The sequence below is a fragment of the Manis javanica genome, chromosome 4 (assembly GCF_040802235.1).
Source record: "Manis javanica isolate MJ-LG chromosome 4, MJ_LKY, whole genome shotgun sequence".
Taxonomy (NCBI): domain Eukaryota; kingdom Metazoa; phylum Chordata; class Mammalia; order Pholidota; family Manidae; genus Manis; species Manis javanica.
In genome coordinates this window covers 17,557,472-17,665,501 of record NC_133159.1, presented here as the reverse complement: position 1 = coordinate 17,665,501, position 108,030 = coordinate 17,557,472, and the positions used below count along the sequence as shown (strand labels likewise).

At 46.1% G+C, this 108,030-nt stretch overlaps 5 protein-coding genes and 1 pseudogene across 18 annotated transcripts; 1 reads left to right on the top strand and 5 right to left on the bottom strand.

Annotated features, from left to right (window-relative positions):
* Nucleotides 1-1,128: 1,128 nt before the first annotated feature.
* On the top strand, nt 1,129-25,787 carry LOC108404641 (UDP-glucose 4-epimerase). 10 transcript variants are annotated; one of them, XM_037017762.2, is made up of 20 exons: nt 1,129-1,279; nt 4,664-4,747; nt 6,561-6,668; nt 7,353-7,448; nt 8,358-8,506; nt 9,617-9,680; nt 17,663-17,851; nt 18,367-18,492; nt 19,484-19,581; nt 20,837-21,027; nt 23,066-23,191; nt 23,327-23,442; nt 23,511-23,624; nt 23,873-24,049; nt 24,317-24,430; nt 24,515-24,581; nt 24,670-24,755; nt 24,855-24,932; nt 25,138-25,252; nt 25,413-25,787. In XM_037017762.2, exons 1-20 carry the CDS (start codon nt 1,220-1,222, stop codon nt 25,469-25,471), a joined length of 2,217 nt encoding a protein of 738 aa, XP_036873657.1. In that variant the 5' UTR covers nt 1,129-1,219; the 3' UTR covers nt 25,472-25,787. The 10 variants fall into 10 exon arrangements, 8 of the variants coding, with proteins under 8 accessions (XP_036873657.1, XP_036873658.1, XP_073089495.1 ...); XM_037017763.2 differs by lacking the exon at nt 23,511-23,624; XM_017672318.3 differs by lacking the exons at nt 1,129-1,279; nt 4,664-4,747; nt 6,561-6,668; ... (5 more) ...; nt 19,484-19,581; nt 20,837-21,027 and adding exons at nt 21,374-21,389; nt 22,687-22,778; nt 22,887-22,970.
* A 59-nt stretch (nt 25,788-25,846) lies between these two features.
* On the bottom strand, nt 25,847-30,249 carry LYPLA2 (lysophospholipase 2). Of its 3 annotated transcripts, none has more exons than XM_037017767.2 (10): nt 30,094-30,249; nt 28,561-28,664; nt 28,299-28,330; nt 28,106-28,171; nt 27,604-27,651; nt 27,456-27,526; nt 27,243-27,316; nt 27,066-27,167; nt 26,789-26,962; nt 25,847-26,703 (listed from the first exon to the last, which is right to left on the bottom strand). In XM_037017767.2, exons 2-10 carry the CDS (start codon nt 28,636-28,638, stop codon nt 26,653-26,655), a joined length of 696 nt encoding a protein of 231 aa, XP_036873662.1. In that variant the 5' UTR covers nt 28,639-28,664; nt 30,094-30,249; the 3' UTR covers nt 25,847-26,652. The 3 variants fall into 3 exon arrangements, with proteins under 3 accessions (XP_036873662.1, XP_036873663.1, XP_036873664.1); XM_037017768.2 differs by having other exon boundaries at nt 30,061-30,200; XM_037017769.2 differs by having other exon boundaries at nt 30,048-30,148.
* Nucleotides 30,250-32,319: 2,070 nt separating this feature from the next.
* On the bottom strand, nt 32,320-38,869 carry PITHD1 (PITH domain containing 1). 2 transcript variants are annotated; one of them, XM_073233395.1, is made up of 6 exons: nt 38,558-38,867; nt 37,858-37,901; nt 37,403-37,480; nt 34,569-34,673; nt 33,776-33,884; nt 32,320-33,252 (listed from the first exon to the last, which is right to left on the bottom strand). In XM_073233395.1, exons 1-6 carry the CDS (start codon nt 38,753-38,755, stop codon nt 33,151-33,153), a joined length of 636 nt encoding a protein of 211 aa, XP_073089496.1. In that variant the 5' UTR covers nt 38,756-38,867; the 3' UTR covers nt 32,320-33,150. The 2 variants fall into 2 exon arrangements, with proteins under 2 accessions (XP_073089496.1, XP_073089497.1); XM_073233396.1 differs by lacking the exon at nt 37,403-37,480 and having other exon boundaries at nt 38,558-38,869.
* A 10,754-nt stretch (nt 38,870-49,623) lies between these two features.
* On the bottom strand, nt 49,624-61,898 carry ELOA (elongin A). Of its 2 annotated transcripts, XM_073233393.1 has the most exons (12): nt 61,742-61,885; nt 61,068-61,151; nt 57,301-57,357; nt 56,463-56,569; nt 54,662-55,847; nt 54,205-54,319; nt 53,294-53,449; nt 53,089-53,186; nt 52,073-52,253; nt 51,637-51,748; nt 50,834-51,012; nt 49,624-50,008 (listed from the first exon to the last, which is right to left on the bottom strand). In XM_073233393.1, exons 1-12 carry the CDS (start codon nt 61,814-61,816, stop codon nt 49,947-49,949), a joined length of 2,412 nt encoding a protein of 803 aa, XP_073089494.1. In that variant the 5' UTR covers nt 61,817-61,885; the 3' UTR covers nt 49,624-49,946. The 2 variants fall into 2 exon arrangements, with proteins under 2 accessions (XP_073089494.1, XP_017501928.2); XM_017646439.3 differs by lacking the exon at nt 61,068-61,151 and having other exon boundaries at nt 61,742-61,898.
* Nucleotides 61,899-89,944: 28,046 nt separating this feature from the next.
* On the bottom strand, nt 89,945-93,443 carry RPL11 (ribosomal protein L11). The gene is made up of 5 exons (XM_037017935.2): nt 93,188-93,443; nt 92,131-92,237; nt 91,638-91,769; nt 90,463-90,573; nt 89,945-90,023 (listed from the first exon to the last, which is right to left on the bottom strand). The coding sequence occupies exons 1-5, from the start codon at nt 93,426-93,428 to the stop codon at nt 89,994-89,996; spliced, it is 621 nt and encodes a 206-aa protein (XP_036873830.2). The 5' UTR covers nt 93,429-93,443; the 3' UTR covers nt 89,945-89,993.
* A 2,538-nt stretch (nt 93,444-95,981) lies between these two features.
* LOC108388023 (elongation factor 1-alpha, somatic form-like) lies at nt 95,982-107,084 on the bottom strand (annotated as a pseudogene).
* Nucleotides 107,085-108,030: the final 946 nt, after the last annotated feature.

Here is a 108,030-nt window from a genome sequence, read left to right as displayed (position 1 = left end):
ATCCATATTTGGTCCTATCTTCCTGCTTAACACCCTTCAAATGCATTGCTATTAGGAAAGCTGTTATTATTTATTTTATTTTGCTTAAAACAACAAAAATTTATTGTCTCACAAGTCTGGAGGCCAGAAGTCTAAAATCAAGGTATCAGTAGGGCTGTGCTCCCTCTGAGGTTCTAGTGGATCTGTTTCTTGCCTCTCCAGCATCTGCTGGCTGTTGGCATTCCTTGACTTACGACTGCATCATTCCAGGCTCTGCTTTTGCCTTTACATTTCCTTCTCCTCTGAATGTATGTCTCTCTCTCTCTAACTGCCTCTGTCTCTTTCTTACAATACATGTGATTAAGGAAAGCTGTTATTAATGTGTTCCCAAAGCCCTTTATTACGGTCCCTGTCAAACTCTCATCTTAGTAGGAAGTACCCTTCTCTGCTTTCCCATCATTCTGGCCTTCTTTTCATCTTTCTAAAACAATGTTTTTCAAATTTTTCTAATTGCAGTCTACAGTAAGAAATTTATTTTACACCGCCAACCTGGTTGACATGTAAGTTTTTAAAACAGTACTTAGCTTTACTACTTATGTAATGCACTCTGATAGTTTCTATTGTTTTTAAATTTGGTACCCATTAAATTGATAAATCTAATTAATGAGGCACAACATGCATTTTGAAAAACACTTCTCTAGGCAGTTTCTTTTTTCTGAGCCTTTGCATATGCTACGACCTCTGCCTGTAAAAGCTTTTCTTGTATCCTCTTTACCTGGATAAATCTTACTCATTCTTCAAGATATGAAATCAAAGGATGCATCTCCAGAGTCAGCTACCTGCATTTGAATCCTTAAGAATGTGATGAGCGATCCAATAGGCAAATAGTAATGTTTCATCTTATTCTGAAAGGTAGTAATGACACAACTATCTGTGCTCATATCTGTCTTCCCACACCTCCCAGACCCCAGACCATGAAGTCAGAGCCTCTGATTAATTTTTTTCCTCTGTACAGTCCTAGAGCTCCACTTTACCACGCACAGAATAAGAGCTCACGAAACTTAACGCTGAAGGAAGAACTAGCCGGAAGTAATAAAAACCGAGAGAACGGGGACGAAGCTAGCGTAAGGCGTTAACGTCACTCCAGAGGCTCCGCCCCAAGGGTGAGGCCACACCTACCTGGCACTTGAGGGGTTTACGTGAGGCTCAGCAGGGCTGCCGCAGGGGAAGCTGGGCCAAGATGGCGTCTGTGAGGAGGGCGCTACCTCGGAGACTGGTGGGCCTGACGTTCCTCCGGGCTGTAAGTGCCCGGGTTGCCGAGGGGCGGCCCTGCAGGCGCCATGACGGTCGGGGTCTTGAGCTTGGCCCGTGGCGTCCGCTCTCTATGAGGCGAAGCCGGACAGCTCTTCGGACCATAGTCTGGAGAGCCTTGGACCCTCTGTCCCGCCCAAATCCATTGAGGGCTATGGGGAAACGGAGGCCCGGAGATGGGGAGCGAGGTGTCTGGGTCGCGGAGATCTGGGACGCCATCTCACAGGCCCTAATTCCCTGTCCAAGGCCCTCCTAGTCACCTTGGCACCTTTCTCCCTCTTATTGGGCTTCAGACCTCTCTAAGCCCCATATTAGTGAAAATCACGAATACCCTTCCATTCTGAATAGAAAAAACAAGGTCCTCCTCCCTACGCCTCCGTTTTTCAGCTCCTGTTGCGTCTGGGGCCGCTTGGCGGGCTCTCACAGCGTGCCAACCAGAACTTGGGCCTCGTGGGGCCTTGGAATTGTACTTTGGGCAAGTTCCTTCCTGCTGTTTCCCCCCTCTCCCATGTTAAATGGGTGGAGAGAAGGTGTAAGGAGACCTAGTTGTATAAAAGGTTGAATGAGTTGTGTTGGTAAAGCTCAACTTGTGGTGTCCCAGTCGTTCTGCCACTTTCTAGGTTGAGTTATTTACTCAGTAAACCTGCGTTCTCATAACATGGATGAACATTACATAAAGGTTTTTTGGACATTAAAGAAAATGTAGGTAAAGCATCAAACATTGTTCTAGCTCTTAGTAAATGATTGATCAGTTGTGGTATTTTTTATCTTAGAGATCATAAAAGAAGTTATAACTGTATAGTGGGAAAAATTACACTATCTTGGTGGTGGACCCAACTCAAAAAACTAATGTCTGCTAGGCCACCCATCCCCACCAATTGCTCATGTGTAGAATACAGATGGTAATTCCAACTTGAAAAGTTAAGAAAATTGAATGAGATGGTGGATATTAATGTTGTTTGAAAAACTTTCGGCATAATGACATGATGGTGACAGGCCCTCCACGCGGTTACTAGCATCGATTTGGTACCAGAGCCAGACAGCTCAGGTCTAAACTTCCTAGTTGTGTGATTCTGAGTAATCTTTTGGAAGCTGTTTCTTCCTATGGAGTTGAGATGATAATAGTCCCAGCCATGTAGGGACTAAATGAGGCACTGCTGCCTGAAGTTAGCACTGGACTTTTGTCAGTATTAGCTGTTGATGACAGGTACACTACATACAGTTCAGGAGGCTGTGACCCAGGACTTGTGTGGTTAAGAGGGGATTATCTCTGAGCAGAACTTCACAGAGGGAAGGAACTGGGTATTTTAACCAAAACAAGAGAAGATGGGGGACTGCAGGGTTCCAGAGAGGCAACATGGCCCAGGAATTAAAAGTGTGTGCTCTAGAGCCACACGGCCAGGTTCACATAGTGGCTCAGTGACTAGGTAAGCATGTGGTCTTGGGAAAGTTACTTAATCTCTTTGGGCTTCAGATTTCTCACAGTAAAATGGGGATTATAATAGTCCCTACCTAATAAGGTTGTTGAGAGAATGATAGAGGTTAATATGTAAAAGACTCTTACACATATGGCACATAATGCCTACTCAGTGTTTCCTCCAGTAGAATATGAGCTCCATGAGGGAGTTTGTCACGACCTCCACTTCATCCCTTGTGTTTGGCACTGTGCTTGGCATGAAGTGCCTGATAAATATTAAATGCTTAATAAATAGGAATTACTGTTCTATTATTATATGAAAAGTTGTTATGAAGAAGGAAGTAGAATTGAGTTTGTTCTAATAAAAGGAACTTGGAAACAGGTTTTACATCTTCCCACAACATTCAGCAGTTATTTACTATGCCCCTATTATGTCCAGTCCTTTGGAAATATAGCAATGAATAAAACAAAGCCCCTGTCTCATGAAGCTTATATTCCAGCGGGATCATTTTAGAGTAGTGTCCCAGCAGAGGCTGAACATCCCTGTTGGAGGGTGTTTCAGCTTGCAGGGACCTTGGGTTTAGCCTGCTGACATCATGGCATCTAGTGGTTCATCATCTTTGTCTCTAGGAAGCTTTGCTGGTTAACAGCCAAGGTCAGTTCAGGTAAATTGTTCAAGTTCCAGCTGATTCATAGAAGGGAATATTTCCTTAAGGGTTTTAGGAATCTGGACCCTTGCAGAGATTGCACCTCTCCCCTTACTCCAGTATGTTTATCCAGATTAAATCTGGTAAAATGAAGTTAATTTGAAGATTTGTAGTATTAAGAATTGAGGAAAGAGGGAAAAGAAGCCTGTGTTACTTGGCAGTGAGAAGGGGAAAATTTGGGGGAGATGTTATGTAGAGAAGACTCCAGGCCTATTTATTGTTTTTAGCAGCTGATGATGTCATCCATGCACAGACCCACCCAGCCTGTGATTGTAACAGAACAGAGCCCTCCTCCATTCCCCCAACCCCACAAAGTCCAAGACTGACTGCTCCTCCCCACAGCTAGTAGTTGCCCTCCTGTGGGGCAGCTATGCCCGTCACACATTTATCTGTTACTTTGGCAACATTTTAATGAGTGCATGCTTCATGCCAAGCACAGTGCCAAACACAAGGGGTGAAGTGGAGGTCGTGACAAAGTCCCTCATGGAGCTCATATTCTACTGGAGGAAACATTGAGTAGGCATTATGTGCCATGCTCTAAAGGAAGTATTTTATTCTTGAAATAGAAAATAATGAGGGTGAGGGGATTGGCAACTTTTCAAAGGGCAGTCAGAGGAGGTCCATCTGTGACCGAAAGATAAGAGGAAGCCAGATGTGGGAAGAGCCAGGTGAAGAGCATTCTGGGCAGAGGGAAAAGTAAGCACCAAGGCCTTGGTGTGGGAGAAAGGCCAGTGGGACCCCTTGGGGTGGGGGACAGTGGGGCGAATGTAATAAGTTCACTGAGATAAGTGGATCCAAATGATAAGAGACTTACAGCCCATGGTGAGTAGGGGAAAGGGATGAGTCAGTTTTCTGGCTTTAAGCAACAGGTTGCATGTGTGCCTTTTACTGAGATAAGAAGGAAGTCAGACAGGGCTTTAGGAGAGCGTAAACAGTTCTGTTTTGGGACTACTAAGTTTGAGAGGTGCAAAAAAGATTGCACCTAAATGCTCAATTGTTAGGCAGCTAAAAATGGGTCTAGACTTCAAAGGAGCTGGAAATGGGCCTATTCTGGGAGCATGAATCACTTGCTCGTTTTTCAATGAAATATACTTTTCGTTCTTAGTTCTGAAACAGGTCAAATGTGAATTAAGCCGTGAGAATTATTGCTTCTTGTCTCAATATTAGTGAAGATGGATCCATTCTTTCAGATTGGTCCCCCTTTTCAGATTTTGTCTCTTCCTTTTTGGTTTCTTCTTTTAAACCAAAGGTCAGCACCTCATCTCTGGGTACATTCCCAAAGCAGGTGAAAATTGTGGAAGTTGGACCCCGAGATGGACTACAGAATGAAAAGGTAAAGATGGAAATTTGAAAAGTTTTTAAATGAACATTGAGAGTCCATGTGGTAGGTGCAGCCAGGATGGACAGAGCTATGCAAGATGTGATCACCTAGCCCTACGTAGGGGAGGTGGAGAAGGCCAGGAAGCACCTGTGATCTAACATGGAGGTGCAACAGGTATGGTGTCCCTGGATCCATCCCAAGGCCCAGTGGGGCCGGGTGGAAGGTAAGTGCTGCAGGAATGTAGAGTCAAGTTTAAAGCATGTTTTTTTTATCCAGCAATTCTACACAAAGAAGTCATGAAGGCCACATGCAAAGATTTAGCCTTGGTAATGTTCCTTACATCCCAGTTGTGATAACCTAAATGCTCAGTATGGGAAAAATTAGATCAAATACATTAATTAAAATGGATTATGATGCCATTAATATGGAGGCATATATTAAGTGACTTAAGCAGATTATGAACAGAGTATAAATTAGTATAAAATATCAAATAACTATATGTATTTTTTAATCTTTTACTTTTGTGTAAAAACCAAAAAGTGTTTTATATGTGTGGGAGTATCTACTTAGAAAAAGATCTGGAACAGGGCTGTTAAATAGAACTTTCTGTGAAAATGGAAATGTTCTAGGTTTGAGCTGCCCCACACAGCAGCCACTGGACACATGCAGCTGTTGAGCACTTGAAATGTGGCTGGTGTGGCTGGAGAACTGAATTTTTTGATACATATATAATGTTAATTTAAATTCAAATAATCACATATGGCTAGTGTCTAATGTACTGGGCTGCACAGATCTAGAAAGATACATGTCAGGGTGCTGATAGTGTTACCTCTGGAAAGTTTAAAGGGTAGTTTTGGTTGGGCATGTTTTTCTGAATTAATTGTGTATTAATTATTTTTTCAAGAAAAAAAGTTTTTTTCCTTTTTTTAAAAGCATGATCAGCTTAGCTTTTTAATATTGGGTACTTGTTGGAAACAATAAACTGTAATCTCTGTGAGGGCAGAATCATGTCTAGGCTGCTCATTACTTTATCCCTAGCACCTAGCACAATCCCTGGAACATGGAGGGCTCTCAAAAATATCTTGAGGAATGGACTGAGTTAAAGCAGTGGGAGAAAAATTAGAGGGGGTAGCTGTGGAAGGAGAAAGAGACTTGGAGTTCTTAGGATTTTTTGACCTAATCCTGTAAGTACAAGGGAGTCATGGGAGGCTTTTGAGCTGAATGAAATACTGGAGACTGTTTTAGAAGGATTCCTGTGGGATGAATTAGTTGAGTGAGATCAGGCCACCCATAATATACATGGGGTAATGATGATACATTTGGAAAGAGGAATCCATTGAATCTGGTAAACAACTAGCCATGGTAGGGGAGGAAGAGAAAGAAGCAGTAGTTGGAACATGTAAGGATGAGATCCTGTGCCAGTGGCACTTTAAAAAGAGGAAGGTGTGATACTTTGGGGGCCCCATCTCAGAGGACCCAGAGTTTTGGTTATCTCTGTCTTTTCAGGCCATGGCACTTTGCCCCCAATTTGTAAATGATGGGGTCATATATAACCAACATTTAGTTAAGAAGAAGTCTGTATGGTGGAAAATACTGTTTCCATGTAAATATTAACTCCTTTTCAAGTGAGAAGCTGCCTGTATTGCAAAAAAAAAAAAAAAATGCTAACTTGAAAATAAGCCTTGTACTCCACCTACTGTTAGCGTTTGGAAGTTGAGGTAGTGAAGTGCATGCTGTAGCAAAAGCCTTGAACCAACCGGCACTGCATTGAGAACATTTTATTCCCAACTTTGCTGACCTGTTTTCTGGTGTTTCTCCATCACAGAATATCATACCTACACCCATGAAAATCAAGCTGATAAACATGCTTTCTGCAGCAGGACTCCCCGTTATAGAAGCCACCAGCTTTGTGTCACCCAAGTGGGTTCCCCAGGTGAGCCTCAGCCCTCAGTAAGAGACGTTTCTCAGATAAGAGGAGTGTAAAGTTTTGCAGTTTCCTGAAAAGTAAATAAAAGTCTGGAACACAGGTTTCCAGGTCTCTGGCTTTGAGAAGCCTCAGGTGATTCATGATAGCGTGGTGTAGCAGAAGAATGTAACCTGGGAGGCAGGAAGTCTGGATTTGGTTGTGACTTGGTGACCTTGACGAGGCCTTCCCCTCTCCAGTTGAAGATGACTCCTGGTCTCTTCTGGCTCTAGAAGTCTAGAATCTCTAGGTCTGTCTAGAGACATGGTTTCTGTGTTTGTAAAATGGAAATATGATAACTCCTGCTTCACAGAAACAGTCATGTGGGAAGAAATCTCCTGTTCCAGCTGAGTGTTAAATAACATAGGATGCTGAGCCCAGTGCCTGGCTCAGAGCACATCCTCAATAAACGGCTGGTAGTGTTATTGCTGACAGTCAGCCATATGGAGAAATTGGGGATATCACCCACACCAAGGAGCCTCTGGCCCATCATCAGTCAAACAGATAGAAAAAGCATTGGGGAGACTCAGCTCTGCAAAAGAACTCATTCATGTGTTCTGGAAAAAAGAGATTTGTGATTTAAAAACATTTTCTCTGCCTGAGTTCTCTGCCTGCTCTTGGCAGTGATTTGGCAATGTCTCCTTTGCCTCCCAGATGGCTGATCACTCTGAAGTGTTAATGGGCATCCAGAAATTTCCTGGCATCAACTACCCAGTCCTGACCCCAAATTTCAAAGGCTACCAGGCAGCGGTAAGAGACGTAGCATGTTGGTGGAGGCTCCTGAAATGAGATTGTTGGCTCTGGTTCCTGTTTTGTTCCGCAGGTCCCAGTCCCCGTCCCAGGACGTCTCTCTGAAGGTCTTACCTCCCGAGGTGATGAGCACTGTCAGGCAGACTCCAGGCGGTCCTGGCCCTGCCACTCCCAGCTCTCTGATCTTGACAAGCTGCTCAACCTCTCCAAGCCTCACATTCCACCTATAAGATCAGGCTAATGACAGTTCCTAAGATGAGGAATTCAGACATTAAGAGTGCACATAAATTGCTTAGCAAGAGCCTCGTAAGCTACCTAGTAAGCTACCTAGTAAGATACCAGTTATGCTGGAGTACGGACCAGTATGACCTCATCCTAACTAGTTACATCTACAGTGACCCTATTTCCAAATAAGGTCACATCTGTTTTTAAGGGTTAGGACTCTAATATTAATCTTTTTTGTGGGGGGACACGTTTCAACCTATAACATTCAAATACCATGAAATTTACTGTAAGACAAGTGTTTTTGCAGCAACAGACTCATAAATACAGAGAACAAACTGGTGGTTGCCATAGAGGAAAGGCCTCGGGGGAGAGGTGCAATAGATGAAGGGATAAAAAGGTACAAACTTCCAATTATAAAATAAATTAGTCATGGGGCTGGAAGTACACCACAGGGAATATAATCAGTAATACTGTAATAACTGGTGAGAGAGGGTAACAACACATTGCAGTGAGCATTTCATAATGTATATAATTGTCAATCCCTGTGTTGTACATCTGAAACCAATATAACACTGTATATTAACTACTCTTCAACAAAAAATAAAAGCAAAAAAGGATGATGTTTGCCATTCTGGTGTTCCTTGACGAGAAAAGTGCTGAGAGGTCCTCACTGGCTGTTGGCAGGTTGCTGCTGGAGCCAAGGAAGTAGCCGTCTTTGGAGCTGCCTCGGAGCTGTTCAGCCAAAGGAATGTCAATTGCTCCATAGAAGAGAGTTTGCAGCGGTGTGACGACATCTTGAAAGCCGCCCGGACAGCCAGCATTGCTGTGCGGGGGTGAGTCAGACCACGTGGGCACTGCACATGATCGTTCCTCAGTGTCTCTATCTTTTCCTTGCTCAGCAGTGATTGGAGCATAAGGGAGAGAGTTAAAATGGAAAAACAGACTGAGATCTTTGAGTCTGACATTATACAGCAAACATTTGTTATGCCTTGTAATATGCAGAATAGTTCGCTAGACTAAAAGGTTTTAATGGCACCTAAGCTCCAACAGGGTGTGTGGGAATAGAAGCCCACCCAAGATCCAAAGATCCAAACTCCTTACCATGTCTTGCAAGACCCCGTGATCAGGCCCACGTCCACCTCCCCAACCTCATGCTAGACTTCTTTGGCTCTTGCTGTCTGTGCCTCAGCTTCTGTCCTGTGTTCTGCGTCTTCAACACGCCTGCCATTTCCACCTCAGGCCCTCTACACTCCATCTCCTCTCTGCCTGGAATGCCCTTCCTGAGACTTTCTCTCCTCTCTGCTCCACCATCTTGTCCTCACAGCTCTTCCTGGACCGTCCTAGCTACTGTTGGCCTCTGGTAGTTGCTCCTGTCACATTCCCCACTTTTCTTCGTAGCACATCACTTCCTGAGATTATTTCTTTGACTTGTTTGATTGCCCTGCACAAAATGGGCAACTCCATAAATATCAGTTTGAATAAACGATGCATGAATTCTCTAAAGCAGCTGATCCCTTGGCCCTCAGGCCAGCCCGGCTCTTCTCTTCCTACCTTAGGTTTCATTGGTCCGCCCTTGTGAGGATGGGCCCCAGCTGCCCTGTGGTGCATATTTACCTCACCTCTGTGCAGCTCAGGCTCTTGCTCATACTGCTCCCCCTCTACTGGTGTCTGGCTGCCTCTCCTGAGGCCTGCTTCCTGAACTGCAGGCCTATTTGTCCTAACACTATGCTGTAACTCTCCACTGCTCCCTCCTGGCATTAGCAACACTACCTTCATTCTTGCTACAATCATCGAATTAGCCTTTCACCCACACACCTTACCTCTGCCCAGCTTCAGGTTTTGATTTCAGGCTAACCAGGGATGTAGGTCAAACAGCCACCCGCCCCAGCCTTGCTGGCCAAGGAGCTTGGGGGCATTGACATTCCTCCCCTGTCTTCCCACAGGTATGTTTCCTGTGCACTTGGATGCCCATATGAAGGGAAGATCTCCCCGGCTAAAGTGGCTGAGGTGTGTGTGTAGGGGTGGGATTTTGTGAGGGTCTGCTATCTGCTACCTGGCCTGCCCCGAGCATAGAGGCTCCTCTCCCTACCTTTTCCTGATGGGTCACTGATTTTATTTGTTCACGCAGCTCCTTCATTAAGCCCCTCTGTGAGCACAGCCCTGCACTTGTTCCCTGAGGCCCACCTCCTAGACTGGCATGGAGTTTCTGAAACCCTACTCTCTACCCCAGAATAAAAGCCTCTGATTCAGTTTCTAGCCTGGTCAGTGGACAGGTGAACTGGGTTCCTGCAGTCCTTGTAGTGGTTGGAGAGGACATACCCCAGACATCGTCTGAGCAGTGACCAAGTCAGTACTGAGAAGAACACAGAGCAGGAACTGAGTCTGAGGAACCCAGGAGCTTGTGTCATTTAGTCATTAGAACCCAGGAGCCTGTGTCAGATAACCACACTGCACATTAGGCATTATTGTCATTATTATTCCATTTCACAGTTAGGGAAACTGAGGAAACAGGACTAAATAATTGCCATACAGGTTGAAAATGTGAAATCAGGTCTCAGCCCTCATTTTGTTCACCTCTGAAGTCCACTTGCTCTTCCCATACACCATGGAGCATCCCTCAAATGAGGAATGGTAACAGCAGCGACGGCTCAGTGCAGTGGCTGCTGTGCTCCAAGGCACAGCCTTCCACTGCTGCCAGTTCTCACTGCAGCCTGCAAAGGCTCATCCTGTTTGTTAGAAGCAGAAATAAAGCTCAAAAAAGTTTAAGTCCTGAAGGAGGATTAAAGATGGCAGCGTGAGAGATGAGACAGAGACCTCCTTCTAAAACCTCATATAATACAAAAATATAATGAATACAACTAATCCTGAAAGAGAACAGGAAAGAAGGCTGTGCCAGACTGCATACACCTGGAGGAAATAACAGACTTCACAGAACAGGATAACGTACCAAAGCCATGACCTGGTGGGACCCAAGACCTTCCCCCACCCCAGCTCACCAATGGGAGGAAGAGAAACAGAGCAGGGAGGGAGTGGAGGCCTGGGACTGCTGAACACCTAGCCCTGGAGATCTGCTCTGGGAGCACGAACCTACATTGCATGGTGCTCTGGTGATTAGTGGGGTTGGAAAGCTAAGAGAGGTGGAATAACTGGAGAGACTGACACTCCAGCTGCTTGGGGAAAACAGGGATCCATATCTGGCTGATCTGGGTGGGCAGTCTGAGAGACTTTCTAAAAGCAAGAGGGATGCTAAAGGGGCAAGGACTGCACAGAGCTTACTGCTCAGGAGAAAGGACAGGTAAACAGAATTGTCCAAGTGCACTCTGCCCAGCAGGTTGGGAACTCTCACAATCCTCAGGCACTCCAGCCCCCTGGCTGGCTACGCAGCTTCAAGGCTTCCCACCATGATACCCAGCCTGCTGCACCTTTCTCCCGGCCAGCTCGCACCTGGCTCACAAACTGGCAAACTCTGCCTTAGCGTCAGGCCTGCCACAGGGAAGCCCCGCCTACAAGAGCTACAAACGCAAAGCATAGAGACTTACACCTGTGTGTTCAGCCCACTGGTTCTGGCAGTGGAGACAGGTATAGTACCCAGGAAGCAGGAAACAGCTCTTTCCTAACCCCAGGCAAGAGCACCACTCTCCTGAGACCCCCAACAACGCTCCAGGGGCAGAGCAGCGCCAGAGAGTAGAGCTTCTGGGCACTAGAAGGCACCACATACAAATATGAAACATGAAAGGAACCTGGTTCAAAGCAAAATCTCAACAACCCCAGAAAAAGGGTCAAGTGAGACTGAACTAATAAATCTTCCTGCAAGAGATTAAAAAAAAAATCATAAACTTGCTCATAGAAGTACAAAAAGGTATTCAAGAACTCAGGAAAGAATTTAGGATGGAGATTCAATCGTTGAGGAACACAATGGAGGGTATTAAAAACAGATTAGATACGGTGGAGAAGACGATAAATGAAATAGAAACTAGAGAAGAGGAATACAAAGAAGCTGAGGCATAGAGAGAAAAAAGGATCTCTAGGAATGAAAGAATACTGAGAGAACTGTGTGACCAATCCAAATGGAACAATATTTGTATTATAGGGGTACCAGAAGATGAAGAGAGAGAAAAGGATAGAAAGTGTCTTTGAGGAAGTAATTGCTGAAAACTTCCCCAATTTGGGGAAGGAGACAGTCTCTCAGGCCATGGACGTGTACAGATCTCCCAACACAAGGGACCCAAGGAGGACAACACCAAGACATATAATAATTAAAATGGCAAAGATCAAGGATAAGGGCAGACTATTATAAGCAGCTAGAGAGAGAAATAAGATCACATACAAAAGAAAATCCATCAGGCTATCATCAGACTTCTCAGCAGAAACCTTACAGGCCAGAAGGGAGTGGCATGATATATTTAATGCAATGAAGCCAAAGGGCCTCAAACCAAGAATACTCTATCCAGCAAGATTATCATTTACATTTGAAGGAGGGATTAAACAATTTCCAGATAAGCAAAAGCTGAGAGAATTTACCTCCCGACAAACCATCTCTACAGTCTATTTTGTAGGGACTGCTATAGATGGAAGTGTTGCTAAGGTTAAATAGCTGTCACCAGAAGTAATAATAAGGGATAGACAAAGAGTACAGAATACGATACCTAATATATAAAGAATGGAGGAGGAAGAAAAGAGGAGGAAAAAAAAGAACCTTTAGATTGTGTTTGTAAGAGCATACTAAGTGAGTTAAGTTAGACTCTTAGATAGTAAGGAAGTTACCCTTGAACCTTTGGTAACCATGAATCTAAAACCTGCAATGGCAGTAAATACACACCTATCAATAATCACCCTAAATGTAAGTGGTCTGAATGCACCAATCAAAAGACATAGAGTCACTGAATGGATAAAAAAACAAGACCCAACTATATGCTGCCTATAAGAGACTCACTTCAAACCCAAAGACATACACAGACTAAAAGTGAAGAGATGGAAAATGATATTTCATGCAAATAATAGGGAGAAAAAGACAGGTATTGCAGTACTTGTATCAGACAAAATAGACTTTAAAACAAAGAAAGTCACAAGAGACAAAGAAGAACATTACATAATGATAAAGGGACCAATCCAACAAGAGGATATAACTATTATAAATATCTATGCACCCAACACAGGAGCACCTACATATGTGAAACAAATACTAACAGAATTAAAAGGGGAAATAGAATGCAATGCATTCATTTTAGGAGACTTCAACACTCCACTCACTCCAAAGGACAGATTAACCAGACAGAAAATAAGTAAGGAGACAGAAGCATTGAACAACACATTAAAACAGATGGACCTAACAGACATCTACAGAACTCTACACCCAAAAGCAGTAGGATACACATTCTTCTCAAGTACACATGGAACATTTTCAAGAATAGATCATATACTAGGCCACAAAAAGAGCCTCAGTAAATTAAAAAAGATTGAAATTCTACCGATCAGCTTCTCAAACCACAAAGGTATGAAACTAGAAATAAATTATGCAAATAATATGAAAATGCCCACAAACACATGGAGACTTAACAACATGCTCCTAAATAACCAATGGATCAATGACCAAATAAAAACAGAGATCAAGCAATATATGGAGACAAATGACAACAATAATTCAACACCACAAAATCCATGGGATACAGCAAAGGCTGCACTGAGAGGGAAGTATATCGCAATACAGGCCTACCTCAGGAAAGAAGAACAATCCCATATGAACACTCTAAACTCAAAATTAATGAAACTAGAAAAAGAAGAACAAAGAAGGCCCAAAGTCAGTAGAAGGAGGGACATAATAAAGATTAGAGCAGAAATAAATAAAATCAAAAGAATAAACCAATAGAAAATATCAATGAAAGCAGGAGCTGGTTTTTCAAGCAAATAAAATAGATAAACCCCTAGCCAGACTTATCAAGAAAAAAAGAGAGTCTACACACATAAGCAGAATCAAAAATGAGGAAAAAAATCACTACAGACACCACAGAAACACAAAGAATTATTAGAGAATACTATGAAAAATTATATGCCAACAAACTGGATAACCTAGAAGAAATGGATGACTTTCTAGAAAAATACAACCTTCCAAGGATGACCCAGGAAGAAACAGAAAATCTGAACAGACCAATTACTAGCAACAAAATTAAATTGGTAATCAAAAAACTACCTAAGAACAAAACTCTTGGACCAGATGGCTTCACTGCTGAATTTTATCAAACATTTAGTGAAGACCTAATACCCATCCTCCGTAATGTTTTCCAAAAAGTAGAAGCAGAGGGAATACTCCAAACTCATTCTATGAGGCCACATCACCCTAATACCAAAACCAGGCAAAGACACCACAAAAAAAATTACAGACCAATATACCTGATGAACATAGATGCAAAAATACTCAACAAAATATTAGCAAACCAAATTCAAAAATATATCAAAAAGATCATCCATCGTGATCAAGTAGGATTTATTTCAGGGATGCAAGGATGGTACAATATCAGGAAGTCCATCAACATCATCCACCACATCAACAAAAAGGACAAAAACCACATGATCATCTCAATACATGCTGAAAAAGCATTTGACAAAATTCAACATCCATTCATGATAAAACTCTCAACAAAATGGGTATAGAGGACAAGTACCTCAACATTATAAAAGCCACATATGACAAACCCACAGCCAACAGCATAACAGTGAGAAGCTGAAAGCCTTTCCTTTGAGATCGGGAACAAGACAAGGATGCCCACTCTCCCCACTTTTATTGAACATAGTTCTGAGGTCCTAGCCACAGCAATCAAACAACACAAACAAACAAAAGGCATCCAGATTGGTTAAGAAGAAGTTAAACTGTCACTGTTTGCAGATGACATGATATTGTACATAAAGAACTCTAAAGACTCCACTCCAAAACTACTAGATCTAATATCTGAATTCAGCAGTTACAGGATACAAAATTAATACACAGAAATCTGTTGCATTCCTATACACTAATGATGAACTAGCAGAGAGAGAAATCAGGAAAACAATTCCATTCACAATTGCATCAAAAAGAATAAAATACTTAGGAACAAACTTAATGAAGGAAGTGAAAGACCTATACTCTGAAAACTCCAAGACACTCATGAGAGAAATTAAAGATACCAATAAATGGAAACACATCCCGTGCTCATGGATAGGAAGAATTAATATTGTCAAAATGGCCATCCTGCCTACAGCAATCTACAGATTCAATGCAATCCCTATCAAAATACCAAAAGCATTCTTCAAGGAACCAGAGCAAATAGTTCTAAAATTTGTATGGAACCACAAAAGACCCCAAGTAGCCAAAGCAATCCTGAGATGGAAGAATAAAGCTGGGGGGATTACACTCCCTGACTTCAAGCTCTACTACAAAACCACAGTAATCAAGACAGTTTGGTACTGGCACAAGAACAGACCCATAGACCAATGGAACAGACTAGAGAGCCCTGATGTAAACCCAACCATATATGGTCAATTAATATATGATAAAGGAGCCATGGACAAACAATAGGGAAATGACAGCCTCTTCAACAACTGGTGTTGGCAAAACCGGACAGCTACACGCAGGAGAATGAAACTGGATTATTGTCTATCCCCATATACAAAAGTAAACTTGAAATGGATCAAAGACCTGAATTTAAGTCATGAAACCATAAAACTCTTAGAAGACAACATAAGCAAAAAACTCCTGAATATAAGCATGAGCAACTCTTTTCTGAATGCATCTCCTCGAGCAAGGGAAACAAAAGCATAAATGAACACATGGGACTACATCATGCTTAAAAGCTTCTGTACAGCAAAGGACACTATCAACAGAACAAAAAGGCATCCTACAGTATGGGAGAATATATTTGTAAACGACATATCCAACAAGGGGTTAGCATCCAAAATATATAAAGAGCTCACACACCTCAACACCCAAAAAGCAAATAACCCGATTAAAAAATGGGCGGAGGATATGAACAGACAGTTCTCCAAAGAAGAAATTCATATGGCCAATAGGCACATGAAAAGATGCACCACGTCACTAATTATCAGGGAAATGCAAATAAAAACCACAATGAGATATCACCTCACACCAGTTGGGATGGCCAGTATCGAAAAGACTAAGAACAACAAATGCTGGCGAGGATGTGGAGAAAGGGGAACCTCCTACACTGCTGGTGGGAATGTAAGTTAGTTCAACCATTGTGGAAAGCAATATGGAGGTTCCTCAAAAAACTGAAAATAGAAATACCATTTGACCCGGGAATTTCACTCCTAGGAATTTACCCAAAGAATATAATTTTTCAGATTCAAAAAGACATTTGCACCCCTATGTTTATCATAGCACTATTTACAATAGCCAAGATATGGAAGCAACCTAAGTGTCCATCAGTAGATGAATGGATAAAGAAGAGGTGGTACATGAACACAATGGAATACTATTCAGCCATAAGAAACACATCCTACTATTTGCAACAACATGGATGGAGCTGGAGGATATTATGCTCAGTGAAATAAGCCAGGCGGAGAAAGACAAGTACCAGATGATGTCACTCATTTGTGGAGTATAACAACAAAGCAAAACTAAAGGAACAAAACAGCAGCAGACTCAAAGACTCCAAGAAGGGACTAGTGTTTACCAAAGGGGAGGGGTGGGAGAGGGCGGGTGGGGAGAGAGGGACAGGGGATTGAGGGGCATTATGAGTGGCAAATATGGTGTGGGGAGATCATGGGGAAGACAGTGTAGCACAGAGAAGGCAAATAGTGACTCTGGCATCTTACTATACTGTTGGGCAGTGACTGCACTATAACATGGGTGAATATAGTAACCACATTGTTTTTTTATGTGAATCCATCATAAGAGTGTGTATCAATAATACCTTAATAAAGAAATATATATATATATATATATAAAGTTTAAGTTCCTGTCAAGGTCCCACAGCTAGTGAGCAGCAGAACTGGGATTTTGATCCATCATCATGTCACTTCAAAGCCTGCTCCTTCCTCTGCCCCCCACCCCCACAGCCTTATGAGGCTCCTTGTCACTCTGCCTGCCAGCTGCTGGGGACTCACTGCCAGGCTTACCTGGCAGGCTGTTGTTGAGTATCCCTGGCCCTGGCCCTTGTCCTCCTCCCCAGCAGCATGATGTGGGCTGCACCCCAGGTGGGCACATACTGCTCTGGTTTTGCAGTGATTGTAGAGGGCTGCAAGTTGGCTTCTAAAAATTAAAATAGTTCTGTACTGCTATTTAAAATATAGAAATAGTGCCTGAGACCCATGATTTCACAGATCTTCTTACTTGAGGATAATGCCACATGACAGAAATCAATCTTACTGATGCCAGTACTTGGGTCTTGACAGTGTGTAAAGATGGTAAGTAATAAAGGGGTAGGGGAATGGGTGAAATAGGTGAAGGCAAAAAAAAAATTCATGGGAACGCTTGGTGATGGTTATGTGAGTGTATACACATGTCAAAATTCATTGAGCTATACAGTAAGATTTGTGCATTTATTGTATGTACATCAATAAAAAATTATTGAAATCAAAATTAATTGAATTTAAAAAAACAAAAATTAAGAAAACTAGCAAGCTTAAAACTTACAACCATCAGTGACTTTGTGGCTATTTTAGACAAGCATCAGAATGGAATAAAGCACCAAAGTGGGTGAAAAGCTGTTAAAAAAAAAAAGATGGTAAGTAAAGGATGAAGTTTGAGACACAGGGGTGGAAGGACAGCACAGGTTTACAGCCCAAGGCTGTGCCAGTACCGGCTCTGCTCCATGTCCTGTGTCCTGAAAAGCAGAATGAGGATTATCATTCCACTTGCAAAGTTTAAGGAGCCTGTTTTCTGACAGGAATTTAGTATTTCAGACATGGAGGTGTTCTGCAGAGACCACCTCTTCTGAGCTCTTGGACCCCTGATTTGAGGAATCTGATGTCCTCAAAGTGCCTGCTTGCTTCCACAGGTCACCAAGAAGTTGTACTCAATGGGCTGCTATGAGATCTCCCTGGGGGACACAATCGGCGTGGGCACCCCTGGGATCATGAAGGACATGCTATCTGCTGTCATGCATGAGGTGCCAGTATCTTCCCTGGCTGTCCACTGCCATGATACCTACGGCCAGGCCCTGGCTAACACCTTGATGGCCCTGCAGGTAATCAAGACATGTCCTAGGAGAAAGGCACATAGCCATTCTCCCAAAGGGTATGGCAGCAGGACAACTAGGTTTCATTTATTCTTTCAATGAGCATCCACTGATACCTTTGTGCCAGGCCCCGAGCTGGCCATGGTGTACGCAGACATGTGACCCTGTCCTGAAAGTGCCCACATCAAAATCTCAACATTGGGAGAGGCTTACTTTAGGTGGTGATCAGGAAGGGCCTGAAGGAGGTAGCGTTTAGACTGAGACTTTAAGGGTGAGGAATCAGCAGTGAAAAAAATGGAAGATATTCCTGGCAGAGGAAACAGTGTAATAAGCAAAAAAAACTGACACTGTTCCAGGAACTAAAAAGAGAAACACTCTCTTTCAGTGTTTAACAGAATCATAGCCAAAGGAATTAATAACTATCAGTGGACTTTCAGCAGCCAATTGAGAGGTTGCAAGGGCTGGCTATGTAGGCCCTGATCCCCACAATAACAGCCATGTTTCACTATGCTTGTGCTATCCAGATGGGAGTGAGTGTCGTGGACTCTTCTGTGTCAGGACTTGGAGGCTGTCCCTATGCAGAGGGGGCATCAGGAAACTTGGCCACTGAGGACCTTGTCTACATGCTGTCTGGCTTGGGCATTCACACGGTAAGTCCACCTGCCCCCTGGTGGCAACATCCCTGAACTGAGCAGGGCTTGGCTTGAAGCCAGAAGCTGCTGGGTTTGTTTTGGTGGTAGAAGGCAGAGTGGAAGGGTGCCAGGGTATTAGGGATATTTTGTTGTTTTGGAGGTAGCAGAGTACGGTTGGTTGAGGCCAAGAGAAGGCCAGGCTCTCTGTTGATTTTGACAGTTCAGTCTGAGGAAGAACCAGGGTGTAGGGAAAGATCCCTGAAAGGGGTCAGGCCCATGACCTGAATTGAGTTAGTTCCCTCTGGTCCTTTCATTCTCTGTAAATGAGGGTGGTGGAATTAGCCCCTCAGAGCTCTGTCAGTCAGTCCGCACCATCAGTGGTGGGTTGGAAAGCAGTACAGCCTCTGCTTTGGGATCAGACAGAGCTGGGTTTAAAACCAGTCCTGCCACTCACAGGCTATGTGACCTGACAAATTACTTCACCTCTCTGGGCCTAAAAAATGGAAATAATAACGGCACCTATTTTGTAGGGCAGTTACGTGGATTAAGTAGGAAAATGTAGAATGCTTACCCCAGAGCTGAGTACATAGTACACATGAGCTGTTATGAACAGAGGTTTTCAGTGGGGCCCTTTTAGTTGTTTGAACTCCTACTACTCTGTGCCTCACAGTGCTTATTCAATATGCAGTTTCTGACCATTGGGGGCCAGGTCCTGCACTGGGCCCTGGAGATGGGAGTACTGAGCCAGACTGGTGAGGTCCTTACTGGTGACAGCACAAGAAACCATTACACAGATTGAGGCATTTTATACAAGGGGAGTCAGAGAGGTAGCCCCAGATGCCAAAAGGACACAACCTATCAAGCAGCTGGTGTCCCACCAGCAGAGGAACAAGAACCTGTTTGTCTTCACCTTTACGTCTTCAGCATCAGTTTTCTGTCCAGCCTCATGTCCCCCTGGGTGTTGAGAGCACATCATGACTTACTACATCCTCTAACTTGTTTCTCAAAGGGTGTGAACCTCCAGAAGCTCCTGGAAGCTGGGGCCTTTATCTGTCAAGCCCTGAACAGAAAAACCAGCTCCAAAGTGGCTCAGGCTACCTGTAAATTGTGAGCCCCCTGCCCACCCAAAGCCCTGGGAACTGTGTGGGAATAGCGGGGGACATGCATGGATGACTGGGGAATAGGGAAATGGGAATGAAATTAACAGGGGCAGGCACCTCACACCAGCTCTGCACGTAAGTCCCTCCTGCAGAAAGGAGGTGAGGGACAGGAACTACTTGGCCATAGGACCCTGCCTTCCAGACCTGAGTATGAGTGAGAAGCTTTGGGGGCTGGACCCAACAGTCCAGAAGTTGAATGCCTGACAGTACTTGGGAACACAGTTGCCTGGCTTGGGTTGATGCTCAGGTCTCATCACTGGGTGAAATCTGCCAGCTGACTACTATACACAACTTGACCCTGCCATGGCCTTGGGGCATTGCTCTCTGACTTCCCAGGGCAAAGGGAATGGAGTTTTTCCCAAGCTGGCAGAGAACATTCACAGAAGGGGTAAGGCCAAGTTCTGTGACAGCCGCCAGCCAACTCCAGCACCTCTAGAAAATCTCCACGCTGAACCTGATTTTAGATGAGTTTATATAATTAAAATTTTAATGACATAGAACCATTCCACTATTCTGTTGTGCAGATACGTGTATAAATGAATGGGGGATAGGTGGGGGAATCACACATCTTTACATCACATTCTGAGAGGAAAATGTACACTTTGAACTAAGTTTGCTATCTCTGGATTTCCTCCATTTCCTGACCTGAGATGAAAATTCAGTGTCTGGAAATCAGTGGCTTTGTGCCTACACAGGGCTGGCCAGAACACGCTGGAGATGCTGTTTCTGAGGCTCTTGGCTTTGTGACCAGGTCTATTTTACAAGTTGCTCCGTGGGCGGCAGCAGCCGTTTGCTCCTCTGGGCCTGGGAGGTGTGCGTCTGGACGCCCTTAGCTCTCTCTACCTCGGGCTTTGTCCTCTGTCAGAAACACTTGTGCGTTATTTCCTTGCTCGGATTTCAACACCCAATGTCATGACTTCAGACATATCATTCCACAGCCTTACCTTTATTTTAAACACAACATACCATTTTGTAATCTGTGGTAGGCAACGTGCATACAGACCATTACCAGCAGTTGCGGAGGAGCGGGGTACGGTGCGTGATGGTTGAGCTCAGTCGGCACTGGAATTCCTATTTGGCTTCAGACGTTCCTCCAGCTCTCTGGTGGATTTTCAAACCACACTTCCCGGAACCAGCAGCATTTGGGCGACCCCCACCCATTCCCTTCAATCAGCCCCACCCCGTTTTCTTGTTGCATGCAGTCGTTATCTTTGCATTTCATGCCGGGCTTACTCTGAAGAAAGGATTTTGGCAGATATAAAAAGGTTGGAAAACCTGTGGGTGAGCCTAGAGCGGAGATGGTCGGTCCCGCCCTCCGCCTGTGGCTCCCGCCGGCCTAACTCCCGGCGCGCTGCACTCCTCCAGCCCGGGGGCGCGGCACCCTCTTGCAGAGGTAAGGACCGGGGTTGGGGGTGCGAGAAGGGGGTGGCACAGACCAGGGAGCAGATCTCTGCCGCTAGGCTCAAGCCTCGGGTCTGGGCCGCGCCCCCCATCTCACCCCGCCAACTTCCCAGACACCGGGAACGGGGCCGCCAGCTCCCGCCTTTTGTGGGAGCGCTCGGCGCAGGCGCCCTGAAGCCGCAACACATTTTGCCCTCCCGGCGCCCCGTAGTACGGACTCCCTAGTGACACGTTTCTTTGGGGGCGTGGAGGGGGCGGGACTAGGGTGGGCAGTCGACCCTTAAAGGGACCCGGGCGCGGGGCGCGGGAGGCGGCGCCGCTGGGAGGCAGCGCGGGGCGAGATGTCCCGAGCAGGTTCGGGAGGCAAATGAGGGGCCGGGCGGGCTCGCGAGGAGCGGGTAGGGAGCGGGGAAGAGTTTCGGGGATCCCGGCGCGTTCTGGACAGAGTCCGGCCAGGGTGGGGCGAGTCCGCCCCCGCTGCTTCCAGCTCCCTCTGCCTTGGCTGGGGTGGCCCGGGTTCATTCATTCCAGGCCTAGGGACTCCTAGCTCGGTCCTCTCCGAGCCATGGCCCAAATCCCAGCCCGAGGCCCAGCGCACTTTCTGTCCATTATGCGGACTGGTAAAACTGAGGAGGCGACAGCTGACCGAGGCCACCCCTCAGGTCTGGAACAAAGCTGGTCCCACCAGCCTTTCTGTCTCCCAGAGTCCCTCCGCACCCACTTTCCTGGAGTCCGCACAGTGCGCAGAGCTCGGTAGGTGAGAGCGGGGACCGCTTCGGTGGCTTCCGGAGCAGAGTCCAGAGGGAAGCAGTGTCCAGAGGGAAGCAGTGGGGGTGAACTTCTTGGGGCGAGGTTGCGAGCCTGGAAATACGGATTCCAGCCTGGCGATCACTAGCTGTGTGACCTCAGGCAAATTACTTTACCTTTCTGACCTTAGTATCTCTTATGTAAAGTACCAGTAATTATACCTGCCTCATCAGGATTCGAGAATAATTTAGGAAAGTAATGCAAAAGAGCCCAGTACAGATCCTGAAACGCAACAGGCACTCAGTCCAGTGGGTTGGAGTGGAAGAGCCCAAAAGGGATTGAGGCAGCCTGGAGGAAGGTGGCTGTGGGCCAGGCCGCCAGGAATGAAAGGCCTCAGTGTCTGGGGTTTCCTACCTCTCCACCCCTTCTGCCCGCAGTTTGTTCTTGGCGGAGGCGCACACCTGGCAGTGGAGTCGGGGCCAAGGCCACGTCGACACCCCCGGCTCAGTGCCGCCTAGTTGGGCGGGATACTTTGCTCCAAGCCAGGAGTGATCAGGCTTGCCCCAGCATCTGCAGAGAATGAACCAGCCTGGCTGACCTGGGGTGGGGTGGGGCCGGGTGGGGCCCACTCCAGGACTGCAATGCTACTGCTCCAGAGCTGGGCTCAGCCTGCCTGGAAAAGGACCCCACCCTGAGGCCATCTGGTATATTTACTGCTTCCTCCCAGCTGACCCTTTAGGGAGAGGGAGTCAGGAGGGCTGCCTAGAGCAGCAGGTACTAGTCACTGAGCCAGTTTACACCTAGTGATGGTAGAGGAACTGGGAAGGCCTAAGTCTAAGCAGGCAGGACTGCTTCCTGGGCTTTTGGGAGTCCCGGTGCTGCTGTCATGTTTCCTTCTGCCCAGGACTGTCCAGTCCCCCAACACCTGGGGAAAGGCATTGAGGACCCTCAGATTCCATCTTCCCAACCCTAGGTCAATTGGAACTCAAAACTATGGTGCGTATGCACCAGTCTCCCCACATATCACAAGGCAGCCCTTTAAAATCACTTCATTTAACCCTCACACTACCACATATTTGTACAATTACCAGCTCTGTTTTATAGAGATGGAAACTGAGGCCAGGACAGGATAAATGATGGTATCCAGACTTGGACCAAGGCTGATTCTAGAGCCATCCTATTAACTAGGTACACCACTGCCTCCCTCTGGGGCCAGATTCCATTTGGAAAGAGGCTCTGAGCAGATAGCCTCAGCCATTCTGAGACTCTGTATCCCGGGCCAGGTGCGATGGCAGAGAAGGTGCTGGTAACAGGTGGGGCAGGCTACATTGGCAGCCATACAGTGCTGGAGCTGCTGGAGGCTGGCTACACACCCGTGGTCATTGACAACTTCCATAATGCTATACGTGGTGAGTGCAGGGGCAGGGGAGCCAAGGCTTCTGGAGGGATGGAAGGTCCCACTTTCAAGGGGGGCGGGGGGCTAGTCCCTTGGGAACCGAGTGTCCCATCTCCTGATTTTGGTGGCCTCCATGTACCCAAACCAGGAGAGGGCTCCATGCCTGAGAGCCTGCGGCGGGTTCAGGAACTGACAGGCCACTCTGTGGAGTTTGAGGAGATGGACATCTTGGACCAGGCAGCCCTACAGTGTCTCTTCAAGAAGGTGGGTGCCTGGCAGACAGGCAGGATGGGGCTGTAAAGCAACCTCTGACCCCAGCTTTGCCCCTGCAGCACAGCTTTATGGCGGTCATCCACTTTGCGGGGCTCAAGGCTGTAGGCGAGTCAATACAGAAGCCTCTGGATTATTACAGAGTTAACCTGACAGGAACCACCCAGCTTCTGGAGGTGAGACAGAGGGGCAAGGACACAGACACTGGGGGGGCTCCTAGTCCCGCAGGCTGCACCGCACAATGGGTAAGAGACTCGGGGGTAGAACCAGGCAGGGCCCGAACTGTTAGCACCTTAGAAGTGGCTTTCTTTACCTGTCAGCCTGTCTCCCCATCTGTAAATGGGAGTGGCCATACCCCAGCCACACTCACCTGTGAAGGAGTAAGGGAGTGGGACTGAGTGGGACTCCTCCCTTCTATGGCCAGATCATGAGGGTGCACGGGGTGAAGAACCTGGTGTTCAGCAGCTCAGCCACTGTGTATGGGAAACCCCAGTACCTGCCCCTGGATGAATCCCACCCCACAGGCAGCTGTACCAATCCCTATGGAAAGTCCAAGTTTTTCATTGAGGAAATGATCCAGGACCTGTGCCAGGCAGACAAGGTGAGGAACCCCTTGCCCCTACCCCTGCCCCTGTGCATGGATTCCTTGCTACCCCCCATGAGCCTGAGGATGAGATTGTGAGCAACATCCACCGAGGAGGAAGCCAGGGCCCAGGACCCAGCAGTCACAGCACTTGGGGGAGGGCCCCATCCCCTGCTGCTTTCTAGGGACAGAGAACAGGTGTTGGAGGGGTGGGTAAAGGGCTCTGGATTCAGCTGGGACACGGTCTGCACCCCTGCCCCCCACCGTCTGACCCATGTCCTGTAGACCTGGAACGCGGTGTTGCTGCGGTACTTCAACCCCATAGGCGCCCATGCCTCGGGCCACATTGGTGAAGACCCACAGGGCATCCCCAACAACCTCATGCCCTATGTCTCCCAGGTAAGAAAGATGGGGTGGCAATAGGGTTGAGGGGTACAGCTGGTGCCAGGGGCCTGGGAAGAGCTAACCTGACCCCCACCATAGGTGGCGATCGGGCGACGAGAGGCACTGAACGTCTTTGGCAACGACTATGACACAGAGGACGGCACGGGTGAGCCCAGGACCAGGAAGATCCAGGAGTGGGATCCCGGACACTAAGGTGGAACAGAGACTGTACTGAAAGCCCTCCTCCTCTGCAGGCATCCGGGACTACATCCATGTCGTGGATCTGGCCAAGGGCCACATTGCAGCCTTGAGGAAGCTGAAGGAGCAGTGTGGCTGCCGGGTAAGCGAAGGGAAGGGAGAGAAATGGGAGCCCCAGGCAGACAGGGCCCAGAGGGGTGGTTAGTCCAGGCCCTTCCACAATCCGTTTTCTTCTGAGCAGATCTACAACCTGGGCACAGGCACAGGCTATTCGGTGCTGCAAATGGTCCAGGCCATGGAGAAGGCCTCAGGGAAGAAGGTAGGCCAGATGGGCGTGCAGCCCCACCTGATTCTTGGCAATAGAAGACCTGACGGGCACACCAGCACAGCCCTGTCTACCCAGGCTGCCTTAGCACTAGGTGCTGCAAGTGAGGCCCTGCTCTGCACCTGCTCTTCTTGGGACCAGCGGTATGGGTGAGGCTAGGGCTCGCTCCGCTAGGCGGCGACCGCCCCTTCTCTTACAGATCCCATACAAGGTGGTGGCACGGCGGGAAGGTGATGTGGCTGCCTGTTATGCCAACCCCAGCCTGGCCCTCGAGGAGCTCGGCTGGACTGCAGCCTTAGGGCTCGACAGGATGTGTGAGTGCTAGCCCCAACCCCGGACCCTGGGTGCTGGCTTGGCCCCTGGGGGAGAGTGAAGTGCTAGGAAGGGGCCGTTTGGGTCTGGGCATATGCCCTTCGGGCGCCCTGTGTTCCAGTGTGGACCCTGACCAGTGTGGTCCTTGCCCTGTATTCACAGGTGAAGATCTGTGGCGCTGGCAGAAGCAGAATCCTTCGGGCTTCAGCTCCCAGGCTTGAAGCCTCCCCTGCTGTGGGCCAGGAAAGGGAAAGAGGACCGCCTGCTCTCCAGCCTCTGTCAGGCCTCAGCGGCTCCCCTACTTCAAACCCCAGCTGGCCCCACTCAGCCCACCAGGCCTGAGGCCAAGGGCCCCAGTGAGTGAGAGGCGCGGGTCTCTAACTCTTCTCTTCCCAGGGCTCTGGGAGCCCACGAGGACCACCAGGAGTGAGCAGGGGAGGCAGGGCTCCGAGACAAAACACCCTCCTCCCAGGCACTAATTTATACTGCTATGAAGGAGCTTCTCTAAGTATTTAAAATAAAAATTTTCTTACACCAGGGCAGATTCCCACACAAGGTCACTCTACCCCTTGGATGGAATCCTCCAGGCCTGAAAGTTGAAGCAATTTCTTTAATTTTGTCGGAATCCAGGACACAACAAGAAAAACACCCCAAACCACATGGAGACAGAAGACGAGACAGAACTTCTCCCCCACCTCCCCCTTGGCCCTAGAGTGGGGACAACGTGGGGGTGAGGCAGCTGGGGGAGACCTTGCGCCTCAGTCCAGCCCTGCAGGCTCCAGGCCTGCGGGGAGCAGGGTAACAGGGAGGCAGGGCCCAGCCCCCAAGCCAGGACCTGCTGAGGGAAGGTACCCTCAAAGGACTCCGCCCCCCTCACCAACACGCCTGCCCAAGGGCAGGTGGCCCACAGCAGCAGTGGGGCCCAGGGCTAGGGGCACATTCATGATTGAGAAGCAGCTGGAGTGGAGGCAGGAGACACACGATTATCTGGGCAGAATCACCTGGGGGGTGGTAGGTGGGGCCTAGGAGGGGCCCATGGGCCAAACCCTGAGGTCACAGGAGGGGGCCCAAAGCAGGGCTAGTGAGTGAGGTCCTGAGTGAGAGTGGGTCAGTGGCTGGGCCCCATTCTCCCGCTGCCTACAGCCCCACCAATACTGCTGCCAGGGAGGCCCACCTCCAGGGAAATGGGGTAAGAAGCAGCCCACCCCTTGCTGCAGACAGCAAGGTGGCTGAAGCCAGGAAGGAAGGCCTGGCCAGGCCTCGGCCCGCCTGCCCCAGAGGCCTGTGGGAAGAGGACAGGTCGGGGAGAGGGGGATGGGTTCGACCGGCTCAGAACTGAGATGGTGCCACGCGTGCTGGGTCCCTCGAGCTGGAGGACCATGCTATAGGCCAGCAACTCTGGCTAGACAGGAGGCAGCAGCTTCTCAAGAAACTCCTTCACCGCTGCCATCTCCTGGGGACAAGGGGAGATAGTGTGAGGCTCCTGGCTAGAGGGAGGACGGAGAGGGGTGAGTGGGAAGCAGCCCCTCTCCACTGACCTGAGGACAGGAGCTGTGCATGACACCTGGGTAAGTCTTGAACTGGACCCTGGCAGGCGTGACAACGGACCGGAGCTTCTCGGCTGTCAGGGCTCCAAACCGTACTGGAACCATGGGGTCCAGCTCCCCATGGCACTGAAGGATGGCCAAATCCTTCGCACTGCCATTGGCTGCCTGTGGGCCAGACGAGGCTTAGAAGACAAAGCCAGTGCTTGGGCACAATCCCCAGGCCACAAGGAGACTCACAGGGCAGGAGGCAGGTGGTGGAGATACTCACCTGCGGGAATGCCCGGTGCAGAGGCAGCCAACAGCTCAATGCCACAATGCCAGCCAGAGGGTGGGGGCAAGTGAGGGCTGTGTAGAGGGACAGGGCCCCACCCTGGAAGGAGGAAAGAATAAAAGAGGTCAGGAGGGCACACCTCACCTCTCCTGTCCCCCAGCCCTCCCCACTCACCTGTGAAAAGCCTCCCAGGACAATCCGATTAGCAGGGATCCCATTCTTCATCTCATGTTCAATCAAGGCCTTGACTGCGGGGAGGGAGCATCAGTGGGTGGGGAGGGAAGCTGCCAGAGGGGCCCAGGAAAGGGAGCCAGACAGATACTGCCCCATGCTTTCCTGGGGGTGGAGGGGAAGAAGGAGGGTGCTGAGGAGGAGCAAGGGCCTTACTGTTCTCTGCTGCCTTCTTGATGCCAGCCTCATCCTCTGGTGCATCTGGACTCAGCCCCATCAGATCAAACCTGGGGGAGCAGAGGCGTTGGCAGCTGATGGCAGACCCAGGCCAGCCCACTCTGCTTCCACATCTCCCCAAACTCACCATGAGGGCATCACCATCTTCATGTTGAGTGTCACAGGGATCCGAGGCCTAGGGAGGGATGGCAGGAAGGGCCTGAGCAGGAGGGATGAGGAAACCACAGCAGAGTCCAAGAGCAGCCCTTGGGGGCCCCTCCCAGCAGGCAGGGCCTGTGTTTAAGGTGTTGCCAGGCAACCTGCCACGTGGGGCTGGAAGCTGAGGTTGAGGCATCAGCAGTAGCAATGGAGAAGCAGAGCCCAAAACTCGGTATGACGGGGCTCCAGCTCAGTGGGTGAGTACGTGGGGAAGGGGTGCAGGAGGGCCTGCTTCTAGGAGGTCTCAGGTCTTAGAGGTCCTGGGGCTGGGGGCTGGGGCTGCACAGGAGTGAAGGCTAAAAATGGCACTCCCAACTGCCCGGGGTCCAGGCCCCAGGACGCAACTGGCAGGAGAGAACAACCTGGGACCACAGAACCACCTGTAAGCGGATCCCCACCCTCAGCCTCTCCCTTGCTGGGGTGACACTCACGCATGGGGACAGATGTACTTGACGTGAGGGAGCCGGATGGTAGAGAGGGCGTCAGCCCAGCTGTGCCTATAGGAAGGGAGGGGGGAAAGGCACCGATGTGAACAGGGAGAAAGAGAGGTGCAGGCCTCTCCAATCCTGCCCTCTGGGCCCTTCCCCACCTCTGCAAGGAACAATACCTCCCCAGCTTACTTACCCTGTGTCTCCAAGTCCATGTAAAAAAATAACCTGGAAAGGGGTCAAAGATGGGGAAGAGGGCAGTCATCATCCTATCACCCCTCTGTCCTCCAACTTCTGGCCACCCCTCTTGCATGCCCAAGGATGTTGGGGGGAACTAAGGAAGCGGCCAAACAGGTTATTAACCTCCTGGCTTCAGGCGGCACCCTTCTCAATACTGCCACCTACAGCCAGTTCCTCAGCTGGCCTGGGGGCAGTTGGGGGTAGGAGAGGACCCTTACCGCAGCCGTTTCCCGCTCAACTCCAGACACAGTGGCAGCATCGGTGAGCAGGGGCACAGACATGGTGTTACCACACATACACTGCAGGGCTCCACGGCTGGGGCCTGTGCAAAGTCAGGGGAGTGGTCAAGAGCAAGACCAAGCAGGGGAGACTCCTAACACAGAGGCAAAGCCTCAGACCCAGAGCCCTCCCAGGCTATCAGCCCCTGCATGGCACTTGGGACTTCTGTCCTGGGCACAAAGAAAAGGCAGGCAAGAAGTTCTGGGCCAGAGTGGGTAGGAAGTTTGCCTCCATTCTGTAGCTGAAAAGCACAGGCAGCCACCCTAGAATCCACCACACAGCTTCCTGGAGATGGCAGAGGCAGGGCTTAGGGACCACGGGGAGGGAAGCCAGGGCATCCCCTGCTGCCTTTCCCCCACCAAACGCTCCTCAACAGGGAACTGCCTCCTCCCTGCTCTCTAATCTTCATCCTTCTCTAGGGAACCTGGGTCCCCTTCTCCCATACTCCCAGCCCTACTGGAAAATGAAGGGGAGAAAAATGCCAGGGAAATACGCCTCCAGCCCCTATCCCAACCCCACACACACATATTCTCCAAACTCCCTCCCACCCAGCCCCCAACCAGCCTCCACAGCAGTTTCTGGCTCAGCCCCAGCGGGCTGTCCATGTTCCCAGAAAGCACACAGACTCGGGCCCACCCCGTGCCCTCAACTGGTACCCCACAAGCCCCTGAGTGGGGCTACATGCTGCTGCCGCGCAGTGATTCCACATGGGTCCCCTGGCCTGACCATGCTCTGGGACTCCCAAGCACACAAAAGAATGTCAAGCTGCTGGCCACTCCCCGGCCTCAGCATCCTCCACACTCCCCGGAAGCTTCCATACCTGCCTCTAAGTGGCCACCCTTACCTGTGGGCGCCGCCCCCGCCCACCCTCCCAACTCGCTGCCACCTCCCATCTCTCAACCCCCAAGTGCAGCCCTCCACAGTGGGGGCCCTCACCTCTGACCCTGGACCCCCTCTTCCCACCCGGGAATGCACCTTTTGCCTTAAGCCGGTGTTCCCTTCCTTCGCCATAGGGCAACCTCCACCTCTCAACTCAGGGTCGTCCCTCTCAGAGTAGTGCCTTCCCCAGATCCGGGGTCCCTCCCCAAAGTTAAAACTTCCACCCTGATCCAGGTGTCCCGCTCCCCACAATGGGAACTTCTGTTCTGACCAAAGGTTCCCCCCTCCACACTATGACATTTTCCACCCTAACCTGGCACCCGCTCCTGCCTACAAAGAGGCGTTCCACCTTTGACCCTGGGGCGCCCCCGCCCCACAATGGGATCTATCACTTCCAACCCTGGGGTCCCTCCTATCATACCGAAACACCCCCTTCTTGTCCCTCTACCCCCAAAGTCCCCAAGACTGGCCAGAGCCTCTTCGCCCCTCACTACCCACCCCCACCTCACAACTGCGGTTGACCTCCCCACTTGCCGGGGGGTCCGACCTGCCCGCAGTACCTCCCTCCGCCTGCTGGTCCCGGACCAGGGTACCTCCACTCCGTGGCGGTTTCGAGACGTCTGGGGCGATTCTCCTTTCTCCTGCACAGACACACACTCTTCCCCCTCGGCCGCCCCCGCCGGAACTTCCGTTCGAGTCCCGGGAACCCAGCCATCGCGCTGCCGGAAGTAGCCTGGGCAGCGGTACGGAACCCGGAAGTGGGCTCGGGGTTTCTCCAATAGGGGCTGCCATGTTGGATACAGTGGGCCACTCCCGGTAATTGAAGCACGAAGTCACCCACAGAAACTAGACAGCGTACTCGGGACTCCCACTTGCTACCACCATCCATGCGCCCCCTGGAGGAACGCCGTCTGGAAGGAAAAGCATTCCGCAGTCTGCATAGTTTCCTGCCTTCCCATTCCCATGTGCCGCACTTCATTAGGGCCTTGGGTAGCCACCACTGGTTTTCATGCTCTGTTCCAGGATCATGGATACAAACACTGAATTGAAAAGATCCTTAGGGACCATCTAGTCCTTCAGTCTTAAAGATGAGGAAAGCGAGGCTCAGGAAGATTGCCGATAGTGCTGCCTCTGCACCTGCTCCCTGAGCTACAAAGTGGTGATAATAACCACCCTATTTCACAGCTTTGCTGTTGGGCCCAAATAAGGTCGTGTGGAAATGACCTCCATATTTATATGCTGTAAAATCAGAGCGAGGTTTTGAGTCCAAAAGGGCCCTGGGAAAATAACACGCCCCGTATCAGGTGGCCAAGCAGCAGCAGTGTTGTCTTCTGCTCTGCCCTCCACCAGCAATACCATGCCAACAGTGCACGAAATACCACCATCAATGAGCACCGGCTGCTAATAAGAAGGACTTCATTTGGTCACCCCTTTGCTCCTTGCTGCACTGGTAAAAGTGGAAATGGGGCTCAGGGTCCACAGAAAGCCTGAAAAGGGAAGACAAACTGGGTTGAAGGATCATGACCCCAAGAGAACATGTGAGAGCCCTTGCAAACAGGAAATGAGTCATGCTCATCTCAGCAGCTTAGGACTCAATTCTCCCAGCATAACCTACACTAGTTTTTCTTTGAACTGAAAGAAAACAGTAAACGTGGAGGCTCAACAAAGCACTTTTTCCCAAGTTAAGAGGTAGTTTGGTCTTATGTGCTTAACAGTTCAGAGCCTAAAGTTCCAAGCAGGAAATCTTTGGGCCCAGAAGACCACAGCAAGCCAAAGTCCCAGGACTAGATGTCAGAAGAAAGGGGGCGTGTGGATGAAACCACAGCTGCCCCCACTCCCAGGAGAATCCCTGATGGGTTGCTTATGGAAGAACAATTTCTCCTGCACCCCAATCACCTGACACACTGGCACACTGAGCAAATTCTTCAGAGTAAACTGTAAATTCAGAGGCCCAGTCTCAGGCGCTACTTGTGATTAGTGCTTTAATTAGTGGAATTAATGAAGGGTCGGTCTGCGCTAACAGTTCTAACTGTTTTTCCCCTCTACTCCAAAATAAAATTTAGCCTTTTTAGTCTAGACTCCAAAATGATCCAACTGAAATAAAGAGGCTGTGGCTGAACAGTGAGTAGGGCCCGTAGCACATCAAGAATTGTACTGGCATTCTGGTTGATTTCCAGTTGCATTTTAGGTATGTTAAGGCTCAACAAGGCTTGGAGGCAGATTTTCCCTAGTACAGGCTGGGGAAACAGGGCATATGCTGCTAACCACAGTGTCAGCAGCCAGTCCCTCAGAGGAATTCTGTCAAGAGGATCAGATTCAACACTAATTCCCAAGATAAAATGTTTCTATTTTCTGTAAGGGAGAGAATAGTCAAACTCCCTCTTTTTAGATACTTAAATTCTCTCCAATTGCGTATTGACTTTCAAATTTTAAATCCAAAGTCGGGTTCACCTTCAGGCCACATGTGCTGCTCACTTACTTTCCTCCTCATTTCTTCTGACGAACTCCAGAATCTGTTCTCCCTTATTTTTGTAAATGTCACACCACAAGTTACTTTCTTTCATGAGAAGCGGAACATAGGTTTTTAACCTCACCTTCATCCTCACAAAATTTGGGTGGGTGAATGGAAGAAGGAGTGTAAGCCTACTGTACAGAATTAAGCTTGGCTTTTCCTGGAGAAATAGACCTAGTCTTGATATAACTGTGGCACTTATGATCTACCTAGTACAAAACAACAAAAAATTTCCAAGTTCCATACAGTTCCTAGTAAAGTAAAAGTTTCATCGGCACTATCAAGAACTCAAAAGAATATACAAACATCAAGTCTGGCAAGGATTTATTACGAAGCTTATTAGTCACGGTGAATAAAAAGCCATGAACAGAAGAACTGAGATCTCCAAAATTCTGGCACTGGGCTTACAACACTCATTAGAAGCTAATAAACATCAAGGATGTCCCAAGGGGGATCTTACTGAAGTCCCAATCTTACCCCAACCAGGGTACCCACAAACACAGAATGATGTCCATGCTCACCCCAGACTGCTTACATAGGCAGTAGTAAAAAAAGACCTTCTCCTCAAGCTATTAAGCATCATTGGGAGTTTCCTGCTCTTCTAGCTATAACCTGGGACACCAGTACACGACAGACAACTCCAAGCTGGGCAACTTGACAAGAATGCTGAACGATGACCGGGAGAACAGCAAGCAGGGACAGGTATTTCTAGATGGAGACCCTCTTGATGGCTAATGCAAACACAATGCTGAGGCTTCAGAAAATTTACTGCAGCCCAGGAATAATTTCCACTTTTGAAAAAGCAAGTCACACAAAAATCCTGCCACGAGCAACAAGACACTCAGGATCCCACGGCCACACTGGAAAGGCAGGCATTATCCATGACTGCCAGACGCTGACCAGCCCAAGACCCAATTTCTGAGGGCCCTAAAGAACCATGACTGTCCCTCGGCACCCATACCACCCTCCCGGTGGTATGGCATCTTCCATAGGCCAGGTTTCTGCAGCAAGCCCCAAAGACAAAGCTTGGCAGAGGCCGTGGCAGCCAGCTCTCCAGAAGCCCATCTCTTAGTCCTTCCCAGCACGATGTTGTTCATCTTCACTGACACAGCGCCTCAGTGGGAGCCCTGGCCAGTCCTTAAGAAATGAAGTGTGTCTGTGGGGTAACCTGATGGACCCTGTGGTCTGCTGGGTTGGCCGACGCTTCATAATTGCAGATGGTCACCTCATGTCGGCGAAGCTGCAAGAAAAGTGAGAGGCTGGGTCAGTCGGCCGTTTCCCAGACCACACACTGGAGTAGTCCTTATTCAGGTTCATTTCTGAAAGTCATGTTCTAATTGGACTTCTGATACTTTCTATCCTAGGAAGCCTATAAAGATCGTATCAATGATTCACCCCAGAACTTAGAAGATTTATTCCACTATAATGGAGGGGTCATAAGAAGAGAACCTTGTCTATCTTGTTTATCATCTTATCTCTGTGCCTGAAACAAGAAAGGTTATCAAAAATGTTGAATGACAAAGAATTTTAAAGTAAAAAAGTTGATATCCACTGCATTATTTCAACCTCCTTCAAAAAATACTTATACCCTATCAAATGAGACGGACAGTTTATAGTGATGAAACTAATAAAGGTTATAAAATGACTGGGACCAACCAACATCTCATTTGCTGTTTCCCTTCCTTAGAGCGCCTACCACCATAGCATACAGATACACGCACATGTATCGGAGCAGGGCAATAGGGTTTCCAACCCCATCTTACCTCAGTCCACTCTCCTCTCAGGCCAATATAAAAGACCTTTGTGGTATCTGCTCCAAAGTTTTTTGAAATATGAATTGAGAGATGATAGACACTTGAAAAACGAGAAATTCTAGAGGATGAAAGGAGTGGGGAGAAGACACAGGTTAAAGTTCGAAGAGTAGCTCACCACCATATCAAAAACAACAATTTTAGCTTCAATTTGTGGTAAAACCCAGGCAAATGTCAGAGAACACTCTTGAGGTCTTATGTTTCATTCTTCTCCTTTGGACAAGCAATTAATTCAGTGAACATTTACTGAGCATCTGCAAGATCCTTCCCAAGCCAACAGGGAGAGAAAAATGAATCAACACTGCCCTACCCTCAAGGAGCAGAAATGAGAAATGCTGTTATGACCTGGAAAGTTCAGTATTGACCTCACTCTTCAGAAAAAGAGAATTAGTGAAGAGGTTAGGAGGACACGTGTAACTTAGCCTGCTGTAAACCCCCTAAGCAAAGAGGAATTCTGAAATCATCTTTCCTAAAACCACCCTAGGAGCTCACTCAACTCTGCCAATTGCTTATAAGTTAACAAGTCTGTAGCTTGCACTAAATCTCTGCCAAAAATTGACCAAGCCAAGGAACAAGCATCCTCCACTGTTTTAACTCGTTCCTGATGTTTAGAGAGCGGAGGACAGGCCAAACTTAAATTGCAACTCCAGTAAGTGCTAATGCATATATGCCCACTGCAAATGAGGGAATGCCTGCTGCTCCTCAGCAGAAGCCACAGAGAGTGGAAGACAGGCCAAGCACTCACTTTGTAGCGTACTCTAATTCTCCCGTAAGATCCCGGTTCAGACTGAAGGTCTGATCTGGCTCCCTGTCTGTATCACCGAAGGACATCTGAGGAATGTTCTTGTACCTGAGGAAGGAAAGGGAAGACCAGTCAAGATAAATTCTCACATTTTTCAGTTTTTCAAAATTTCCTACTGACTTCTCAACTGCCCTCAGTTCTATCAAAAGGAATTCAAATTTTGGAAATGGCATTTTACTGGCATTTATACACAAATTATCTCTAATCCGACAAGAAAAGAGCTGAGAGCTGCAACATAAACCAATGGCATCTTTGAGTGGGATATGATCACATGAGAATCAATCCACAAAGGGAAGGCTCAAACTAGGTCATGTGCAGCCAATGCACAAAGTAAGCAACTCAGCACATTCACACCAAGCTGAGGATATGAAATAAAACAGCTTACTCATGGGGAAAAAAATACTTTGGCAGAAAGATACTAAACAGTTAAGAGATAAGATCAGGTAACCCAAAGCTCAAGCATTTTTTGTATTCAAAATTACCCTTTATACTGAGTCATCCTAGAATACTTAAAAGAATACATTTTGGGGATTTCCATTTTGAAAAGAGCACAGAAGTCTGCAAACACAACGGGCTCTGGAAATTCAAGTAAAACTGCAAGTAAAGAACAAAATGTTTCCAAGAAATATCAAGGAAACAGCTCTCCTCTACAACTCACAAATTCTGAAGGACTGAGCCACCCGACTCCATCCCTATCTCTATAGTGTTTTATTAACACACTGACACAGGAGAAGCCTAGATATTAGCTGCAGCAAAATGTACATAATTTAAGAAAACAAATGTTTGCTTCAAAATGTTTCTAAGAATGAGGCACAGAAGAATAATAATAGTGAACATTTATGAGCAGGATTATGAGAGGCAGTCTAGCACTATAGTTAAAAGCAGGTTCTCTGGAGCCAGATTTCCTAGGTTTAAAGCCTGGCTCTGTCACTTACCAGCTGTGTGATTTTGCACAAATGATTTAACCTCTCTGTTTCAGTTTCCTCATCTATAAAATGGTTACAGTAATAGTACATACACCATATAGTTGATGTAGAGAGCAAATTGAATCAATTTTAAGATATATATACTTCAAAACAATTTTGCTTTGAAAAATGTCAAACATACACAAAAGGAGAAAAATATTATAAATACCCATATACTTATCACTTAGCTTCAATAATCAACATTGAGCCATTTTTGCCTATCACCCCCTTTTTGTTTGTGCTTGATATTTTAAAGTAATCCCAAACATATCATCTCAGTCATAAATACTTCAGTATGTATCTCCAAAAAGTAAAGACTTCTTAAAAAAATAAACACACACACACCATTCTTAATCTGTGTTTAAATTTCACTGATTCAGGTCTCAATGTAACTTTTCTGTATGTGTCAATGGCATGTCATAGTTGAATAAACAACATATTTTTCTCTATTAATGGTACATAAAATAATGGTGCATTTTATAATCAATGACATCTTAGATTCAGTAAGTAATATATTTAATGCTTAGACCTGAGGACTATGAAAGTATCTGCACCTGCCCTCCTAAAATTGGCCACTTACTTTATTCCACATTTATTCTAAACTCTTTACATGTTACATATTAATTTAATTCTTACCACAATCTTCTGAGTTTGAACTATTACTATCGCCACTTTACATATGAGAGCACTGCGATATAGGGAAGGTAAGCAATGACCCAAAGTCAGGCAGCCAGCAAGTGGCACAGCCAGAATGTGAACCCAAGCTGTTTATGCCAGAGCCCACTCTTAACCATAATGCAGCACGGGTATCTACTCTTCTCAAGCCAATCCATCTCCCAAGTAAATGAGTCTCCAAAAGCATGAACTCAAACATACTGATTCCTTAAAATGATTGAGTACGTGGATTTGCTCTCAAATTCAGGTCTCTAACATTCAAAAATATTGTCAATTTCTTACATTTCATTTAAATTGATCAATTTTTCACAATCTTTTTTTCTTTATTCCTTAGGCTGTACTATTCATCCCTGTGACTTATTTTATAATTGGAAGTCTGTACCTCTTTATCCTCTTCACTTATTTTGCCCTTGTCCCCTCACCCTCCTGGCCCCCTCTTCTATGGCAACCACCAGTTGTCCTCTGCATCTATAAGTCTATTTCTGTTTTGTTTGTTTTTTAGACTCCACCTACAAGTAAAAACATGTGGTATTTGTCTTTCTCTAGAAGTTTTTTACATGTAAAGTTCTTCTGATATTTCTCTATTACTCGAAAAGCAGTTTTCCTTTTCCTTTAGGAAAGCTATGTTGGAATAAGGCAAGTTATCAAAAAGGGAGAACTAACCCTGGTGGCAACAGATCTACTGTACTGGTAGACAGAACCTTGCTAACTAAATAAAGGCCACGCATACCCAGATGGAGTAACTCCATGTCAACAGAACACATGCAAAAATTATAATTGTATGAAATAGCAAAGGGAAATTTTGAAGCTAACCCCAAGAGTAAAAGCCGTAAACATCACTTGATATCTGTAGCTGGGTTATTAAGAAAACTGCAAAGTCATCAACAACTGGCATTTATAGGATGTTCTCTGAATCAATGATGCCATACCCAGCACTTTGAAGAGACAAGTTGTTGGTCTTAAAGACACTCAATCTAAAAAAGTCATTAATTCAGGAAGAAATTAAGTGTATTCTGATGCAGAACAAGACCAAGATTTTTTTAAGGGAGGAGGACACATTTAATCCACTAAAAAGAAAAAAATTGTATTATTCTGAGAACTAGGAGCTTCTTGAGGGCCTAAGCCCTTGCCACTTACAGTCTCATCTCAGAGGGGTGTGAGTCATCATCCTCTCCCATTATAATGATGCCTTTAAGCTTGACATTGCCTGTAAATCTGCCAGAATGCAAAAGAGAAGGTTGTCACCTGGGTTTGAAGTTCTGCATTGTTGTGTGACCCTGGGAAAGACCCTTAACCCTTCTGGGCTTCAGTTCACTCATGTGTCAGGCTGGCACCTGATAATTTCTAAGATCCTGTCTGCCTCTGGTATTCTACAGTTCTAAGACATTTACCTTGATTTCTCAGTCATCTTTCAAAGAATACATTTTTTTCCAGTCTGCACCAAGAAAGCTATAATGTTTTCCTCCTCAAACCCACGATGGCAATTTATCCCCCATTTCTAGAAACAGATGGTTGCCAATCAATGAATGAATCCTGATAAGGCAACGGATACAGCCTATTTAACCTGAGGCAAGCACCGAGGAGATACTTACGGAATATTAAACAGAAGCTCTTCATCTGCATCACTTTCAACAAACTGGAGGGTAGAGGGAAGGGGGGTGGAGAAAGCAACAAATATTTGCTGAGAGCCTACAATTTCAGACATCTTCCACCCTGTTCTACAACTGGAGTGCAATGCAAATAAAGTCAGCCTCCCTCGATTTTCCAGCACTTAACTTGATGTTAATAGTCACAGACTATTCAACCAGAGGGCTCTTAATGGGGAGCCCTTAATGAACTTCCAGGACCGACTAGCCTCCTGAAACTGTGCACAAGGATCTGTGCCTTTGTAGTCGACAGCTTTTAAATGTCTGTGACCCCACAACGATAAATGCTCTGGAGAGAATAACATGCTTCATCTCTCTAAGCTAGTCTGGTCTTCACCAGGTGAGATGATCAGGCAGTGACTGGGACTAGTGGTCAAATGCAGAGAAAACGTCCTCACGGCCATCCTCCCTCCCTAACTCCCAAGCCCTGGAACAGAACTCTGGCTGTGTAAAGCCAAAGCGCTCCCTTCATTCTCTAGGCCTCAGTTCCTCTGTCTGCAATATGGGGAGACTCGACCGTGTTCGCCTGCCAATGGGATGGCAGGAGACAGGTACGGGAAAACGCTTGGCCATCAGGCTGGCGTTATTTTTAAAATCAGGAATGAGGCCGCGCGCGGGTCCCCGGCCCAGGCCCGGGAAGGCCCACCTTGGAGCGGTCGGTCCGCTCCTCCCACGGCTTGAAGACCGTGCGGCCGCTGCCCTCGCGGCTCTCGTTAAGGCACTGCAGCCGCTCCAGGTCGATGCGCAGGTACAGGCCGTAGGCCAGGCCGCGCTGCTCGGGCGGCTCCTCCCGTTCGGCGGCGCACCGGCAGCCGCCCCCGCCGTGACTGTGGCCGTGCGACATGGCGACACCGCCACCCTTAAGTCGTCCCGGGCCGGGCGCCGCCACCCGCTAAGGGCCCGCTCCGCTCCAGCCGCCAAGCGCGCTGCGGCCGCCGCGTCGTAAAAGGCGCCCCTGTGCGGCGCATGCGTCCGGGGAGCAGTGAGGGCGTGGCTCGGAAGAAGTTGACTGGCGGGGGCAGGTGCGGGAGAATTAATGTTGACTCAGGCCTGGAGAGGGACGATGTTTCTGCCCCAGCTTCGCAGACGCGAAAACTGAAGGACAGAGAGATTAAGCTGGTGTTTCGAGTAAATGGTGGGGCTAGGATTCCAATCCTCCTTCCCGTGAGGCTTAAAAAGACTGTGCTCTTTTCTTTTACCACCAACGTTTTTCGGAGCTGGTGGAGAAAAGTGTGCTCAATGATAAGGCCCTGAAGGGGAGGGAGGGCGACGTTATCACCGTCCTTAGGCGCTTAAAGATCACAGACCGCTTTCATAACCCTTTTCTTCAGAGCGGGCTTGGCGGTCCAGAGCTTTGTGGGCGGCTGATCTGGAGACAAGTGCTGGGTCTACTGATAGCCTGACACCCTGAATTGCTTACTCATGTTCCCCATCCTGAAACTTCGTTTCCTCATCTCTGGAGTGGTAATAATAATGGTATGTTTCATAAGATCGCAATATTAAATGAAAAATGGGCTTAAAGAACACAGCACAGTAGCCGACCCGACATGTGGTAAGAGTTCAATAGCTGAGTCAGATCTTAGAAATCCAAGCACTGCCACTTACTAGCTGTGTGAACTTGGGCAAGTGACTTAACCGCTCTGCGTCCCACTTTATCCCCTGTCAAGTGCAAGGATTGGACTTGATGACCTTTAAGTCCTCTCCCTGTGTGGTATTTTCAGAGCAGTTTTTCCAAACATCTGGTTGTGATCTATTAAAGGTTCTTAAAATCCGTTTAGAGGATTGTGACCAGCATTCAAAAAATCAAATAGTATGTAATAAAAAGTTCAGAATGTATCATACATTTTAAGTCTCAGTTTATGGAACTTGTGTTTCAGTTTTGGCTTTTGTGTACTCAGATGCAATGTAAAGTGTTTTTCATATTGTGGGTTGAGGTCACAAGAATTGAAAGCCACTGTTTTAGAGTTGAAGTGATTTTGGTTTCAAGCTAGAATTCATTCTTACTCCCTGCAGGGGAGGGGAAGAGACAGAGGCTGTAGAGAGAATTATGGGGTACTCTGGATATCCTGAGCCTTTCACATCTGGCTCTGGAGTGTGGCTGGTGAAACAGAAGCCAAAATATCCATCTGTTCAAGTTCCATTCAGAAATATTTTGATATCTTAATTCAATTCAAAATATCTTAATTTTGAATCAGAAGCTTGCTTCTGGTTCAAAATAGCTCAACGTCATGAATTATTCCTGCTTTCACATCACAGTTTCAGGGAAGGGACATGGCACAGGTAATAAATATTTGTTGAATTGAGCGATACACTCAGTAGCCTTTCTTTGGAAAGGCAGTGTCCCAGTACAGGACTGACATAAGCCTTATTTTATCTAGGACATCTATGCACTTCTGACTTCTTTCCTGTCATTTTGATCACTGTCATATTTTACTGATTTATTGAGCACTATGTGCCAGACATTGTGCTAAGCGTGTTATGTAGTTCATCTCAATTATTTGTCACATGAACTTTTAAGAGATCGGTAGTGTTACCCAATGTTACCCCCAACTTGAAGATGAGGAAGACTGAGGCTAAAAGAGGTGAATGATCCTACCCAAGATCAGATGAGTTTAGGGAAATAACCAGACTTTGAAGACATCCTATGGCTCCCTGAAACAAAAAGTGCACATGAAGTATGTTGAATCAATTAGCTTATCTTGTGTAACAAATCACCCCACAGCTTAAAAGCTTTAAACAACAAGCATTTATTATTTAACACGATTCTGTTGATTATTGGGCATTTCTTTTTTGGACCAATTTGGCTTGGGCTGATTTGGAATGGCCTCGTTCACATATCTGGTTGACGTTGGTTGTCCCCTGAGATGGTGAAGTACTGTGCCTCCAGCAGGCTGTCTGAGCGCAGTCACACGGTAGCAGTTGCAGAGTTCCAGGAGCAAGAGAGGGAAGATCCATTGCACAAGCATTTTTAAAGCCTCTACTTCTGTAATTTTTGCTGATGTCCCATCAGCCAAAACAAGTGTCATGGCCAAATACAAATTCAAAGGTGGAGAGATAGACTTCACCTTTCAACTGGAAGACCTACAGAATACTGTGGCTCCAATGTACCTGTGTAATAGTTATCTTTTGTTGTGTAATAAATTACTCCCAGACTTAATGGCTTAAAGCAACAGTTAACATTCATTTCAGTTTCTGTGAGTCAGGAGTTTGGGAGTAGCTTACTGCTGGTTCTGTTCCGATATGGCGCAATCACAGGGCTGGCAAGTTGGTGCCGGCTGTTGGCCGGAAGCCTCAGTTCCTTGCCACACGGACCTCTCCACAGGACTGCTTAGGTGTCCTCATGACACTGCAGCAGAGCACGTGACCCAAGACAGAGCAATCATCTAAAGCACAATGATTGTTATGACCAGGCCTTAGAAATCACCTGTCAATTCTGCAATATCCCATGTTTCCACAGGTCAACCATATTCAGGGTGTGCAGGAACTATATAAAGGTATGAATACCAGTCGGGTGAATTCATTAAAGGCTGGCTACTACACTACCACTGAAAATGTCCTTATTCTCCTCTTATACTTCTCTTGGTCCCTAGTATCCTCAAGTGTGGTGATGCTGTTGGTTCTTTTGTCATTCACTGTGCTGGATACATGATGGGCCCTTTCAGCTGAGGAACCATAGAATAGAATGTGAGCGCACAGGCTAGGACATCTGCATACATGTACGCCCCTTGCAGGGTAACATATTTAGGGATATGAAGAGAAAAGGGGTGTGGCTAGTCCTGTGCTTCCATTTTCCACCACCGTCTAATGCAGAGCTCCAAGAGGCCCAGAAATTTGGATGTGGCCTTCCAGGTTATTGTAAAGGTATATTTACCAAGGTTGCAGAATAGACTGTATTTTATTTAACAGTTCGTTAGCTCCATGTATAACCTTTTAAGTATGCCTCCATTTGTACTCTTGCCCCAGTCCCTCAAATACTACATATGGCCTGCTAGGCAAGCTGCTTAGCGTCTCTAAGCCTTGTATTTATCATATAAGACATGGGACTATTAAGAATACATACTTTGTAGGGTTTTATCATGAGGGTAATATTAGATAATGCATGAAAAGTTTTTGGAACGACATCCAGTCATAGGAAAAGATTAAATAGTGGCTAATACTGTTGCCAAGGGCCAGACTTCCAGTTCAGAGCCCCCAGCTGGTGGATGTGAAACTGCAATTACTAAGGAGGCTAGATTTGGAAGAAACTAATGGTTGCAGGGTGACTTAGCCCTGATTTGGGTATAATGTGTTTTGCCTCTGCTTACTCTGCTTGTCCCTTGCACTCCTATGTTGCAGGGATGTCTGAGGACAAATGGGAATTCTCACTGACTTCTAGGACTACCCTAGGGCAGGTAGGAAAAACTTCCAATTTTTTTTTCTTTCTCCCATTCCCAGGTTCATCTGCAAACATTTCTGTAGCTCAAGGACTGCTGAATTTGTATCCACCTTCCCTTCTCTCCTCTCTCCATTAGGCAGGGAGAAACAAACCATTTTCTGTCATTTTTTAGTGCTCCTTTGTGGCAAACGGAGAGCATAGTAGTAATAATAACTAACAGCTATATGGCACCAGTACTGGGACAAACACTGTCCCAAGGGCTTTACTTCAATTATTTTAAATCTTCAGAATTGCAGGTGTCCTATTATTATCTTCACTGTGTAGATGAGAAAACCTGGACACAGAGAAGCTAAGTAACTTGTTCAAGGTCACACAACTGGTTAGCAGATCTAGAATTTAAACCAGTGCAGCAGGCCTCCGAGGTCCATACTCTTATACACACTGAGCCTTCTCCAAATATTAATTAACATCTGTTAAGTACTTATGTACTATGTGCCAAGCTGAGAACCCAGAGCTTACTTAACTACCATGCTATACTGACCAGCTGCATTTTCTTGGACAAGTCATTTTCCTTAGAGTTTCAGTCATGACAGTCCTTTACTACATGACCATTCCATGTTGACTACTTCACCTAATTCATCATCAACTTCCTGGCTAGCCATGTCCTGAGCTTTTTTTACATGCCAGGCACTGTCCCAAGCCCTTCACATGTTTTAACTCATTAGCTCATTGTACAATACCTCAGCAAAGTTGATGTATTTTTCTCCTTTTTGGAGGAAGAAATGGAGACACAGAGAGGTTAGTGATTTGCTCAAGGGCACACAGCTAGAAAGTATGAGATTGGAAGTTGGGTGGCCTTGTGGATTATCTGAATGTCCAGGCTGCTATGACTGCCTTTGGAGTCTTTGTTTCTGTAGCAAGTATTTCCAGTTCTCTGCATCCAGGCATATGGATGGATTTTATTTCCATGTCCTCTGAAATTTAGGTGCAGTCAATGAAATATGATGGGAAGGATGGATGTCACTTCTGGACATAGCTTAGGGGCCAGTGTAATATTCTTTACTTTCCTGGGAAATAGCAGCACAGGGATGGTGCCTCCCTTAACTTGGGGCCTGAGAGAGGATGACACATAGCACAGCCCCATCTGATCCACAAAGAGAGAAACCTCTGTTTTGAGCCCCTGAGATTTGGGAGGTATTTCTGCAACATAATCAGGTCCAGGGGTCCTCAACCTCAACACTGTTGACGTTTTGGGTCAAATAAGTCTTTGCTATTGGGAACTGTATTGTACATGTTGTGGAATGTTTAACATTTTTTTTTTGCCAAGTGTCATATTGGGGGAAAAATCACCTGCAGTTGAGAATTTCTGCCCTAGCCTATCCTAATAGTCTGATGATCCTACCTATCCTAAATGCACCTAAATAAAAAATCATTTAGGCATGATTTGTTTCAGTCTGCTGTTAGATTCTGCTAATATTTAAGATGGTCCCATCAATATTAATAAATAAGATTGGTCTGCTATTTTTTTTTTCTTTGTGCAGTCTTTATCCAGTTTCCATGTCAGTGTTATACTAGCTACAACAGCATTTTCCTTCTTTTTCACTGCTTTGGAATAGTTTAAGTGGTGCTGGTATTATCTGACCTTTGTGGTTGAAAGAATTCCCCTATAAAGCCATCTTGGGCTTGGAGCTTTCTTACAGGGGAGGCTCTTCAACTACTTAATTTCTTCTATGGTCATTAGTCTATTAGACTTGCCATCTCTGTAGGAACCCATTTTGGTAAGCTGCATTTCTCTGGAAAATTATCCACTTCATAAAGGTTTCCTGGTATGTTGTATATAGTTGGGGCACAGGGCTTTAAAAACTGGGAGATTTTACATGCAGTCTAGATTTTTGCCTTTTCTTTTAAACTCGAACGTGACCATACTGGGCTCTGCTTCCCCCTGGAGAACATGCAGAGCTGGGTCAATAGTTCTGCCGTTCTTCCTGTCCCGCCACTCCCCATTGTCTCACACCAAATGCCTGGCTTTTGAGTTTGTGACTCCTAAGAAGAAATTAGGTAGAGTCTTCCTTTTGGGTGGTTGTTAGGACCTGTAGTGTAAGGGACTGGAAGAATAGATGAGTCCAAACAGAAATGTTGAACGAACCCTATCAAGGGCAGCAGAAGCAAAGATTCTCAGGAAGGACTCACTGACCTCAAAATAGTTCTTAGCTTGTGACCCTAAAGATTCAATTCCCGTCAACAGGAAACAAGAGTTTTCCTTTCATTCCACATTTAGCAGGAATGAAGGAAGGACACTGAAACTTACTGAGCTCTCCTTCTCCCACTGAATCCTTAGAATTCCTGTGGGTGTCATTATTCCCATGCTACAGATGAGGAAACTGAGGCTCAGAGGGGTGTCAACAAGGCTAAAGGGTGGTGGAGCCAGGATGTGAACCTTATCTGACTCATTCCAAAGCTCATGCATTGTTTTGAAAGTGAGTCCTTTGTCTACACTATACCAGGCAGCTCATTGAATTCACTGGGGAAGGCCTATAAAAAAGCACATACTTCTAGATCCTAAGTTTGACCTTTTTGAACAGATTTCTGCAGTGGGGCCCAGAAACCTCTATTGATTCATCTCGCCTACCAGATGAAAGCTCCACGAAGACAGCGGTCCTGTCTTATGCAGTGACACAGGGTAGGGGCAACACAAGGGTTCACTGTGACTGAACGTGCTGGCTTCCCAGCCCTGACCCATGGGCCAGCTGTGAAGAGTGTTTAAACAATTTGTGGCAAATTCTCTGGAGCAGTTCTCAAGCTTTAATGCGTATTTAAAGAATTACTTGGGTCACTTATTATTTTTTGTGTGTGTGTGTTCAGTTTGATACTCATTTTTTTGTTATTTTGTTATCATTAATCTACAATTACATGAAGAACATTATGTTTACTAGGCTCTCCCCTTCACCAAGTCCCCCACAAAAACCCCATTAGTCACTGTCCATCAGCGTAGTAAGATGTTGTAGAATCACTACTTGTCTTCTGTGTTGCACAGTCCTCCCCTTTCCCCTACCCCCCACATTATACATGCTAATCATAATACCCCCTTTCTTTTTCCCCCCCACTTATCCCTCCCTACCCTCCCATTCTCCCCAGTCCCTTTCCCTTTGGTAACTGTTAGTCCCTTCTTGGATTCTGTGATTCTGCTGCTGTTTTATTCCTTCAGTTTTTCTTTGTTCTTATACTCCACAGGAGTGAAATCATTTGGTATTTGTCTTTCTCCGCTTGGCTTATTTCACTGAGCATAATACCCTCTAGCTCCATCCATGTTGTTGCAAATGATAGGATTTGTTTTCTTATGGCTGAATAATACTCCATTGTGTATATGTACCACATCTTCTTTATCCATTCATCTACTGATGGACACTTAGGTTGCTTCCATTTCTTGGCTATTGTAAATAGTGCTGCGATAAACATAGGGGTGCATCTGTCTTTTTCAAACTGGGCTGCTGCATTCTTAGGGTAAATTCCTAGAAGTGGAATTTCTGGGTCAAATGTTAAGTCTATTTTGAGCATTTTGAGGAACCTCCATACTGCTTTCCACAATGGTTGAACTAATTTACATTCCCACCAGCAGTGTAGGGGGGTTCCCCGGGTCACTTATTTTTTATTATTCATGCACACTCTGGGGCCCCACCCCAGAGTCTATGCTTGGTAAACACAAATGTAGCTATACAAAATTTTGATGGCTTGAATTTTCCATGGGAGTTTTTGAAAAGGGTTGAGACAGTAGGCATCACAGGAAGAGAAGACTGGGGGCCTATAAAGACAAACTGCTCCTTTCACTTTTTAGTCAAATAAACAGGGAGAGACCCAAGTGGATGATGAACCCTAGTAAAGAACCCTGTGAAGGGCTCATCAGTCAAGGTGATGAGCCAGGTAGAGAATTCTTCTGGGCACCAGCTGCATGCAGCAGAGAAAAGAAATAACCCTTATAAATGATCAGGGCCTTGGCCTACTCACTTGGACTTGGCATCTTTTTGCATTGGAGGGTCAGCTTTGTCCAGAAGCCTAACATTGGCTATGTGTTTGTGTACGATGGTGAATGTGACTCAGAACATGTGCTTGGCCATGTCAGGCCAATACACAGAACTACTGCTCCTTGATGGTGTGACCTGGGGCAAGTTCTTCATTTCTCTGTGCTGCTGTTTTCTTGTTTTTAAGATGGGTCCATGACTGATTACCTCGTAGGATCATTATAATAACTGAGATGATGTATATGAGTCAGAGTGGTGCCTGGCACATAGGTACATAACCAGGGAGATCAGTTACTCTTACCTGTGAGCGCCAGGCTGTTATTCTGTATTTCCGGGTCTAATGTAGGTCCTGGCTCAGTAAATGTTGAACTATTGGATAAGGGACAAAGGGCTAACTTTCAAAACCCAGGTAAAGTCATCCGTCAGACACCACAATCCATAATTAACTTCAATGCATACTAATCCCTAGCAGAATTAGATCCAATATTTAGGAAAATAATTCCAGACCATATACCATGAATGCTTCTTTAGGAGAGAAAGGATAATAAAGCCCTGCTGCTGTGAGATGTTGTAGGTTTAAGATCCAACCCACTCCACATAAGCAGGGGCTATAACCAAGCCCTTAGCAAATGCTGAAGCTCATGCAGCTCAGCCAGGACGGACATAGCAGGTTCTCACGAAGTCCTTGCTGCCATGGCCTTTCTGCATTAGTGTCCATTACGCTGTCATTAGGAAGCCAGTGTATGACTGATGAGACCTACTGGGGTCCTTTGCGCCCAAGAAGTGACTGAAAGGTGGAGTGTCTCCTTTCCTTTGCCACTTACCAGTTATGTGGCTTTGGCTGTGTTATCGATCACCCCTCTGAGCCTCAGCTTCTAACTGTTGAACAGGGTTAATCACTCAATCCCAGGATCCCAGACAATGCCTGATCCCCACTAGGTGCTCATTTCTATCTGCATTTTCACTCCCTTTCTCACTGGGTTTGCTCCCCCAGATTCCTCTCTCCCAGTCCTGTTATGCTAGACAGAAAGTCAACATCCTTTACAGCCCAGTCCAAGGATTAAGATCTTTGCCTCAGAGCCCAGGAACCAGACGTTTTATGGCCGACTCCTATTCTCTGACATAATAATGGAGAAAGGAAGAAAGACAACAGTATATGGGGTTTGTTTTTTTTTTTTTATTTAGACGTGGAATTTTCCTTCCTTTTCATATAACTTATCTAATTAAAATATTCATCTTGGTAGTTACCACAAAAAAGTAACATAGAAAATTGTATTTACATTTTGGGACCAAAATACAAGTGAAAAGCAGGATGACACCTTGCTCCTTTCCCTCCCGCTTCCCAGAACGAGAAAGCCCCAACGAATCCGCTCATTACACCAAGGACCACAAAGGGTTAATTTGCAATTTGGTGATTTGTGTGTAGTGTAGCACAGAAAAAAATTGCACGTTTTCACACGAGACCTAAGGTTGACCATCACCCTGTGTCTGCTCTGCAGCCATTTTAATAACCCAGGTGAGGAGGTTGTTTCAAAATTCAGTTTTTCCTATTCCCCTCCTTACTCTTCTCATCAAGTCACATCCCTGATGCAGATACTCTTGGAGGGGGAAGAGGGGAAGATCTGGCTCTATGCACACAGGGGTGATCAAACATCTTTTTGTGCCAAAAATGAGTGATGTCAGCATGAATATGTGTCCTTTGTTCCCTCCCTGCCTAAAGACTCCTAATAAAGGAAATTAAATCATACACAACTGAGTCTGAAATACGAAAAACTTGTTTCAATGACAAAGACTTGAACACACAGCTAAGAGACCAATCCAAGGTGGTGAGCACCTAGAGGAAGCCATTCTAGGCAACAGATGTCTGGCACCTGACTCGGTGTTCATTTGGTTTTAGGTAAGGAACTTCCTGATAAAGGATTTGGGGAGCAAGTTAGGGGATGGGTGGAATGGTAACACAAATGATCAAGAGAAATCAAGCTTTATGTAATTCAAAATACAGCAGGAGAAAAACACAGCAACATGTGTGTCCTGACATATCAGGCACCCTGCATAGCAACACACACTGAACGACGGGCTTCTGCTACACAGATTTCCTGTGTTGCTCTGGAATCTTTAAAGTTGGCCTAATTGGGGTCTCCAGGATGGTTAGAAACAGGGGGCTTCATCTCCTAGGGTTTTGAATGAGCTTGCTGAGGGGACTGCCGAGCCCCCAAGGCTGCCACAGTACCCACACCCTCAGTCTACTCGTCATGTTTAAGGATGGGCACCTCAAATGTAGAGCATCTCCATCCATCTGGGTCACAGCCAGGGAGGTTTCTACCAGATCAGCGCTTTTCAACAGCCAAGAGGGGTGATAACAGTGTCCTCCTAGATCTGGCCCTGCTCCTACACCAACTCAAAAGTGAGGCTCTCCCTCCCTCCCAAACCTCATGCATGCCCTCCCGGTTCTCTCCAATCCTGACACTACAGCTCAGACACTTGCCTTAAGTTGGCCCTTCCCTCCAAATTCTGGCTCACTCAATAGTAGAGAGAGCTTCCGCTGCAAAGTTCTCTACAAAACATAACACATTGTTGTGCTCTTCCAATTACATGATCTTACCTTTTAAAGACAGGCAAAAATAAAACCGATTTCCAACATAGCATTGCAACTTTTAAAACCATTCACTTCTAGTAGCAATTCATAGGGAACAGGAGATTAAAGTGCTGGCTTTTAAAATTCTACAGTTGTATTTGGAGGCTACAAAAAGCCCTGCCATGTATTTGTGTTTTTTTCCCCCTGCTGGTGGGGAGAAGGAAAAATGGGGGAGGAAAAACCCCTGAAGTTTTTATCAGAAACTGGAAATTATAAAAATGCTGGGCATCTGTGCAAATTCATCTCCCAAAGTTCTGTGTCCTCTCGTGAGCCTCAAAAAAGTGGGAACTGGCAAAAAGGATGGGGGAAAGATGCTAGACCTTTACAAATAACCTTCCTCAATAAATACTATTTAATGAGTAAGAAAGAGACGCACCTGCAGAGGAACTCAAAGCAACATTGGAAAGGGCCTCGGAGGTGAGCTGAACACCTCTGTCTTCCCATCGAGGCTCCTCTCTAGGATGGGCAGCCCAGGACCCACTCCTCGCCCTATGTGCAGCAGGCACCGCACAGGCTTTGGGGGTGCCCATCCTCCCTCTGGACAGGAGTCCCCTCAGGAGAGCTGACCTGGGGCAGGGGAATGGCTTTCACTAGGCTTTTATCTAACTTTAATAAAGGACTCTGAAAATAAAAGGCTAAGTGTGTGGTAGAGGGCAAAAAAAGAAAAAGAAAAAAAAAACTGGGGGTAATATAAATACAATCTGGGGGCAATATTTATTAATTAAAACTATGTCTTATAGTTTACAAAGACGTTAATTAACAACAAAAGTATATTGACCTTAAAATCCTCAGTGAGACTGAGCTTCACATCTTCTTCAGAATTCTGAAGTGTTCTCAAGCAGGGAGGCAGTGGCTGCGGCACACAGGCTCACAGGTGCAAGCCACACCTGCAAACGGGGCAGGACTCGGAGACCAAAAGGCCCCGGCCTCCTTCGGAAGCTCCATTCCCCAACCCCCAGTGTCCCTGCTTTCCTCCCCTCAAATTTCATCTCCAAGGCCAGGCCTCAGTTTATCGTCGGGAGAATCTGTTCTTGAAAGCTTTAATCGTCTTGGCCATCATTGGGGCAATTTCTGTGAAAAGAGAAATAAGAGAGTGGTTTCAGATGTGTGCCGTTCAGACACATCCCACTAAACCTCACTACTCTCGGCTCTGCATGACCAAATGGATCCGAGCAGGAGCTATCTGCTCCTCCCCCATAAAAGCAGCAACCTCCTGAGCACCTGCCGGGTGCTCAATCTCTAACAGCCCCACCAAGACACACAGAGCCTGGGCAACTTGACCTCGGTTGTACAGTAATGGCAGAACTGGAATTCAATCCTCGCCTGACTCTATAGGCCATTCTGAGCCATCATTTAGCTCTACCTCACCAATATCCAAACCAGTGAAAAGCACCCCCTTTGAGCCCCCATCTGTCTAGTGTAGCAACAAGTCTAAGATGACCTCAGTGCGCCCACCACCTAAAGAGGCCTAGCTTGCCCTCTCAGCTGGTTAACATGAGCACAGCCAAAGCTCAAGCCAGGACTCCCACACCCTCCCGTGGGCCCTGAAGTGAATACAGAATAATGCTTTTCTTAAGTTGGGATACCACCTTGTAATAGTGGGGATAGTCTATGATAATAAAGCTAATAAAATACGAAATAGACCCAACTAGATACAAAAAAGTAAGTACTTGGAAGCTGCAGTTATAAGGTTATAAAACCTCAATAAGATGTGCTGCCATTTAGTTATTAATAGTTATGAATCCCACGTTATTTCCTGGAGAAAAAGGTTTACATTTAAGTAAAAAAAAAAATGCAGAGTGCCAAAATGAATGTTCACTATAATCGTGGTGATGACATTAAAGGCCTCGCAATACTAGCTGTGAACTTTCTTAGCAGGAACCCCAAGTTACATACTCTTCACAGTCGGTTTCCTAGGGTCATAGGAAACAGTGCTGCTGACCACCGGTGCCAGGTGGGCACTGCTGGTGCTCGGGCCGTCGTAGGCCAGGTCCTCATGGCTGGCGTTAAAGCTGTTGCTACCACCACTGGAGGGGGCATGGCTGCTTCCTATGGGGTAGGGGGCGGGTTTAATCCTGGAACACAGATGGGATGGAACTGGTTACTCATGAGCCCTGGCAACCTGCCTTTGGCACCAACAGCCCAAAGCTGGCATGCTTTGAGGGAGACTCGGGTTTGTGGTTTTGACCAGCAGACCCTAGTACCCTAGATTCTGTGGATGGCTCAGAGGTGATGGCGTTAGCCCTTCAGAATGAATGATAATCTCCTTCAGAATGAATGAAAATCTCAACTAATTTTTCACCATTTAGGTGTAAATCTGTATTTTGAAAATGCTAATGTGAATTAGATTAAATATTTTAGTCCCGACAGTAACATGTTTTGTTTAAATGAGTGAAGGGAAAGCATAAGGGAATGCCTCCTAGAAGCTAGTCCCTGCTCTCCATTTAACTTTAGCCTCTGAGAGGCAGAAACAATGATCTGGTCCACGCTGAGGTCAAGGAAGCTGGGACCCAGGGAGGTCTCGTGCAGAGCTGCTCACAGTCGGCTTCCAGAGCCCACTCTGCCTGGCTGGGCTCTCATCCCAAAAAGGCCTTGCTTCCTGCCCCTAGGCTGCCTCTTGAGGCTGAACAGCAGGCTCTTGGGGCTCTTGGTCCGGAGCATGCACAAAATTACAGAGGAGCAGAGAGCAGAGATCTTACTTGATTTTCTCAGGCACAGCTGCTCCTCCTGTTCCAAACTTCTCCTGCCTCCTTCGAACATCACGAGGCGGCTTGGCTACAGAGTTGACAAAGGCCATCTTTGCTTGTCGGCCTGTGAAAAAATATGGTGATGAACACCTGCCTCTCTGGACAGAGATGCTACTATTATTTTCATAATCTACACTATTAGGAGATAAAAGCTTTTCAAATACCCCCAGTTAGGGAATTATTAACCCTGAAAACCCCTCTGTAGGGCAGCAAGGAAAACGGCAGAAAAAACACGTCATCCCTACCCTGCTTCTGTAAATGCAAGGGGGCTCTCAGGGCCAGAGGCTTCATCAGCCAGGCCCACTACAGCCCTGCTGTCAACCAGAGCACAGGGCTCACCAAGTTGCCAGGAAGCCCCAGCCTGCCGGTTCTTCTCCTGCCTGCTCACCTTTGGGCTTATTGGCGTGTGCCGATCTGATATTCTTTGTCAGGACTCGTAGCCGCTGTTCCCGGGCATCCTGAAGCCGCAGGTACATCTCCCGCCACGACTCATACTCTTCTGGCCTTTCTTCCTTAAAGTCTCGGTGACAATGAACTTTCCATAATTGATCTGTTTCTTCAATTAATACCTAAAATCAGAACCAGGACATCATTTATATTCAAGCACTCTAACAAATCTCTTTTCCACCCTTAATCACCTAAGGGTGACCAGTTTCCTAATGATTTTTGGTCCTCCATAGCACTAGTATATTAAAACATCATGGTTCTAAAAAAAAAAATCAAATCAATAATTTAAAAATTGTTAAGTGTGAGGCATTGTAGTAGCTGCTTTTGGGGAACTGGGGGGGCTACAAGAGAAGACAACACAAAAATTAGTTTTAAGATCAGTCTTTTCCTTTAGAAAAATCAGTGAAAGGAGAACTGGGATGAAGTCAAATCCAGGTGTTTGCCAGCACACACGGAGCTGAAATGGCAAGGGGGCCACCTAAGAAGAATGCTGCTGTCGATCCTCCAGAATCAGAGACAGCTAATGCCATCAAACCAGTACGTCCCAGCATGAGGAGAAGGATTTTGGACAGATCCCGATGTCTCTAAGAGACACCCAGACAATCTGTGCTCTTTCATAATCACCACACACCTGAGTGTGAACACAAAGCTCTGCCCCCACCATGGATCCCTGGAGCTGTGCTGCCAGAATTCTCCCTTGACCTCTGTAACAAGGCAAGGTCAAAGGATATGTGGCAAGTGTTTTTTGCTCCCTTTAAATCCCACCTTGATTTGATGCCAGAAGCAGGTGCTAAAAATATGCTTGTTTAAAGGCCTATAGACAAACCAAACGTGCTCAGAATGGTGATCTGACCACTGCTGCCTGCCCTTCAGCTGTGGCCGATTCACAAAGACAAAGCCATTCCTAAAAACCCAAGCCAGAAAACCACCCTCTTCCCACCCAAACAGGATGCTCACATGATTGTATTCCTCTATGCGATATAGCTGATCAGGTGTACACCTCTCCAAAACAGGTTCCAGAACAGAATATGGGACACCTCCCACTTCAAAGATTGCTGCAGAGAATCAAAGGTGAAAAGTGTTGAGCAGCAGCCAAGCCACCCAGCGGTCAGGTCCCAGTGCCACAAAGTGCTTGAAAGCAAGAGAGAAGCATGTGACTTACAGTCAATGTTGTTTTTAAGTACCCGGATGCACTGCTGGTGCAAGGTCATCATTTTAGGGAGATAGGCACACTTGGAACCAGAATACACTTGCATCTTAGAGTTCATCCTTCGTCCAGTGAATCCAGCTTCTTCCTCTTCCTGGGGTGAAGAGAGTGCTACAGGGCCAGAAAGCCAGAGCTGTGAGTTACAAAAGGCACCATGCCACTCAATGAAAGCTCTCCTTCCCAGCCTGTTCCTCGGCCTCCAGCTCCCTTTCTCAAAGCAACCAACGCTACCCGTTTCTTCTGTATCCTTCCACACAATCTATGCAAAAATAAGCACACAAGTATTTTATTCCTTTTTAACCAATAACACATTACTAGTTTTTTCCATTTGCCTTATTTTAGAAATTATTCCACATCAATACATCTCACATTTTTTTGCAACTGCTCAGGATGCCACCGTGTGGATGAACCTTGATTTATCTGTTAGTCTCTTGCTTGAGGGACACTCATGTGGATCCTAATTCTTTAGCTGTTAAAATGGCTTCTTTTAAAAACAAAAAGTTCATGTAGAACAAATAGAATAAAGGGCAGCTAGTAACAGCAGCAGCTAAGATTTACTGAACACTTACTATGTGGGAAAACCCAGAGCTAAGAGCTTTACCAGCATGATCACCTTTAATCTACACAACAGCCCTGTGAGGCACATACCATTATTATTCCCGTTTTTAGAATATGAAACTCAACTCCAAAGAAATTAAGTTATTACCCAAGTTCATATAACTTGGAAAAGCCAGAACTGGGATTCACACCCAAGCCATCAAACTGCAGAGCCTGTGTGATTAAGAAAGGTACAAACACCTGCCATCAGATCATGAATGAATTTTTAAAATCTTTTTCCCAGTGAAAGAAAAGATACAGAAAATTACCTTTCCGCTTTGGTTGGAAGGAGGATATCAATTCAAGGGAAGGAAGTGGACGGTAATTGGCCTGTATCATGGGTAAAGGGAGGTCCGGCAATGCTGGCAGTGCATCGATGGGGACCTGCGGAGAGGAGACCAGTAACTGCCTGGACAGCCCCTTCCTACAAGCACCAGTTCTTCCCTGCAGCCCAGATCCAGGCTGGAGGAGGGGAGGCAGTCATGTGTGATACCACCTAGTCAGGAAAAACACAGGGATGGGCCCAGCATAAAGGGACACCTCAGAAAATACTTAACTTGGGTACTACCGACCCTGGCAGCTAGAGAGGCCCAGAGGAAATTACTTCAAACTCAAATTCAACAGGCCACAGAGAAGGCAGCCATGCAAAACAGTGGCAGGGTAGGCCCAGGGAGCTTCAGAGGGCTAGGTGCTCCGAATGGAAGCCACCCAAGGGCTGACGGTTACCTTTTTCAGCTTGGCTGAATTGGATCCAGGAGGCTGAAGTGTCTCTGACTTGGTTTCATTCACCTTAGGTAATTTCTGAGCTGAGTCCAAGTTTTTACTACTGCTTTTCGAATCATTTTTTTTAAGTCCTTTCCCTCCAAGAGCTGTGTTTGAAGTTTTCACGATTTTCTTCTTTTTCTTCCGGGGCTGGTCGTAGCTGAGGTATGACTCAAAAGACATGGTAGGCTGTTCGAATTCATCATCCATATCTGCCTCCTCAGCTTTAGGAAGGGAGCCTGCTGACTTTCTATCCAAATGAGAAGTTTTCCCCTTTCCTTCCTGAGTCTTCAGGTTGTTGGAAACCTTCTCTTTTCCCTTGGGCAGCTGGCCCCCTGCCCCCTTCCCTGTGTGCAGGCTGTCCGGGCCTGGCCTGTGTCTGTCGGACTTGGTTTTCTCTGAGTCTTCGTGCTTTGGCTTTTTCAGGTGGTTGTCTGAAGCAGGCTCCGAGGGGGGTAAATACTTCTTCTTGGTGCTGCTGTCTTTCTCCTTCTCCTTCTTGACACCGCTGGAGGACAGCTTCTCCTTGGTGCTCGCCCCTGAGAGTGGCTTTCGGTTTTCCTCTTTGGAGATGGCTTTGTGTGACTTCTCTCGGCTCAAACACGACCGCTCATCTCCTCTGGTATCCACTGGACGTTTTTCCCTATGAGAGGATCTGTGCTCCTTGTTCTGACTCACAACCCCTTTCCCTGGGGGTTCCTCGAGGTGTCGTTCCTGACTGACCCCCAGCCTGTCCTGAAAGGCATTACTGTGGCCTTTTCCAGGCTTCTGGTGTGCAACAAAGGGCTCATGATCTTCCTCTGGGGATCTGTAATGGTCCATGGACATCTGATGAGGACTGGCAGAAGATCGGGGGGACTGAACATGGCCATAATCAGAAGATTCATGGTCTGAAGAGTAAACTGGTGAGCCTCTGTGGCACCTCCTTCTCTCGTCTCTCCTCTCCTGACCGTGCGACACTTTGTGAGGTCTCTCGAGCTCTGAGAGCTTCCTGTGTTTCTGTCTGTGATCAGGACTATATGACTGGCTGCTGGAGGCTCTCCAGTGTTCCTGGTAGTCCCCCTCCACCTCCTCCTCTCTCTGAACAGCATCCCTGGGGCGCTTTTGGGAATTGCTCTTCTCAAAGTCCTGCTCATCAGGCTCCGTGTTTCTAAAATTAAAAAAAAAAAAAAAAAGAGGTAGATAAAGCAGATATAAATCTCAATGTAATCCTTGTTCAGAGGACAAAGTTACAGAACCTGAACTCACAAGGTCTTGGGAAGAAGGTAAATGGGCTCTGCTCAAAGATCCTCAACTAAGTTTTAAAATAGGGAAAAATCAAAAATTTAATAAATGGAAAATGATGAGCTTAACTACAGGATAAAAAGAATATCATATATCTGTGGACATGAAAATACTTAAACAAATTTCAACACAGGGACATATTTAACTTGTCACATAACAAAAGGGGTTGCTATTTATATAGTTTGTTCACAGCTATGCAAAAAATGCCTTTTAAGAAGTACGTAGGAAGAAACATACCAAAATGTTAATAATGCTTATCTCTGGATGGCAGAATTATAAGAAATTTTGATTTTTACTTCTATTTTTAAATATTTTCTGATATTCTATAACAATAATGAATTATTCTTATAACAGATGCAAAATAAATATTTTAAATAAGAAGGCAGAGAAGGAATAATAAACAAAAACATTTCAGCCTGTAAACACTCCAAGTACCAGATTTAACAGAGAAGCTGAACAAACCTACTAGCAATGTTCTTACCGCTCCACAGGAACCAGCTTCTTCCACTGGGCCACCAAGTCCCTGGCAAAGCTTCCAACGTGCTCATGTTTTCTCAAGCTATTTACCGTCTTCCCAACCCCAGTCTCCTACAAATTTAACAAAGAAATTGTTAGAAGGTTGTGGACCTAGGATCACCAATCAATACTCCCTCCTAAAACATACCTTGCAAGTCTCAGTACAAAAGTACTTGGTGCCTGTGGCCCAAATTGCTAATGACAGTAGCAAAGCACACCAGATTAAGATGGAAACACTGAACTAAAACATTTCTAGACTTAAATAATAAAAACAGGAGTGATTTTGGCTAGTGTCAGGCACTGAGCTAAGACTTTTGTATATAATATCTGAATCAATCCTTACAACAACTCTGAGAGGCAGGAATCTGCCCCATTTTACAAAGAAGGAATAGCCTAAAGCTACAGAATTTGGATTTGAATCTAGAACTAGTTGATGCTAAAGCCAATATTTTAATTTTTTTGAGATAAAATTCATCATTTTAACCATTTTAAAGTGTATAGTTCAGTGGTTTCCAAGACACTCAATACTGTGCAACCATTGCCACTAATTCCAGAACATTTCCATAAACCTAAAAAGAAGCCCTGTTCCTCCCAATTCCCCTCATGGATGGGCGACCACTAGTCTACTGTCTGTTTATGGATTTGCCTATTCTGGACATTTCCTATAAATAGAACCATACAATATGTGATCTTGTATCTGGTTTCTTTCACTTCCAAAGTCCATGCTCTTAATCTTCTTGTACAATCTCTCCCAGTGGAGATGGGATATAGTTATATAATATATAAAGTTACACAGTTCTTACCGCAAGAATGTCTACTGTAATAGGCAAAGTGGAGAGTTTCTTCAAATTTTTCAATAGCTGCAGAGAGAATACAATAAACATTAATTTCTATAAAATCATCCTCATTCACTGGAATAAATAAGAATATCTGATGGTCACGTACTTACTCACTTCTAAGCATTATACAGTAATAAGACGGTCAAAGGGATTTTACAAGAGTGAAAACAGGCTCAGAAAAGTTACTTGCCCCAGGATGCAAGTCGGGCAGGACTCATTCAGGTCTGTGGGTTTGGATTTCATGCTTTTAACCATTATGCTACACCAAGAGGAACTGAGACTTGGAGAAGAAAATCAAACATACCAACTCTAATAAAGGCCATCAGCTACTATCACTTGCCCCAGTTTTCAGAAAGAATTTCTGAGAAAGGTACCAATTTTAGGAAAATTACCCACAGACTCAGAGGAAAGTAAAAAGGAGAAGAGGTCATCATGGGCAGCATGTTTCCAAGAAGAGTCATGGTGTTTAATAGAATTGTTTTTTTCATATAAGTGGGAAGCCAAGACCAATTTCAAGTTGTCAGCATCAGAGCTTTGCCATAACAAATGGTGAACACAAAACGTTTGGGTAGGTAAGGAAAGTGATCTGGGTTTGGCCACATTTCCTTTCTGGAGTCCCTAAAAGTAGGTCAAAATCAGGATAGCAAAACTGTTAAGACAGAGTCCCAGAGTTAGAGACAAGCTTCAGCTTGGCTCTGTCACCTCCTTGCCTGGTGATCGTGTGCAAGTTGGTAGCCTCTCCAAACCTTAGTTACTTCATCTGTAAAAGAAGAACTGGATCCTGTCTCTGCTTCACCTTCTGGGAGGATTTGCTGAGACAAACCATGTGCAGTCCTTAGCAAGAGGGCCTGTCACACTAGAAAAGCTCAATAAAGGGTAATTATTAATCATTTCACTCATCAACCAACAGCTCTTTAAATGTCTACCCTTAATCCTCAACCAGATATTCCCCAGCCAATTCCTAATTGCAACATTTTTACCTAGCCATAACTGGCTATGCCTTTCTCTAGGAAATGTTTCTGTGTGGATAAATGCACCACTGGAGGAGTGCTGTAAAGTAGTTCAAAACAGATCACTGTGACCATCCTTACATTTAACTAATAGACAATCAGATCTGTCTTTTTCACGTGTAGCCAGGCTATAACTAGTACGCCACACTATTGTTAGGTGGAGCAGGAAGGTATGTTTTTCTGGTCATTCTACTTCCATAATTATTGAACATCATCACTAGACACAGCAATTGGATCCTAAGTGAAAATCTTGTTTGGGAACAAACAGGAAACCAAGTGGTGTATCTAGGGAATTTCACCATCATAGCTGAGTGAAAATTATGCTCCACTTCATCACCATCATCCACTCAAGAAAAAGTTTATGTGTATTTCTTGTCACCCAAACTATGGGTGCAAAGACTGCCAATTCCTTGAATAACTCGGTAAAATGGGTATTGTTCTCCCCATTTTATAGATAATGAAATCAAGCCCAGAAAGGTTAGGTAACTTGCCTGAAGAGCTAGTCAGTCAAAGTGTCTACCACAGCACATAAACAAAGCCAGGAGAAACATACACCACAGTAATAACTGTCCTTAGAAAATAGCAAAAGAAGACAGAACAGTAATTCACATGCTTCTTAGATTTCCAAAAAAAAGCAGAACAGTTCCTCCATCACTATCATGTTGTTAGACAGTTTAGAGTCCACAGAATAAAAGGTCACCATGGAGACAGACTGCCAGGACCTCTACAAAGCCAGCATCTAAGGATGGGGCCAGAAGTCACGGAGGGTGTGCTCATCTCAAAGCGAGCACTAACTGGAAGGGTGAACGCTGCCCCTTCTGCTTTGCTTTGGGTTAGCAGGGACAGCTTAAAAGCAGACAAAACTAAAACCCTGGAGATTTTCAAACTGATGCAGCTCAATATAAGAGAAAAAGGGCTTTGGAGCCCTTCTATTTTCACTGAGGTTCAAGAAAGAGCAAAGCAATAACAAGGTAAATGCACTCTGGGCATCCTCAGGTAGAAGAAACTTGCTGTTATCAAACCAAGGGACCAATTGTAGAGTTTGCAAGAACTGATAACAGGTCATTGAGAAATGTCAAACATTTGCATAATACACGCTTAGGAATCTCAGTTGTCCTCTGCACACTCCTTTAACCCAACGGGCAAAAGACGTTCATAATGTTGACCCTTTGTTCTCTACTTGCCATCCAACTGTGTTCTTGGTAGTTTTCACATTCAAAATGTAACACAGGACAGGTAGAATTACCAGCCATGAAAACTGTTCCCAGTTAAACAGTAGGAACCAAGTGACCTCGTCTGCCTGATACTTTCCCCCAAGTAAGCCTAGGTAATAGATGGACTTAAGTGAAAACAAAGTTACAGTTGAACACCAATGTTTAACAACAGAAGATCCATGAACATAGGTGTGGAATCAACCGTTTGACTAATGATGGCTTGACATCAAGAACGTTGCAAATTCAACACTGCTATATAAGCATCTTGCAATTTCAGGAACAACCTGTGGGAGCTTGTCAGGTTAACAGAAGGTTAAAAAGGCTGGTGTGCCAGCTTGCAGTTTTCCCTCTGCAGTTGGATCGTTTCTGAATGCCAACTATTGTGCCCTTTGCAAAAATGATCTCCCAACATTTTCTCATCTTCATAAAGGGTGATTTTCTGTCTGGGAAGAGAAAGCCCAAATACTCACAATAATCACTAATAGTTCAAGCAGGATGAAAAACCAACCAAATCTTTTCCTAACTTGAAATGTCATGCACATCAACTACTAGAAATGCTACTTCAAAATTTAAACTCCCCTGGAAAAATGACTATAGCTACTATATGGAACACTTTTTAACCTGAAAGAAATAAAGGCCAAATTGGGAGGGACAGGGAGGTTACACAATATTGCTCTAAGGTTTTAAAAATTGGTCACAAACCTACAGTGTTTAGGAAAACAAACTAGTACCCGGAAATAATGACCACTTATTAGATGTTCACAAAGGGTTATTGTGAAAAGAAACTTGTAATATGCCTGGCTACTAGGTACTAAAGCCACAATAGAAAATAGAACATAAAACAACTGGAAGCATTTAAGTTTTTACAGATTTAAAACTAAAATGGCTTCCTGAAGAACTGGTCTCTGAGCTAGGGATGCATGAAAAGAGTTAAGAAGTGGCCTGGTGGTGAGATGCTGTGTGCAGCAGCCTTTAGAGATGCAGAAAGAACTTCCCGTTAGACTGGAAGCAAGGTGAAGAGAAGGCACCTTTCAAGAAAAAGTGAAGAGTTGCCAATAATATCTAGTGAACGCTTCGTATGAGCCTGTTAGTTTAGTCCTGGGAAGAAGTAGGGGAGGAAAGAGGCTCGGCAAAGAATGTCCCCAACGTCCAGGCTGGTAAATGGATTAGAACACACATCTCGCCACCACTTTATCTAGACTTCCTCCCTCGATTACTTCCTCTTCAAAAGGTACTCTGGGGCAGAGGTCCAACCCAGGGACTGTATACTCAGGCTACAGTGCTGACGGAGAATGTCAAACACCTTAAGCGCTTTCATCAGTTTATTTCTATTTTTAAAAATTCTGACATCCATCAGACACTCTCTGACACCGGAAGCCGGATAACAGAAAGTCGGACAGGGAAAAGAAGGCGTTTAACTTAAGAAAACAGTTCAAAACAAAACTAGCTGAGTTCAATTAAAAATGGTTGCCCATCCCTTGCTGCCAGGAGATACGATAGCTCTTACCTTTCTATAAAGCCCAGAAGGAAAGCTAAAAGCTGCAACTTCTATAACCTTTTCTTCTGACTGCAGCCAAGTTTTTAGGCGTACCTACAGCCAGGTGACATAAGATCCATTTTGTTTGGTTCTGAAAGGGATTTACTAAGATACAGAAAAGGTCCACGTTCTCATATTAAACCGGAAAGCAATAAAAACGTCTCTTAGAGGCGCGGGACCACACAAGGAGCCCAGACTCCACCGAGCACGGGCAGAACCGGCTCCTTCTCCACCCAACAATCATCCAGACACTGGGAAACACTTTGCATGGAGAGGGCGCAGAGGGAGTGAACTCCGGGCGAGCTCCCGACGGGAGACAGCTGGCCCGGGACCGCGGGGAGCGGCTCCAGGGCGGCACGACGTGTGGTGTCCACGGCCTGGCCCGGCCCGGCCGGGGGGCAGGAAGGCAGGGAGGCCGGAGGCCGGGCCCGCCGAGCCCGCCTCCCGGCGGGCGGACCTGGCCGCACGGGCAGCGGCGATGGCCGCGAACTTCCCGACCCCAGACGCGAGCTCGGCGGGGCCTGGCCTCGGGTCCGAGCGCCCACGGCCCCGGCGGTCGGGATGGGCCGCAGCCTGGCCCGCGACCGTTACGGGGCCGCCCCGCGCCCAACGCCCGCCCCGCTCCGCGCTGCGAGCCCGCTTACCTTCTTCGGGTCCGGGTTCGCGGCCAGGCGCGCCTGCAGCTTCTCCACGACTTGGAGCGCCGACTCCGCCGCCATCGCTGTCACTGGCGCGGCCTCCTCGCCGGAACTGGGCTCGCGTCGCGTTCTCGGGCCGCAGCTCCGCCCTCCGTGCAGCCCCGGCGGAGACGGAAGCGACTGGCCCCTTCCGGCCCTCCGCGCGCGGGCCCGAAGCCGGGCAGGAGGATGAGGCCGCTGCCCCGCGCCCGGCCTTGCGAATATAAACCCCACCGCCCACCCCTGGCGGGGGCCGTGAGCCCCGCCCCGAGTAACACCTGTCGGTGGTTCCTGGGCTGGTCCGCCGCTCGGGACCCAGCAGGGATTAACCCTCGCGACCACCCCAGGTCGGGTGCGCTGGGCGCCAGTGGTTGGGCTGTCTTAATTCCACCCTCAGTACAACCCCTTCAAGCGTGTTATATGAGTCCCATTTTACAGATGAGGAAACAGGCTCAAGGGGACCAAATTAACTTGCATGTAGTCCTATAAACAGGAAAGAGGTGAAGCTCGAATTCCAATCTAAATAGTTTAGGCCCACTGCGAGCGTACATCTCTGAATACGTCAAGGAACTGAGGCCCAGAGGGAGAGAAAGGGATTTGCCAAAAGTCAAACAGTTTAGCTACATGAGGTAATCGCTCGTGCGTCTCACTTTCCCCCAAAACAGTGTCTGGGACATCGACACCAAATAAATACTTCAGTGAATGGATGAATGGTTGTTTCCTCTGAAGCAGTAGGTTCCGAATCAGACCAGTCCAAGATACTATCCTTTAAAAGTACTTACCCTCATTCTAGAAGTATTACATTTTACTAGTACTGTTATCATTATTAAAAATAACAACCGAACAGTTGAAAACGGACTTAAAATATCAGTATTAATTACATCTTGCTTGATAAGATCAGATTGGATCATAATCAGATCTCCAGCAGCAACTTGGCAATGTACCTTGGCCTAACTTCCCCCAATGTAGGAAAGCTCAGATACTCTCAGGTCCCAGCTCTGGAGAAACAAAAAGAAACAATATAAACTGTTCCTTCAAATGAGCTTTCACTCACTCACTCTGCTGAATAGGCCTTGCTACTATGTTCCCACCCCTCTGCTTGATGCCCCTCCCTCTGCAACTGACACTTGGCAATTTAATCTTCTGTCTTGCCAGTGGGCTGTTTATTCATCAGGTGCAGTCCAAATTTAAATCTCTGCTACCAGTACAATCCAGTTGACATAATCAGTACTGGATAAAAAGTCCATACAAGACCACCCAGTTGGTGTCCTAAAACTCTACAGTGGGGTGGTAATGGAAGAAGCATTAAGCTGGGCGTGAGGAGCCTGGATTCTAGTCTCAGTCCTGGAGTCTCCTTCATCAGAACAGTAAATGCTTTTACATCTCAAATTCCTTCTGTTTTGAAAATGTAGCATTGGTGTAATGGAAAACAGGCCAATTTCCTGAAGCAGAATTGCTGACTAACTGACCTGGCATATACTTGGGACACATGGAATATTTTGTGCATGTTACCCAGGGAGATCTCAAGAACCAGAATGAAAAGGAATGCTGATGCGGGCTACTGGAGAGGGTGCACCCCACCCCTCTGCCTCATCTAGGTCAGATTGAGTCAGGCTTACCTGCAAAATAAAGAAGTCTTACACTTGAATATATGAATACTCTTGTCATTTAATTATGTATGTGTTATTCTGCTTAAAAAGAAAGTTTTGAACCAGTTCTAAAAATGGTACTCTGTTTAGTTTCGCTGGAGGATTTCCATTGTATGGTTAATCCTTGGTTTACACAAGGGTGCACAACTCCAGAATGGCTCCCCAAGGTCAGAGGCTGTTTGTCCATCTTGGATCAGCAACACCTACCACACAGGTGACAGTCCATGAAGGTTTGTTAAAAACTGAACTAATTATTATTAAAATTGAGGCTAGCCTAGAGTCTGAAAACCTGAAGGGGAGACTCCCTAGCTCTCTTACCAGCACTATAGGGCACCCCCGTGGGAGGAATTAAAAGACTCATCTTATGTTGCTCCGAAGGCATGTTTAAGGCTACAGTGGGGGAGAAAGATGGGTAAGGAGGCTCTCATCTTCCGTGCACACTTTTGAGTTTTTAGCAAGTACAGTCTGTCTTTGTGATGAAGCTAGCTTAAAAGTATGTTAATTTTGGGAAGAAGCAATCCCAGGCTAGCTGGTACTAGAATCATTTAAAACACTGCAAGACAAGTTTAAAAAACAAAAACAAACAAACAGAAAAACCCACAACACCAGCCATCTTGTCCCCAGTAGCAGAAAGGAAGCCTTGCCTTTCACGGAATAGTCAAGTGAGATTCTGCAGGCTGGACAGGGTGCTGAGTGAGGAATCCTGGCAGGTGGAAGGCTTCCCCCTTAGATCTCTCCCGGCCTGGGCTCTGCCACTCCCCTATTTTACCAAAATAGGGTTGGTTGGATGGTGGGTGTAAGGAACACAGGGTTTGGGCTCAGTGACATCCTGAGCTCCAATCCCCAGTCCTATCAGAACTAACCCTGGCTCCTGGTCAAGTTACTTAACACTGGCTGAAATTGTTTCCTCTTACTTTATAGATTTCTTGTGAGGCTTATTCATATGTTAATATTAAGCAACTGGTATATAACAGGTATTTTTTTAAAGCAGCAATTATTAGGGAAAAATCATTGCCTTGGTAAAGAGAATAGTGTGTTCTGCTGTAAAGGAGATATTAAATCCTCCATCTGGGCAGTTTTGTTCTGCCCAGCTGTGGCCACTGTTCTCTTCCCCAGTTTTTTTCTGAATTGACTACATTCATCTTTGTATCACATCCTTCAAATATGTTCAGTTGGTTATTTACTTAGGGATGGCATCTTTCTTGGTTTCACAGGCTGGATTCACCCTCCTCAAATACAGTAATGCAAATGGAGACTGCCAGCTCCAGGGGTTGGTGTCTGAGATTCAAAAGCCACACCTTTCACAGACTTCCTTGAAGTTGGATTAAAGTTTCCACTAGCAACTTAAGGATATCAGGCCTCAAACTATCTGAGGCCCTATGTCTAAAGAAGGTAGACTGTGGCATCCTATAATGCTCTCAGAGAACAGTCTACTGACAATCTGTATTTACCAGGAAAAGGAGCTACCATAAAAATATAAAGTAACAAGTGTACACTTTGATACTTTTATGCTATGAGTTTATATGAATTGTACCTAGGTAGTAATCTAGCTCTTCATTTTGTTTTATTTTTATTATAACTTTTATCACAATTCAAAATTACCTTATTTAGTGGTTCATATTTTTATAGTCTCTTCCCATTATTTAAGCTCCATGAGACATCATTGCGGCTAAGAGAGTATCTAGAACATAGGAGGCACTCAATAAATATTGACTGAGATCCACCTCCCAGCATTGTTGTGTGAGATTGTGTGTGAACCCTTCTTGCTATCAATCAATAAAGTTATCTTAATTAATACTCACTATACATGTTACAGAGAAGGACACTGATGCTTAGGAAGTTTAAGTGATACCATGCCCTCTGCCCAGAAATAAGAGCGTTACTGTGCTATGTTTATCGCAGCACTATTTACAAGAGCCAAGATATGGAAGCAACCTAAGCATCAGTAGATGAATGGATAAAGAAGAGGTGGTATATATACACAATGGAATAGTATTCAGCCATAAGGAGAAAACAAATCCTAACATTTGCAGCAACATGGATGGAGCTAGAACTTACTATGCTCAGTGAAATAAGCCAGGTGGAGAAAGACAAGTACCAAATGATTTCCCTCATTTGTGGAGTATAACAGCAAAGCAAGACTGAGAAGGGACTAGTGGTTACCAAAGGGAAGAGGGTGGGGAGGGAGGGAGAAGGGGATTAAGGGGTATTATGATCAGCACACATAATGTAGGTGGGTCATGGGGGAAGGCAGTATAGCACGGAGAAGACAAATAGTGACTCTATAGAGTCTTACTAAGCTGATGGACAGTGACTGCAGTGAGGTGTCGGGGCCGGGGGCGGGGGGACTTGATAATATGAGTGAATGTTGTAACCACAATGTTGCTCATGTGAAACCTTCGTAAGATTGTATATCAAGGAGGCCTTATTAAAAAAAAAAGAGTGTGGCTGTGGTCTTTGTTGAGAATGCCCTTGGAAAGAAGTTGTTGGAAAGAGTGAGCTACGGCAGGTAGCCTGAAACTGATGGGGCTAGACCAGAAAGGGAAAGAAAGGGGAAGAAGGGGGAGAGGAAGAAGAGATGGGGTGATGGGATTGTTTGATTTGACTAACTACCCCACCACCACCTGTTAGCAGAGGTCTATGAACCCTCTGAGTTTGGGTTCCACAGATAACAAATTCTCAAGTTGGTCTTTAGGGAAAAAAAAAAAGATTAAAAGCCATGGAGCTACGTAGAAAAGATTAAGAAAGCAGGACCAGGAGCAAGACAAACTGCTTCTTGCCCAGTGCCTCGAGGTGGCCCAGCTCTGTGCTACCTTTATACACGTCATCTCTCCACCTTCTAGCAATCTCGTGAGGCATTTTAAGGATGGAGTACCCAAGGCTCAGAGAGGCTGAGCAACTAGCTCAAAGGTGGGAAATGACAAACCCCAAATGCGAACCACGGTCTGCTCAGCTACAAAACCCACACCGGCCTGCACTCCGTGTCTGCATACCTGGGTGCTGGTTACCTCTCCTCTATCCCTGACTCACTGCATGACTCTGGCCAGCCCTGGGTCCTAGCCTGTTAACTGAGGAGGACTGATCGGTCAATGATAACAATAACAATGATGATAATACTACTGCCAATTCTTGGCACTTAAAATGTGCCAGGCATTTTGCTAAACAATTTGCATTAACTATCCACTTTATCCTTCCAACAATCCTGCAATATAGATGTCATATAATCTGAGGAAACTGTAGGTTTGGACCTACTTAGTGTCACAGTACTTGTAAGCAGCACAGCTAGGGGTCACAGCTAGGTTTGTCCAGCACCAAAGCTCAAGCTCTTTGACCTTAAGCTTCCTGGATGCCTGCTGCAAGAAGCCACCTGGGAAGACACCATCCAATGACACACTTCATTCATTCATTCAATCCAGCTTTGGTGTGGGTGGCTGTAGCGGAATGAGAAAGGAGAAGGGTAGTACCAAATGAATTTGGTGAAGAGGGCAGATTATGGAGGGTCTTTGAGGCCACGGCAGGGAATTTGTATTTTATTGTAAAGTTTTATGGTTGTAGGTGGGGGATGGTGATAAAACCTATAAATAAATTATTTTGACACTGTAGACAATGTATCAAGCATTAAGAATTACAATTAATCTGATACTTTAAAACTCAATCCCTTTTAACAGTTATCTGATCAGATAGACTTTACATAATCACCTTTTCTAAAATAGCATGTACTTACACACACCTCTCACTTTGTTTTTCTTCAAATAACTTAGCTCCACCTGATATATTCTATATAGTGTCTTTCTCCATTGTTAGAATGTAAGCTCCATGAAAGCAGAAACTTTTCGTTCACTATTCCAGTGCCACCTAGAACAGTTCCTGGCAGTCAATAAATATTTATTGAATGAATAAATGACAAAGGTATGTTATGTTATACCTCCCCCAAATACAGTCTACATGTGATATTTATGCTTATTAATTTCCTCAATCCAATATGAATATTGGTTTCTATTCTCCCCACTCTGCTGATTAACAGCTTTCTAAGGTCACCAGTCCCAACTGCAACATCTGAAGGTGTTTTTATCATGGTAGATCTCCACTGTATCCGACACTGGTGATTTCTCTCCAAGAAGTTTCATTCTGCTGGCTTCCACGACACTTCACCCTCCTGGTTCTGTTCCTTCTCTGTCTTCTTACTGATCTCCTTTTCTACCACTTCTCCCCCCTTAAATGCTGTAGTTCCTCTGGGACTATAGTCCTGGGCCTGCTGTATTTATGATACAACACTCTAGGCGTTTTTCATATACTCTCATGGTTTCTACCACCACCTATACGATGGTGATTCCCGAATCTTTAGGATTAGTCCCAAACTTCAGACTGCCTAGATGAAGTTCAGAATTTATCTGGACAGACATTTCCCCTGGGATGCCCTGCATGGCCCTACGACTCAGCAGGTTCAAGATGAAACTTGTCATCTTCTCCTTAAACCTCCTCTCCTCTGATGAGCTAGGAATTGGATAAGACAGAGATGACTAAACGCTGCTGCCTTCTAGGACCTCCATCTATTTCTCAATTGGGGAGGGCAAAGATTTTTTTGTGTGTGTGTGTGACTGGTAGGATTTGCAGCAAAGCACACCCATCAGAAGGGCTGCCTCCATAGCTCCTCTGTCAGAGGGCTCACACTAGCAGCCCTGAGGACTGTCTGCGCCCAGTGGCTCTGCTCCAAACCCTCACCCTGGCTGTTTGCTAGGAATCTCAAATGCAAAACATACAAAATTTACCTCATCACCTTCCCTCCTAAATCATTGTTTCCCATATCTATAGCTGGCACCATCACCTACCCCAAGCTTTCTAGGCTAGAAACCTGAAAGCCACTCTTGATTCCTCTTTTCTCCCCTATCACATCTAATTAATCCTGGTGATTTTCATTCCCAAACATTTCCTGATTCCCTCTTCTCTGATTCCCATTGCCATGAACCTTCTCGGGCTCTTTAGTGATATCTATTCTCTCAAACTTTCCAACTGCATGCTTCTCTGACAATTGTTTAGACCCCTTTTATTTGTGGAAGGGGAAATTTTGAGGCAGAGCATGGCAGGCAACAGGATCGAGCAAAAATTTCATTTTCACTGAGTTTCTTTTTACAATTAGTTTATTTGGATGTCAAGTGATCATTTTTTTTCATTTTGACATAAAGTTTCCTTCTAAAACAAATGTATTTAAGGAAAACAAGTGAGTCTCTTTGAATAAAAATTAAGCAGATGCTTAGTAGGATAGGAACTCATGGATGCTAGAAATCATGAAGGTGGTTCCTGAACGACGTAAGTCTGAGAAACACTAAGGTAAGATCCAAGACACTTAGGGTGGCACAGGAGCCTGAACCATATGAAGCTGATGATCTCTATTTTTGTTTTGATCTACAAAATGACAATGTCATATGACTCAACCTGTGCTTCCTGGCTCCTGCCTATGTTCCAGCAAAAGCAACTGCTCACCTTTGTTTTACACATGCCACATTATTTCCTTCCTCTGTGCCTTTGCCCGAGCCAGTCACTCTGCCTGGATATCCACACACTCTTGGGACTCAGATGTGACCACCTTCAGGAACTGTCCCTGTCATCTGTCCCCTATGGCTGGTGAGGTGCTCCTCCTCAGTGCTTTCCTAACACAGTCAGCATGTCTGTCTGCATGTCTGGGTCTGTCTCTCCTGCTGGCCTATGAACTCCTTTAGGGCAAGGCCTTTTTTTTTAAATTACGAATTAATTTTAAAAAGTAGCCTCTGCCTGGTACATAGTAGACCCTCAGTTAAAACGTAGCTAACCAAGCAAGTGAATTTATTAATATCTACAAAGAAGAGAGGCCTAACTCTGCCTGGAGGGCCAGAGGAGGCTTCAGAGAGGGATCACTTGACCTAGATCTTGAAGGCTGAGAAGGAAGGAATTTGGCAGATGCAGAGTGAGTGGAAGGATACTACGGGTGAGGCCACAGCAGGCATAGGGGACTGGAGGCCTGGGAGAGTCTGCAGTGCTGGAGGGGCCAGCAGCATGGCTTGAGTGGAGGGCAGACAAAGAAGAGCCACGGGAAATGGCGGTGCTCCCGTGTGTCTCCCCCTCACCTCAGCCCCATTGTCAAAGCACCCTGAACTTGACAGCTACATCCACAAATACACACAGAACCACTATGTTCAAACCAGCATGACTTCCAGTCACACAGAATCACCGTATTCAAACTAGCACGACCTCCCTGCAGTCCTCAAGGAACTTACTCTCTAGAGAAGTTGCTGTTTAACCAAGAGCCAGAAACGGACACTACAGACAAAGATCAGGCTTGATCAGTGAATCCACAGGAAGACCACCCCTGGGAGCAGAGTTGCCTAAAACAGGCAGATTGGATCCTAAGCAAATAGGGTGTTAGATTCCTCCACACCACATAAGGGGCCTCTCAGACCTCATATGAAGGCAATTTAGTTATGATAACAACGAAAATCAGATGTGAGACTTAGTATTATTAGCAGAAGTGGGTGCTTTAAGTGTTTTCTCATTTAAAGAATGGCCTTATGCTTGGGGTTGATGAATGATTGTGCATTGAGTCCCCCATACAGAATTTTATTGTTGTTAACAACCATTTGACCAATAAATATGAGAAATGCCCTCTCAAAAAAAAAAATGTGAAAAACAGGATGGTTGTACAGGTACAGACTAGTATGGTCTCTAAGGGTATTGACAGGGTGCCCTGTGATCACGTGGCTGACTGGATGCCACAGCTGGCTCCGCTACCCAGCTTCAACAGAGAGTATTGTTCAGCATATCACTAGCCCGGGAAAAGATAAAAATTTGGAGTATGGTTTCTACTGAATACATATCACTTTCAGTAAAGTTAAAAAAAAAAAAGAATGGCCTTATGAGGTAGGTATTATTGTCCCTATTCCACAGAAAAAGAAACTGAGGCTTGGGAAGCTACTGGGAACCACTGGGACCAGAACCCAGGTTTCTGGCTGTGAAAACAATGTTCTTCCCCTTCATGAATGAGGCTTCACTTCATGACTGAGCAATGAAGGAAGGACGCCCTCCCTGTCACGGGAAAAGGTGCACTCACTTCCAGGTTAGTATGATAGGTGCCAACTACCGAGGGGCACTCACATCTCAGGCTTATCATCCTCAGCCTCATGTTAGAAAATTTGTTGCTGATTATCAGAGTTCTAATCTTGCCCACCCTCGAGCTCCAATACCCCTTTCAAAAGACACTTCCCTAATCACCTAAAAGAGTCACTTTTCCATTAAGACCAGCCACTTCTTGTTTTTACTTCCTGGTACTAATGAGGCAAGACACACACAAATCTCTCAGTCTGTTTTCTCATCAATGTAGGGGAGTTGGGCTTGTTGAATAAGCTGATAGCTAAATCAATAATGCTTGTGCCAAGAACTGCAAAATAAATGAAGAAATATCATGTTCTTGAAACAGGACTTGATTCATTCAGGTATTTATTGAGTCCCTTCTCTGTGGCAGGCACTGTGTTGGTGCTGGGCCTCCTAAGATGTGCTCACAGCCGCAAACCTAAACAAGGAGTCCCTTCTATTGGATGTGATGTTATTCAAAAGAAAAATTCCATCAGGGAAGCCCTAAATCTATCAGCAACTAGAGAATGATCCAAGGACTTGAAACAAAAATTCTACTGAGAAAGAGGAAACCTCTACAGATACATAAAAAGATGTTCAGTCTCAGTAGAAATCAGGGAAATGCAAATTAAAGCCACAATGAAATGCCATTTCAACCCACTAGCCTGATTTAGTACCTAATAGGAATACTGGGCCTGCAGACCTGAGCTTGCAGAACAATAAACATGACTGGGCACAGAAGGAGCACAGGTGCAGCCGGCACCTAGTAAATATTTTGCTAACCCAAGCACAGAAAGGCTAGAGCAGAGATAGCAAACTGGCAGCTCATGGGCTAAATGTGTAGCCTGCTGCCCTCACAGTGTTTACCAAATTGAACTAATTGCCAAAAGTTAAAAATCAGATTTCACAACTTCTCTTGAAAAATAGTAAGATCTGACAACTCTTGGCCTGGTCTCTGCTGGACATGTGGCTGGAGCTGAGCAGCTGCTGAACCCGGCCTTGCACTACATCCCCACTACTCTCCCACCCTCCAGCAATGGGGTTATTACACTGACTTCCACACCTCCAGCCCTGGAAGCTCCCCCTCACATGGAGATTTAATGGGAGCCACTCTTAGGAATAGAATCCAGAGACTGGCATTACCAACTCGGCAATGGGGTCGGGAACTACAGCCAGAGACAATTTCTTCAGCAAGAGATTTATTTATCCCACATCCTTATTGCCCTGCAGGAAACTGAGGCTCAGAAAAGTTAAGAAACTGGCCCAATGAGTGTGCAAAGCTTGAATGCAAATTCAGGAATCTCTGATGTAGCTAACTTTGATGAAGCACATTCATAGCCTTCAGCCCCATTAAGAGGTATACATGAACTAAATAATTCTCACTTCACCCCTGTGAGAGAGGAATGATTGTTATCTCTGGTTTACTTGTGAGAAAATTAAGGCAAAGAGGTTAATGACTTTCCAAAGGTCACACAACTAGTAAGAGGCAAAACTGTTTGAACCCAGTAGCCTCACTGTAGAGCCTGAATCTCAGCGCAGCACAGGCAGGCCCTGGAGCTCCTGAAAATCAAGTCCCCTCCCGCCTCCTGCACCTCGCCGATTCACTCTTAGTAGTCATCGCTGTTCACAGGCCGGTGCCTCCCTTTCAAGATATAAACATTTTGTGTTTGCCTTTAATACCCAAGGGGGGCACGGTATACCATCCTGCTATGTGTTTCCCTCATGTAACCACACACCATGGAACCCTGTCCATATCAGCGTGGTGTTCCGTTTCTGTGGACATACTGTAACTTACTTTTCTCCTTGTAAACATTTAGGTTGTCTCTGGTTTTTCCTTGTTTTATTAAAAAATTGATGCATCAAACATCTTCATTCATCCAAATGTGTGCACTTGAACATTTAGTTCTGTAGGGTAATTCTTACTAGAATTATAGGGTCAAGACCATGCATATGTAAGATTTTGCTTGGTGCTGTCAAACTGCCCTCCGGAAAGTCTATCAGCGTAGAGCCTGTATGAGCCTGTTTTCCACGCCCTTGCCTCCACTGGGTATATTTTTCTATTACCTTCTCTGCACCACACTCAAGCCATCTCCCTTAAGCTGCCTCATTATTTTTATAATCAGTTCAGTTTCACCAGTATGATTACAACTATAAAAGGAACAAAAAAAGATAATCTGTCTAGTGAAAACAAAAAAGGGCAGGAAACACACTAGAATGATGGCAGTGATTGGACATGCAAGTGTGAGCATATGCAAGTGATTAATTTCTTCAGTATTTTCCAAATGTTCTTGAGTGTTACTTTGATAATAGTAGGGGAAACCTCTCCCTGCTGCTCCCTAGTCCTGTATCCCCCTTTTATTTCTTTAAAAAAAACAGGCCCAGAATCTGTCTTCGGGGCAGCATGGAGGAAAGGAGCTCAAAGACATGCTGTTTACAGTGCTACCTATCTGCAGCCAGATTTGGTGGGAAAAGCTTCCCCCAGCCCCCAAGTGGATAGAATGAATGGACAATGAAGGTGTTAAAGAAGAAAAGAAAGTAGCTGGAACTACTAAGGGCCTGAGGCACGCTGAAGGAGATCAGAGAAAGCCTGAGGTTTAACAGTCAGAAGGCCAGTAAGAGGGCAGAGAGCTATTTATAGAGGCCTGTTAGGTTTACGTAGCCAGAAGCCTTCCCTAAGCCTGTCTCTGCCCAGCGTTTCCAATTCCAGGAGACAGCACTGTCACTCACCCATGTTGCTCAAGCCTGAAGTCAGGGGGCTATGTCCACCCCCAGTCACTGGATCCTGTTGGTTTTATCTTCCTAAACCCCCTCCAAAGCCACTTGCTTCTGGAATATCCTTAGTGGGGGCTCTCATTCTCTTTCACCTGGTCACTAAAATACACCTCCCAGTAACTGCACCCCCTCTGCACCCAGCCCCATTCATTTCTTGCAGAGCTGCCAACTCAGAGCGATTCTAACCCACAAATCTGATCTGGGGCAAAACCCTTCCATGGTGTCCTGTGGCCTGCAGCCCTGATTCTCAGCCCCAGCTGCACATTAGAATCACCAAAGGAGTTTTTAAGGTGATCCCAGTGTACCAAGTCTCTGTATCCTGAGATTCAGATTAAACTGGTTTGGGATGAGACCTAGATACTTAGTTTTTAAAGCTCCCCCAGGTGATTCTAATGTGCAGCTAGAAAGCCACTGACCTCCAGGATACAGAGTGCAGGTGCCTCTGCAAGGTGTTCCGGAACTTCATGTCATTCAATCTTTTAGCAAATATTTACTGAGCACCAGCTATGTACCAGACACCTTGCTGGCATCAGGCTATGCAAAGAACAGCACTTAGGCCCCTGATGAAGCCTATGGTTATCAGGGTCAATCTGGCTCTCAGTATTTAAGCCTTATTTCTGCCTCCTCCCACCTCCCACTTTGTTCTAGTCATCATGATAATTTAGGAGTCCCCAAACTAAAACTTGCCCCGCCGTAGTTTCAGAGCCTATGAATATGCCACTCTCTCAACCCAAAATTCCAGCCCTCAGCCTTCTGACCTAGTTAAGACTTAGCTTGAGACCACTTCCTCTGAGAAGGCTCTACCTAACCCCCCTCCAGGATCTGCCCAGATTATCATCACACCCACCCATCACTGTATCTATTGTTATCACTGTCCATTTCACTGGCTGGCACCCTCATTAGATGGTGAGCTCTTTGAGGGCAGGAATAGTGACTAAACTATTTCTGTATCCCCAGTGGAGGCGCTAATTGTTTGGTGAGTTGACAAATGAGTGAACCCAAGTGATCCAGAGAGGGGTCTGTATAGGAGGTACTCACATAGGACAATATATGGTATGTACAAGGTATGATCAGATCGGAAACTAGTTAGAAGAGAACTGCAGCCTCAGAGGCTTCATGAAGCCAGGTTCTGGATAGGACGTTGGAAAACAGACATCTCTGTGACCACTGGAGGCCAATAAACATGGCAGTAAAACAGCGGTAGCAGTCTGTTGTCTTACCTCTTTGAAGAGGTGGCCTTGTATGGTGGAAGTGGCACAGGTTCTGTGTTCCAGTTTGTGTGTTCTAGTGTGTATGCTCACTGGTTATGTGACTTGGAGTCAGGCCCACCCTTAATATTTGCAGGGCTGGTGGCAGGAGTGCAAATGGAGGCTCACATACCATATGTCTAACTACATAAAAGTTATAAATTAAACTAACAAACCATCAAGTATGGTTTCTATTCTACTCTCCATCTTGAGAAATACAACTTCATAATGACCTGGGAGGGTAGGTTTGACTTTAGAAGTTTCAGAGTTCTTGGGAATATGGTGGCACAAGGGAAACCGAGCCCCAGACTTACCCTGTTCTCTTCCCGCTGTGGCAGGCAGGATAACGCCCCTTGCACCCAACATGTCCACAGCCCAGTCCGTGGAGTTTGTGAATATGTTATTTTACATGGGAAAGGGGAATTAAGATTGTTAATCACCGGACCTCCAGATAGGGAGACTACTCTGGATTATCTGGGTGGGGACAACGTAATCACAGGGATCCTTACCAGTGAAAAAGGGAGGCAGAAGAATCAGAGCCAGAGGTGTGGCAGCAGAAGCAGAGGTTGGAATGATGTTACTGGCTTCCAAGATGGAGAAAGAGGGCCATGAGCCAAGGAACACAAGTGGCCTCTAAGTGTTGGAAAAGGCAAGTGTGAATGCGGGGAGAGGAAATCCTGGGGCAAAATACCTCTAGAAACCGAAATCAGTCAAAGGGAGAAATAAAGTTTAAAACCCATATATTGCTTACAAACTGCAGTCCAGGGCCGTCTGTCCTCTGCTCCAGAAGAAGCAAGCCAGCCCCTCCCCTTAAACTCTCAGGTTTAGACTTGCTTGCCCAGGTAAATTACCCATTGACGTGGAGATGAACTTCTCTCCACACCTGAGGATATGCAAATGCACTAAAGCCCGGTGAGATATTCTAGAAATGTTGCACTGTTACCCACAGCAAGTAAATGGATTCTCCTATAAAGTCTCCAGAAACTTTAAACAGGCCTGCTCACACCTGGATTATAGCCCACTGAGATCCATTTCGGACTTCTGACCTCTAGAAAGGTAAGAGAGTAAGTCTGTGATCATTTCTATAGCAGCGATAGGAAACTAGTACACTGCCCTAGACTCTGCCCTGTATCAGGAGAGTCTCAGATTCAGCTGAGGCCCACATCAGTCACAAGCCTAAAGGCACACCCCACAACAGTGGCCCCCTGCACCCCATGGGCCTGAGGGTACACAGAGAAACATTTCTGGGAGAGGGACCCAGCAAAGAGACTCTGGAAGAGAGCTGGGGCCACTTGAGCAAGAAAATGTGGGATTTCAGCACTTATGGTATGCTCTGGAAGAGAAATGGGCTCTGGGTTGGCACAATTTCTGGGTCACATGGCCTTCTCACGCTGTGGGGAGGTGCACTGCTCCTGGAGGAGGTCAAGGGAAGGTAAAGCACAGAGCCCAGGGTCTCAAATGCAGCACTGTCTTGGGTCAAATGGCTTCACCTCCCTGAGCCTCATCTGGATTATTACTGAGCACCTCCTCTGTGCCAAGTGTTACGCTTAGTGATAGCTGAGTGGTAGATAAAGCAGCTAGCTGGCACAGGATAATCCCTTGATTAATTTCCTTCCCTTTCTTCTTAATCTCAACTAAGTCAAAGTGCTTGCTTTATTAGAAATAAAAATCTCTTGCTCAAACTCTGGGAGGTTCCATTTGGTCCTGGGGGGACCCTAAAATCCTTGCCCTACTCTGCCTCCTCCTTCATGCTCCCCGCACAAACCTTGAGATTCCTCCACCGTATCATGGCCTTTCCTGTCCCTGGCCTTCCCTGGCCGCTCCTTCCATCTGCAATGTTTTGTCTGCCACACAAACCCACTCCACTTTCACCAGGCTAACTCTTCCAGGGCTGAGTTAAATGCCAGTCCCTTGAGGAAGCCCTGTCACCTTCCCTAACCCCATTAATGGGGCAGGTTCACCTGCTATCTTCTCTCCTAACTCCAGGGAAAGCTCTCTGCAACACTTAGCAGGATGGTGGTCATATAACTCTTTCTACTATGTTGGTTAAATATAAATGAATTTATTTTTACAATGTTTCATTTTATTTTCTTCAAGAGAGAGTCCCAGATACATTACTTTCTTTTATTGTGGTGAAATATACATAACATTTACCATTTTATTTAACCTTGTTAAGTGTAAGGTCAGTGGCATTAGGCACACTCATTGTAATGCAACCAGCCCCTCTATCAGTCTCCAGAACTTCATCATGTCCAAATGAAACTCCCCCTGGTAATCACTGTTCTACTTTTTGTGTCTATGAGTCTGACTACCCCAGGTACCTCACACAAGTGGAATTATACAGTATCTGTTCTTTTGTGTCTGGCTTATTTCACTTAGCGTGAGGTCCTCAAGGTCCATCTTATTGTAGCATGTGTCAGAATTTCCTTCCTTTTTAAGGCTGATCACATTTTGTATACCCATTAGTCCATCCACAGACACTTGGGTTGCTCCCATCTTTTGGCTACTGTAAATAGTGCTACTATAAACATGGGTGTACACATATCTGTTCCTCTGCATTCTTTTGTGTGTATACCCAGAAATAGAAATGCTGAAACTGTAATTCTGTTTAATATATATTGCTTTTTATCCATTCTTTCACACTCTCCCTGCCCCCTTCCTCCACCGCAGCCTATTTAGTGCCATGAGGGTAGGAACTATGTCTGTCTCACTTCTGGGACCAGCACAACTGGTGCCTCAATCAGTGTTTGTTAAATGAATGAGCAAGGGGCAATCTAGCTGACCTGGGGGAGGGGCAGAAGCCTGAAGCAGGTGTGAACAGGAGAAAAGCGGCAGCAGTTCCTGACAGGCGTTTCCATTCCCAAGGTCCCAAGGACCGTGCCCAGCGGTTTGCTTCATTTCCCCTTTCTCTGTTTTTTAAGTTTTCATGCCTTTTCATGGGGCTTACCCTCTCAGTGGTCCTACACTTGAAGCTAGATAGAATCATATAAAACTGAGTCGAAGTATCTATGCGTCTCCATTCCTCTTGAGGCAACAGAGCCCAGTGGGAAATCTGCCTTGACTCAGAAGGAAGGATCAAAATTCAAGCTCCACGACTTCCTGGGGATAACTCTGAGCCTCTATTTTCTCATCTGTAAAACTGGACTATTATATAATCCCTGCAATGGTAAAGATAATCTCAAATATGTAAAAGACCTGAAACAAAGGAGCTGCTGTCAATAGAATGTTAATTCTCCCTTATTTCCTCCTGATACCCCTGCCACCATGTGTGCTCTGCTGATAGGCATGACAGTCAGTTTTCTAAAGCCTTTATGGTTTTAATCATCTTGGTGGCAATTTCTAAAACAAAGACCAAAGGAACATATTCTACAGCACAGAGGAATTCATTATATACTACACGTTCTCTCCACGGAGGCTTAGTCCATAATTAGAGCTGAGACAGTCCTGACTATTCCCAGACCAGATATGCCAGGTACTTCAACAAACACCGGCCACATCTGAAATGATGATGATGGGGACATCTCATAAGGATATTAGGTGTGAGAGTTTGCAAGGCTCTTTCATGTATATTCTCTCTTTTGAGCTGGGCAGGAAACAGATGGAGAGCTTAACGATTTGTCTTAAGTAATGCAGCCTGCATAAGACAGTAGGGTATAATGCATAGCACACAGGAGATTTGAGTTCAAATCATGACTCTGCCATTCATTCATGCTGGGATTTTAGGCAAGATAAAGTAAATGAGACTCAAGTTACCTGTTTTGAAATAATAATTCCTTGAGGCATATGACTTTCAGTTACTTGTCCTTCAGAGTATGACATTTTGCCTTCTTTGAGAGAGAAGAAGGAAAAACTAAACACATGGGGGAAAGCACAGCACTAGTTCTACTCAAAGTATGCTTGGAGGGCCAGCAGCAGCGTTCTGGCAAATGTTAGAAATGCAAATTGTTGACTCCACCTCAAATCTACTGGAACAGAAACCCCAGGAGGCCCATGAATCTATGTTTTAATAAGCTCTTGGATTTGGAAACCCACTCAAGTTGGAAGAGCACTTTGCTACACACAATGCATAAACTGATTGATTCTGTATCCTGGTAACTCCCACTTATTTAACTGCATACCTGACATCTCCATTAGATGACAGTCATCTCAAATATAAGGTGTCTAAACCAGACCCTTAGTTTCTCTTTGAATTTGCTCCTGTGCAGTTTTTCCCCATTGGAAACGAACATGGCCATTCACCCAGCTGTCAAAGCCAAAAACCTAGGTGGCAATCTTGATGCTATTCTAAGGCCCCTTTTGCCAATCCATCAATGAATCCTGTCAACCCAATCTTCAGATAGATGCAGAATCAAATACCCAAAATCCCACCCTGCTTACCATGTCTTCACCACTACCAACCTGTCCAAGTCCCTCACTCTCACTGAAGGGCCTCCACACCCATCCTTTGCCCCTACAGCCTGGTCCTCACAACTATCTTTTAAAAACATACATTGTGATGTCAGTGTGTTTTATTATTGATGATGCTAATCTTGAGCACTTGGCGAAGGGGGTGACCTGGGGTGTCTGATGATGTTACTGGGCCTTCCCAGCAGATAGAGCTAGGAAATAGGTGTGTTTATACTAACTCATGTGTATACACACATTTCTCTCTCTTGAGTTCCAACCAGTGCCTCCAACTCCAATCTGGCACAACACAGTTCATTCTCGCCCGTCTTCTTTCCTTACTTGCAATTGTTTTTGTCACTTGTTTTCCAACAGTGAAAAACCTGGTTTTCATTATCCACTACATATTTACTTATTGTTCAATCCTGGAATAAATATGTCAGAATTGCTAACTCAGACTCCTCTTCTTTCTCCCCCCACCCACAATTTGTTATGATAAAAAAATTTACCAACTGGAGTAGTGTTTGTGTGCAGTTCTTTTGTCTTTATCCTTACAGTTTCTATCAAGCACAATTTTCCAAAGTTACTTAGGTCAGAGTCTTCCTTCTCCTACCTTTCAATAAAATAGCAGCATCATACACCCCCTACTGAGGATGCATTGAGAAGGGTGCATCACCTCTGTGGTGCTTCCCTGAAATGCACCAACTTCAATCTTATCATGAGAAAACATCAGACAAACCCAAATTGAGGGACATCTACAGGGGCATGGATAAGAACTCTTCAAAAGTACCAATGGCATGAACGACAAGGAAAGGCAAAGAACTGCCAGGGCCTGGGTGAGACCCAGGATAGATAACAAGATGCAACGTGGGATCTGAGTTGGATCCTGGAACACAAAAGGGACATTAATAGCAAAACTGGTGAAATCCAAATAAAGTCTGTTATATTGTATCTCTGTTACCTTCTTAGTTTTGATCACTGTACTATGTTTACATGAGATGTTAATTTCAGAAAAAACTGGGTGAAGACTGTATAAGAGTTCTCTACTATTTTTCTAATTGAAACTTTTATTGAGATAATTACAGATTCACATGCAATTTAAAAAAAAAGAGATCCCTTATCCCTTGCACACTTTGCCCAGTTTTCCCCAATACTAATATTTTGCAAAATTATTGTGATTGTCACAACCAGGATACTAACATTGACACCATCTACCCATCATCCCCATTTTACTTGTACTCATTTGTATGACTTCTATTTTCTGCAACTCTTCTGTAAGTCTAAAATTATGCTAAAATGAGAAGTTAAAGAAGAGTTGATGAAGTGCCATGGGCAGGGGATGGGGGAACTGTATCAGACCACCTCAATTCCCTTTCCAAGCCCTCCAGTGTCTCTTCACTAAGTCTTTATGACCATGTCCTTCCCGGCCTCAAGTGCTCTACTCTTTCCATCCTCCCACTCCCTTGCTGGGCTCATCTCACTGGCCTCCTTGCTGTTTACCAAACCGGCCAAATCCTTTCTCATGTCAAGATCTTTGCAAGTGCCCTTGTCTAGAATTAGCCGTTCTCTTAAAAATTCACAAGGCTGCCTCCCTCACTTTCAGGTCTGCTCAAATGCAACCTCCCCGAGTCTCCCCTATCCACTTCTTTTACATCCTCCATCATTCCCCACCCCTTTTATCATATAACTTAATCAATGCCTTTGATAAATATTTGTTAGATGAATAAGTAGATAGATGTTATCTATTCTGTTCTTCTAAACAAAAACTGTCTAGAAGTTGCCTGTAAGTACGTCAGAACCAGTGCTTTCTGTGGAACTACTATTACAGACACTGTACAGGCTATGATCTCATTCAGTTCTCAATAATCCTGTGCAATAGCATTCTATTTTGCGAAAAAGGAAACTGAAACTCAAAGAGATTAATGCACAAGTTCAAGTTCAACAGTATATGACAGGTCTGAATTTACAGCCCTTTTATTTCAGCTCTAACAGCTGTTAATGGCTCAGTGGGAGTCAATCTAGGGTGAACCCATAGTCCAGATAATTATATGCTTTGAACTTAGATGAATGCGATGTATCTGTACAAAAATCTCAGACAATCCAGACACCTTTTATAGTTTATACTTGGAGGCCCTCCTTGGACCTTACATTTTAAGGGGGAATGTCAATTTCCCCCTTAAAATATAAACCTCCAAATTGACCACAGTCCTCCAGATATGCTCTGATCAGTGGCAAATACTGTGAAAGACTGGACTAGGATACTAAATTAATGTATCTCAGGCTAAGCTCCCTGGCCTGTAATTGCTTTTCAGAACCCACAGTCAATGACCTCATTTGTTGTTGCGATCTTTGAAAACATGAGAAAAATATAGCCTTGGCAATTATAGAAGAAAGCTTGTCAATTCTACAGAGAACACTTAATATTCTGGAAGAATATGAGACTTTTGAGAATTCCCCGAATTTATACTTCCATATAACTGTCCCCAAAATATGAAATAAAGTATAACTGGGGGTGGGGGAAACCCTTCGATATATACTGATCACATAAATTCAGGACTACAGTGATTTATAAAGCTATTAAATTCTTTTCAACTTTAGCCTGACCTTTTCCATCTCCTTAGATGTGTAATTTTCACATCAGATGACAATGATGAAAACAAATGGCTTTTCGTCTGCTGCATAGGACACAGTACTCTGCCTACTTAGAGGCTGCCTCACACCAAGGGTCCAAGTTGGCCCAATCTAACCTCCACTCTTTGTCCCCGGGGTGGTTTCTGTCTTGGAAAGCATTTCCCCTAGACCGCATCACTTTCTCTTCGCCGCCACCACCCTCACAAAGAATTTTCCTAACAGATGCCTCTGAGGGTATCTCAGCAAAATTACAAATTAAAACTTGCTATGGATTTCTCAGGGTTGCTTGCAAGCAGCACTAATTTTAACTAAGTTTTGCAAACTCCAGATAGCACTCCCTACCCCTACTTGCCATCCCCTCTCCAGCTGCCTCGACTAGGTCACATCATCTGCTGTCAGGAATATGGCAAAATGTTCTGCCTCTGTACAGTGCTGCTAGGACAAGGTTTCTAGACACAAAGTAACTGATAATAATGACCAGTTAAGTAATAGTAACTTTATTTATATCATTTTCACTCCTCATAATAACCAAGTCAGATAGGATTATTCATCCCTATTTACCAGGCAAAAAAGAAAACGAATTCAGAAAAATTAAGAAACTCACCAAGACTAGAAGGTTAAGAGCTAGGACTGGGATTCCATTTTTTGGATCTCTTCAGAACCAGTGCCCTCCCTTTCACGGCTGCTGGCTTCCCGAAGCCTTCTTATCATTCCCCCAACACCTCTTTGAGCTCTGGACCCACCAAATAACATCCTTCTTTTGCAACCGTACCTTAATGATCACTACCTTGCCCGAAATGACTTTCTTCAACCCTTTTCTTTGGTTCACAATGACACAGATTTAAAATCGTTAGCCCCTCCCAACCCAAAATTCCCTATCCGCCCACACACACATGCAGTACGGACACACAGCCTAAGCGGGCCTCTGGCATGCCATACATCACCGTACTCTGACCTGCTGTATCCTAAAGTGCGGGGTGGGTACTACTGACGGCATGCATGATTAAGATGGCACTGAATAATACTGAATCACAAAGTGACCAAGTTATTTCCTTTCTAATTCTCTTTCAATCTGACAAAGAGGAAGTGTGGTAGTGATTAGGTGCTGGTTAAGAGCATGCACGCTGGACCCAGGCCGCCTGGGTTCAGTCCTTGCTATGACACTGAATAGCTAGTTGACTTCTCTGTGCCTCAGCTTCTTCACCTGTTTTATACAATAATAGTATAAATGGGGTTATGCTAAGGATCGAGGGCCAATAGTTCACTGCCTGCATGTGCTAAGTGCTCACGAGAAGACAACTAGGAAAGTTCTCTGCAGCACTTCTCTATCCCTACGTATTCTTGGTAAGGCCCAGAGCCTTTAGCAGGTGACAAAATCTAAACAGCTAGTGATACTGATGTTCCATTTATAGTAGAATGTAAAGAGATATAAATTTAACAAGGGTCCATTTAAAATAAACACTAGGTATTAATATCAGCTGTACCTGCACAGGGCAGAAATTAAAATAAAAGCAGTATTAGAATGAATATGTTGGATAACTATGTTCAAGTGTCCTCAAAAAAAAAGTAATCATGTAAGGTGATGGATGTATTAATTAACTTGATTGCAGTAATCATTTCACAATGTATACATATAGCCAAGTCATCACGTTGTACACTTTAAATATATACAATTTTACATATTTATACCTCAGTAAAGCTGGGGAGAAAATGTTGGAAAAGTGTATCATTGATTTATTCATTCATCTCCCCCACTAAATTGCAAGTTCCTTGGGGATAGAGATTGTCTTCCATTGCTGTATCCCCCAGATCCCAACACACAGCCAGTGAATATTCAATATAAATTTACTGAATGAATTAGTTCAGCAAACATTCTCAGAACACAGCCAATGGGAGATACTCAAGTCTCCGGCATGATAGAGGGCAGATGCCTTCCAAGTTCACGAGTTAAAACCCAACAGAGAAGTGGAGAGTCTAGTTCTGTGGTTCTCAAAATCATGGTTCTTGAATCAGTGGCTTCAGCGTCATCTGGGAACTTGTTAAAAATGCAAATTAGGAGACACTGCCCCAGATCTATTGAATCAGACTCTTGAGGGTGGGTCCCAGCAATCTAGTTTTTACAGATCTTAGAGGAGATTCTAATCCACTCTTTAAATTAGGTCATCATTGATCCATTAGACAAAGCTATAGCACAGGGCTGGAAGACAGCCAAGGCCGAATCCAGACAGCAAGGGCAGAGATGAAAGGTGCCGTCTGTGTCACTAATGGACCCGCAGGGTGACACATTACCAAGAACAGCCAAGAGGATTCTCTCTTGGAAAAGATTAGCTTCATGTGGATTTATCAAGCACTAGGCAGGGAACTAGGTGATTTGGGTAAGGCATGGCTCTGCCATTTACCAGCTGTGTGATCTTGATCACAGCCCTCTTATTTCTCAAAGCTGTTTCTTCACCCTGTGGTGCGCCATTGAGAGGGTCCTGCTTCAGTGGTGTTGACTCCTGAAGAGCATCCCCGTACTTGGTGCAGGACTCGCCCAGGTGACTCACCCCTTCTCTACTGCCTGACACCTCCTCCCCCATCCTTATTCTCCTGCTTCACTGAGAAAATCAAGTGGGAGCTTCCGCAGATCTCCACCCCACGTCTACCATCTGCCAGCATCTGCACCCACATCAACTCACTACCACACCCCGGCCATGCTCCTATGTCCCTTTACTACTGGGCTGAAAGCCAGCCCCTCACTTTTTCAAGGATATGGCTACAGCAAGTCTCCCTGTTCCCACATGGAATTTTCTCTCTACTAGATCTTTTCTCCCATCACCAGAAAGTTATTTCTCTCTTCATTTCCCTGGATAGCAAAACCTAAGAGGTGTCTATACTGTCCCCAGCCACTCCTTTCCCATTCTCTTACATCCACCAGGGCTTTCACACCAGGCACCCTACCAGCTCTGCGCCCCCCACGGGCACTCGTGACCTCCGTGCTGGGAACCCAAGGCCAGCTCCGGTCCTCATGCCCTCCTCCTTCACACACTCCCACCTGACTTTCAGGATACCCAACTCTCCCGGTTTCTCTCCTGTTCCCTCATCTCCTTTGACAATTCCTTTTCTTTTCCCAGGCCTCTTAACTGCTGAACTATCCCAGGTTCAGTCCTGGGTCCTCTTCTCTCTTCATCATGCTCACTCTTATTTTATCCAGTCTCAACTTTAAATATGAGTATCTCTACACTCAAGTTTTAGGTGGAAAATTTTAAGCAATTTTAAGGTGGAAGTTGGATCAGGTGACAGCCGTACCCGTAACTCTGCAGTGACTCACCTCACTCAGTGAAGGCCAGTCGTTGTACGGGCCTACAGAGCCCCACACAAGCTGCCCTCCCCTTGTCCCCGGCCTCATCCCCTCACTCTGCCCGGCTTCCCTGGGCTCCGTGCCCCACCTCCAGTCTGAGGGCCTGCGCGCTTGCTCTTCCCAACCAACCTATTTGGCTAACTCACCTCCTTTAAGTCCTCTCCAATCTCGCTCTCACCTGCCCTGTCCAGCCCTCCCCATCCCCCTTGCACCACTTTTTTCTCCACAGATACATCGTCTTAAAGAAAAAACTTTGAAAGCTACCACTGTTGAATGAATCTCAACCTTCAGGTTGTAAGAACGTGAATCTCTGAGCCCCACAAATTTGAGTGTTCAGGAATCTGCATTTTTAACAGGTGACTGTCACAGGTGGCCCTAGACCACTTAAGACTAGTGCCCTCTGCGAACTCTAACCTGTCCCCAGGACCCACTCATCCGGTGCTTTTCCGTGAAGGGAGGTGGAGGGAGGGGACGGGGATAGAGCGCCCCCAAGAGGAGCAAATCCCAACGCTCAGTTTTTGAGCTGGCAGCAGGGATGACTTGGAAAAGCAGTTAGTATCACTGTCCTGTTACATTGGGGAGTGTGGATAAAATGAGAGTTCCTGCGGCCAGGATTCTCACCTGGCCATGGTTGGTTAGCTCACTGCACACCTGTGGGCAATACATGGCTGTTGACTCCATAAAAAGAGCTCCGCCCAGTACCCTGGGCGCGACACCATGGCGGGGCTGCAAGGCTGCAGGAGAGCAGAGCAGAGGCTGGAGTGGTGGCAGCGCCGAGGACAGAGACCCAGAGGACAGCTATGCGAGACAACTGTGCAGAGGCCCAGAGGACAGCTATGCGAGACAACTGCGCAGGCAGAGAAGCCCAGAGGATGGCTGTACAGACAGAGGGGACCAGAGGCAGAGGCTGGCTTGCTGCATGCAGACTCGCTCTGAGTGAACGGGATTTTTTTTTAGTGACTGACCTGCCACTGTGAAAATAAAGTTGGGTATAACCCTTTCACCCCAAGAATGTTTTGCTGTCATTTTCTTTGGTCACACTGAATCCATAGCGAACTTGCCCAGGGCTGAAACCCATTGGCAAGACAGGAGGAATGCTATTTTGTTTTTAACATTAAAGAGGACACTGGATTTTTTTTCCCCTACCTGCAAAGTGAGAGGGGGAGGCACACTACTTTGCGTCTACTTAGCAGCAGGGGCTCTAGGTTTGGTTCAGATTTCAGAAAACACAAACCACCTGCATCTGTTTCCTAAGCTTTCCAGCACCTCCATCTGGAGGAGTCAAGCTCAGTCCTCCTGGCGCCCCCGGTGCCTTAGGCTGGATTCCCTTTGACAACCACAAACTGTGGTTTCCATAACAAGCTCTCTGCAAATGATTCCGTACCCCCAGACACCAGGGAAGTCCCTAGTGGCTGGCAGCTTAGACTATTTGTGGGCGGTTCCTGGGCCCTGGGCCCTGACCTCTCTCCTCACCTAGAGGGCCTAGACCATAACCCTTTAGAACTCAGGCCTCTGGCAGCCTATCCCTTGTGTGTGTGGTCTCTGCCCATCAGTTGGCTAGAGAGCCTCAGCATACATGCGGAATTTAGAGGACTGGGCCTAACAGGTGGTTAAGCTACAGGAAGAGGCATATGCACAAAAATCAGAAGACGAAAGGTTATGTACAAAATACAACAGGCTAGTCTGCTCAGAACACCAGAGAGGCTGCGATTTGCCTTGGTACTTACCTGTGGTCACAATGTTAGCTGGGGAAGCTGAGCCATTTGGAACATAGATAACCTTTTCCAGCTTAGTGTTCTTTCGGCTACACCACACCATCAAACAGCTTGAAGATCCTATGCAAGGACCTTACAGATACTCACTGGGCAGAGGGCCAATACAACAGGACAACAGAGAACCTCTTCCCAGGCACTTCTATGGGACTGAAATTCCTGACATTAGTGCTAGCTTTTAGGTAAGGCAGTATGTCTTATATAATCAAAAGACAGCACATTATGAAGCCACTATGACATGAGACATGTAACAGGAAAAAAGCACACAGTAAAAACTGTTTCCTAACAATTAAACTAAAAAAAAAAAAAAAAGGCTTAGAAGGTAACATTAAAGGCTTAGAAGGTAACATTAGCCATGTTTGCTAATTAGCATTTCCAATAGAGTAGAAAATCTACTGTCCTTAGTCCTGCAATTATCATGTATAATTTCTTAGTGAAGTGACTTGGCATAGACAGTACCTGTGGGCTGTATTTCCTACCTAATAGCTCCAAACAGTAATGCGCACACACACACTATTTTTTAGTTTTGATCACCTTTAAAAGCCTGGATTTTGATCCCTCCCCTTTGGCCGTCCTCTGCGGATGAAAATGCCAAGAGCTCTTGTACAATAACGCAGTCTCCCCATTTCTGCCCTAATTACCCCTTTTAAAGCCTGTCTTGCTGCAGCAGCTGGGGCCTCCAATGGTAGGCTCTGTGATCTCACCCCTTGATAGCCTGACTGACCTACTTCTCTCCTCCACTCTTGCTCTCTCTAGTACTTTGGTTTTCCTGCAGTGTATCAACCAACCAGACTGGGCCCTTCTAGCACTGGCACAGCTGGCTGGCCCCATCACGTACTGCTTTAGTATTAGTGACCACCATGTACCTGTCCCCACAGCACTTATTTGTGCCATTATCCCAATGACAGAATAGTTAACACCCCTGGCCTCCAGGCACTTAAGTCAATAACAGGCCTAGTTACAGTGAAAATCAAAAGGGCACCCCCGCAAATTTTCAAATACCCCAGATGGGGATAGGTTTTATTGCCCCAGCTTTTGAGAACTGCTCTGGAAGGCATTTGCAAGACTAGAACACTCACTCAGCAAAGCAGCATCTGGTATTTCTGGGCCTGGTACTGGGATACAGACAGATGCCTGCCAGGGATACCACCTTATTCTGAAGACTACAATGCACCCTGGGGGCACAGGATCACCTAACACTGATCCAAGTTTTCACGAATAGCAGCTGAAGAAGTGAGAAAAAAAAACACACATTAAGAACTTCTTAAAACTAAATTTATTAAATAAATCTCCTTGGATATTGCATCTACCCCTAGGATGTGGGCAGTGCTCCTACACTGAAGTGTGCACACAAATCACCTGCAGATTTTGTTAAAAGGCAGATTCTAATTCAGTAGGTCAGAGGTGAGGCACAAGCATTTTAACGAATCCCCAGGCAATCTTACCCACTTACTAATAAGTTCAACCCAAAACATCAGTGAGTTAGACCCCAGTGTGACATTTGTTTGGGAGCCAAGCTTCTGAGCAGGTTGGGGGCAAGTTTCCCCCCTGGCACCGGCTGCTCTAATTAGGGAAGTATCCCTACTTGCTTCAGTCCCGAGCGTTTCACAACTCACCTAAAATACCACTGCAAGCTAGGACTGAAGTCCAGTTAGGCTTCCTAACTGCCAAGATTCCTTTCTTCACTGAGCAAGCAATCCAGGTAGTTTAATTTTAAAATGGGAAGTCAATCGAATATATAACACAGTAGGACCAAAGGGTAGGCAGGTTTATACTGTCAAAAGAGAGTAATACAAACATACAGATGCACAGCAAATGGCTAACAGTAAAGCACACAGAAACAGAAGCAGCATTACAGGGACTTTCAATTTCTACATTTCATTATTTCTCAAACAGTTCAGATGAAACTAGCATACTATACATCCCCTCTATAAAATATACTGCCCTCCCCCAGTGGCTAGCACCCAGCACGTTACCTATGTAGTTACCATGAGTTAATTCTCAAAGATACTTATTCCGTTTGTAGCTGTTACTGTAACTGCAGAATTTAAAACAAGTGAGGTTCCCCCCAGAAAAATGAAGCTGAATCACAAGCATCAGTCTTCTCAAGATGTTTTCAGTTTGGTTAAAAGGTGGTGGCCCTGGCCCTAGAGAAGATTGAGAAGTGAATACATATTGATATTTTAAGTGAAATAGAGTATACAGTAACACATTTCATGATTTTCCCCTCTAACCAACTGTATCTGATATCAGGTAAGATTTGTCTTTATCAGGAAGACAAAAGCTTGATTTCATAAAAATTAGGCACACAAATAATCTCTGGGTTTTAAAAATACCTAGAAAGGCAGCCAACAAATTAGAGCCATTTAACAGCAGTGAAAAGGCAGCCACAGAAACTGAACTCATCAGTCACAGGTGAGTGAATTCGTGAACTGAATTAGCATGTACTCAAAATTTAAACCCCATGACTGAAAACTATGAACCACTAGCCAAATGTTGGGTCTAACAGTCGAAAGTGGCTTTTGAATGTCACTACTCCAGTAACCCGGAAAAAGTTAGAAAAGTTCCACTTTCAAAGCAGCGGAGGAGTAAACTGGTAACATTTCTCATACACCAAAACACAAGGTCAACTTTCTAAGCACTGTGTACCAGGAACAAGCGTAAGCATTCTACAAGTGTTAACTGTGTCCTCTAAGGTCCTTCATTACTGCCTCCATGACATAGCTGAGGAAAAGGGCAGAGAGATTAACTTAACACAGCTAATAAACAGCAAGACGGGGAATCCAATCCAGGCAATCTGCTCTCTTCCCTACTTAACTACTGCCTCTCAGCAACCCTACAGATTCTCCTCATTTTAAAGGAACGCTGGAGTCTGAAGTTAAACCAAAACGTAATCTCAAATTCACACCAAAGCCTGTAATCCCTTTACCAGACATTAGTGCTTGTCAATCTCTAGTGAAGAACAGACTTACTAAATAAAGAGAAGCCTTCTGGAAAATGGGAGCACTGCATCTCACCTTTCATTAAGGCTCTTAATATCAACCCCCCTCCCCTCTAAAACTAGTTTCCCCATGACTACCACACCACAACCGGTCGGCAAGGGTGTGGTGAGCCGAGGCAATGCTGCAAAGTTCAGGCTTGGAACCACTAGGAAACACTGGCATCAATCAGAGGACGGCAGGGGTGTTACCAGTTATTTCCATCGAAGCTTTAAGTGACTTGAGGTCCAAGAACTTGAATATGGCCAGGCTCCTTTCAGAGAACACACAATAATGAACATTTGACTGAAAATTTTTTATTGGCCTTTTGGATAGAAACGGAAATTTATTTGCCAGGAAGGATGATCCCATCATACTGAAAGAGAAGAGATTTTATTTTTCAGAATAGGAGGCAACAGCAAAAATTGCAGCAATGGCTAATGTGTGAGAATTCAAGTCTGGCACATGAACTTTGGCTTTGAATCCCATTTCCCTTTGGGACTAAACAAGAAGCTGGCAGATTTTAACAATTGTTGCATTGCATGCAACTGCACTATATCCTAAGAAAAGGGGACTCCTATTAAAGCCATATTCCTCCCCTTCCACAACCTGCATTCAAGGGGGAAGGAGAAGGCCTGGGTCTGAGTGTTCTTTTAAAACAACCAACCCAGGAAACCCCCGCTTGCCAAGCTGCCCAATTATTCTACCTTTGAAGAAGCTACCCACCAAATGGTGCTACGTTTTGCATCCCCAAATCCCAACTCCATTCACCAACACCACATTCCACCACTTCACCTGAGATAAATCAGCTTTACCTTCTGCTGGAACCAGCGCATGGCCTCCTCTTTGCTGATTCTGTGTTTGGCCCCAATGCAGCCTGTCCTGCGCTTCTTGTCTGCGATGCTGAAACCTGGCCTACCCAGCACCTGTCCCAGGAATAACCAACAGTCACCTTGCCAGCTCAGAGTCAAGAGCAGATGGACAAGACTCACACAGTGGAGACTGATCTTCAACAGTCACCTGGTGGCCCAGTGAATTTTGGAGCAAGAGACCCACTCATCAGTGCCTGATGGAACTGCTACCAGCATTCTGGATGACATAGGGCCACGCGATAGGTTTGCTCTGCAGGCTGGACCTGGTAGCACCTCCCCATTCCCCAACTAACTTCCAACCGTAGCTGAGGATTCTCCACTGCTGCCTCCCCATCTTCAAAGCACTTTTACTTTTAAAAACATTATTAAAAAATAAAAATCTACAGCACACACGTTGTAGAACACTTAAGATTCTCAGAGCACAAAGGAAAAGTTATTTCTCTCCTGCTTCAGCTCTAAAGTGCTTCTTATAGGTTTGCTGTCTCCAAATTCCCTTTGAGCATCCAGTTCTCATCTCTGTTTGGATATGCAGATCTCATCAACATGTTGCCATCATTCAGGTTCTGTACCAGTCAGAACTTCTGGTTTTTGTTGTTTTTTTGGCTGGACCAAAACATTGCAGTAACACGCATGGTCATTTCTACACTGAAACCCCCATCCTGAGCAAGCAGCCCCGTCACCAGACCTGCTTCTGTGTCCTCTGGAGGGAAGCCACCCCACCCCCAGGGCCTAAGGGAAGGAGCTTGGAAAAAGCAGCCTCAGTATAGCCAACCCACAAGCCAAATGCGGCACTGACACTCTCAAGTTTTCCATCCAGTGGTGGGTGGAATAGTTTCCTTTATCCACCTTTAAGCTCTATCAGTGACTGCAAGATCCTAGAATGTACACTTCACGTTAGCAAGGATCTGTTTAGTCCGTTGTCTAGGGATCTGGTTTGTACAGTGCTGCAGCCCTACCCTGTCACAACGAGGCACATCTTCCCAAGGGGAAGAACAAAGGCAGACAGCATTCAAAGCTTCAATCCAACAGGTGAACATATACGAAAATATATGAAATAAAGGAGCAGCAGACTCCTCTCTCCTCACAGACCAGGAATGGAGAACATTAAATATTCATACCACATAGAAGTCCAGGCCGTAGATACCAATGCTGGGGTCATATTTGATCCCCAGATCGATGTGTTCCTGGATCCCAAAACCAAAGTTTCCAGTATCCGAGAAGTTATTTTTTCTTAACTCATACTCCCGCACCTAAGGAGAAGAATGCAGCAATTACACCCCTTGTCAGCTCAAACCTCTCCAAAATAACTAGGTTAGCCTGCAACACTGAGCACCCCAGAAGTAAAACCTGTGTAATTTGGCCAGGAACAAAATCTGATATCCCCATTACACCAAATCACATCCCAACTATGGATTTCATACACCTTTCAAAGAGCAGGGAAAAACCAGAGAAATCACCAAAAAATAAATAGTTTAACCCTGCTGAGTGCAAAGCCCTTTGGAAGTTTAAAAACAACTCAGGGCACTAAGGACAGTCTGGTAAGTACCGCCACGGGGCCTGACTACATGTGAAGTCAGCACTCTGCAGCATCATCCGAGGGACCGGCCTCACCTTCAGGCCCTTCTCCAGGATTTCTTCGGCCTTGGCCCCTCGGACTGTGCAGTGGACGGCAATCTTTTCGTTTCTCCTGATGCCGAAGGACCTCACGGTGTACCTTGCTACGGGTGGGGGTAAACAGGAGTCAGGTGCTGTCATACTCCCACCGCACTCACCTCTTCCCCAGAACATCATCTCCACACCCCAAAGGGACACTAAGAGGTGTTCTAATCAGTGTCACCTACATCTGTTAAACAGAAAATAGGTTTTCCAACTTCCGAGTCACTCAGCTATACTTTATTAGCAATTAAAAGCTCAAAGTCGCAGTGTCTAAATCTCAGGAATGGCCAAGTCCACAACCAGGATAGGCTACACCACCACCCCCGCCTAGTGGACACTACAATTGTTGTGTTCTTTTAAAGGAAACAAAACATTGATAACAGCTAATACCTGATAAAACCTTAGTGTACTGTTGTCCCCATTTTACAGATGAGGTTCTTCCAGGTTAACATGCCCAAGATCACAGCTGCTATAGGAGGCAAGATTTGAACCCCAGGACCTGCTTAAAGCAATGAAGCTTCAAAAACAGCAAAGGTAACAATAGCAATGTCTTGGTATAACTCATCCTATCCTACACAAGGGTATAAAACAGGAATCATCTCCTTCATGCAAACAAGGAAGCTGAGGCCCACAGGCCAACGCCAGAAAAGCAAGTGATGGAGTCAGGATTTGGGCTGTTATTCTAGGTACACAGCCCTGTTCTCTGTGCAGCCTATATAACTCCAAATGCCCATCATGCTGAATCCTATTTACTGCATTCCCAGCATTTCCACTCTACCTCATATTCTCATTACTTGAAAAATCTCTACCTGGGCTAGTTCTTAATCTCTGCTCACAGAAAATCTGGTATTCCAATGCCACACTCAATTTGAAAGGAAGATACATCTTGGGCAGTTCAGGAAGGTAATGTTTTTAAGGGATGCCGCACACCTAGCAGGCCTGACAGCAGGTGAGTTAAGGTCCACCCAGGTGTTCTGAGCCGCCAGCCCTCTCCGCGGCAGCCACCACTCACCTTTTGAAAACACAGGGGTCTGGCCGGTGAGCTGCTCCAGCACCTTGGCTGCCCGGGTCAGTCTGTCTCCACTCTCCCCAACACAGATGTTGAGGCAGAGCTTGCGGATGCGAAGCTCCCGCATGGGATTCTCTTTTTCACCTTGATCCTGCTGCAACAGGGAAGCGCTGCAGTCAGCACACAACCCTGCCACGGCTGCGAGCCCCGTATTTTTATTCACTGCATATTTATTTCTGCTCATCCCAATTCGATGAGCCCTATGGGTTAATAAGTGTCACTGTGTTTTCCCGGGAGATATCAAAGACAGCTCGAGATCGTGTTTCTTCCTTCACGGAAGCAATGAGTGTTAAGACAGATACCGGGGTTAAAGTTATAGACAGGAGCCCTAAGGGCTCAACGTATAGGGTGACGAGGGGAGTAGGGCCGATGGGGAGTAGGGTAAAGTAAATATAACTTAAATGCTGAGCGAACAGGAAAAACGTGGTAGTGCGACGTCCCCATCCTATTCCGAAGCTGCTTGAGGTTGCGGCAAAGCTGGCCCCTGCCCTAAGCAGAGGGACCGACTGAGGTTCCCCGGCCCTAGGCCGAGCCTCAAGTCCCCGGGACCGGAAACAGGTCCGAACGCCGTGTCTCGGGGCCCCCTGTTCGCTCCACTAGCCTTCCCTGCAGCCTGCAGCCTACGGGCTGTGCTGAGCACTCCGGGCGGCTGCCCCGAGCCTGCTCCTCGGTGAGGAGGGGAGGCGACAGGGTCTAGCTCCGCGCCCTTGGCCCGCATGGTTCTGCCAGTTTCGGCTCCGTTCTCCTCGGGCCGCAGGCGAGGTAGCTCCTGCGGGATCAGCCGGCCGTGGATGGAGATGGATGAAAGAAAGCAAAGCTGAGCCTCGGCTACTCACCGCCATGGTGAACAGGAAGAGAAAGGGAAGTTTCCGGCCCAGGGCCTTATGGGTCAGGAGGAGGGCTCTTTTCCCAAGCTAACCAGAGAGATGAGCAAGAGGAAGAGGGGCGTGATTGACGTGGTGCACCGTCGGTTTCGCCCTCGTGGACACTACTAGCAACTGCAGGCGATGCGGGAGGGTGACCAGGACCTTGGTTTTCCAAAAATAGTTTTTAAAGCTCCCTGAACTGGCATTTCCTTGAGCTTCTGTTCCCCATTGACACCTTTAGCTCCCACTGTTTCGGGACCTAGCGGTTCTTGCGTGAGACTGCCAGAACTACATTAAATCAGTTATGCAAATTGAGCTAAATAGTTTATTCTGTAACAATGTAAACAAAAGGAATTTATACAATTAGAGTGATGGTTAAGAGTCCTGAGCTGTGAAGACCGGCAGATGCCGTCCTGTCTTGGCTAGCTAACAACTGTGAAACTTAGGGCAAGTTACTAATTAAATCTCTTTCAGCCTCATTTTTCCTAAGCTTTAAAATGAGTACTTCTATCACACAAGATCGTTGGGAAAATTAAATGAGGTAATTGTGTAGAACACATAGTAAGCCCACAATAAGTGGTAACTCTTGTTAATATAAATCCTTTATACCAAATAAATCCCCTCCCCCGAAACAAGTGTCACACATGATAAATAATCAAGAGAGTGTCATCATCCTGCAGGCACAAACATGGCTTGTAGGTTCATTAACAGACAGGGATTCCACTCCCAGACAATAATAGAGCTTCCTGGTTTACACTATATCCTCAGCAGCAGTACCCAAGGGGGTGCCAGGATCCACATCCCAAGCAGAAGCTGGCCTTGAGTCAGCCAGTTCCTTTGATAGGAACAAATGGGGAAAGGAGAACATATAAAGCATTGATAGAAAGGGAGCCACTTCCTTCTGCTGCCCTAATTCCCTTCTCCTATTGCCCCAGGGGAAATAGAAGCCCCCAGACTTTCACTGTTTCATCTGTAGGGGTGTGGGGAAAACTGAAGTTCCTATGGCCAGGATCCTCCTCACCTGAACCTGAACTACCTGATGATGTAACTGGCCTACTGCTAGGCTACTGCTTCCATAGCCATAAGCAATAAGCTATTATTGACTGAGTCACTATAAAGAGCTCTGTCCAGTGCTGTGGGAGGTGGCAGAGATTAAGGAGAATTACAGACCTGCAGACTGTTGTATGCAGACATAATTCTAGTGCTTGATCACCAGGGAGAACATGCTGGGTAATAAACTCTTTTACCCCAAGAACGTTCCATTGTCATTCCTCAGTCTGTGAATCCATAATGAACTTGCCAGGGGCTGAAACCCATTGGCAAGACACTAATGTTTCATGCCCAGTGGATACCAGCTCAAACTTCAATGTCCCTGTGGAGGCAGACACTGTTGTTCTCCTATTTTACAGATGAGCAAACAAGGTGTACAGTTTGACTTTTATAGACACTATTCAAGTCAAGACAGTTTAACCCCAGAGTCCAGTCCTGTTACAAGAGCTGATGAACTTGGCCAGGGCCAAAAGCTGTCCAGCATTCCCCTTTTACTCCTTTTCCTCCCCCTGACCCCTATCTTCCAGTTCCTGCACCAATCAGACCCCCTAGAAAGAAGGTGGAGGGGCAGAATTAGACCCAGCACCCCATCTGCTTCCTTCTCGCTTGCAACATCAAGGTCAGTAGAAGCAAAAAGACTGCTGTGCTTTATTCCCGTGCCTTAAAGTCATCAGCAGAAAAACTGCATTAGCAGGGACAGTTTTAGGACAGTTCAGGCAAGAGAGGGCAAGTCTAGGGCTTTTCCTTGAGTTGCTCTTTCCCTGGTATGGCTCTGCCTGGGCTGCCTTTGGCCTGGAGGAGCTCAAAGTAGCTGTCACCAGTCACTTCCTGGCTGCTTTCACAGCTGACTTGGTGACTTTGCCACCAATTGGTGCTTTTTTCTCCACAGCCTTGATGACCCTGACAGCCATCATCCTGCCTCATGTCACACACGGCAAAGCGACCTAGGATACAGGATGTGGGGAAATAAGTGGGGAACACTGCCAGGGCACAAGGTACAGGACATTGCAAAGGAGGTTAAGCGAGCCAAGTAAGTGACACTTTGTACGTATGAGCTCATTTAATTCTCCCAGCAACTCACAGTAAATCTGATTATACCTATTCTATAGGGGAGGGAAACTGAGGCAAAGAAGTTGAAGGTCACTTGGCTGTAATGATTGAAAACCCAGAAGTCTCACACCAGCACATATATTGCTAGCCACTTGACTGTTCTGCTCCCATAAGTAAGGGACACAGGGAAAGCTCCTGCTTTTGGCGAACCCACCACCCCACCACATTAATGGTCACGGCCTCCAGGCAACTAGTACCTTCTGTACCCATCTCAACAATCCATTAGATGGATCTCATTTATATGCAACTGTGAAACTGGAAGCTGTTTTCTCCTGAGGTTTTGAATGCTTTCCTGACTTCAGATTCTAGAATAAAAGGCTTTGGCACCTGGCTTCAAGCCTCATAGTATTTTTGGCAGAGGCACTAATCCATCATTGCAAGATTCATGTGGCAGCCTCTATGACCCACCTGTAATTGGTGGGTCTTTTGAAATTCACTCTCTTCACCATTAACCAGGAGACCCAGAGGACAGGGACTTATTTGTAAATGTCTAACATCTACCACACAGTAAACACTTCTTGGAAGCCCCTCCATGCCTAGGAAATCTAAGAAACACACTCTTAGGTTGCAGTCTTGAACAGGTAAATCTATCAGGGTCTAAACCTCTAGGTTTAATAGGCTCCAACAATCATTCTGATAATCCACCAGGTTTGAAAGCCATTGAACTAGACAGTAGGAAGGCAAAAGAAAGACCCTACTAATCTGTTCTATTCACCTCCTCCAGACCAGTGCCTCTCAAACTGACGTTCATCCCAGTTACCTGGGGATCTTATTGAGATGCAGATTTGAGTTCAGGTCTGGATGGAGCCCGATATTCTATATTTCTAACCAACTCCCAGAGGATGCCCATGCTGTTGGTCCATGGGTCACACTTTGAGTAGATAGGTTCTAAAATGGCTTCTGCTGTGCTGTGTGGCAGTAGGCAAGCCACTTTCCTTTTCTGGGCTCTGCTTACCTGGGACTCAGATCCTTCTGAGCAGATTCAGCTACTTGGCTTGGGTGTGACACAACTGGCTCCTGAAGCCAGGAGAAGAAAGGGGCAGCCTGGCAGCTAGGCACTGTTGGGACTTACCAGGGAGGTGGCGGGAGGCAGGTACCCTTGAGAAGCTTTCCATGCATATGGGCTTGCCCAGAATCGTCTGGATGATGGCTGAGTCCCCAGACTTCAGGGCTTTGGGGTGGTCTTCCAGCTTCTTGCCTGAGTGCTGGTCAATCTCCTCCCTCGGCTCTGCAAACTTGCAGGCTGTGTGGGCCTTGTGGAGCCCAGAACTGGTGAGTAGCCTGCTGCAATGCTGCCTGGGTGTTTGAGAATGATCACCTGGAACCCCAGTGGAATGGGGAAGGGGAAGAGGGGGCATTAGCCAAGCGACCTCCAAGGAGGTAACCCTAACCAGCTAAGGGGTCAGGCGCCCTGGACACACGCTTAAGATTATAGTGAACATTTGAACATTTATAGGGTATATCAAAGTCTGTGCTAAGCAAATCTCGTGCATTCCAATTTAATTTTACTCAGGGAGCCTGAGCACCTTATCCAGGATGAAATAAAGGAATTGGTAAAGCTGGGGAGGAGTGATACTATCACCTACACACATACATGTTAATGTATGTATTGTATGTATTGCGTCTTCCCACCACCCGGGAAAATGCATTATAATAGCAGATACCATACTTGTTAGGTGGTCTGTTGGCCCTAGGTCAGCTGTTTTGTACATATCACCTCATTTTAATGCTCCAAGATCACTGCAGGGTACTGCCAACCTCCACATAAACAAGAGAGATGTGCTATTCTAACTCCAGGCCAAGGAAACACCTGAGAGTTCCAAACATGCAGATTCCCAGGTTCCACCCAGACCAACCAAGTCAGAACCACTGGGGAGAGTGCTAGGAATCTGAAACACTTCCCAGGTGGTTCTAACCCACCTGCTTTGAGAATTACTGCCTTAAGGCATCAAGACTGTGTTGTGGAAACCAGATATCAGCAAAGGCATTGTCCCTTTCAAGGGCAAGGCAGCAACTATGCTGCAGAGTCAGGATTCTAACCCAGATAGTCTGACTCTGTACTATCTACACTGCTGTAAACAAACATACAAAAAGCCCAGCACAGAGCATATGCTCAGGGACTACTTCCGAATGACCCCGTGACCCGTTTTGCTTATGAGCCAGCATGGCCACCTCAGGAAGATGCCCCTAAGTGGGCCTTCTCGCCTGGGAGACAAAGCTTCCCCCCTCTGAGGGCGGGTCATTCCTGCTGTCCCCCACCATGTTGCCCCACTGGATGTCCTTCACCAACACATTCTTCATGTTGAAGCCCACATTGTCACTGGGCGGGGCCTCATTCAGGGCCTCATGGTGCATCTCCACAGACTTGACCTCCACTGTAATGTTGCAGGAGGCAAAGGTCAGCACCATGCCCGGCTTGAGGAAGCCTGTTTGTACCCAGCCCACAGGCACAGTGCCAATGCCTGGAGGGACAGAGCAACCAGGGCCATCAGCAGCCAGACCCCTGTGAGCTCCCAACCCCAAGTACCCCCATGTGGCATGTACTCACCCCCAATCTTGTATACATCCTGCAGGAGCAGCCATAGTTCCCTGCAGTTCCCTGCCTTCCTGGAGATGTTCCAGCCTCTGAACCAGGACAACTGGAAAAGCTACCCAACATGCAGCTCACTCGGCCTTGAGAGAGCCTGTCTAGACACCAGCCTGCACCTAACATGAGACCTTAAGCAATTTCTTTATGCATTCGGAGCCTGGGTTTCAGCGGCTGTGAAACAGCAATACCACTGCCTACCTGGCAGGCCCATGAAAAGACACAGAAGACCACACACAGTCCGCCAAGCACAGTGCTTGACATATACTATGCATCCACTATGCCACTATGCCACTAAATGGTAGCAGTTACTCTAAATCATGCAGGCATTGTCCCTGAGTTGAGTCAATATATTTCGGGAAGCAGAGATCCCTAGAATCTGGTTAGCTCTTAGATCTCATCCATCTGCTCATTACACAGATAGGGAAACTGAGGTCCAGAGAAGGAAAAGGACTTGTTAACATAGAGCACAGTTAAGTAAGCATCAGGAGAAATAATGGAAACAAGACTAACATTTATACTTCCTAAGGACTAAGATGTTCCCCAATAAAAGTACCCTAAAGAATGTGCATCAGGGGCGAAAGGCCAAGGAAGCAGACTTGTAAGCTAGGGTGACATTATTGAGTGTAAGACCTTCTGGAAGGACAACTTTCACTATGTCAGTGAGTTGTATATTTGCCTTTTAAGCAGACACTATATTTACTCCTCTAAAAACCCTGGTCACAGCTCATCAGAGGCAGTATCTTTGCCCTCAAAGGCTTATCAGTTCATTGGAAATCCAGGACAGAAGACGTACAGAAAGAGCCAAAGTGGTTGATGTTAAGGGCCAAGTGGGCAGCTCATCCACCAAGCAGCAGAGCTGGTCAGCGTGGGCCACAGGTCGGGTGGACTATTGAGATCCTGATGAAGTTTCTCTTTTCCAGCCATAGGTCCTTGAGCAAATCTCTAGGCTTTGAAACCTTAGTCTCCCATCAAAACACCCGCCCTGCACTATAGGTTAAAGGCAGGACCTGGGAGAGGTGTGCTGGCCCTGGGCTTACACACAGCAAGTGCTCAGTGAACGGTCACTCTCAGTCCTTGGTGAGACCCTCCGAAGAGAGAAGAGCAGTGATCGCCATGGATGAAAAGGTTGGGAAGGGGGATGAGGGGAGGTTTTGGTGGTTAGAGAAAAGGGTTTCTGCCAAGCAGAGCTGTGCAGCACACAAGCCACACATAATACATCTTGCCTCATGGACTCACTAGTGGCCCAAAGAAGCAAGCTGTCATTTCTATTACTACTTAACTCCTGTAAGAAGTGGGGTGGAACCAAATGATTTCACTCATATGTGGAGTGTAAGAACAAAGAAAAACTGAAGGAACAAAACAGCAGCAGAATCACAGAACCCAAGAATGGACTAACAGTTACCAAAGGGAAAGGGACTGGGGAGGACGGGTGGGAAGGGAGGGATAGGCGTGGGGAAAAAGAAAGGGGGAATTATGATTAGCATGTAAATGTGGGGGGGCACAGGGAGGGCTGTGCAACACAGAGAAGACAAGTAGAGATTCTACAGCATCTTACTACGCTGATGGACAGTGACTGTAATGGGGTTTGTGGGGGGGACTTGATGAAGGGGGAAGCCTAGTAAACATAATGTTCTTCATGTAATTGTAGATTAATGATACTAAAATTAAAAAAAAAAGAAAGAAAAAAAAGGAGTGGGGTGGAGGGTGGGTAGGAGGCTTTGAAAAAATTAATAAGCATTTTTATATAAATAATTTAAGCATATAAGAATAGAAAAGAATATTCCTTCTTTTAATAGAGGGAATAATTGAGGGTCAAACATAGGTAGCCCAAAGCCCAAGCCAGAAGTTGATAACCAGGCCAACTCCCCACTCAAACACTAGCCACATCAGAAAGGATGAGCTCTTTCATTAATTTGATGAACTTGAAAACTCATTTGTCTCTCTGTGCCAACCCAGAAGGCAGCATAAGCCTATGAAGTCGATATCACCCCCATCTTAAAGGAGAAACTGAGGTCTCCAATGTCATAGGTATTTCTTGAGAGCTAAAGCTAAACCTTAAATCTATCTAGCCACTGACTGCATGCTTTGATCTTTTCACATCTAGAATATAGTAGGTGCCTAATAAATGCTCAAAAGTACATGGGAATGAAATCCCCTTATCTTATTAGCAGAAGTATATGATAGTACTCAAGATGTGGGGATATGGGCAAAGCTTCAGGTGTCTGCCCTAATGTCATTTTAGAAGAGCCCCCCACCCTGACCACCCAATAGGAAATAACTGTCATTCCACTCTTTAGATTTTTCTTAGCACTTATCATCCATTGTATATACCACCCACCCCCAACAAGACTGTAAGTGCCCTGAGCACAGTAGCTGCTCATTCAGGCTGCGACCTCAGCACCAAGGACAGTGCCCAGTAGGCAAAGGTTCAAATACCACCCTAAGGAACGCAACTGCCAATGGCAGTTCTACATGTTCTCAAGGACAATTGGAAACAGAAGCCTCCAAAAGAAAGCCTACCCTTTGTTTCATTAGGAACTTGTTCTAATTATTGAGGACACTTGCAAAGATTTATTTATCAAGATGTTTATGGCATTTTTAAATAAAATTAGAAACAATATTCTTAGAAGCTGGTGACATTGGGCTATTACTTAACTGCATTGTGTCCCAGTTCTCTTATTTTAGATGGGAGTAAAATAATGGGGTTTCATTCCATTTTATGTGGTGTACATGTAAAGTGCTTAGTTTAGTTTCTGACACCATAATTTTTCAAATAATATCATCTTCATTTAACAATGGAATAGCTAAACAAACTACTGTACCTCCTTGAGATGCCATACAAAACACCACTAACTATTCAACATGTTTCAATGGTAAGGAAAAATTTAAAAATAAGAACAATAGAACATTATGTGCAGTTTGAGTCTGTATGTGAATATTTAGAAAGAACTGCATGAAAACAAGGTTATGTAAGCCATGAAATTACTGTTTATGCTGAAAAACTCACTGTGAAAATATTAAACTTTACTTTTATAATCAGAAAAAGATAGCTTTGTACACATGGAAGAGAAGGCTAAGAATCCTCAGGTTGGTTATAGAAAAGGTAGGCTTTAGGCAATAAATAAGTGATAACAGTTAGCATCTGATCATTAAATGTATACATGAACAGATGCCCATGTGGAGTCTCATTTAATTCTTACAACCCCATGAAGGATGTCCTAAGGCCCAGAGCGTTAATACCTCACTCATCCCTTTACTGTGCACAAGGGGTAGAGCTTGGGTTTGAACCTGGATCTGATGCCAGAGCTAGACTTCCAAAGTAGAGAGACATTCATCTAGGAATTTCAAACGCTACTAGCTTCTGGGATACAATGACTATATCTTAGACACAATTATATTGCCTCCACACTGCCTAACCTGTCTTGAGAGTTAGGATAGCTTCAGTGCTGTGAGCAGGGACCGGAATTCTAGACCCTGACAGCTCTGCCTGATAGAACTTTCTGCAGTGAATGGAAAATATTCTGTGACTGTCTAATATGGTAGCTGCCTATAGTTGCTGGGCACTTGAAATGCAACTAATACAACTAAGGAACTAAAAGTACTTGATTTAACTTTAATAAATTAAATAGCCACATGTAACTAGTAGCTACCACATTGAACAGTGCAGCTTTATGCTTCCTAGTTGTGTGGTTTTGAGTAACCTCTGTTCACCTGTAAAATAGGGATTAACCATATACCCCATGGGACAGACACCCTTCACAGTGATTGGTCCATATAGATCATGGCTATTACATTCCAGAAGAAGCCCACAGGTATGAGTAAGAAGTCCCATTCAGCTGGCCCTGCCCCCAGTCAGCCCTCACCCTGGTGCTGGGCTCCATAATGATGTCCCCATTGCAGCCTGAGATGGGCACACAGCCTTGGAGTTGTACCCAATCTTCTGGACAGAGGACTTCACCTCCTTGCTGACCTTCCCAAAGTGCACACTACTGTCAGGAGGCTCCATGATGTCCATCTCGTTGGCTGCCACAATGAGCTACTTCACTCCCAAACTATAGGCCAGCAGTAAGTACATGCTCACAGGTCCGCCCATTCTTGGAGGTTCCCACCTCAAACTCGCCTGCTCCACTTGCCCCAATCAGTACAGCACAGTCTGCCTGGCCCAAGGGATGCAGGGAAGAGGGCCTGGCTCAGACCTGGCCTGAGGCACACACTGCCCACCCCATAGCAGGGCTGAGGCAACCTGGTGGTGCCTGTGAGGCACCAGTGATCATGTTCTTGAAGTCACAGTGACCTGGGGCATCAGTGATGGTGACATAGTACTTGATGGTCTCAAACATCCACAGGGAGATGTCGAGGGTGATGCCACGTTCCAGCTCTGCCTTCAGCTTGTCCAGCACCCTGGCATACTTGAAGGAGCCTTTGCCCACCTGGGCCAGGAGTAGGAAGGAAAACCCCAAGGACACCCCTCCTTTCAAAGCAGCCCATCAACGAAGAAAAAAGTTCCCAAGAAAGCTGAGAGAGGGCAGTAACAGGGCAGTGTATGGAGAAGCCTCTGAATTTTTCAAATAATAGAATGTATTGCTTGTATAATTAAGTTTATCTTTCAGTGCAGGTTTTGGAGTCAGAGTGACCCAGGGCCATATGATAAAGTGCCTGTGATAAAGGTTGGCACATGGGCCTGGCACACAGTCAGCAAGCCCTCAAGTTATAATAGTGAACATGTCAGTAATGCTGACCAGGCACCTGGTACTACTTTAAGCACCTAACATGGATTATCCCATTTAATCCCCACAACTCAGTGAAACTTTATTATCTTCATTTTGTAGATGAATTAACGGAGGCATTCATTGACTAGCCCAAGATTACACACCTAATAAAACATAAGAGTCAGGATTTGAACCTAAGCTATCAAACTCAAGTTCAAACTCTTAAACATTACGCATTATGTTAAATGGTAGCTAAGACTAGTAAGTATGCCTGGAACCCTGGCTGAGTTGACCTTCCTTCTTTCAGCGCTAGTAACAATGTCAAATGACTATTGAAAAAGTCAGTAGCATAAGCAGGCTATCATTACTGCTCTAGAGTATACGCTCCCACTAGACAGCTGAGGGATCCTGGGCATTCCTTTCAGCATTAAGTAGAGCATTATGCTAGGTTCTCAGGGCAGAGCGGAGAATCAGAAAGACCAGAGACCAGGTGGCTTCCTCGGGAAAATGAATCGGGTCATTAGGAGACAGGACCAGCACCCATGTGTTCTGACTTGCTAATACAGGAACTTCTATAATGACCATTATAGTTTTGAATATACATTAGAGAAGCAGTTCTAGAAGAGCGATCCAGAGATTCCTGATGGTTCCTAAGACCCTTTAGCGCTTGCGAGGTCAAAGCTGTTTTCATAATGCTAAGACACGTTTGTCCTTTCCTCTCTCTCTCCCTCGGCAGCATGGAGTGGCGTTGCCTGGAGGCTCCATGATAAGCGAAACTGCAGCAGAGCGATGGAAGCAGCAGTTCCGAGACCCCAGCTGTCTTCCAGTAAGCCAGATGTTAGAGACAGCAGCAAAAACGTAAAACAATGCCACCCTCCCTCCCAAGTTTCTTTGTTTTGGAAAACAGTTATTTTCAAACATACACAAAAATGTGATACGTATGCTCATATATAAGGAATTTATTACTGTTATTTTTAAATTAAGTATTTTAAAAACTCAGTTTTAATTTTGAGTATTTTAAATATATAGTTCTAGTGTAGCACAGAGAAGGCACATAGAGGATCTGTGGCATCTTGCTGCACTGATGGACAGTGACTGCATTGGGGTGTGGGTGGGGACTTGATAATATGGGTAAATGTAGTAACCACAAAGCTTTTTCATGTGAAACCTTCATAAGAGTGTATATCAATCATACCTTAATAAAAAATTTATAAATAAATAAATAGTTCTAATTTACATGAATTCTCTGGGGTCCCTTTAAGAGTGTAAATGGTTCCTGAGACCAGAGAGTTTGAGAACCACCACATCAGATCATTTGTTTTTCTGTAACCTTTTTGGTTACGCTTCTACCATACTGGCTAGGAACCAGTCAGTCTTTTCTCAGGGTTCCAATGTTTTCCTTAACAGCCCCTTTCATGTAAGAGCCTCTACAACGATTCTGACTGGACCTCAGGAAGCCAAGATCAGGCAGACAGGATCTCCGTCGTTGATGGCACTGATCTGTGACCTGCTGTGTCTCTTTCCAATCCTCCTCCTTCATACGTGGGCAGCAGCTGGTTCTACAACTGTTCTCATCCTGTCTGATGCTCCCTCCGAGGCGCCCCGGCTCTCCCTGCTCACTCTCCCGCAGGGGCTCTCTCTCCGCCCATGCCACGGCTCTGTCCTCCATTCTTCCCCAAAGCACGTACCTGGCCCACTCCTGGGGCCCAGTCTCCAGCCTGGGTTTCCTTCTTGAGCTTCAGACTTCAGTGTTCAGCTGCCCCCAGACATCAGCACGGAAGGCCTCATGGACACCTAAGTTCCACACTTCAAGAGCAGGCTTGTTCAGGCTCCAGCCAGCTCTGCCTCTAGTTTCCAAAGCCGGTTGCCCTCAGCTCCTCTTCCTCCCTCTCCCCCTCCCCGACAGCTAACTCCTAGTTCCCCACCCCGAGGTTCCTGAGTCCATCCATTATTCTCCATGCCTACTGCTGCCTGAGGTCGCCATCCTCGCTCACCTGCGCAGCTGCAATTACCTCCTAACTGGCTTCCCAGCCCCCAGTGCTGGGCCTTTTGGCCTATTCTCCCTGTGGGGCATCCAGGGTGCTCTTCCCAAAAGATTTGTCTGATTCCAGTCACTCCAGGGCATGAAATCCTTTTGCAGCTGCAGGAAGAGTAGCTAGGGTCCTCAGCGGGGCACTCAAGGCCTACGTCCCCTGTTCCATCAGGCAACCACTCTCCATCTCAGGTGCTCTGCACCTGCTGTTCTGGTCTCCTTGTGGCTCATAGACACCCTCCCCATTTCCTCAAGGCTCAGAGGAGTCCGGTCCTGAGCACATGCACATTGTCCCTGCCCTGGGCTCCTTCAGCGCCCATGCTGTTTGTGGATAAAGTGAAGGTTCCTGTGGCCAGGATTCTCACCTGGCCCTGGTCAGCTAGCTCACTACACAGGTGTGAGCAATACATTGCTATTGACTCTATATAAAGAGCTCTTCCCAGTGCTCTGGGTGACACGGTGGCATGGCTGCAAGGCTGCAGGAGAGCAGAGCAGAGGCTGGAGTGCTGGCAGCGCCGAGGACAGAGGTGCAGAGGACAGCTGTGTGAGCAGAGAGGCCTAGAGGCAGAGACCGGCTTGCTGCATGCAGACTCACTCCGAGTGGATGGGATTTTAGTGATTGACCCACCACCATGGAAATAAAGTTGGGTATAACCCTCTCACCCCAAGAACATTCTACTGTCATTTCTTTGGTCACATTGAATCTGTAGTGAACTTGTCCGGAGCTGAAACCCACTGGCAAGACACTGTTAGTGAACTTGTTGTGTGAACACAAGAGTGTGTGACCAGGAGTTCCTGGGGGACAAGGCTTGCTATGTCCACCACTGTATGCCGAAGGGTTACCCCAAGGTCCATGGTGGAGGCATGGCAAATAAATCCTTTCCTCCCCTTTATTTGAGAATGTTGGCAGGTTTACCTCCTGAGATACAGTGTGGCATCTGTGTCACACTAGAATTTAAACCTTGGCACCATCCCCCGGCAAGTTATTTAACCCTTCTAAGTATCACTTGCCTCACCTGGAAAATGGCAGCCATACCGCGTGCCTCACATGACTGAGAGGAAAGCACCCATCAGTCCAGCAGCTGCTCAAAGGGGGTGAGCTGGCTCCTTCCTCACCACGAGGCATCCCACCCCAGGAAACCAAGGCTGGAAAGGGGAGGAGGCTCAGGCAGAGCAGCCTCACCTCGGAGGCCTCCCTCTTGAACTTGCCAATGGTCCTTTTGACGATGCCCCTGCATTTGTAGATGAGATGCCCACTTGTGGTGGACTTGTCCGAATCCACGTGGCCAATGACCGCAATGTTGATGTGGGTCTTCTCTTTGCCTGTGCTGGGGGCTGCTGGGACAGAGGAGGACAGGCAGGCTCAGGGTGTGAATTGACACCCCCAGCCCAGAACTCACCATCTTGGGACCGGGTCTGCTCAGTCAGCAGAGGGTGAGAGAGGAGAGGAAAGCAACTGACCAGGAGGGAGCCTCCCCAACATCTCGCACCTGGGGAGGCTGCACTGGTCTGTCCCCAAGGAGGACGCACCTACCTCCACAGCCAAGAGGAGCTCCTGGAGCCTCCTCACACAGAGAGCAGACCAAGGGGACGCTAGGCCCATCCCTCCTTACAGCTGCTGCCCCAGGCCTGTCCTTCGCATCCCTATTTCCCCATTGGCTCTTGCTGGTGGTGGGAAAAACCCAGTGCAGCTCACAGTGGGTGAGCTCTCATGTTGGTGGGTGGTGGCAGAAATGAGCCAGCTGCCCCCTGAAGAGCTGTGCCTCTGAGCTTTGAAATGCTGATTGATACACACTTCCTACCACCCCCAGTGCCAGACTGGGTACCAGAAGGTGGCCCAGGGGTCAAAGGCAGGCCCAGGGCTGGGAGGGGAAAGCAGGAGCCTGGGGTCAGGAGGAGCTTCCCAGACTCGGGTCCCTGGCCATTGGAGCAAGTGCACGCAAAAGGGTGGAGGGAGCTTGAGGTGGTGGGTGGTGGGGATGCTAGATTTTACACATCTGCCTTCGGGGTTGCCCTGGGCTTCATGAATCAGATGGATTTATCCCTGTCTTCAGGAGCCTGCACAGCGTCTGACCTGTGGCAAACCTTGAGTTAGTTGAGTGACTGCAGAATGACTGCTTACCACATTCTAGCCCTGACCCTGTGTGTGCCATCACCATTATGCTACTACCTGGAAAATGGGGAAACTGAGACCACTGGTGAGAAAATAACAGAACTAGGGTTGGAACTCAAGTAGTCTGACCCCAGAATCTTAGCCAGAGTCTAGCTCTGCCTCTCGGTGAATCCGCGTCGGAAGGAATGAGGGAAGGAATGAAGGGAACTCCAGCCCCATTCATCTCTGTGGTTCCAGCACTGACTGGGCTGCTGAATGAATTGTTTAGGGTGGGACCTGGCTGGTGGGGGGTAGGGAATGAGCTAGAGGGATCTGT

Excerpts from the sequence above, each read along its gene's own strand:
- LOC108404641 (XM_037017762.2), top strand. The coding sequence starts at position 1,220 with ATGGCGTCTGTGAGGAGGGCGCTACCTCGGAGACTGGTGGGCCTGACG. Across the intron at positions 21,028-23,065 it reads CGCGGCACCCTCTTGCAGAG|GTGCGATGGCAGAGAAGGTG; the intron begins GTAAGGACCGGG and ends ATCCCGGGCCAG. Across the intron at positions 23,443-23,510 it reads TACAGTGTCTCTTCAAGAAG|CACAGCTTTATGGCGGTCAT; the intron begins GTGGGTGCCTGG and ends TTGCCCCTGCAG.
- LYPLA2 (XM_037017767.2), bottom strand. The coding sequence starts at position 28,638 with ATGTGTGGTAACACCATGTCTGTGCCCCTGCTCACCGATGCTGCCACT. Across the intron at positions 28,331-28,560 it reads TTGAGCGGGAAACGGCTGCG|GTTATTTTTTTACATGGACT; the intron begins GTAAGGGTCCTC and ends ACCCCTTTCCAG. Across the intron at positions 27,168-27,242 it reads TCCTGGGAGGCTTTTCACAG|GGTGGGGCCCTGTCCCTCTA; the intron begins GTGAGTGGGGAG and ends TCCTCCTTCCAG.
- PITHD1 (XM_073233395.1), bottom strand. The coding sequence starts at position 38,755 with ATGTCGCACGGCCACAGTCACGGCGGGGGCGGCTGCCGGTGCGCCGCC. Across the intron at positions 33,885-34,568 it reads GAATTAGAGTACGCTACAAA|AATTTCTCGTTTTTCAAGTG; the intron begins GTGAGTGCTTGG and ends TTCATCCTCTAG. Across the intron at positions 33,253-33,775 it reads TGAGAGGAGAGTGGACTGAG|CTTCGCCGACATGAGGTGAC; the intron begins GTAAGATGGGGT and ends CTTTTCTTGCAG.
- ELOA (XM_073233393.1), bottom strand. The coding sequence starts at position 61,816 with ATGGCGGCGGAGTCGGCGCTCCAAGTCGTGGAGAAGCTGCAGGCGCGC. Across the intron at positions 54,320-54,661 it reads ATTCAGCCAAGCTGAAAAAG|GTCCCCATCGATGCACTGCC; the intron begins GTAACCGTCAGC and ends TCCTCTCCGCAG. Across the intron at positions 51,749-52,072 it reads ACACGCCAATAAGCCCAAAG|GCCGACAAGCAAAGATGGCC; the intron begins GTGAGCAGGCAG and ends ATTTTTTCACAG.
- RPL11 (XM_037017935.2), bottom strand. The coding sequence starts at position 93,428 with ATGAGCAGAAATAAATATGCAGTGAATAAAAATACGGGGCTCGCAGCC. Across the intron at positions 91,770-92,130 it reads TCCTGGAGAAGGGCCTGAAG|GTGCGGGAGTATGAGTTAAG; the intron begins GTGAGGCCGGTC and ends TCTTCTCCTTAG. Across the intron at positions 90,024-90,462 it reads TGCGCTGGTTCCAGCAGAAG|TATGATGGGATCATCCTTCC; the intron begins GTAAAGCTGATT and ends CTTCTCTTTCAG.